We start from the raw sequence: 144,179 nt of genomic DNA on the forward strand, positions 1-144,179 counted from the left end.
TATCCCAGGCCCCTTTATCCTTGTCCTACCACAGCTGGAGCTGTTGAATGTACAGCACAGACAACAACCAGGGCTGAAGGAGAAAGGTGAAGAGGGTGTGGAGGAGACTTCCCACACTGCTCTAAGAAATCCCTACGAGGAGTTTAGTTTTACCCTATGGAGCTCAAATTGTCCACGGGGGTCTCAAGACCACCCTTGTACGGGTCCTCTGCCCGAGAAGTGGCCTTCTGTGGAGGTTGAGGGATGGGGCACTTTAGGACCTTTGTGTCCTTGTTCCTGGTAAGCCCAAAGACAAAGTGGATCTTAAGGTTATCATATTACAGTGGGGAATGGCAGTGGGGGAGGGGACCCAGGAAAGGACAAGTGGAATCTAGACTCTTTCCATCATACCAGAGGCTCATGAGTCCCATGTTGTAGGAAATGACTAGGGAGGGTGTCTCAGAGCTACCTAGCACACAATGAGCTACTCACATGCACTGAGTGCCTAGCACACAATTCTGCCTAGGTGGGGATGGGGAGGGGAGTTACCTCATGTCTAGCACAGTCGCTCTCTCCCTGGGATACCCTGTGTTGTCACACCTGATATTTCGTCACAGCTCTGCTGGTGGCTGTCTTCTAGGCATTGTGCTGCCTTGGTGACGAGATTGAGTGAGCAAGCTGAGGACAGAGAATACAAGGTTAGTGCTTCTCCACCCCAGAGTACAAACAGCTGCATCTCCTTCTCTGAAGGCGGGTTTGTCTGTGGAATTACAATGCGAAGAAATTGTGCCTCGTCTTTAACCTTCCAGCTGCCTCAATTCTGAGATGGGCACTTCTGCCACAGAAAGACTTCCACACAGAGTAGAACTGGCAGGCTATGTGGTGTGCAAATCCCTACCTCTGAGTCCTTAGCCATTTAAAAAAGATACAGTGTATGTGTGTGACATGTGTGAGCATATGCATGTGGAGGTCAGAGGTTGACATCGGGTGGCTGCTTCAGCCACTTTTCACCGTGTTTTGGAGAGTATATCTCCCACTGAACCAGGAGCATACTGATTGGCTAGGGGGGCTCTGAAAATCCACTTCCCAGGACTCAGACTGTTAGGCATTGGCTTCATTCATTCATTCATTCATTCATTCATTCATTCATTGTTGGGAATATTACAACATACAGCTCCAGTCTGGAAACAAAAGAGTGGTTCAGGTTAGCAGGCTGTGACAAGGTTAGCTTTTGTCAGTGGGCAGCTCCCAACAGCACCTCCTCCCCTTCCACATTCATTTATGAAGACGCCTCCTACACGGTGCTATTAAAATCAAGTCTTACTCTTCTGCTTAGTCAATGCTGAGCCGATTTCTTTCATAGGTTCCCTGTGAATGAGACCTGAACTACCCAGACAAGAAAATGAAACTACTCAAAAAGAATATGAAAATGACTTGGGGAGGGGGGTCAGGAAAGACTCTGGGCTGTGCGTAGGCACTGGGGTGGAGGAGACATCACCCCACCAGGGTTTTAGGACCCTCTAGATTACAACAGGAAGTAAACAGCCTGGTGTTAATGTGGCTCTAAATGACCTAGCTCCAAATTAGACTTCTCATCATGGACAGAAGCCATGGGGTCTGCGTCAAGGTGAAGTCACTCTACACACATGGCTTCAAGGCTGCCAGCTGGTGTGTGGGTGTGATTGAGGCTCCTGCCTCTCCTAGTGCTAGAGGGGTGCCCTGAGGCAAGCAGCCTAACCAGACTGGGCTCCAGTTCCCTTCCTGGAGCATGCAGCTGACAAGGAGGTTTACTCCAGAGGGGGAGGGAGGGAAGGTTCCTGTCCCATCTCCAGTTCATGGTGTATAAAAATCACATTAATACCAACCCTTGATTAGTAAACTGTCCACCATCAGTCTATGAGATATCTAGTCCTTGTGTCATTTAGTGACATAATTAGCTCTTTCTGGTAGTGTAGTGAGTACCCATGATCCCCCTATGTAGTCCCCGAGATCTCATTAACCCTTTCTCTCTATTTCTGAGGTCACCACTCTCTCAAGATCAGTGATCCTAATATATATATATATGGAAAGTACTTAGATTTCTATCCTTTGTAAAAGTGACATGCTACATGCAACTTTTGGCCACTCCCTTTTCGTTACTTAATGTTAGCTGCAAGAGCCATGCATGGTATCATGTGTCACCATGGTCGTTCCTTCTGAGTGCTCTGACGTGTGATCTCCTTTCAAAGCCTGTACATGGGAGAAACGCCACACCTGTACCAGCACAAATGCAATGTGCCAGCAGGATTCTTACAACGGTCTTCTCACCAGAAAGCATGGTACCTCCTTTCCCAAGACCCCTTCGGAGTAGCAGATGCTCTCTGCACTTTCATGTTCTCACACATTATTTTTCGAGTTAGAACATTTCATTGAGCTTTGAGGCTCACTGATTCAGTAGACTGGCTGCTGGCCAGCAAGCTCCAGGGAACCTCCCGTCTCCACCTTTCTAGTGATGGGATTATAGGTTTGTGCTACCATGCTTGGGTTCTTCATGTGGGTCCTCAGGATTCTGACTCCAGTCACCAAACGGAGCCATGTATCATCATGGCTCTGACTTATGCTTCTCCGTGAATCTAGTCAACAGCCAAGTTTCCTCTTCTGGGAAATACCTGTTGGTGGTTTATCACCCACTGTCGTGCTGGGCTGTTTGCTTTGTTAAAATCGATTTGAGCGGTTCTATACGGTCTTGGTAGTAAGCCTCTGTGGTTGACATTACGAATGTCTTGTTTCAATTTCCACCTTGTCTTTTCACTTAAAATTTCTGTGTGGTGGGCCTGGAGAGATGGCGGCGCATCGCTTACGAGCACTTGATCTTGTAGAGGACCCAGGTTGGATTCTCAACACTCCCATGGCAGCTCATAACAACCTGTAATGTCAGTTCCAGGGGATCTAACACCCTCCGTGAACACCGTGTGTTCACAGTACAATGTACATGCAGGCAGAACACCCATACACATAAAATAAAATAAAATAAAATAAAATAAAAGTCCTTAAAAGAAGCTCTTTTGTTTTATTTTCTGGAGTCAAGATCTTCTTACGTTGCCAAGCTGACTTCAGCTCACAAAGCGCCCCTGCCTCAGCGACTTGAATGCTGGGTGTACAGGGGTGCACAGCTATGCCTGGATATCTTTCATTTGGTAGACACATCTCTTGGTGAACCAAAGTTCTTGATTTTGATATTGCTAATCCTATCATTTTATCGTCAATAGTTTATGTGTTCAGTTAAGAAAATACTCATGTATCCTGTGTATAAAAGATTATTTATTATGAAATCTCAAGTGTTGGGAAAACTTTGATCTTTTCATTTATCTGGGTTTATTTGCCAGATATATATAATGTGAGGGAGATTCCCAAACTCATATTTTTTTCCTCTCACAGCCGCTTTCCCCAGCTCTGTTTAGTGTCCACTATTCTCTTCACCACTAACCTTCCTTATTCTCCCTCACACTAACACTCTTTATATGCGTGGGTCTTTTTCTGAGTCTTCGTCATATACTATGATCATTTGTTTTTCTGTCTGTCTGTGCACCAATGCTGCTAGGCCTACCCCGCAGTCCCAGAATGCCCAGCTACAAAGGGAAGTTGCTGCTCAATGATATGTCATGTTGGTTACTTTGATCCTTCAACTCTTTCAAACAAATTTCGAATTATTCTTTTCATAGTCTCTCTCTAAAAGTGGGGCGGGTGTGGTGGTGGAGAGATGGCTCCGTGGTTAAGAGCACTGACTGCTCTTCCAGAGGTCCTGAGTTCAATTCCCAGCAACCAAGTGGTGGCTTACAACCATTTGTAATGGTATCTGATGCCCTCTTCTGGTAAGTGTCTGAAAACAGAGACAAACAAATAAAACAAACAAATCTTTAAAAAAAAATGGTTAATATGAAAAACGTAAGAACTGAGGCTGGAATGTTCACTTCACTGGCAGAGTGCTTAATTACAGGCAAGCAGCCTTAGTACTAAAAACCAAAACCAAAAATCTATGGGGTGTGATAGGAAAAATATTTAATCACAATATTTAATCAGATTACTCATGGTTATACTGCACCCCTTACTTACTAAGGCCCTATTTAACATGTCTTAATACAATTTTACACTGTTCCTTTTGAAGACTTATATTTTAAATTTTATGTATATACATGATTGCCCGAGTGTGTGTTTATGTACCATGTGTGTACAGTACCAACAGAAGCCAGAAGAGGGCATCAAATTCCCTGGCACCCAGTTGTAGACTCTTGACTGGAAAGCAAACCCAGGTCCTCTGCAAAAGTTAAGAGTAATCTCAATTATTGAGCCCATTCCTTAGCCCCTGTTCCTTTTAGAGATCTTGAATACCTATCAGATTTGTTTTCAGAGAACTGACTCTTTTTAAATGCAATTTTATATCTTCTTAGGTAAACTTTCTAGTTGCTTAATTCACAGGAGAATTTATGTTAATCGGATTTCTGTTATTGTAACAAGTATCTGAGATCGTCAATTTACCAAGAGGAAAATGCTTACAATTTGAGGTCTCCTTGCTTTTAGTGAGACCACACATCATGGTGAGAAGACTATGGCAGAGTAACTTAATTCCACCTCCCAGCCAGGGTTGGTAAAGAGAAGAGATAAAGGAGAAGGTTGGGATCCCATAGTGCCCTTTGAGGACACACCCACAGTGACACTTGAGATCACCTCTTCAAGTTCCACCATGTCTCAGTTGCTACAAGACAGGATCCAACCCTTAACTCTTATCCAAGATCCAAATCTAAAACTTAGCAAAATTTTATATCTCACCACCTTTTTTTGTTTCATTGGAACTTTGGGGATTTTTCTGTAAGATTTGGGGGATTTTTCTATAAACAATCATATCATACGCAGATGGTGATAGTCCATATAATTATGTTACATAATTACTCCATATTACTATGTTGAAGATGTTTAGGGGCTATGCAAATAAGGCAAGTGGCAGTGATTGGCAGTTACTTAATATTCAATAGATGCTTTTGGTCATCCACACTACTGTTGTCCCAGTCAATAAATAATGCTTTAAAAATTACGTGAGAGGGCTGGAGAAATGGCTCAGTGGTTAAGAGCACTGATTGCTCTTCCAGAGGTCCTGAGTTCAATTCCCAGCAACTACATGGTGGCTCACAACCATTTGTAATGGGATCTGATGCCCTTTTCTGGTGTGTCTGAAGACAGCTACATTGTACTCATATAAATAAAATAAATAAATCTTTTTAAAAAATGTGAGAAATCCCTTCATGGCAAGAAGGAAGCAGCTGTTCTGTTTTACCCCCTGCCCAGGTTCCTCTGCCACTCTAGGGTCACAGCTAGGCTGGGAATCTTGGGTTTCTGGGCCACAAAGTCCAGTGTGCCTTTCCTTATTTTCATTACATTTGGATTCCTACTGAGAGTATGTGCACACATGTGCACATTCAAGACAGGGTGGGTAGAGGTGCAGAGTCACCATATCTACAGGTGTGTGCCTCTGGGTAGCTTCCCTCTCCCACACTGGATCCCCAAGGACAGCCCTCAAGTGCTTAGTACCTCCTTGTCCATCCCAACAATAGATGCTACAAGAACCAAGGGTTCTCCTTTGAATAGCACTGAAAGGAAAACATCTTAGCCTGAGCTGATGGTTTAAAAGAAGAATTCACTTGCTTTCCAGTCTCCTCGCCACAACAATGCTGCTTTCCTGCTGTCCTGACATCAGAGCCCCATGATGATGACACTCAGAGCCAGCACTGGCCTCAGTGTTCTCTGCCCTGCACAGGCCCAAGTGTACTTCTGGTATTTCAGAGACGTGGTGATGGCTCTCTCCTGAGCATAGAAACACCTTGGAGCCAGCCAGACCTGGGCCAGCTGGCAGAAAACCCATGGACCATTCTTGGTCCTCCCAGGAGCACTCTAGAACCAGATCCGGGACTCAGCTTGTCCGGCCTCCTGGAAACAGAGGGAGAGATATCAGGGTGGTAAGTCTCAGGCACACAGAATAAAGCACAATTTTATTCACCCAGGAACTGAACACACATGATGCTAAGTGAGGCACTGAGTAAACAGACTAACAAAGAGATGGCAGGGAAGACTTTAGATGGAGAAGAAAAAAAATCTACCTTTGAGGTTCACATTCCACTTCAGGTGCTCATCAGTGACCTCAGAAAGTCCCCAAGATGCTGAGGGGACAAAGTGGCTCTGCAGCTGGAGAGCTCTCAGTCAGAGAAGAAGCAGCCCCCATGTCCCAGCACTTGTGGCTGCTCTGCCACTGCTCTGGGGAGCACTCAGATGACACTGAGCAGGGGGAAAGTGCAGGACACTCTGGGGGAAGAGGCTGTGAGGTGTGCCCCCAGGTCTTTCAGTTGCAGCATAGCCAGCCCCCTCAACTCTGCCAATCATTAAAGCTCTACAGCAGTCCCATAAGTAGATTCTGTGAACCTCTTCTTGTTTTACACATGGGGAAACTGAGGCATCGAGCAGTTAGTTTTCTGAGGTCTTGAGGCTGATCCACAATTCACAATAGACTGAGTTTTAATTATATTTGCTCCAGGCATTCAGAATAGGGGTCTCCGTGATGTGGGTTTCAAGGGTCCAGCCAAGAGGCCATTCTACCAAAACCTCATTGTACCCTCTGGCTCGCTTTGCGTCCATATCCAGGGTTATAAATCTTTGCCCTCATTGTGCATCCAGCTGCCCTCTCCCATCACGTGGGTTTAGCTGAGATTTCTCCTGTCCTGCCTGCCTTCCTTTGAGATTGTGTACCCAGGGCTAGTGTTGCCAAGTGGTATCTATCCTTGTACTAGAAAATGGCACCAGTTGTTTTGGTTTTTCCTGAAGAGTTTGAATTTTCAAGGATGTTTTGGTTTGGGGGGTTATTAAGTCAGTGAATTGGATGCTTCTTCACTGTGCCTGCTTGAGACAGGGAGGGCCTGTGGCCTCTGGGAGGATTCAAGGAGGTGGGGAAGTTCTACAAGGAATCAACAGTGTCACTGCTGTGGCTCACTCGGTTGCCTTCTGCCCCCATTCAGAGCATCTACTACTAGGTTCAGATCCATTCAATCTAACCCTGAAGATGGAGGGCTGGGGCAAGCGGCAAGAGGATGCAGGTATACCTGGGACTTCTCTGTGTCCCTCAGAAGTATCATGGAATTTGTTTTTTTCTCATTGAAGAGTATGAAAGTATTTTATAGATTGGTCAGTAGTCAAGTTTTACAATTGTACTTCTAGGTGGTATTGACAAAAGCCACAAACTGGCTGTCCCATATGGTAATGTGACTCTAGATCCACTGAAGCCTCCTCAGCCAGTACACAGGGAGGAGCTGTCTGGGTGGAGATGACATTGTAGTGTCTCTGGGGTGCATCTGTCGAGTGCCAGGACTCAGCTGTGTGGTCCTCACTCAGAAATCTTGAGTAGAATGACAGGGAAAAAGAGGAGAGAAAGCAAAAGAGGAGGGGAGGGGAGGGGAGAGAAGAGAGAAAGCTAATGTTTAATGCTGCGGTTTCTTTTTTACAAGACAAAACTCACATAATTTAGATATATGCAAACAAATTTTAAGCGTTTAAAAAAAAAAACCAAGTTTCAAATTAGGTCATGGTTCCCAAGAAAGACATTCTTGTCTTGTAATATTTAATTTTAGCTTTTTATCAAAGACCATCTCAAAATGTAATCAGATAGAATATTATAATCCCTGGGTCATGAGATCCACTTACGGTAACTGTGTTTCATCTGTAACCCTCCCCTTGCTGCTCTGTGGATGATCTTAAAAAGCAAGTCCTATGTGCTGCATGACTTTGTCTGTAAAAATTTAGTGTATGCCTCTAAAATATAAGAACTCTTATTTAACTACAGTTTTCTCTCTCTCTCTCTCTCTCTCTCTCTCTCTCTCTCTCTCTCTCTCTCCTCTCTCTCTTCTCTCTCTCTTCTCTCTCTCTTCTCTCTCTCTTCTCTCTCTCTGTCTTTCTCTCTGTCTCTGTCTCTCTGTCTGTCTCTGTCTCTGCCTGTCTCTCTGTCTCTCTCTCTCTCCATCTGTGCCCCCCATTGAGGCATAGTCTTTCTGTGTACCCTAGGCTAGCCCTGACCTTATGATCTTCTTGCCTCTGCCTCTGGGGTGCTAGAGATCTTAGTTCATGGAAAATTAAATTCAGTTAATGGGGTTTAAGCTTTTCCTTTATCCATAACCTTCTTGTTACTTTAGGCCTTAAATTACTCAATGTTGCTTAAAGCCTGACTTTTAGTCCTACTGTGGTCCTTCCAGAAGCCTCTCTGAGAACAATTAGGGGTGCTAGATCCCAGGTCCAGAGGCATACTCCTATAATACCAGTGCTGTGGGTCCTAAGGCAGAAGGAAGCAGGGTTCAAGACCATGCACCAAAGAAAGAGTCAGGGCTCATCTAAAACAATGAATAATTAAATATAAGGAAGTTAGAGGTATGACCTGAGATTGAGCCACCTAGACCTAAAGTCTGGAAGGAGCTGAGTCCCCAGATCTGCAACAACTGACCATGATGCTGTAAATGCACCAGCACTCTTTCTAGGTTTCCGTCCTTGCGGCTTACATGTGAGTGAGTTGTCCTTATTTATAGCTGTAGATGTGAACAACAGCAAGGTTGACAGGACTGGAAACACAGCAGCAAGCAGAGGGACAAGGCATCTGTCACCAAGATCTATCTGAAAGAGAAAAAAAAGGGCCATGGGTCCATGAGCCTGGTCTGACATCCAGAGGACAGCCTTGGCTTCCCAGATAGCACTTAGCTGTCTGCAGCAATGGCTGGAGGCCATTGATAGGAAGCTCAAGTAGTTTGTAAATAAAGCAGTTTCTAAGTTGTAAATTGGCTAAATCCCTGCTAGCTGTGAGCAAGCTTAGGGGCTAGCTTGGTTTTTTGTTTTTGTTTTTGTTTCAACATGGGGAATTGGATGTAGGATGCTGCTACCCTATTCTCCAAGAGTCACGGAGAATGTGGTGTATGTAAGCTGTCTTCATGTGAGTCCTGATAGGGTTTTGGGAGGTGTGGAAGTAATATCCTGGACATCTGGCTGGCTTCTAGCTTACTAGATCTTGTGTCTTTAAGACTCTTTTTCCTTGAGGGTTAAGGTCAAGTGAAGTAAGCCTTTTCATGCAACTGGAAGACACCCTTACAGGAGGGAGGCATTCTGACAGCCTAATTCCATAGGCTGCATTACAATCAGTGAGTGTTTTGCTCAAGTGCCCGGCATCTTAGAGAAGTCATTTTCTTTCTGAGGGAGTGCTATCGGTTTCATGACTACACGCTCTGCATTTCATTAGCATTCTTCTAGCAAAACACGACTCTGAGTCATTTCTGAAATATCTGTTCTCGCCTGAGAGCTGTTTCTCAGTTTTTACAAAAAAGGTCTTTTCTACTTACCGGCAGAAAAGTTTAATACCACACAACACGACCTAAAATGGGTATACTGAGAGAGAGAGACAGAGAGATAGACAGGTAGAGAGACAGACAGACAGAGAGAACACCTATAGGCTGTAACTATGAAGCGCTTCCTTCTCTGGCCTTCAGATTAAGGCCGTGGGTGCCAGATGATGGAGCTAAGATTGAGTGTGACACATGAGGGTAGAGTTTCATAATAGTGACATTGGACATGGTTGCTTTCTCAGATTTTAAGCCTTATCAAGGTTAAGAGGACACCGGTGAACAGGAGAGAGAAACTGGAACGGATGTGTAAGGAGCTGGTTAGTTCTGGCTCACTGCAGTCAAACATCAGTTATATTCAGCTCAGAGAGGCTGTGGCCCAGCCTGTCCCCTGTCCCTTGGGGACACTTCCTCTAGGAATCACATACACTGTTTCCCATTGTCCTAGATATTAATGTGTCTTCGTCAGCCATGGGCATCCATGTCTCTCTGTCAAGGCATTGCTTCCCACCTGGAGGTCAACCATAATGGAGGATCACTGATATTGTCTGCTGTACCCACTAGCCCCATCCACAGCCCTCGTGAAGGTCAGTCTTCATTCCCTGTGAGGAATGTCCAGCTGTTCTGCAGAGCGTGTGCCTTTGAGTTGGAGGCTTTCGTCCACCATTTCAGGTAGGGCTTTAACAAACTCAGCAGACTTCATATTCACAAAAGGTCTGTAAGAGCTTCTAGAACCCTCTGGTTTCAGAGCTCAGCAGAGTGGAGTAAAAGGAGTTGCTTTGCTTGGCTCTTCCACTGATGGGTGGGCCAGCTTTCCTAGGTAACAATCAGAGGCAGGACCTAAAGAATAGTTTTCATGATCACCTCTCATTCTCTTTAGTCAACCTGTAGATGTGACTGATTAGAAGTGTCCTAGGTTGGCCCTCCTGACCTTATATCACCACACACTCTGCGGGGTTCAGAGGAGTCACTGAGGTTAGAGGAGCCCAGCAATAAGAAACCTCTTGTTGTCATTCTGCCGAACAAAGAATGATCTAGAAATCAGGCACTGCATAAGAGAACACGCAGGGCTCCAGAAAACCTCACCTCAAGAGGCAGACACTAGCCCCTCTACTCTCCTTGAAGCAATTGCAGCCATGGGCCTCTCACCTGTGGAACAACACCTCTGTAAGCATGGCTCCCTGCCACTCACACTCATATCTTCAAGAGAAGGACCTAGAATTTCTCTGGCCCTTTTTAGTCCTCTTCAACCAAGCTTGGATGCTTTAGTCAGCACCAACATGAGGCTACAGCCTTCATGTATTACAGCAGGACAAACCCCACTCTAGGAGGACTGTCTAGAGTCACCTAAAGTCCAGAAGGCTTCCAGCCCTGCTCATGCATCCACAGGCTCTGAAATGAACTCCACCATCGACACATTTCAACAAATTTTTTTATTTTGACATTTTTTTTCTTTGACATTTACTATGGTGACAGTGTATGTATAGCGCTGTTGGGCAACATGGTTTGACAAAAGACACCTTCCCTCCACCTGCAGAATATGGTGGCCCAGCAGGAGACACAGCGTGATTCTCTCTCTCTCTCTCTCTCTCTGTCTCTCTCTCTGTCTCTCTCTCTCTCTCTCTCTCTGTGTGTGTGTGTGTGTGTGTGTGTGTGTGTGTGTGTGTGAGAGAGAGAGAGAGAGAGAGAGAGAGAGAGAGAGATTTATGTGTGTGCATGTGTGTGCGTACATGGGGGGGGGGGGTCATTGCATGGCATCAGAGGCCAAGAGTCAATGTTGGGTGTCTTCTTCCACTGCTTTCCACAGTGTTGTATTAGAGCTAGAGTCTCTCACTGAACATGGAGCTTGAACAAGCCAGCAAAACTACCTTGCCAGCAAGCCACAGAGATGCTTTCTTCATTTCCCAGGACTGGGGTTTCAGGAGCACACCACCCTTTTTATAAAGGTGCTAAGGATCCAAAATCAGCCCTTGTGCTTACCTTAGCTGTCAATTTACTAACTGAGCTGTCTTCCCAGCTGCCCCTCTTCTACCTTTTGCTGATACCACCTAAGAGCATAGACTTTAGAAAATAAGTCTCCGTGAACAGGCTTAACCATCACGGTTATTTAGTTGTGTTAACACACACACACACACACACACACACACACACACACACAAACACACACCAGCCACCTGTGCAGGATAGCAGACAACAAGCATGTCAGCAAACTGTTGAATGAGCTTAAGTAGGCAGCAGTTCCCAGCCCAGATGACCTGTCTGTGAAGACTGCAAATCCATGATTGTTCACTGAACCCTTAGGAACATAATTTGTTCTTCTTTGATCACTTACTACATTCCCAGGGTCTTGGATGGCATTGGGCTCATAACTATTGCTCTCTAAGAGTTTGCTAAATGGATAGATAACTCTATAGAAGGACCTGTCCCAGGGGTTATTTGGGTATCTGGATTAGTGCCTAAGACCTGCCATGCCCAACATACATGCACAGAGACAATAGGGTAGTCACCTGGGACAAACACTTAGGGGACCTGTGCAAGGAACCAGAGGGAGGCATAGCAACACCTTGAAAATCTAACCACTTCGCACTCCTCAAACGGTTGTCTCCAAGGTAGTAATGTATAATTATTCTGCCTCATGTTTCTTGAGCTTGGAGCCTCAGTTTCCCAAATTTTCAAGCAGGTCACTCTTCTTCCTCTGTGCTTTTGAGAAAGGACTTAGCTGTCCTCTCCCCCCCCCCCAAAGTTCAAAGCAAAAAGAAATGTTGCAACCATTCATTCGAGTTGGTTTGGTGTAGAAGGACGGCAGATGCCCGAGCAGGGATGGTTTCTAATCGAGTGTGACTTTCTTCATTAATACCTGTCCTTGCCCGCAGCAGCAAACTGACAGGCAGTACTTGCCTGTGTGTGCTGACACGGTGTAGGTGATAGCCAATGGCTTGGATTAATTTTTCTTGATGATCTCATCGTACTTTTAATGAGATCGGTGACATGCATGCCATTTCTGGGGCAAATTAATTTGTCCTTGTAAAATAGAGCATCAGCAGTTTTTCTTTCCTCTGTGTCTAATGCGTAATGGCATGTGTTTTCGGAGGCAATTGATACAACCTAGGATTACTAGCCGTATTGCAGGGAGGATGCGGTTTTGCCAACAGCAATAAAATGTGAACCGCAGCCCTAGCAGATGATGTGTATTTGGAAAATGGGGTGCCGATGTTTTGATCTTTGCTTTCCCTGCTGACGTGGCTTGATAGACAAAGAACCAAAAAGATGAGCAAGGTATGCAGTCAAGGGCTCTCAGCCTCGAAGTAGCCACAGGGAAGCAAAGTGGCCATGAAATGTGGCCATGTCTCTTTGCAGGGTGGTCACACACACTGTGGTCAGAAACCAAGGGCTCACACTGATGGCACAGCCCTGGGCTGTGACCTGTATTTCTGCCATCTGCATATCTCAAGCCATTGAGGGTGAAACCTGGAGTATTACCTAAAGGAAACATTGTATTCAGCTCTCCCATCCTTTCATTTCTGAAATGCTCATACCTCATTTGAAGGAATCAGATCAATTCTGTATCATTGTGGGAAAGACTCTGGCCACAGTGCGAGTCTCTGTGGCTATCTTCTTCTTCTTCTTCTTCTTCTTCTTCTTCTTCTTCTTCTTCTTCTTCTTCTTCTTCTTCTTCTTCTTCTTCTTCTTCTTCTTCTTCTTCTTCTCCTTCTCCTTCTCCTTCTCCTTCTCCTTCTCCTTCTCCTTCTCCTTCTCCTTCTCCTTCTCCTTCTCCTTCTCCTTCTCCTTCTCCTTCTCCTTCTCCTTCTCCTTCTCCTCCTCCTCCTCCTCCTCCTCCTTCTTCCTCTTCTTCTTCTTCTTCCTCTTCTTCTTCTTCTTCTTCTTCTTCTTCTTCTTCTTCTTCTTCTTCTTCTTCTTCTTCTTCTTCTTCTTCTTCTTCTTCTTCTTCTTCTTCTCCTTCATTGCCTCCTTTAATCAAAGGTTAAGATGATGGTGATGGTTTTGAATTGGGCAAGTCATGGAATCACTTTGAAAGTGAATCATTTCTTCCTGAAGCTAGATGGAAAGATTTTGCAGGTGAAATTCATGAGCACAGTTTTAAATTGTAACATCCTTAGAATTTTAACTAGGGTAGATTCCATTTTGAAAGTGTTTCACTGTAGAAGAGAAAGTTAGGCTCACATCTTCCATTTCCTACAGGGTCCTGGGGGACAGAATGAAGTCTCTCCCCCACAGACGCTGCATGGAGAGTAAATGGACTGAGTAGATGTCATTTATAATTGGTTTCATTCCATCAAGAAGTCAATTAAGAACAAAGGAGTCAGGGGCTGGAGAGATGGCTCAGAGGTTAGGGCTAGAGAGATAGCTCAGTGGTTAGGGCTGGAGAGATGGCTCAGTGGTTAGGACACACACAATGGCTCAGAGGTTAAGAGCGATTTCTGCCCTTGCAGAAGACCCAGGTTGGGTTACCAGCACCCACATGGAAGTTCATAACTGTCTGTAACTCCATCTCCAGGGGATTTCATGCCGTTTTCCAACCTCTGTGGGCACCAGGTACACATACATACATGTAGAAAAACATACATACACAATTAAAAATAAATCTTAAAGTAAAAAGGACAGGGAGAGTGTCTCAGCATCTTCTACATTGTTGGCTATGGGTGAAGGAATGGTTTGGGAGCCATGTGAGCCAGGTATGGACCAACTCTCTTTTTTCTTTTCACATTGATTAACGACTCAGAGCATCCAGTAGATACGCACAGGACAAGCAGGCACCACCCCTCTATCCAAAGCCTTTACTCTTATTATTCCTAACTTGAAGTAAAAGACACAACCCACACGAGTAAATGATAATCAGGCAGAGAATCTTAGAATCCTTTATATTTAAGCCAAGGGTAGCTATAATGGACATCTGGGCAGCAGAACTAAACAGCACCTGTATGTCTATGTGCTGAGTCACATAGTCAGTTTGCCCCACAGTGACATTCCTGTGCAATTGATACAGATGACTAGGAATTTAGACTCTGCAGAGCCTTCTAATTCCAGGTAATACTATCCAGGATTGATTCGGGAGCTAAGAAAGATCATGAGTTCAAGGCCTGCCTGAGCTGCATAGTGAGTTCAGGGGCAGTGTCTCCAGACCCTGCAAAGACAGGAAAATAATGGATCTCTCCATTGCCCTCCAGGCCACATAGAGGTGACTTCAAGAAGACCCAAGAGCTCTTCCTGTGTTGAGATTTCCAGGCTGGAGTTCAGACTCAGCAGAAATGCAACTCAAAGCCCCTTGGCCTAGACAAATGGCCCCATTCTTTGCAATACAGAAACCTGAGTCCCTTAGTTGGGCTTAGGCTCAGGCAGTGTGGTTTTGGCTTGAGTAGGAGTGTCTCAGAGTCCTAATGATAAAAGCATTCATTGCTTGATTTAAGAAGTGATTTATGGGGCTAGCTAGGATGTTCAGTGGATGAAGGTTCTTCATCAAGCCTTATGACCTGAGTTCAACCCTTGGGATTTAATGGTGGAAGGAGAATACCAGCTCCAATTTGTCTAATGACCTCTGCATATACACCCCTACACACACATGCACACACACACACACAGGCACAAAGATAAACATGATACTTTAATTTTTTGTGGTTTTCTTTTCTTTCTTAGATTTATTTATTTTTATGTTCATTGGTGTTCTGTCTGCATGTATGTCTGTGTGAAGGTGTCAGATCCCCTGGAATTGGAGTTACAGACAGATGTGAACTGCCATGTGGGTGCTGAGAATTGAATCTGCATCTTCTGGAAGAGCAGCTTAAACTCTGAGCCATCTCTCCAGTCCCAATAATTATATTTTTTAAGAAAATAACTGATTTGTGGTATTGTATCTAGGACAAGATACAATTTTGCCCTTGTCCTGAAACTCTCAAGTCACTTTACAATGCCACCTGTCCTCATATTAAGGAGAAAGAGGAGGACTGGAGACATCAGAGGCTCAGGGTACTGGCTGTTCTTCCAGAAGGCTTGGGTTTGATTCTCAGTACCCACGTGGCAGCTTACAACTGTCTGTAACTCTAGTCCCAGAAAACCTGACACCTTTCAGCCTCTGTGAGCACTGAGCACACATGGTGTACAGCCATACATGCAGGCAAAACTCCCATACACATAAAAATTAGTTAATTAGGTTTTTTTTTAAAGGAAAAGAAGAATAAACTACTTTTCCTCTTTAGCAGCTGGACCCCCACAAAAAAGGCAGACTCTGAAGTCAATTCCCAGCAAGAGAAATTATGCTCTGTCACATACAGTATATCTAAATCAGTCTTGGTGTTCCGGTTCTGACTCAGGATGTGGCTACGGGCACACCACATATACCAGTCCCTTTCAAGCTACATGAACAAGTCACCTCTGTGACCCAGAAGACCCTGCTTGGAAACAATCACGAGGCTCAGCCACAAGTCATAACGCATGCTAGGGAACACCGGCAACATGGTCAGACCTGTTCTCCAATGTCTTCATTCAGTGGTTATTCTGAGTGGTTTTGGAAGGTTCCCAATTTTACCCATGTGAACGACTTCACTGTGCAAAGTACACTCAATATAATCAATACCAACAAACGCATAAACATGCTCAGATAAATACAATGAATGTGACTGGCAAGCATGGCTTTTATAGAAGACTTTGTGAATATGCATTTACATACAACTAAGAATGCATTGTTCAATGAGATCTGGGGCCCGGGGGAGGGGGTGATGGAAGACGTTGTTGGAAATTGAGCACACCTTGTGTGTGTCACTGAGCCCCACTTCAGGATCTGAATCCTTCTAACCACCAACTTAAAGCAGCCATGGAGACTGGATCAGCTCACACAAGCATTATAATGAATCCTAATGGAAAATTGATTTTTTTTTTATTTAGCTTCACAAAATGGAAAAGATTGGTTTTAGCTTTTGAACTATCCTTGAGCTAAGGTAGCACAACTCTATAATTTCAGGGTATATTGATTTTTCCACTTTCTACATTTCTGGTTCCCTATTATAAACAAAAACCCTACAATTTATGAGGGCTATCACTGAGTTAATAGTCAAATGCCAAGTTATTATATAAAGTAATGTTGTTGAAATCTACTTCAAAGGGATGGCTTCAACTTAGGCGGGAAAAGTGGGGCACTTGAACCTTTAGTACAGTGGTTCTCAACCTTCCTAATTCTGTGACCCTTTAATACACTTTCTTAATGTGTGGTGACCTCCAATTACACAATTATTTTTACTGTTACTTTATAATTTTAACTTTGCTACTGTTATGAGCTGTCATGTAAATCTATGATATGTAGGATATCTGATATACAAACCCCAGATGAGAATCACTAGTTTAGGAGAAAACAGTAGAATAACTTCTATGATCTTGATTCTTCATTCAGACACAGAAAATAAGGGAAAAGTCACCAAGGATATTAGATAGATATTAATCCAACCTTGTTTGTATGAGAAAGCTCATAGCAATGGGGAGAAATCAGGAGTATAGAGTGGCATTTTGAAGACTCCTTAAAATAAGGCAATCCATGACAGTGGTGGCCATATCACATGATAGTCATCCATTGTCACAGAGAGCAGAAGTCACAAGTAAAATCTTTCTCTATAGTATCTTATTCCACCTGGGTGGCAAGCTCAGGAAATAATACAAGGAAGCGGAGTAACCCCTAATTGAAATAGGTCAGGTGACATGCCAAAACCAGACACCTCTCTACCATTGATTACAACAATAGGGCAAGCCCTAGAGGGCTTGGGCTGGCATTCTCTGCATAAACCTATGTCACTGTCAAGAGATTTCCAAGCTCATTGCCCAGAGAATCCCAAGCTCAGCATGAACTTCTGTCTACATCTTTCCTGTAATTTCTGGGCCAGGCCTTCTGTTTGACCACATGTTCTACTTTGTTCATATTTGGATCAAGGCTTAATAGGAAAATCAGAAAGTGATTTAAATTCTAAACAAAGTACATGTGTAGAAAAACCACACTGTTAGCTTCTCCTCCTCCTCCTCCTCATCTTCTTCTTCTTCTTCTTCTTCTTCTTCTTCTTCTTCTTCTTCTTCTTCTTCTTCTTCTTCTTCTTCTTCTTCTTCTTCTTCTTCTTCTCCTCCTCCTCCTCCTTCTTCAGCCATATTCCCAATACAGATCTATTTCATTTAAAGGTCACATGATACCACGGGCGGCTAGAGAACAAGGAGAGAAGACCTCCCACCTTTTACGCTTAAAATAATTTAAGGTGCCAGTTAACTATTCAGTGGTCAGAGGAAGGTGTCTTGGGACCTGGCTCTGACCCGACCACCTCGAGTCTCCTCTCCGTGGTGTCTGATATGTTCCGTGTTGCTGGCAGTCAGCAGTTGTTAGTCTGGAAAGGAATTGAGCCAGAATGTCACACTCATTTTGAGGCTTTGGTCACTGGCACTGGAGCGAATTAACATCAGTTAAGGACCTCATCCATCAGCCGAGGTTAGGGGCATCAAAAGAGTCAGGCAGACAGGCCTGGGTATCAGACGGTGTCTCAGGCCTTTGCTTTTTAAAGTTACCCCTGGGACTGAGACTCAAAAGGAAACTTCCAGAATGAATGCTCAAACTTCCAGGCTGAATGTGTTACCACACGACGTAGGGTGTGGAGAAAAAGCTGCAGCACGTTTTTTTAAATTGACAGATAATTATTGTGCATATTTACAGGGCACAGTGTGACTTTTCAACACATTGTACATTTCAATATAAATGGTCATATCAGGATAATTGGCGTATCTATCACTTCAAGCATTTGTCATTTGTCATTTATTTCTTCAGGAACCTCAAAAGTCTTTTCTACCTGTGATTTTAAAACATACAGTTAAATGCTGTCAACCATAGCAACCATACTGTAACACTAGAAGTCACTCATGCTATGCAATCGAATCCTGGGATCAAGGATTCTCCTCCACCCCTCTATCCCTTCCACTCCTCCTGGTAACTTTAGATACTTGACTCTCAATCTCTATGAGATTGGCGGTTTGGCTTTCACGTGTAAGGGAGATTGTGTGACATTTATCTTTCTATGCAGCGCAGTGTTAGCAGCATGGCATAGATTCCCTCAGGTGTGAACACACACACATCTGGGTGCTTAGACCTTGACAGTCTCAGGAATCTGAGCAGGGAGTCTCAGATGTCACAGTTTCTCTGTCTGCCCTAGGCTTGGATCAGAGGCTGAACCTGATAACTTTATTATTCCCAAGTAAATTGTCCTAAATACCAGCTTCAAACTGTGGTCCTTGGACCAGCAGTGGTGGTACCCCCAGGAGGCTTCTGAAAAATCAGAATTCCAGAGCACAGCACAGACTCATCGAATCAGACCATACACTTGGCTGAGATATTGGAAGGTTTGAAGGCCACTAGCATTTGAGAAGCTGAGGGTTGTTATCTCAAGCCACCCAAGTAGAAGAGTTTCATGATCGGATGCTTTAGAATAGTGATTCTCGACCTGTGGGTCGTGACCCCTGAGAAAAGGGTCACCTAAGACCATTGGGAAACACAAAAATAATGTTATGGCTGGGGGTCACCATACACGAGGCACTGCATGAAAGGTCACAGCATCAGGAAGGCCGAGAACCACTGGTTTAGAGCCAGTTGTCAAACAACCAACAACAATAACAAAAAGCACAGAAAACATCTGATCATGGAAACTTCATTATGTCGCAGTGTGTCCCACAGGACATCCCTCTGCCACACGTCTTCACTTGTAAATGTTCGTTGCGACGAGTCATTGCTCTGGTTCGAGGTCTTTGGCTTCTGTGACACCATCAATCTTGGATCCTCACTGGGACTCCTCCTGGTTATCCTGTTGTTATCCTGTGTCATGGAGATCTGTATCAGCAGGACTGGCCCTTTCACGTGTTCCAACCATTTGCAGATGATTTTGGGATGGGCCAACTCAGAGTCCTGGATCTGGGCCTGGGTGGTCAGGCACTGAACTGGTCAGTCTGCCATCTCTTTTATCCACACCACTAGGGCAAGGTCTTCAGCATTGCCCAAACTAGGCTGCCCAACACAGCCATCGGCAGGAGGCAGGGTCAGCATTTCTCATCTCACGCCTTCCTACTGGCTCACTTGCACCTATGCCTCCAGGGCCAACTCCACTGTCAAGGCACAGGCCCCGCTTCCGCAAGTGCTGCAAGGGGCTGGACCAGCTCTCCTGCTCTTATACCCTTGGGGCTGGCTTGCCTGTGCCTTCTCCATCTGGGTCAGATCCAATGTGTTGCCCAGTCAATATATATAGCCAATGGCTACAGCCATTATAGGGACAAGGGTAGCTCTCCCACTCTCATGTCCTCAGTGCTAACTCAGGTGGTGAGGGGTGACTTGGGGTGGGCATTGCCCCTGAACCCACACCACCTCAGGGCAGACAAATGAAGGGCCAGCTCTTCTGTGCTCTCACCCTCTAGCTTATCTCTATCCCCTCCACCAGGGCCAGCTCTACCGTGTTGCCCAAGGAAGATGCAGGGCTCACTCTCCCAAGTCCTGCAGCTGGTGAGGGACAGGGCCAGCTCACCCAGTCTCATGACCCCAGAGTCAGGTCTCTGAACTGCCACAAGTGACAGGGGATTCATTTTGTTTTGTTTTTACATGAGTTTGGCATGGTATCTACAATTGGTAGGTTCATGACTGGTTGGAAGCTTCATCATTCTGTCTACCAAGCTCTTCTCTGGAGAGAATCACAGTCTATGTGTATCTCAGTAGGTTGAAGATCGGGGGAAGCTCCCTGGGTCTGGTCATATGTGTGACTGATCTCATAGGTCTCTGAAGGATTCTCTATGGACAAGATGGCCCTGTCCACTCTGTCCATTGGCCAAACAGGGTACCTTGGCAGAATATTTGAAGCTAAGATACAACCTGTACTCAATTCCAGTATTTATCTGCATTTGCAACCATGACACTTTGTAAGAGGAACAGCTGCCCTCCCCCCCAAATATCTATGGGTAATATAGTTTAAAAACATTTCCTGATACTGTGACCTTTCTATAACTGTGTAATGCCTTAAAAGGCTATTATTGCTTTAAGAACTATTTTATTTCTTGCCTCAGCTTGATCCTTTGGGATTTTCATTCTTTCTTTTCCTTTAAAATATTTTTTTTTCATTTTGGTTTGTTGGGACAGGCCCTCTTTTTATATTTGTAGCCCTGGCTCAATACACAGACCAAGCTCTGGCCACAGAGATCTGCCTTACTCTGCCTCCCAAGTATATGCATCTCTGTGTCCAGTTAGGGTTTTCTTAAAATTTGTTCCCTGTCAGTTTAGTGTGGTTTCATAGTAACTTTCCTTTGTAGCCTCTTTCCCCCCTCCCCTTTACTTTCCTCGTGGATAGACCATCCCTTACACAGGCTTCACCCTTCTACTTCTAACCCTTGATTTCCAGCCCTTGGGCCTGTGACTGACATTAAGTCCGTTTACTCACAGCTGGGAAGGGGGCCCAGTGCACAGAAGGAAAGCCACCGGAACCAGGAAAAAGATTATTCGATGATGCAGCAAGACTGAGCCGATCTGGTCGAGCATCCTAAGAGGCCATCCTGACACTGGTTTCATCTCCCTCCTGTGCAGGAGGGGAGTGGCCATTTAAACACAGTGGCTGCCACTCTGCCAACCTGTATCAGTCTCCCGGGTGAGAAGAGAGGTTAGGGACGTTTCTAGTAAATCAGCCTGTGCTGTTTAAATGATTGAGGAGCTGGGGGCCCCGTGAGGTGCAGGCTTTTTCTAAGCAAAGAATAACTAACTACCTTTGTGATTGACAGACACATTCTGCCCAAATGTTCCTCACATTCTTTGTCTCATGCTTGAAAAGAAAAAACTTGGGAAGTTCAGCTCCACGTTTTCCAACAAAAGACTGAAGTCATACAACTGGAAACTGCGCTTTATGGCTCTCATGTCTTGTATGGAGGAGTGCTCTGCTCCAGGGCACCATGGGAGAGCGCCTTCGTGCTGCTGTAGATCACACTGAGAAGAAACAAGATTCAAGGGGAAATCTGCACTGGCCTTGTCTGCTTGCAGGCCTCAGGTGACTCTAGACTGACAAGGGTCGGCTCTATCTCCTGGATCAGGAGAACAAGAGAGCCGAGAATAAGACAAAAGACACTCAACCCGCCTCTCTTAGTGCTGGAGTGCAGACAACCCCTGGAATTACTAATCAATTCCCAGCATTCACTAAGACACTCTATTTGGCCCAAGGGCAGACTGGACAGGACCATCTGGGTAGACCTGGCTGCCTGTTCATGATGTTGTTGGCAACTGTTTGGAAATTGTTTTTTTAGGTAAGTGGAACAATGTAGTTATCACAGGAGCTAGGGGGTCTATCTTTATAAAAGAACTCTGTAGCAGAACCTCTTTGTACAATGAGGAGCCATCTTTCCTAAACAGACAGTTACCCTGATAGAACTGTATATGTATCATTTCTATATGAACAAACACATTACCTGGAGAGACACCCACATCCACACAAGTACACCTTAGCTTAGCAGTGGATTCATGCATGTAGAACAATCCAGCAAGGTTGCTCTAGGCAGCCCTTGCAGAAATACTGGTTCCTTTTATCTTAACCTCTCTTGAGGCCTCTGCTTTCAGCAAGGGAGCAAAAGAAGAGAGGGGTAACCTGGCCTGCTTCTCTGCAGCCTTCCCCACAACACTTCTCATCCCCAACAAGTGGACCCAAGGCCACAGCACGCTATAGGGGGCTGCACAGTTTTGACTGTGATTCCATATCATGAAGATGGTGCGCTACATTTTGGGCAACAGGTCCCCCCACCCCCCACCCAACATCATGTGTTCTTCTGCATGGATTTGAAAGCAAATCTCCGCTGAGATGTCCAAACTTGTGTGTGGAAGTTCAAATGACTGATTGTATCTTCGGCTTAGAGAATAGATGGGGGTGGGCCTGGGGGAATTTATTCACATTTTGCCAGGTGTAGGAAGGAGAAATGACAGTCCTCAGGGGCTTCCTGTGCTGGGCACAGTGGGGTTGATTTTACTCTTAGAAAACCAAGCCAGAAAGACATTAAGTGCACAGAGGCAGCTTTGTGGCCTGTTATCCAGAGAGACAGGATGAGGCCAAGGATGGCGTGGCCTCCACTAGCCACCTGCTCATCTCTCTGACCAGTTCCGGAATCCGTGGGTTCTAAAGCTTTTACAGATCTGGGCTGAGGCCTGAACCGCCTCTGAGCATTTTGTAATTTCCCTCAGTTTCACAACTTTCCTGGTAAGTGTTCCTTCTCCAAACTCAGATATACCAAGTTCTTAGAAAATGAAGAATAGATGACTAAGCCCCTCCTACCACTTTTGTCCTGAGTGCAGTTGCCATGTCCAAAAGCTGGAGGGGTCTGGTGTGGAAGGAAGAACTCAGCCCTGAATTCCCACAAACTGAGGATCTTTTCTTAGATCCTCCCCTACATAGCTTCTGAACTTGAACAAGTATTCTAGGCCCACCTATACATGGGGCAGAATGTATTACCAAGATGCTGTGTGGGCTCCAGATCTGGGCCTAGGGTTTTTCTCACTGGTGGCCAGTGATGGCTGCCAGGGAGCTCACTTGAAGTGTTTAGGAACCATCATTAAAAATAAGGCTAGAAAAAAAAATTTTTTTTTTAATTTTAAATTAAAGTTACAACCAGCTCTAAATGTTTTGAGTCTGAAAGCTTGACCCAAGGTCGTGCCATCTCATTTCAAAGCCTTCTCTGGGGCCCTTGAGTTGCTCACTGCTTAAGCATTGTGTCTCTGACTCTCCTCCTCTGCTGAACTCATCCGGTGACTGACAGCTCTACAAGCCTCATACTAAAACCTCACCTCCTCCTGTAAACTGCCTCTTTTACTGCAGACTTTAAAGTAGAAGCCACTCTGTTCTCTGTGTTGTTTTGTCACATCAGTGCCAAATCTTTGAAAGCTTTAAAGGCCTGGACAGAATTCCGGGATCTGCCTCTGGGTTCACACACACAAATTCTGCCAAGGCCAAGGATCTTGGCAGGAAGGAATCCCTCTCGTCTCTGGGCTTGTTCATGATCGATTATGTATGCCACGGCCTTGCTTGTCACATTTTACATGCCTCTGAGGTCTCAGTGGGTCCTCCATGAACTAACCCTCTCATCCCCACCGCAACACACAATAACTCACAGTTAGAGGGTCCAGATGGGAGGAGTGGGGCGAGCTGGGGACCATGAAGAACACTATTGACAGGACAGATACTGGTGCCCCACACCAGCTGGTCCCACTTGGAATACTTTTTTCTACTCTGCTATAGCTACTCACATAAAACGAATGGATTTGCTCTTACCCCCAAGTTCTCTAGGTGGGTTTTAGCTGCAGAGATGGAAATTTACACTCTCCGAGGGAGAGAAACTGTGAGATTGTAAAATGTCATTGCAGTGTTGGGTCCCGGGGTCAACCGTGTTCATTCACTGCAGTCGTGGGAACATTCTCACTTCTTTCTTCTGGGCAGCTCAGCGAGGCTGTAAAAGTGGCCTGAGATGTTGTGACTCATGTCTGGGTGGCTGAGGGCTGCCAACAGCCAGGTCAGATGTTGTATAGTTTGCATTTTTTGATAGAAAGAGGAGACTCAAAACTTGAGGTTGGATAAGAGAGAACGAATTCATGGGAGGCTACAGAGCTATCTTCTGAATCTACAAAGCCCCTTGCAAATGAATTCTGGAAGGAGGAGGAACCAGTCTTTCTGCAAACCCGAAGAGCTGGAGTCATAATTCTGCAGGTGGTAGCAACTGTGGGCACATTCTCTGTGCGTTTGTCTTCGTGTGACATTTGGACCTTTATTGTCCCCCTACGTTAAACTCTTGGTCACCAGCTATTAGAGGGTGACAGACCCAGTGGAGGGAAGTTATATCACAGGAGCTGTGTCCCTAAAGAGAATATTGACACCCCTGTCTCTTTTTTTCTTTGTTTCTTGGCCAAATGGAGTGAGCAGTTCTGTTCCACCCTGTGATCCTCCCAACCATGCTGTTCTGCCTCAGCACAGACACCAAAACCATGGAACCAAATAGGCATAGAGGAACATTTTGAGCCAGAACAAAGTTCTCCTCCTTATATGTTGCTTTTTTTTCCCAGGTATTTTGTCACAGTGATGGAAATGCTGGTTAGCCTCCCCACAGTACCCACATCACAAATGCAATTGGAACTGGACCTAGAGAAAGCACAAAGGAAAGTCAGTTTCTAGGAAAGTGTGTGTGTCTGCCTCTGAGACATGTGGTGTGATGGGAGGAAATGGAAGGGACTGGTGTTGTGAAGGCCAAAAAGAGGCATGAATGGAAAAGAGGGGTCTTTGATTGTTTGAGGAAAGAGACCCAGCCCCTGCCCGGGGCACAGCTTCTCTGTGGATGCCAGGGATCAGGTGGTGTGTCTTCTGACCACAAAACTAAAAGGGGTGTGATTTTAACTATTTCAAGGTAACAGTGAGATTGAAACTTCGTTCTAAGTCACTGACTGCCCCACTTCCAAGTAGCTTGAAGGAAATATATTTTCAGGTGATTTTTACATAGCTCTAGTGTTCCATCTCTATGCCTAGGGATGCCACATTTCAAAGTTACTTTGTGAAACATATTTGATCACACATACTTCATATGTAAGGGAAATCTGGCTGACATTCTGAAACTGAGCCATTTTGATTGATTGATGATTGAGTGATTGATTGATTGATTGATTGGCTGAAGATGACCTTGAACTCCTGATTTTCCTACCTCTGCCTACTAGTTGCTGGTCAAGACATGAGCCAGAGTTGAAGTCCCAAGTTTGAGGCCCATTATGGGCTCCTTTTGGAATGTGATTTTATTTTTTGAAGGCTGAAGAAGTAGATTGATTTTTCAAAGTTCTCTCTCTCTCTCTCTCTCTCTCTCTCTCTCTCTCTCTCTCTCTCTCTCTCTCTCTCTCTCTCTCCTACTTCCCTGGTGTGTGTGTGTGTGTGTGTGTGTGTGTGTGTGTGTGTGTGTGTGTGTGTGTGTTTTGGTTTCTGGGAATTTTTCTAGCTGGTTCTTGCATGAGCTTTCCCTGGTCTCTCTCGATGCACAGGGAATAGTTGTTTGCCCAGACATAGCATCTTGGCTTGGAGAAGCAGGGAGAACACATGAATGCCCCTTAAAGGAAGTGTTCAGCTTCTCCATTGAATGGGTCCTAGTGCACGGGAGCATAGGAAGTTTCTTTTTCAGCTTCTGTATATAGAGCCATGAATATCAGGAAAAGAACAGCTCTTCCAGCTGTTAGGTCCTCTCTGCTCATGGATCCAGAACCCCTTGGTGGAAATGTATACCATGCTTCTTGGGACTGGCCACTTAGCTGAAGAATTTGCCTGCTGATTAGGCTCATGAATGAATCAGCAGAGGCGACACAGAGCTTGCTTCTCCCAATGATCTCTGAACACCATCTCTGAGTAATTATGCTGACTGCCCTCCTTTGATGGTGGCAACAGAATCTAATCTGGGGATGCTGCTATTGAGGACAAAATTTTGAGAAACAATGGAGATGTTGCTGGGCACATAACTAGAACCCCATTCTACAGACCCATAAAGATCTGTCCTGGGAGACTTGGGCAATGCAGACATGGAGGGAAGGAGACAGGAGCTGAGGGATTGGAAGAAATGGTACTATTGCCAAAATAAATTCCTTATAATGCTCTCAGGCCCTAGGGTAAAATTTCCTTTGAGCCTTCTGCAAGGTCCTAGTGATGACCATTCATCTGTCTGATACATGGAAAAAAATCATATAGAAAGCTCAGACTCATTTTTTCTGAGTTTAAAACCAGACTTAAAGAAAAGATGGAAAGGTATTGTCCTTGTCATGACAGTAACTTGTAGGGAATTGTAACCAACCCCAGTTTATGCAAGTGCTGGGGCCCTTATTCATAAACCTTCAGTGGGTCCTCACGAGTCTCACAGGGAGGCAGTCCAGACAACTTCACGGGATCTCCCCTGCACCCGCATGCAGACAATATACATTCATTCTGTATTTTGCGAAATCTTTCCCTCCAACCCCTTCCATGTACAACTGGAATTAAGCAAACAGTCACTTGTTGGCAAAAAAAAAAAAAAAAAAAAAAGCTTTTAAATAGATTACCACTCTAGAGGAAGGAACCACCACGTGAGTCTTCTAGCTTGCCTCGGGCTACCAGTTAAAGGCCTCGTATAATGAATTGAAAAGCTAGGTGGACTAAATAAGGGTCCTGCCTGCATTTGACAGTGAAGAATGAGCCCTCACAGCCTCTCAGCAGCTGCCATCATTGTTCCCACAGCCCTTGAAGCTGATTCTGAAATGAGCGCCAATTTCTGCACAAATCCATAAATTACAAGAGGAGCCGTGAGTTTTCCCTATTAATGTCAGGCTGCTCGTTTGACTTGTAGCTTCTGGCCTTCACACATCATATTAATGTGTTATTTATTGGAACATTGTAATAAATAAAGATTTGTTTACTTTTATACTCCATGATGAATGTTGGGTGCTATGAAATATTATTCTTAGCAAGGCCTGCCAGGAAAAATTCGCCCTCAGTGTGTTGCTGAGCTGAGACTAGACATAGCAACTTACGTAAAATTACCAACCATCTAATCATGTGTTTTCCTCTCATCTTTACCAACACTTGTGCTTTATTCACTATATTTTGAGACTATAGATGTCATGGCATAGCTGAACAAGCCATAGGCCCTTCCATTCCTTTCTTCTCTCTATTAAGGATATTTTAAGAAGGTGGTCATGACTTAGGACACACAATGGAAGATTTAAAGAACCCACATTTACTTAGCCTTTATAATGGACACAGATGAAGGGAGCTATCTCTCTTCGCTTGCTTACTCTCACTGTCAAGTCTGTTCCTTCCCTGGCATCAGTGCCTACTTCTTTCATATTCTGGTCTTGGGTACTCAACAACACTGGATTGTTGGACTTTCCATTGGTAGACAGCCATTGTTGGATTAGCTGGGCCACACAGCTTGTAAGCCATTCTAATAAATCTGTTACTATCTATCTATCTATCTATCTATCTATCTATCTATCTATCTATCTATCATCTATCTACTTATCATCTGTCTATCATCTATCTGTCTATCTATCTATTTATCTATATCTGAATCTACACATATATAGATATAGACACACATATAGATAAAAATCAGGTATAAATTTGCCTTGGTTATGGTGTCTATATTAGTCAAGGTTCTCTAGAGGAACACAACTGATAGAACAAATGAATGTGTGTATAGATGTATATTGATTAGTTGATTCATTCATTCTATCTGTTGTGTTCCTCTAGAGAACCCTGATTAAAAAGAATTAAAAAAAATAATTAGGGGCACATAGTTGCTGAGGGTTTGAGTCCATGACCATCATGGTGGGGAGCATGACAGGCAGGCAGGCAGGCAGGCATGGTACTGGAGCAGTAGCTGAGAGCTTACATCTGATCCACAAACAGGAGTTAGAGATAGTTAACGGCCTGGCACGGTCTTTTAAAACCTCAAAGCCTACCCCAGTGACTCACTTCTTCCAACAAGGTCACACCTCCTAATCCTTCCCAAACAGTTTCACTGACAGGGGACCAAACATTTGAATATATGAGCCCAGGACAGTGGTCTGGTGGGGTCCATTCTCATTCAGACCACCACATACCACAGCTGGGTGGCTGTATCCATCTCAACCTTCTCACATGGCTGTGTCAGGCCTTAGTCTTTCATGATGTGCAGTCTCACTGCCTCCAGGGTGAGCAATCCACAGGAGAAAGAGAAAGTGCCCTGGAGACAGAAGCTTGTCTGTCTTTGGTTATTTAATCTTGGAAGTGATACTCCATCATGTCTGCCGTATTTGTTGTTAGAAACAAGTCAGAGTCAGATTTCATAAGAGTGAGTCCCAGGATACAAGGGACGTGGAGTTAGAATTCACTTCCAAAGCTCTGTTTCTGACTTCCCTGCAATGACTCATGTATCGCCCAGAGTTCTGCCCTTAATAAAAATTTCCCTTTGCAGGTGTCTGAGTACGGGCCCTTGCCTCACCAAAGCTGTGTCTCCTAGGTAAACAGTGGGAAAGCAAAGAGAGATATTTCCTGTTAACCTATGAAACTCATGCAAAACTGCCTGAGAAGACAAGTGTTGCAGTGCCTGGGGCATTGTGAGATCCAGGTGATCATGTGGGCGATAGTGCAGATACTGGTGGTGTTAATGTCAACAGTGAACGATAAAGAAGTCCATTCAATCTCCTCCCTATTGAACCTATGCATGAGAGTATGTAACACTGCATATGGTCTGTTTTTCCTATTGCAGGGTGGACCCTTCCATGCTGCAGACAGACCTGAGGCCTCCCTGTCTTCCAGAGTGGGTAAGAGTTCAGGACATTTCTCTACTGGTTCTGATGTCTATACAGTTTCGAAGAACCATGCCTGACTCACAAGTATGTGTGCAGTCCGGAATATTCATTTACAGCCAAAACTGTTATCTCACCTTTTTTGTAGAGGTTAAATGATATATAAGTGATGAAAACCTCTCTCTGAAGATGGGACAGTCTTCCATACAGTTGACCTCTAGCTCTGATCACATGAACCCAAGGTCTGGGTTTGGAGAACTATGGGGAAACAAAAGAATCTAAAACAGGGCAGGAGGGGAGGTTTGAGGAAGAAGGTTGGGCTGCAGTTTTGAAACAGGGAAACTTATCTGTCTCACCCTCTCTGTGCCTCAGTGCAGTATCTATCTGCCTCCACATGACCCTCTATCCACCCCCTTTTTGAAACTTTGCCCACCTTGTCCACTCCAGGGATCAAGACTAGAGAAGGAGCAGCCAGCTGAGAAAGGAGAGGACTGTTCTAATCTGTTATTCTCTCTCTCTCTCTCTCTCTCTCTCTCTCTCTCTCTCTCTCTCTCTCTCTCACACACACACACACACACACACACACACACACACTCACTCAGTGGAAAACATACTTCTAGTTTGAATTTTAATCTTTCCCCTGAGCTAATGAGGTGGTATTTTCTATAGCTGACGCTCTGTCTGGCTGTGTGCTCACAGAGGCAATTGCTGCTGTGTAGTGTGCTATGTCGCTGGGTTGAGCTGAGGCAGAGGATTGCGGTGGTGCCGCACGCATTAAGGGCATGCTCAATTTCCCATATCTTCAGTGCGCAACTGCTTTATTGGTACTTCACCCCCATTGTCAGTTGAAGACTCTGTGTAAGCCTGGAGGCATTTTCTCCTTCATGAGAAAATGCTGGTGACGTTGATGGATTTCAGAATGTTGACATTAAGGGCAGCTTATAAACAAAGTCATTAAGCTATTCTGAATGCACAACGTGTGCCAAGTAGGTTCTAGTGTCAGGACACAGCAGTTGACAAATACATATTCCCGGCCTTGTGTCACTGGGTCTTTGCAGAAGAAACACTGTTTCAAAGAAGCCTAATTATGCAGTGAGAGCCCACCCAGAGTTTGATCTGACTCCACCCTTCCCTTTCCCCGGGTCCTTACCTGAGGCTCCACACAACCTCGGGTATATTAGAGCAGGGCAGAGGCTACGGGCAGCCTTTACTGTGCCTGTGCGGTTGGATGATGTTTTGCCTACTGAATGTTCCCACCCAGTTTTGCTCATTCTTTGGTGCTCAGAGACTGCTTGGCCAGTGTGCCTGCGTCGGAAGGTTAAAGCCAGCATGTGTCTGCGTGAAAGACCATCTAAATTAGCAAGCTAAGGGCTGGTCCATGGAGCCACGAGACAGCTCAGTGAAGACTTTTTGTGACAGCTGTAGTTCTGGGTCTTCCTCAGTGAACAAAGAGAGGAATGTTCTTCTGCATTACCTCCAGTTAAAGAATTAAGATTGGGCATGAGGACAGAGCCTTCAACATCGTCAGTCCTTTGCCTTTACTATCTGTGTCCTTTACCTTTTATGGAAACTGCAATTACAAGGCTCTGATACAAATAGTTAACCCTTTGTGCAAAAGAAACCCAGAGATGGGTTGTGGTTGGTCCTCTAGCCAGCTACCTACTCTAACTAATCCAGCTCTTTCCGGCTCATATCCTGGACTTCCTTTCTTGTGATCTCACCCAGCTGCAAGGGAGATAGTTCATATACGAACAGCTCAGAAAGAATCATTCTTTATCCAGCTGAAAGTCAAGGGCTTGATCGGCAGGGACAAAGGGGAGAGCTGTGGGGCAACTTGCTGTCATAACTTGGGCTAATCTTAATAGGCTGTCTCTGGCTTCTAGATGGAGCCCAGCACTTGACAATTAATTACACATTAAGATCCATGAATGGCCTCACACACTCCAGAACCCTGGAGATGAGATATGAAAGGCACTGGTATTCCAAATTGAGCAGGGGGTGGGGGTGCTCAGAGGGGTCCTGTTCTTCCCAAATGCCATTAGAGCAGACAGGGGAATCTTCCCCCTCAAGATAAACCCTCTGTGGAGCCTTCCTGACCACTGGGCTCCTAGCTTCTGCTGAGGGAGCCCCTTCCCACGGGGCAGCCGCATGGCAATCCATGACTGGATGTGTTATCTTGGTGAGGGCTACATAGATTTTCTAGCTCATTTCCTATTTATGAAAGATCAGGGAACCTCCAGTTTTAGAGGGAAGTATTTTTAAAACTTAAACTGAAATTCACATATGAAACTAACTCCTCGCTCCGAATGAACGAGGTAGTAGACCTTAGAACTCCTCCCCTGTATGCAAGCACTTCTGCCCAGTTCACAATCATTCTCAAAGGGAAACTCCACGTCCATTAAGCCCCATGCTTTCTGTTTCTGCCTCCTTACAGCGTTATTAAACACCTTCTGCCTGCATCCAAAGCCTATTCTGGGTGTCCCATGTAAATGAAGTGAAGTAGAATATGTCCTCCGTGTCTGACTTCTGTCACCTAGCATGAGGGCTTTCCAGGTTCTCCCACACTGACACAACTATGGACGCATCACTCCTTTTTTTTTTTTTTTTTTTTTTTTTTGAGACAGGGTTTCTTTTTGTAGCCCTGGCTGTCCTGGAACTCACTTTGTAGACCAGGCTGGCCTCGAATTCAGAAATCCACCTGCCTCTGCCTCCCAAGTGCTGAGATTAAAGGCGTTCGCCGCCGCCACCACCACCAAAAAAAGGTGAATCACTCCTTTTTTTTTGTGGCTGAATAATATTCTAGTGTATGGCTGAAGTGTTTCAGTTCACCATCTCTTTGACAACTCATTTCTCACAGAATGGAGCCTTAGCTTTGTGTTTCTGGTCAGCTCTGCATGGCCACAAACCCACCAGGCTCTCGCAAGACCCAAGCCAAGACTTCCTTTCTTCCCCCTCTGCTCTTTCTCCTTGGGAGTTCCCAACACTTGAGCCTACAGCCTTGTGAAAGGTAGGCAAGCCTCCTGCTGTGAAGTTACACCCTGGCCTATTTGGCAACAAGGACTCATAGGCTCATAGATTTGAAGGCTTGTTCACCAGGAAGTGGCACTATTTGAAAGGACTAGGAGTTGGCCTCTGACTGACACTGTAGCCCAGACAGGCACTGAACTTGATCCTCCTGCCTCAGACTCCAACATAGGGGGGATTGTTGGCTTATTCACCAGACCTGTTTCCTCTTTTCTTACCTCTTATATTTTTGGCGTGGATCTGAATCCAGAGGGCACCTGCTAAGATTTCCAGGTTCTTGTATCTCAGCAACAGAGAACTGAGCCAGGGACACTCAGCAGTGACTGACTTAGAGACTATTTTTTAAGATGAGAAAAGAAACTCCCCCAAAATAGTAGCAGGCTCCTAAAGCTGGGCAGGGAGGCTGGGGTTGCAAATGCCTTGCTCCTCAGCTGCAGGGCCCTTACTAAGGTTACTATGTGGCACTGCCTTCTCCCATGGTGTGTGGTATTTCTGGAATATTCTGTTTTGCTACATGTAGCCTTCCACCCATGAAGTTTTAAGTCTTGCTTCTGTCTTAGCCATTGAGCTATTTCTGTGAAGAGATACCAGAATCACAGCAACTCTTATAATAAAAGAAACCATTTAACTGAGGCTTCCACACAGTTTCGGAGGTTTAATCCATTATCATGGTGGGAATCATGGTGGCATGCAGGTAGACATGGTGCTGGAGAGGGAGCTGAAAGTTCTATGTCCGGATCCTCAGGCAGCAGGAAAAAGAGAGACACCGGGCCTGGGTTGGGTTTTTCAAATCTCAAAGCCCTCCCCCCCCCCCTGTGACCTACTTCCTCCAACAAGGCCACACCACCTAGTCCTTTCAAATAGTGCCACTCCCTGGTGAACAAGCCTTCAAATCTATGAGTCTAGGAGGACCACTCTTATTCAAACCACTACACACTCGGACAACCCATAATCTTGATGTCTCCCTCCACCTCTCTCCAGCCCCTCACCCCTCTCTCTTTATTTTTTTTTAATAGAACTCCCTTCATGTTTATAAGAAATTGTGTATGTGTGTGTCAGGGTGATAGTTGTGGTGGTGCATGCTCTGGTCCATGCAGAGGTCAGAAGACAACTTTGTTAGTTAGTTCTCTCCTTCCACCTGGTGGGTCCTAGGAGTGGAGTTTATTAGGTGTAGCTACACGTGCCTTCTTGCCAGCCCTCCCTCCATCTCTTTCTGTGTTGCTTGGGGCCTTGGCTGCTCTGAGGCCAGCCTCATCTCACCTGAGAATGCCGGTGGCTTTTGGCAAAGGCTCTGACATCCACATTCTGTTCCTTCCCTGATGGCAACAATCACATTGACTTCAGAACAGCACTGCACAGCAAAGCAGTGCAGAATTTTTTGTTCCCCCTAGAACACAAACAAGCTGCCAATTCAGCACGTTTCCCCCTGCAGCCCCCCATCCCCGTAGCAAAGTGCTGTCATGGAATGAGAAAGAAAAGAGTGTTTCAGAGTCGGAGAATACACAGATCACTACCCTCCTGGGAGTCGTGTGGCACTACTGTGTGCCAGGCACGGTGAATGATCAGTGGAGATGAGAACTGCTACCCAGAGCTGATGGAGATAGCCTGGGTCCACACTCAGCAGCCCTGGGTTCACGCCCGACAGCCCTGCTCAGAAAGTCCTGTTCGGATTTAGTTTGCATAGAAACCAAATCTCATTCCTTCTGCTGCTTTCATTCAGTCATCCAGCCACAAACAAAAGGTCACACGTGGGAGTCTGAGTAGGGGTGGTGGGATTTTCCCTCTTGGTCCTCCTGTCTCTGTGATGGGAGGGGGCAGCGAAGAACTTCAGCAAAAGGAGAGAGCACATTAAGACCGAGGATAGAATGAGTGCAGAAGAGTGGAGGGAATGTCTATAGAGAGAGGAATTTGGGTGTTAGGGCTTCAAGACTAAACAGGGGTTTCTTGGAGGAGGGAATAGAAGAAACATTGATGGGGGGAGGGGAGGCAGCATGAACGAAGTGGTTGCAGAGAGCAGGAAGGAGCCCCCAGTGCATCATTCATTTAACCTTAGAATATTCGTTACAAAGAGCAGCTTTCCTCCTGGGTGTTGAGTCAGCACAAACCAGATGCCATGTAAATGAGCTTGGTCAAGAGGTGACAAGGTTTCTGCCTAGCCAGAGGCCAAAGCAACCTCCCTCCTGGACTCACTCAGCCAGGCTGGTGCTGCTGTGCGCTGCTGTGCTCTGTGTAGTGGGACTGTGTCCCTCCATCTGTGGTCCACACGGAACATGGAAACATGGACTACCTTGTCCATCATGTTCAGCATCAGATCCCATGGAAGGGCACTGATGGTCACCCTGGATCCCCAGGCCATAGTCAATCCTGCTAGTTAGGAATAGATATGTCTTCTTTCTGTCCTGCTTACCTAAAAGCCCTATTATATGTCAGCCCAAAGACAAGACTACATTTAGCAGCTAGGAGAGACCACAAGGCCTATTTCTGGACACGGAGATGCTTACCATGTAGCGGCTTCAGCAAAGCCCCACAGCAGTGGGGATAGAGCTGGGTGTTACATACACTACATATAATTGCTTGGCCCTTGCTCACTTTTCTCCTCTTTCCTAATAGGGAGACGACAGAACCTTACCTCCTCCTACTGTCAAGATGAAGAATATAGATTCTTCATCTACTGGAGTTCCAGCAGCTGTTTTGGTACGTGGAGTCATCTGGGGAAAGGCAAGTTCCAGATGGTAGATCAGAAAGACAAGTGCCTGATCGTATCCTGGGGCTGCCCCACCACCCACACGGCCAGTGCCAGACTTCTCCCTAACTTAAGTCATCACTGCTTTTGTTCAGTCATGGGCAGGCTGACCCAATAAGAGGTGGGAGTGAGAGGCACAAGAGGGAGAAGGGAAGGGGAGAGGCCCGGGAAGGGGTGCTATTAGATGAGAATATTACACGTCTACAATTAAGACCTTTGCTGGTACTGACTAAGGGACTTCTTTTTCAACCACTAACCTGAACCTTTAATCTCACCAAATGCTGCGATGAGGGTATTCACGGGAGTGTGCCTGGCCATGGTTTACACATCCTGAGTTTACACGGGTTACAGGCCCATCTTCAAGGCCACTAGGTTGGGAGCCCAGTTCCAAACTCTAGTCTCTTAGATTCAAGGACAACTCCTTCTACCTCCACCCCACCTACACTCAAGATGCTATGCAGATGTGAAAGCCAGAGAATGGTCTTCTCAGAGCTGTGGCTTTGGGTCACTGCAAAAGTGAAAGAAGCCATTCAGAGAAGGCAGGGGAGCCTGGGGATGGGGGTAGGGGTAACCAAGGAGAATGAATGGAGGTTTCAAGGCCTAGAAAGCAGGGGCTGGGTTGGGGAGGGGAGGGCGACCCTCAGGGCCCACAGTGCTTCCCTAGGCACCTCCTCTCAGGTTTGGAGTCAGAGTGGCCTTGCTTAGGTAAGAACTGAAACTCTCTTTTCCACTAAAAGCCCTCCGCGATGAATAGGAATGAATTTTGGCAAAATCAGATTAGATGGAATCCAACCATCTGCCAGCCACCCCACACAGCAAGTGTGATTTCCTCTCAGTGCAATTAAAACAGAGTTCTTGAGATAAGTATGCCTTGGAGGTACGTTCGAGGGAGTCATTAGGGCCATTATGAACAATGAGAACTGAAAATTCAGCTAATATTGCTATTAACGAAAGGACTCATCTACAGGTTAAGATGCTGTTGTCTCAGAGAAGAGGTGCCATGCCATCTCAAGGCAGTCTGCATCAGACCAAGGAGGTTCTAGATGTTTTTTATAAAAATAGTTTTGACAGATTAGCCTATACAATTTGGTACTTATATCATGTCATGGGAAGGCATTGCAAGATATTGGTTATAACTGAGAGAAGCTGCCCACATGCTTATCTGTCAGTCCCAAGTAAGAATTGCAACTGGCTTCTTAGAAACAGTGTTACTTTACATTTTTCCTGTTTCAAAATTACAGTCTGTCTTCACTGAGCCAGAGATGCCTAATCTGAACAATAACCTCAGAGCAGAGCTATGGTGTCTGCAGGGCTAAAGGGAAACCCGGAACACTGACGAGTGGGCGATGCCCTGGTTGATAGCGAACTCCTAGCGCTGTAGCTTATCCATAGACCAACAGGACCGCGAGTTACACACAACCAGGGGCAGCCACAGCATCCAAATCCAGGGATGGGGTATTTGATTAAGATAAAAATCTCATTATGTAGTCTAGGCTGACCTTGAACTCACAAACCTCGGGCCTTTCTCTCTCCAATACTGGGATTATAGGTGTGTAGTACCATGCATAGCTTCTGCCATTTAACTGGATGTCATTGTTCCTCAAAGTGCCACGTATCCATTTCCTTGATGCTGCCATTTCCTTGATGCTGCGTTGGAGGGTGCTGCTTGTAGGTGTGGCTCCCTCTCTTTTGGCTGAGCTCACCCTGATCCCAGTTACTTACTGCCAAGCTGTGTCTAGGGTCACAGAGGCTGCCAGGTCAGGTACCTGGTCACCATGGCCTCCTGAGCCTTGGCCAATATGCCCCACCCTGTTTCCGACTGATGGGAACTCCTTGGAGTCCTGGCCAGTCAGCCTCTTCTGCCTTCCTGAAAACTCCAGCCCTTGGCTGTGAGCCCTGGCTTTCTTGGTTCTCCTCCAGGCTCACTGGCCAAGGGTCCAAACCGCCTTGCTCATCTTTCATCTCTATGCGTCTCTCCCCTCCAGGCCAGGCTGTTGGCTTCACCTTTAGATCACCACCTCTGAAATCTTCGACACAAACCTACTCCCGGCATTTAAAGTCTACCAACATCTTTTTAAGCATCTCCATGTGACATCTGATAGGCAAAGTCAAACGGCAGCTGAAATGGAGCCGGTGTTCTTGATGTCTTCCTCACTTGGACTGTCTCCTCCCTCGACTCCCTCAACCTTCCCCCTCTTAGCAGGTGGCACCACTCTGCTCCTCAGCCCTAAAGCCCAAGAGTTCTGTTGGAGTAATCTGCACCTACCACTGGGCTACCCAACCCATCCCACACCTCTGACTGCACACATTGCTTGGATTCCATCACCCTCATCAGACCCAAAGTGGAGGTGACCAGACTCCCGTGTGCTCTACTTTTAGCAAGTGTTATCCTTGGAAAATTCCAATCAGACCCCTCCACTCTCATATAATCCAGCCTGTCCCATGCTATCTTATTACAGCAGGCACAGCAGCCCAGCCCCTTCCTTGCCTCCTTCCCCTGCCCCAGCCCTGTCTCGGCAGCCCACTCATCTCAATGGCTTTGCACTTTACTAGCAATTTTTCACACTGACCACATCATGATCTCGAGTTCGTCCTGTGTGCTTATTTTCTGTCCTATCCCTTGAGAATACAAGCTTCCTGAGCACAGGGGACCTTCCCTCCTGACCCCACCCCCTGCTGTTTCCCAAGGCTCAGCATCAGAGCCTGGCATCTGGACCACATTTGTTGAATGACTGAACTCCACACTTCCTGCCCTTTGCTCTCAGTACGCTGACATTGTCTTCACTACTGTCCGCATTGTTAAATAACGGTTTGTGGTCGTGCATTTTATTCATAGGCTCTGAATTTTAAGAAGAGGTTACCTCTTTAGTGTGCAAGTCATCTATTTGAGCCTAGACTTTTGGTTGTGGCCCGTGACTCAAATACTATACTGGTAGGAAAACTTTCAACAGCAAACCACACACATTGTCAGATACCAGCTTTGACCTGCTCAGTGGTATAAGAGAACAGAGACACTCACCACAGTTATAGACCCTGGAGTTAGCTTTTCATTTTCATACAGAGGAAGGAACTACCATTGTCTGGATTTTGCAAATGGGCCAAGTATATCGGCCTTTTAATGATAATCAGTTATGGTTTGTATTGCAAAGCCTTCCTCTCATATATTTTGCTGTTCTCGGAAGTCTGGGCAGACTGTGCTAGATAGCCTGCTCAGACAGCACGATGTCCTGGAGGAGCTGGACTGGTGTTTGGAGTCTTTACAGGACAATGTACTTGCAAGCTGTTGCTAAGGCCGAATCCTCCGTCTCCTTAGGACTGAACATTTTCAACCTTCCTAACCCTGCTACTCCTTTAATAAGTTCCTCATTTTGTGGGGAGCCCCAACAGGAGATTATTTCCATTGCTACTTCATAACTGGAATTTTGCTACTGTTACGAATTATAATATAAATATCTGTGATTTCCAATGGTCTTGGTTGTCCCCTGGGAAAGGGTCATTTGACCCTCAGAGGGGTCTCGACCTATGAATGGATGAGTTTCTTCCCTTGCCCCTGTACCCCCAAATTCACTCTCCTCCCTGCCTATACTGTTAGCTTTTCCCTAACCTGTTTAAGAGACTCTCTGGCACACATATCTGCTCTTATATATGCTGTGTTAAGATTCTCTGATATACTGAAATGTACGTTTCAAAAGTGAAACCTCTACTTTTTTTTTTTTTTTTTTGGACAGTGCTGACTTTTGGGGGCGGGAGGGGTGGGCAAAGGATATCAACAATCACAGCAACTCTACCTGGCCTCACCAGAGGCTGCTCAGTGGTACATGGGTTCCGCTTTCTCTGGAGTACTTCTCATAGTTTAAAAAAGCTTGAAGCTTCGGAAGACAGCCCCGCCCTCTGCATCATTCAAAAGAAAACTCAGACACAGAGGCGGGCTCTTGGTTCTTGCATGGAAACGTTCAGGAGCCTTTCAAAGTTAGAGAGCCATAACTTTGTTTTTTACTCCTTGGTTCTTTTATTCTTGTGATCTAGCCTAGCAAGACTAAGTCACACATGCTAACAGCCAGCTCAGAATAGATATAATGATTTTAGATCAAAACTCGTCTTTTAGTGCAGAAAAAAAAAAAAATCATGGACTGAAACAGGGGATATGAGGGCCAAGCAAACTCAGATGCCTTAAGGAAATAGCAAAAATGGGTTGTTCCCTCTTCTGTGGACGGCCAGCGTGTTACAGCACCCGTGTGTATGTGAGATCTCTGCCTTTTATTTTCAGTTGCCCCCAAGTCTCCAACCAAAGCGTCTCCTCCCTGATGAGGGTGATCACTGGCTACAAGCCTGGGGCTTCCACACCCAAGGTCTGGGAAGCTGCTCTTTCCGGAAGGGTGGTAGAGACCCTGGGAACCAGACCAGGCGGGCTCACAAAGTATGAAGAGAATGTCGGGAGAGGAAGTGGTGGCTCTGAGTCAGCACGAGTCATCTGGTTCCAGTGACAATGAAGACTGAGGTGTGTGCTTTGCACTTTTTTCTTTTCTTTTCTTGTCTTTTTTTTTTTTCCTATTCATGTGGACATCTCTGAGAATGAGGGGACTGGGTGACTTTGCAGTGTCTGCTTTCTAAGTTTCAAAGTGGCTTTCCAGGCAAGCTGCGCATATCTTGGGATCTTCACAGCACAGTGGCTGGGAAGGCAGGCGAACCCGTCTATCAGCTTCTCCCTGGTGAGTACTCTCAGTCAGTGATGTTTTCCGTGCACCTCTGAGCTGTGACAGCTGCTGTGTTCTGGGGTAGACACTGCTTCTCCCAGACTTTGAAGGTTTTGTTAGGTCAGAAAAGTGGCTCCCCTGCCTCCAGCCCACCTCTGTTGTGTCTGTTGTGGGACTCTCGGAGGAAGGTTCTGAGCTGTGCCTTGTGGATGGTGGCTGTGTATTATGCTGTCTCAGAGGAGAGAGTGAGACTTGCCTGGGAAGGAAGCCACCTCGGATTCCTAGCTAGAAGCCAAAGTGAAGGTCGGAGACGGAGGTGGGTGAGTTTGTGTTAACTGGGCACTGAGGTTGAACTAGCTTCCGCTCCTAAGAAGCAGAAGGAAGAGCCAACCCCGGGGGCAGCTTCTGGTCTCTGACTCAGGCAGCCAGGCCTGAGCTGTCCAGCTTCAGGGCAAGAAGTATGGCAGCGAGGCAGAATTTTGGCTTTTCTCTGAACATGCTACATCCCGTGCTTCCTCTTAACGCTCCAGGTGGAAAATGTATTCAAAAGCAGAAAGAAAAAAGCCACAGGTTAGGGACCAGGAAGGGCATGGTGGAAGATGGGGGAGGGAAGTGGGCTGAGTTACTGCTATTCTTACAAGCATCTTTACTGTCAAATAAACAGTTACAGTAACTGCTGTGCCACTTTTAAAGCAAATCTAAAAAGCGATCATTTGCTTAAAAAGCAGCCTAGCAGGCTGCAGGGAAGACAGGAGCCTGTTCTGAGCAACTCACTGGGGTGTGTGGGGCTTCCCGGGTTAAGAATGAGTCAGCAACCTAACTGAATGAGCCCTGAGAGCAGCTCCATTCACTCTGAGCATGACAGGAGTTTGCTGGCTTGGGTCTTTGCTTGATATTAGCATTGCCTGGCCCTCTGTGAAGAGGATAGTCACACACGTTCAGTTTCCTCCTGGAATGTACCTGAGAGGTCTCTTGGCTATCTCCTTGTCAGGAATACTGTGTTTGGCTTTTTCAGCATGCTTGGGCTGATGGTAATCGTTTTGGGTCCTGCCCCTGACTGAGCACAGAGTTTGTTAAGCGAACTCTGGGGTGCAGGAAGGACCAGGGTAGTCTAGAGCCGCAGTCGCACCCCACCCTTTGAAATAGTTCACACCCTTATGATTGGGAGAATCGGGTGAGATATGAATTTTGAAGCTGGCTTCCACAAGAGGCAGGTACTAAGTTGGCTTAAATAAATCAGAGTGCAAGCTTCAGAGAAAGAAAGCCTCCAAATACCTTTGAGAAGAATTTCTAGAGCAGTTCTATACACGGAACTCAAGGAGTCGCCAAAGGCTTCACAGGTCAACACAGGGTTTGAATCTTTTCCTGGCTAGTTCTGTGGCTCTGCCTGAAGATTGTTTATCTGTGTTTAGATAACTGTGGGTGGGTCCCAGCTCTCAGGGGCCACACCCTGAAGCCACAAAACTTGGATAGCAAGATTAAGACTGGATTAGAAGGGAGGCTCTGAAGCAGGGCCAGTGGGCCCCAGGCCCTGCTGACCTACTTCTGGAGACCTTGGACTTCTAGATCATTGTTCGTCTACCTCAGCGCAAGGGGCCCAAGGAGTTAGCACCTGCCAGGAATTCAGGGAAGGGCCTGGATGGAGGCAGGACTCCAGTATCTTACCTCTCCCTGGTCCACTTAGTTTCCAGTCCTCTGAAGGCACATAGTTTGCATGTTAGTAGTTGGCTACAGGACTTTTACAGAAAGTGATTGACAAGCCAGAGGTAGCCAATAGAGAGAGCCTATCATTCCTAGTTGGTTTTGTGCTCTTGGTGAGTAAGCTGTCCAAGTAACCTGAGAAATGCCACGTCACGGGATCAAGAATCGTGACACAGTATGTCTGTGGGCTGAGCACACTTACATGGGTTCCCATGTCGTCACATATATGCAGGTCACAGCTGTGAGCCTATCTCTGGGTTTTGTGTCTTCAAACCTCATGTGAGGATTGCTGGATTATGGCTTGGTGGCATTGTGTTTTGTTTTAGGCGTTGATTTTGATCCATCATATAGAGGTCAGGCAGTCATGTGGATTCTGACAGCCAATGGCCTTTTACCATAAGAAATAGCAGGGATGGACTGACGGGTCTCTTTAGTAATCAGGAGAGAGTTATTGAACAAGGCAGGAAAAAGACTAAGGTCAAGTGTGAAAACAGATGCCCGAAACCACAGTTTGTGCATCGAGGGGGTGGCTCCATGGTAAGTAAAGAGCATGATGTGCAAGCAGCAGGACCTGAGTTCAGGCTACCAGGACCCAGGGAAAGATGCACACGGTTACCTTTGTAACCTAGCACTGTGACAAACAGAAAGTGCTTCAGACTTGATGACAGTAGAAGTTGCCCAGAATCCTGCTGTCATGGTAGGCTCAACCTGGGACTAACCTGGAACTTGTGGCCCTGTCTCCTCTGGTCTTCATCATTGTGGGATATCTGCCCTGTGACATTTTGTGCGGAGGTCTCCACAGCACAAACTCTGTCTGCTTCTGGTGGAAGTGCTGTGAGAGCTTAAGTTCCTGCCTGGTGTCCTGCCTTCCTCACTGTGGAGGAAGAGTGAGACTCTTATGACTCTGAGCCTTGGGAAGACCTTGGGGGTATATACCAGTTGCCAGGAGATACTGTCACCAGGACCGGCATGTCCTCAGAGATGTCACCAGCCTCTTACATCTGTTCTGGGCTCCCTAGTCCTGTGGTATTTCACCAAGAATGGATACTGTCCTTGAAACAAGGTCTCTTTGAGGTCTCAATCTATAGCAGGCTCTGCACTCACCAGGGTCATGCTTATTAGGCAAATGGAGACTGCTTCTTGGTCCTCTCAGGAAACTGTGGGATTTAGCTGTCATTATCACTACAATTGTTATCACCATAACCTTCCTCTTCCTCTCCATCTTCCTCCCCATCCCCTCCTCCCCATCATCATCATCATCATCATCATTATTATCAACATCATTGTTATCACTATAACCTTCCTCCTCCTCACCGTCATCATTATGATCAACACTATTGTTATCACTATAACCTGCCTTCTCCTCCCCTTCCTCCTCCTCTTTGTTATTATCAACCACATTACAAAAGTACAGTTCCCATTTTATTCAGCCCAACCACACTTCATGGGCCCTTCATTTAACTCCACAACAACCCTCAGGACCAAAGGAAGGGGACAGTTACTTGCCTTACTCAGTGTCTCAGTGAAGGTATAAGGTGCCAAAGAGCCACTACCCATCCATTCAGCACAGGAAAATGAGCAGGAGCAGGTAGCCAATAGGGCTTCCTGTGTAATACACAGGGCCATTTGGGCCAAAGGTCAGGAAGCCCAGGCCCCTGAAACATGGGCCTGCTGAAGGTGGCACAACTTGATTTGGTGCTATTGTTTTCCAGCTGAATCCAGTGACAATTGTCCCTTAACTCGTCTAGAGTCTTGCTACTTGAAAATGATTGTGAATGGGAGACACATCATACTGAAAACATTAAATAAGCCCCCAGAAACCCAAACAGAGCACAGTGTTGCATTTCTTTACCAATGCCAAAGTCTCAAAAGCCAGCCACATTCTCGTGCCCACCCTCGGGGGCCAGAAGGAGCTAGGGTCATTTTGGTCTTTGAGCTGTCAGTCCTGTGTGCAGTGTTTAAGCTCCAGGAGCTGAAACTGGCCTGGCTGTGTTAGAGCATTGTGGATGTAATGTGTGTGTCTTAGTTAGGGTTTTACTGCTGTGAGCAGACACCATGACCAATGCAAGTCTTATAAAGGACAACATTTAATTGGGGCTGGCTTACAGGTTCAGGGTTTCAGTCCATTATCATCAAGGCAGGAACATGGCAGCATCCAGGCAGGCATGGTGCAGGAGGAGCTGAGAGTTCTATAACTTCAACTGAAGACTGCTAGCAAAATACTGGCTTTCAGGCAGCTAGGATGAGGGTCTTAAAGCCCATACCCACAGTGACACACCTACTCCAACAAGGCCACACCTACTCCAACAGAGCCACACACTCTCATAGTGCCACTTCCTGGGTCGAGCATATACAAACCATCACAATGTGGGTGGCACAGTCGTGGGTCCCCCAAGCTAGTCTAATAGCAGGAACCTGAGGGCCCTTCTCTGGGTCAAGGGCAGGGATCCCCCACAGGTTCTGGCTGGATCCTAGTTCTCAAAGAAGAGACAGCAAGTTTGAAGGAAACTGGTTCACAGGAAGGAGAGGGGAGCCAGTGATCAGCTGGTCTCATAGGATTCTTTCTGATGAAAAGCTGGTTGTCCTTTGTATAGCTTGAGAAGTGAGAGAGGCAGTATCTCTAATCTAGCTTGGGTCCCCAGCTTATCTTTTGCTTTCTAGGTTGATTACATGCAAATGGGGACTTCTGGGACAGGAGGGGCGGGGTGTTACTCTGCCCTGGGAAAATGTTTAATGTTAAAGGTAAAGAACTTTTGTTAATGGTGGCAGAAGACATATATTCCCATTGCACTAGTAATTTACAGTGTGTGAGGCTCGCACAGGCTCCTGGCGATTCAGCTGGACATAAAGCAACATTTATTAAATATCAGTGACTCCCAAAGGAGCCAAGCTCACTTGCTCTCAAACAGCTAACGGTTCTGTTCTCACAGTTGTACTCGGGCAGGAAGTGATTTGTCCTGGGAGAGCCAACAAGGCAGGCGGCTCATCCACTGCTCGGTTCCATCATCCGTAGCACTGGCGTCCTTTCTCCAACTTGTCTTATAGTTTCAGGAAGGCTGCTGAAGCTCTGGGAATCATCATTGCATTGACAGGAGGAAGTGGGGAGGGGAAAAAGTTAATCTTATGGGTGTCAGCATCCTTTAAGGTTACCCTAAAATCCTCAGCAAACATGTTCAACTGAATTTTACTGTCACTGTCTACAAATGCATAGGAGAAAGAAGATGGGGGGGGGGGACGAGACTCCCCAAAACAGGGCTCACAAAAAGAGGATTAAGGACAAGGGCTCCTGTCACATTCATATCATATGGCTCTCTTTGGCCCCAGAGGTGATGGGGACCCACCTATATCAGGTCCTCTGGGGTTAATCAGGTAATTTCAAATAAATAGAGCCCCTGACCTTAGGGCTATACCTCTTTTGCTGCTCTAAGAAAAGTCACCTTTGTCTCCATGCTGGTCACCTGAAACCAGCTTCTTGGCTGTCATCTGTGACCAAGTGCCCTGTCCTGACTTGGGAACAAGCTTCAGGAGGGAAGGCTCCCTGGTGTGTCCTCCTGGAGGAAGGAAGCCCAGCTTGGAGGAGTCTGAGCTGCTGTCCCAAAGTTGAGTGGAGGTCAAGTCACTCAGGGAGGATGCTTCCCGTCTCCCAGGCTCCTGGGGCACCTATACTACGCAACCATCTCATATTCCCCAGTCACCAAAGAGAAGGGCCTCACCTACGCTTTGCAGACTGTCAGTGGGGAGGAGGTTCCTTCCTTCTGTCCTCTGCATCCTCCTCACCTGACGCTCTGGGATGATAATAGGCTCTGTCACACCAAGTGTTTTGTGAGTCTGAGACTGGATGTACAAGGAGCCCAGAACAGAACCAGGCACCAAGCACCTCCCTCATGAACAGAGCAAGGCTTCACTGTGAAGTTTAGGTTGACCTCAAACTCATGATCCTCCTGCCTCCTCCTCAGGTGCTGGGAGTAAAGGCAGGGGCCACCATACAGTTCCTTCATTAGGTAAACAAGTGCTCAATAGCTGTACAGATAAAACGATCTGCACTTCATATATTCTGCCCAAAAAGCTTCCTGCTGCTTTCTGTGAGACCACTGTCCAGGTTCTACAAAGTGGATCCTAGACACAGAGGAGAGAATCGTTTGCCCCTGTGCCCATTCACAATACAGAGACGCTATGACATGAATGCAAATGGCTCGAGCATTTTTAAAATCATACCTAGGGTGCAGTGCCTGTGGTGGCCAACAGAGGGCGTCAGATTTCCCCCGAGCTGGAGTTAGAGGTGTGTTATGAGTTGTCCAGCACGAGTACTGAGAACCAAACCCCAGGCTTCTGCTAGAGCAGTATTTACCCTTAACCACTGAGCCATCCATCTCCACAGCCCCACATGACTGTTGATAAGTCTCCTACCTTACATCCTTCCTCTTCTTCCTGTGCTGTCAACAACAGCTTCTTTGTTGTTAGGGACAACAACGTTTCCTGTAAAGGCTGTTTCCCAGGCTCCTTTGCAGTCAGAAAGATGAAGACTAGTAGTGGGCCTGCCAGGGATGCTGGAAAGCTCTTTAAAGGACTCTGACATCTCTGACCCTTGACTTTCCTGCTCTGGACTCCCAAATGTTCCAAGGACTTTGGCTTAACCTTTTGGATCTTTCTCCCTTCTCTCTTTCTGTCATAATGCAGAGGAGATGTCTGGAGCTCTAGCAGCCTTCTCGACCTTAAAAAAAAAAAAAGGATGTCTGTCTTGGTACAATGATGTACTTCATTCACACTGGATTCATGATTATGCCCATTGAAAATATATTATTCATGCTTTCTCTTTAATGAAAATATTTGGAGTGAACCCTGCCATGGGCTCCAAGCACGATACCCTCTAAGTCTGTTGGAATCATAGCATCATCCTTGGAAACACTTTGCCTTGGGGAAGGAAATCCAAGGAGCATATGATCTGTGGAGATCAGCAGCATACATAGCAGCGGTCATAGCAGGCCATGAGTATATAACTTGCTTCTGCCTTAGCAAACAGGTTTGACCGTTAGCTTCTGTGGATGAGCCTCAATGCAGACCCTCATGTTATCCTTGGACTTTCAGAGTAGACTTGTCCATTCATGTGCATTTCTGAATGTGTGTGTGTGTGTGTGTGTGTGTGTGTGTGTGTGTGTGTGTTTGAGAGTGTGTGTGTATGTTTGCAGGTGAACATACCATTGTGTGCAGAAGACAAACTTGGATGTCAATTCTTAGGTGGTGTTTGCTTACTTTTCTTCCCTCCTCCTCCTCCTCCTCCTCCTCCTCCTTTTCTTTCTCTTGTTTCTCCTCTTCCTCCTCTTGTTTCTCCTTTCTCCTCCTTCTTTAGACCAGATCTCACTGGCCTGGCACTGAAAGACCATGCTGAACTGGCTGGCAGTGAGCCCAGATAATCTACCTGTATCACTACCCTAGTGCTAGGATCCACCTGTGTCACCTCCCTAGTGCTAGGATCTACCTGTGTCACCTCCCTAGTGCTAGGATCCACCTGTGTCACCTCCCTAGTGCTAGGATCCACCTGTGTCACCTCCCTAGTGCTAGGATCCACCTGTGTCACCTCCCTAGTGCTAGGATCCACCTGTGTCACCTCCCTAGTGCTAGGATCCACCTGTGTCACCTCCCTAGTGCTAGGATCCACCTGTGTCACCTCCCTAGTGCTAGGATCCACCTGTGTCACCTCTCTAGTGCTAGGATCCACCTGTGTCACCTCCCTAGTGCTAGGATCCACCTGTGTCACCTCCCTAGTGCTAGGATCCACCTGTGTCACCTCCCTAGTGCTAGGATCCACCTGTGTCACCTCCCTAGTGCTAGGATTCCGAGTGTGCACCGTCTCATTTGGCTTTTAACGTCGATTCTGGGAATTGAACTCAGGTCTTCCAGTTTGCAAGGCACGCACTGTTTCAACCCAGCTACCCGCCCAGCCCTGTTTGTATTTCTTCAATTTTTTTCCCTGTAGGATCTGTCTCTACATACTTCATCCGATTGGTGTGTACACATCTAAGTCTGGGAAACAATGTGCTTCTCTAACTCTGAATTCTATTGAATCCATTTCAAGTGCAACCCCCCTCTTCCCTCCCTCCCTGTACCTGATTATTGTGGATTCCTTCATTACTGGACACTTCGTTCCAGGTGTAGTTAGATAGTTTTAGGTAACAGGATGATGTCAGAAATCAGGCCGCACGGGTGGAGTGGCTGTCACCCACTTCTGTACTGGGGGCTAGTGGACCCACTCAGGGCTGGTCCCACCTGGGATAGGGAAAGACTAACAATCTTGATACTGGAGATATATCCACCCTCAGACATGGTGAGCTCACCTTCCTCTACAGCCATCCTCAGCAGGGTCCGATGGGGACAGCCTATGCATGCCTTACCCATTGGCTGCTGACCACGTGGAGGCTCTTGTCTCTGCCTGGAGACAAGAAAGCAGCTCTTGGGTATCTGGTGAAGTGGGACAGTGTATTCCTGGGGCTTCTTAATCCCTTTGAAGCAGCTTTGTCCAACAAAACCTGCAGCTACGGCCACACTCTGTCTGCCCTGCCTGATATGGTGACCACACTTGTGGCCACCAGGCAGTGGATGCGTGGTCAGTGTGACCAGGAACTGAACTGCGTGATGAATCACGTAATTACAATGTAAATATCGTATTCGTGTGTGGCTAGGAGCTCCTGGGTTTGTGTATGTACTTTCCCCAACGATTTTCCCCGGCATCACTTTCGTTTTCCTTGGTTTCAGTTTCCCACAGTCAAACATGACCCACAGAGGGTTAACAGCCATAAATACACAATTCCTGTTTTAAACTGCATGCAGACACGTGGGTGGGAGCGGTGTGAAGAAAACTCTCACAGACCTGCTTCATCCTGCCTAGTCACAATTCCCTCTGTCAGAGTATCCACACTGTATATTCTACCTGCCTGCCGGCCCTTCAGAGTTGCCATATCTGCCACTAGGTTGTCCAGTGTCCAGTGCTTGTGTCTAAGTAGCCTTCATTTTACTTAATACTGGCCCCAGTGCACATGAACTATGATGACTTTATTATACAGTATATTGTTTTAATTGGGAGACTTCATTAATAATCATTTGTCTCTTATTTTTTCTAAGTTATAAGTTCAGCCTTAATCACAGATACACTCTGGAAAAAACCCCCATGTGTTGGGTGCTTCCTGAAGCTTCAGGCCTGCCCTGAGGTCTTGGAGTGTTTCCTCTGAGGACAGGAGGTCTGTTGTGTTCTTGTCTGTGTGAGGGAAGTCATTCTGCCATCTGACTAGATTGATTATAAAGAAGCTCCATGCTCTGGTGCTGTCACTGTCCCAGACTCCTCCAAATTATCCTTGGGGGACTTTTAGAGACACAAGTATCCAAGTAGCATGTGCAGGAGCTGGCCAGGCCCTGACACGCTTCTAGGCTATTTAACGCCATACCACTGCTCCTTCAAGTTCTGGAATTTGCTTCTGTAAATGGTCCAATGGCAGCTTTCTGACCACTTTCAGATGTTTCTGAGTTATATCCTGAGCCCTGGTTCTTTACCAAGAGGTCCTCCCAACTCCTCGGTGAGGATTTAGCTATCTGCACTTCAGCACAACTGCCTTTATCTTGATTGCTACTCTGAGAATATTGGTGACCATTTCCATCTGCTGGGCCCACAGGGTTCTCAAGGCCTGCTCACACCCTGTGGGGACACATAAAGCCATGTCCTTACTCTGTATCTGAGGTGGTGACCTTTTTTCCCAATGTCTATCATCTCTGGTTTAGTCTAGCCTTTGCTCATGTTTTAGTCTAGTCTTGGCTCATGTTGTAGTTTGCTTTTCTGTTGCTATGACGAACACCATGACCAATAGCAACTTAGGGAGAAAAGTGTTTATTTCTTCTTAAACCTCTTCCGGTCCTTTCACTGAGGTATCAGATCAGCTACCATGGCTCATGGTTCTATACAAGACATGAATTTGGAAAGGCATCCCCTTGACCTCTTTATGAAATGACCATGTGTGTCATTGAAGGCTGGGGACAGAGTGCTTCCCTAAAGATCATCTTCAAGTTTGCCATTATCCACACATTTACAGGTGCCCTTGGTAACACAGGGATTGACCATGGTGCCTAACTGTCAGTCGTGGGACATTGCATAATAGCATGTGTGACAGTGGTTATCTAGACAATGGGGGTTGGGGGAGGGGGCAGGTGGAAATGACTCATTTCAAACTTCCCCCATGATTATCCTTCCGTCTCACCTCCATTCTTTCAATCCCCCTCTCTCCAGAACAGGGACTTTGGCAGTCAGTTACTGTGGCAGCTACATTTCCAGCTTGACAGAATTTAGAGCCATCCAGGAAGAGAGCCTCTGAGGTCATCTTCGAGGGAGTTTCTAGGTTGGGTTTATAGGGGTGGGGAGACCAATCTTGAATGTTGGCAGCAGCATTCCACCGTGCCACCTGGGATCTCAGGCTGCAGAAAACAAAGAAAGCAAGCTGAATACTCGCTTTCAACTCTTTGCTTCCCGAGTGTGAATGCAGTGCCCGAGTCCTGCTGCCATGCCTCTCCGCCCTGATGGACTGCACCCTGGAGCTGCTAGCCCAGATAAAGCCTCCATGAAGTAGCTCTTGTTCCAACCAGAGGAAAGTAACTAATATAGCAATCCTCACTTTTGGAGCACGACCTTTGGGTACCATTGCCTTAGTCACCTGTGTGCAGTTTTATCCTCAAAGTTTTTGTGGCAGGTATCTTGCCTTCCCAGCTGGCACTATCTACTTCTTTGTTTTATTTTTTAGTATATGCATGTGGGCCTGAGTGTGTGTGTGTGTGTGTGTGTGTGTGTGTGTGTGTGTGTGTGTGTGTGTGCGCGTGTGCTCTCTCTGGGTACATGTGCCTTCAGAAGCCAAAAGAGGACTTCAGAACATAGGTGGTTGTGAGCCATGCAGTGGGCTTCCTTTGCGAGAGCAACAAGTGCTTTTAACCCCAGCCCACAGCTTGTGTTACCCTCTAAGACTTGACTGACAACTGGGTAGCTCATCTCATATCCCCAGGGCTTGGGGGTGAGGGAGTCTTTGAACTTCACCCAAAGTGCCTGCTCACAGTCATGCTCGAGGAAGGGAACATAAGGCCCAGAGTACAATGCTGCCACCCAGCATAGACATGGACCTTCTGGGCAACATGAAAACTCACTTGTCCAAACATATCTCATCTGCTGTTTATGCTGAACACAAACCTCACCCTTGCTCAGAGCTCTGAACACAACAGACTGGCCACTTGGAGGGAGGACACATGACCACCTCTCTAGATCCTGTACAGCCGATAAAGACAGGCAGTGCTCCCAGCTCCTCTCACCCACCCCTGCCTGTGTCTAGCCTCCAGGATAATAAGACTCCTCTCCCTATTCCTTCTGGGGCTCAAGTGGAAATTGGTGTTAGGGGGTGGGTGTCTTGCTGAAATAGGTGTGTGTGTGTGTGTGTGTGTGTGTGTAGTATGTTTAGGAACGGCAGAGAGTGAGAGTTATCACTGTAGCCAATGCACTGTAAAGTCCCTGTCCCTGTCCCTGTCTACCTCTCCTGATGGAAGCATGGTGTCCTTTGGGGGTTTCAGACTTTGATTTCATCTCCTGAAGAGAGTAAGAGAGATCAGCCATGATGCCTAAAGTGTAAATAGGGAATCAAATTTCTTTGGAAAATTGAAAAGGGCCTCTGGTTATGGAGGTGGTGAGAAACTGATGTTCCTGGGGCATACTTAGTGGGTCAAGAATGTATGTTAAAGGTCCATTCAGACTTACTCCACACACAAAAGTCACAGCTAATCAAACTGAGTGTCCATGAGAAGTGCTAGCCTAGGGGTAGATGCAGAGTTCTTGGTCACCTTGAGCCTCCAGTGAGCTGCACATACCAAAGTAACTTTGGTGGATTCTGTTTTCTGAGGCTGTATGGGCACATTATTTCTCAGGAAGATGGCTGTTGTCCTGGCCTTGGGCTGAGGCAATCTTTCTTTGACCTCAGAGAATTGCATGGAAAGCTTTGGGATGCGTCCAAGGATGTCCTAGGCACACTTCCATCCAGCTGTCCTTCCTGCCTTACCTGGAAAGGGGCCTTCAGAGCCACCATACTGATTTGCTGCTGGCCTTCCCAGAAGCTCTTGATCCAAGCAAGAGGTCTCTTTGAACCTGAAAATGAAATGAATGAAGAACTAGAAGGTCTCGCTTTAATTCATGTTTTTATATAAGATTAAAAAAACTGGAACTGTATAAAATGGTATTCAGACCCTCATAGACAGTTTAAGTGGTACCGGTGACTGAACCCAGGGCTTTGTGCATGCTAGGCAAGTACTCTATTAAATGAGCTATATCGCAACCCCAAGAAAAGACAATAAAGTCCCTCCAGAGAAGGTCGGGATTGGATAACAGGGAAGGCATAGTGGCCATTCTCCAGTCTCTAGCCCAGTCTCAGGGGGCCATTGTGATAAGCTGTATCAATAAGAGTCAGTATCAGATATGCTCTTGGGGACCTGTGCTCCAGCCCTGAGGGTGATAATCTGATATGAAGCACCATGTGCTTTGTGTGAGACCCAAAGCCACCAGAGTCTCCGGGGCACCCAGTGCTATTTACAAAGCAGATAGAATCAGGACTATTTCAGTAGCTATTGAGACATGCTCGCAGTCTGCCTGCTGGTGTCTGCCCCAACTCACCTCACTGGAATGCAAATAGGGCCCATGTGACTTCCTGAAGGTTCCTTAGCGCATCCACAGGTGACATCCACAGGTGACATGGGGTTATAGAGAGGAATCCATGACTAGCTCGTCTGGTGCCTTACAATGACTAGACTGACAGGAGACTCAGCCAAGGAGGAACGGGCTCTATTCAGCATGAACAGAGTGACTAAAACTCTCCACTACGAGCAACTTTGATCTTCCTGAGCAGGGACAGTGACCCTGACAGAACAAGAAGCAAATGGGTGCTTACTGGGAGGGATTGAGTTGGTGGGAGAGAAGTGAGCAGGAGTCACAGGCTGTGAGGCACCAGGTAGAGCCTCAGTGCATGTCTGGGATTGACTATGTCTCTGAAAATGGATATGTTCCCAGCAGCTTAGAACATGTCCTTTTTCCATAACAGTGCCATCACAGATCTAACTACCTCGAACAAGGGCCTTTGGAGTAGGGTGACTGGTGGCATTAGAACCTGGGGCTCAAGAAATGGCTCAGCGGTCCAGAGCGCTGGCTGCTTTTCCAGAGGTCCTGGTTCTATTCCCAGCACTCCCATAGCTCACAACCATCTGGAATTCCAGTTCCAGGAGATCCAGCATCTTCTTTTGACCTTCCTGGGCTCCAGATGTTAATGTGGTGCACGGATATATGTGCAGGCAAAACACCCATACAAAACAAAACAGGCAGGTGGACATATATACCCAGGTCCTAGGAGGCTGGAGACACCGAGCCTCAGCCAAAGGATCACCAGAAGATGAGGGAAAGGCCTGGAGCAGACCCTTCCCTTGGAAGGCACACAGCCTGGCTGAGCCTTTGCCTTTGGCCTCTAACCTTCAGACCTGAGAGACAGATGGCTGCTGTGCAGCACTGCAGAGCCTCAGACCTAGCATTTGATCAGAGCGTGTAGCTCGCATGTGTTTCTACATGCTCGGGGGAGGGATGCTCTGAGGAGTCTCAGGTCCACTTCAGTGTGGATTAGCTCCTCTCGAAGGCTGTCTCCTGACAGTGAGTGTGTGCTGTCAGCCTGTTAGCAAGAAGTCTTTTTTGAATATTTAGGTGAATCAAATGGTCTTGCTGTGTCTAAATTTTTCTTAAAAGTAATAGCAATTCAAGAAAAAGGGGCCGTGATTTTGAAAGAAAGCAAGGGGGATGGGCACATGGGATGACTTGAACAGGAGGAAAGGAAAGGAAGAAATGATGTAATTATATAATAATCTCAACAAATAAGAATTACTTTTTAAAGTGGCTGAATAATGAGAGGTTTGGAAGTAGATTTTGGACTTACATTTGCTAAGAAAGGGGTGGGGTGCGTGAAAAAGGAGAGGTGTGTCTCATACTTATACAGAACGGGGTATCCTCTGGGGGGTTCTGAGCCCAGGGCTGGTGACTCACGGCGGCTAATCTCAGAGTCTCGTACCATCCGAACTTTCACCCACTCTGCCGCTCTCCTTTCCCTTTCTCTGAAGTCCGAGTTCCTCAGGGAGCCAGTGGTGCCTCTCCCCCCCAGGGGATGGTTTCTACCAAGCGAGGACCACTCTCCAAGGGACAGCAGCAGCAGCAGCAGCAGCAGCAGCAGCAGCAGCAGCAGCAAGATAGGATGACTTTTGGCTTGTTGCCTAGTTGTTAAACCAACATGGTGGAGAACCCTCAGAAACACAGGCTCCAACAGCACATTCAGAAAAACAGGAACCATCAATTCATGAGAACTTGTAGAGAAAAATAGTTTAAAGAACCGAGAAGGTGCCACATTATAGTGAAAGAGTGCTGGTTTTTAGAAGTTACAGAAATGAGCTGCGATGGGCTCACAGGCCCCACTGAGGCAGTTACACAAGACGTAACCGCACACAAACAAGGGTGTTTCTTATAATATCACAGCATTTACAGGCAAGGAGCCGCTTTCTGAGCATTTCGTGGAAAGTTATTTTAGTCTCGGGACTAGCCTTCTGCCATGAGTATTTTTCAAGGATGTGAAACTTTGACTTCAAAGTCAGAAGGTGGGGAGCTAGGACTCAAGGCTGAACGTGGTCTGTACAGTGAGTGTGTCTGGTTACAGGCTGCCAGCCGGGTGTCCCCTTGCACTGGGGTTCAGGAGTTTACAGGTACCTGTCCTCTTCTGAAGTTAGGGGGATACTCTTGTGGCCAAGCAGAGATTGTTTCCACCAGCGGCCTGCAGAACATAGCCATTTCCTACATAAATACTTAACAATCCTTTTCCTGTAAAATGGGCTGTTATCTAAAGCACAGCAAAAGCCGTGTGTTTATAAGACTGAGTGCCTTGCTGGTATTCTGAAGTAACTGCTGAAGAGATGTCAAAGTATGAGGCAAACGATGTCCTGACAACAGAGGTGCCCAAGAAGCCACCACTCCAGGATCTGAGGAAGTCAGGACAGAAAGCAGGGTAGCAGTGGGCAGCCCAGGAGAGACAGATAATGCCCAGTGCTGAACACAGGCCTGGATACAGGCCAGGCCCAGGGCAGGCAGGATCCTGGGAGACCAGTGGACTCTCAGAGACTCAGATTCAAGTACCTGTGCACTGAAAGGTAGCTAAGCAAAAGCCAGGAGAAAAATGGGTTTTATTTTTCTGGGTCCCTCAGTAACTGGGGAAACGGAAAGATAACCTCGCATAAGAATGCACATACCTACGAAACAGACTCACGATGCAGAAGATGGGGGATCTGAGGCTGTGGAGTATGCCAGAAGCTGGAATCTGGGCTCGCACTGGAGGGCCATCCTGGGAGCCACCAGTCAAAGAGGTCTTTCCAGATTGTTCTACTTCAGAGTTGCTTTCTCAAGGACCTGCAGCCATTAAGTCCCGCCCTCTCCGGCTCTGAGCCCTGAGCCCATGACAGATCTAGACTAGGCTGGCCTCTGGAACATACATCCTGTGTAATTTCAAAAAGGTGTGTGCTTATTTAAATGCTCTGTGGCCTCTGTCTTGCAGCTCTGAATGTATGTCTGATGTGCACATCTGTGTGCACCCGTGCACAGTGTGCGGTTGCCCAGTTGCAATATCTCCCTCTGGAGCCCTGCTTCTCAGCTTTTCTGGTGGAGCCTGGAGGTGACCATCTCAGCTAGAGTGGCTGCCTGCTCAGCAAGCTCCCTGCCTCTGTCCATCTCCTCCCCACTCCCCAGCACTGAGATTACAGATGCAAGCCGCCCCACCTGCCTTTTCTCGTGGGTCCCTCAGATCTGAACTCAGGTCTTCCAGCTGCGTAGCAAGCACGTCGCCCACTGAGCCACCTCCCAGCCCTGTTTGGAAACTTACTTTTTAAACAAGGAGTCTCGAACACTCAGTTTTGTTGTTGTTGTTTTGGGATTGTTTTGTTTTGTTTTATTTGACCTAGGCTCATGCCCAAAGTAGCCAGGCCCGGACTTGGTCTTAATTTCTTTCTTGATGAGCCTGCATGAGCGTCCCGGTCCTCCTGCATCTGCTCTAGGGAGCCCCTGCTGAAAGCAGGGCCAGCACAGCCTTTGCAACTTGGACTTCTCACCAGTACAAAAGTAACAGCGGCTCCTGCTGATTTATGACACGTGCTGTAAAAGCAATTTACATAGATGAAGAGGCGGGGATAGAGCCTGTGGTAAGGTAATGCCTCCTCCCTCCCAAGGTCAGGCCTCTAGATCTGTGCCTCAGGGCAGCCACCAGGAGGCCCGTGTGTACTATGGAACCACAGCCTCGTCCTGAAGCACGCAGTATCAAGGCTCTCCCCGGTTAGGACTCCAGGTCCCTGGAAGGTTGGTTAAAGGACTGTTATGTATCTCCTTCTTTGTCTGTCAATTTCAGACTCCCCTGAGAATGAGGACGTGGGCTTCTGCTCTGAACCCTTCTCTTTCCATCACACACTTCTGCTACTCCTTGCCCATCCCCACACCTCGACACTTCACCTTAGGCCATGGGAGCAGAGACACACCGTCTGAACTCAGGGTCTGCCCCTCCATGTTCAGGAGGCCAGCATGCAAATGGATACCTCCTTAGGGAAAGCGTGCTTTACAATCGCACAGAAAGCTCCACAGGCCATAAAGCTACCCCTTGCCCCGCTGTACTCTACGAAGCCCACAGCTGCAAGGCTTGGCTCAACTAACATGGAAGCCCATGAAATCGGGGCACCCACACAGCCACCTGCATTCTCCTCCCCGCCTCCCCCGCCCCCTACGCGCGCGCGCTGCTGGGTTCTGTGCAGGCCACCTGTTGGTCGGTTGTTCTACTGCAGTCAGGCCTGCGGAGGTGTTATTGGAAGTCAGGGGGCGCTAGTGAGCTATGGGCTGCAATTCTCCAAAGACCTACAGTTGGGATGGGACTGGAAAGTCCAGATGAGCCAATAGAAATACATACTTTTTTTTTTTTTTAAAGCTGTAAGACTTCTCAGGACCTTTGGTCACGACTCACAAGTATCCAGACACTAACACAGCAGAGACTGTGCAGCAGATATTAGATATGGCTAAAGCAGAACCCTCCTCCACAAATGGCTCTGTTTTAAAATGTCATAGGACCGGAGTCTCAAAGAATGTAGTGTAGGATGAAATATGACGGCTGTAAAAGGCGAGAAGGGGTAAGTTGCTAGGAAATAAAGTGGCAAATAGATTGAAGTGTTCAAAATGGGAAAGGGACCAGGAAGATGACTCACTGGGTAAAGTGCTTGTTGATCAAGTGTGAGGGCCTGAGTTTAGATACCTAGTGTGACGTAAAGGTGGAATATGTCTGTGATCCCCAGTACAAGGGGTTAGAGTCAAAACAAGGCAGATCTGCAGAGCTGGGCTAACTGAACAAGTTAGTTCAGGTGCAGTGAGAGATCTTGTTTCAATAAAACAGGGTAGAGATGGATAACCGTCAGTCAGTCTCATTCTTCACCTGTATTAACATGCACACACACACACATCTTACATACACAGTTAAAAGTTAATAAAGGTAAAAAGGGGAAGAATCCTACAGAGGAGGAATGGCATGGTGGTGTGGTGGCACGGCAGAGGAGAATGACTGGCACAGCTGGGCACCTCGCTCAGGCTGCGGTGATGGGGAGACATCTGTGTCGAGCTTTGGTTGCCAAAGCCTGGTGTGGGAGTCTCTCACCTTCAGGCTGCACACTTGGGGGTGCTTGCAGGTTATTGGGGGGGGGGATGGGTTGGTGAGCAAATAGCTTTCTAATTAAGACGTTGTGGGCGGAATTATAATGAAGATTGTCTTAGTCAGGATTTCTTTTTTTTTTTTTTTTTTTTTTGGTTTTTCGAGACAGGGTTTCTCTGTGTAGCCCTGGCTGTCCTGGCACTCACTTTGTAGACCAGGCTGGCCTCGAACTCAGAAATCCGCCTGCCTCTGCCTCCCGAGTGCTGGGACTAAAGGCGTGCGCCACCACGCCCGGCTAGTCAGGATTTCTATTCCTGAACAAACATCATGACCAAGAAACAAGTTGGGGAAGAAAGGGTTTATTCAGCTTACACTTTCCACATTGCTGTTAATCACCAAAGGATGTCAGGACTGGAACATAAGCAGGTCAGGAAGCAGGAACTGATGCAGAGGCCATGGAGGGATGCTCTTTACTGGCTTGCTTCCCCTGGCTTGTTAAGCCTGCTCTCTTATAGAACCCAAGACTACCAGCCCAGGAATGCCACCACCCACAATGGGACCTCCCCCCTTGATCACTAATTGAGAAAATGCCCCACAGCTGGATCTCATGGAGGCATTTCCCCAACTGAAGCTCCTTTCTCTGTGATAACTCCAGCCTGTGTTAAGTTGACACAAAACTAGCCAGACCCTCAGTCCTCTTGGAACTACTGGCTTTCCGCATGGGACCTTGGTGCGACAGAAAGAGCCTGTACCCTGCGCTTGGGAGGCAGGAGAATGGTCGCACAGGAGTCACAGTCCCAGCAGAAGGGACAACAGAGACAGGTCAACTTTTGAAACTCCAGGCCATTCTGGTCAGGTCAATATTTCAAGAACCCAGAGCAGATGGTACCACCTGGGACTCCATTTATGCGGATGAGGCTAGAGAGGGTACCATGTGTGAGGGCTAGGCTTGGGTGGCACAGTTTCTTTCATGGAAGCATTAAGAGGCTTACAAAGTGGAAGTGTTATAAAAATCAGTGAAATATCTCTAAGGGACTACCCCTTGATTCCCCAAGTGTATATTGGCTGAGCAGCCACCAATAACAAGTGGGGACACCTGTGTGCCAGATGATACCCCAGCCACCCCTTCAGCAAGGGTGTTCTTTTGTGGAACATGGAGACAGTGTAAGACACCTTCTCCATAGCTCCAGTCTGTAGAGGAGACGGAGGCTCAGTGTGGTCTGTTGCCAGGATGGGTGTGAAGACCTTAACTACTGCTGGTTAGCAGCTATCGAGCCAGACAACACCAGGGAAAATAAAGGAAATAAAGAACACTCTAGTTGAACCCAACTCTTTCCAAACAAGAACTTCTTGCTGTTTAGAACCAGCAAAATTAGGACTAAAGAGATAGTTCAGCGGTTAAGAGCACTGACTGCTCTTCCAGAGGTCCTGAGTTCAATTCCCAGCAACCACATGGTGGCTCACAACCATCTGTAATGGGATCTCATGCCCTCTTCTGGTATGTCTGGTGTGTACTCATATACATAAAACAAATAAATAAATCTTAAAAAAAAAAAACAGCAAAATTGCCTCCTTATTGAGTTGCATGTTCTAGAATGTCATCCCGCCTTACACAGAAGTTGTTCAAGGAAGAGAATGCAGACGAAAAAGTCAAACACACTCTGTGGTTTCAGAAGTCATGAGTTTCACTCCTCTGTGTTCACATGTGGGACAAAGAACGTTCTGGAAGCATTAGTTTTTGGACCAAGGGTCATATTTGCAGTGAATGCATCTCTTCCTGTGTGCCTTCCACAGGAGTGCCAGCAGGTCCATCCCTACCCTGTGTGCCTTCCACAGGAGTGCCAGCAGGTCCATCCCTACCCTGTGTGCCTTCCACAGGAGTGCCAGCAGGTCCATCCCTACCCTGTGTGCCTTCCACAGGAGTGCCAGCAGGTCCATCCCTACCCACTACCTCTCTACAGCCTTTGCAAACACACTGATGCCCAAGCACTGTCGGGTGCAATCCTACAAGCACATTTGTGTGTGAAGTTAGATCCTTTTCAACCAAGGCAGTGAGCAGGACACTGCCTTGGTTGGCTGAGGGGCTCTGGGGCAGGTGTTGTAGTCAGTGTCCATCCTCAAGGACACCAATAGCCATTTGCTTTGCCGCTAATCTTTATGGCTGCTAACACCTTGGATACACCTGCTCTCATCTGAAATCTGCTAAAATATTCCTGTGTAGTGATTGGGGAGTAATACTATTCAAATACTGAAAAGTCACACTCCCAGGCCTCAGCACACTGGCCAGGATGTAGCCCAATGGTGGAGCCACTTGCCCAGCTTGGGTTAAGCTCTGGATCCTGTCCCGTCACCACCAGAAAACAATTCATCTCAGTGCAGTGAGTTCTGATAGATATGAGATGAACTAGACAGGAATTCCAGTAAAGATGGCCGATCACTATAGGAAAGTAAGACCTAAGCAGTGAATGGCTTAAAGGAGGGAGGATCCTCCAGGGCTCTCAATGATCAGGAGTGGACAGTGACTCTCCTGTGGATTTGTGCTCAGTGAGAAAAGAAGCAGAATTTGGACCAGGCCTTGAGAAGCAAGGAGGGAGTAACCCCTGGGGGCTAAGAAGGCCGTGTGCCAGGAGGGGGCGCTACTGTCTGTGTCTGTCTGGGAGTGCTGGAAGGATCAACACACTGGGCTGATTTCTGAAGCACACTGTGTGTGTCTGAGGAGCTACTCCAAAGGCAGAGCTTGAAATTCAAACATAATTTCCAAGGCACGGAGATTGTCTGAATTATCGAGTTAGTCTTTTATGAAGCCTTTTGGTGTGCAAGCCTGTGAGAGTTCAGAAGTGCAGAGGAGATGCATAGCCAGGTTCACTGGTTCTGATACTAAGAAACGTCCAAGTGTATCTGGAATGTTCTTTCTTTCACCTCCTGTGCTGCTTGTTTTTGTCAACTTGACACAAACCTAGATATATCTGAGAAGAGAGGGAATAAGATTGACCTGTAGGCAAAGCTGCAAGGCGTTCTCTGGATTGATGATTGATGTGCGAGCACCAGTCCACGGGAGTCAGTGCCCACCTTGAGCAGGCAGTGTTGAGTGTACTAGGAAGGAGGCTGAACAAGACACAAGGAATGCTGTTCCTCCGTGGCCTCCAGATTCCTGCCCCGAGTTTCTCTCTTGACTTCCTGGATGACAGACAGGCTTATAAACCCTTTCCTCCCCAAGTTATATTTGTATTTTATCACAGCAACAGAAATCCTAAGACTCACAGTGTTCACGCCCAGACCACCTCCTGGGGTCTTTTTGTGTCCTGGGCACTGTTCTGACCCTGTCTCAGTGGCCATGCTTGGTTCAGCTGCTTCTTTCCATAACTCCCTGTGGTTCACTTGTGCCATTTCTGTTAATAACTGAGATTCTCGATTCTCTCTTTTTGTTACAAAAGCCCAACCTCCTGTATAGTTAGGGTTTTGTTTGTTAGTTTGCTGAACTTAAAAGCTTGGAACCTGGCATTTCTTTACTAAACTCTACTTTGGAAGATTTAAGCCATCACCCATCATCCACATCTCCAGATGGGTCTGGTCTCCTGTTCTCTTGTTTAGAATTCATGTCCCACCTGAGGTCAGTCCTAAGCAGATCTGACAGGTTACCGAATCACTGAACAGATGACAGAGGGGACGAGATGGAAAGCAGCAATCTGGAGTGTGACTACACAGATGTGGCCCAAGGACTGGTGCTGTTCAGAGTCCTGGGGCCAGAGCCAGGCTTGAGGTCAAAGCAGAAGAATCGTAAGTTCAAGGCCAGCCTGGAGAACTTAGCAAGAGTCAGTCTCAAAGTAATAGAATGAAACAAACAAACAAAAGTCTGGGGCTGTAGTTCAGTGGCAGGGTCTTGTGTGGTGTGCTTAAAGCCTTGAGTTCAATCTCTACTACCAAATAAAGTGAAAATAAAATAAAATAAAATAAAATAAAAAAGAGCCAGAGATCTTGCTGAGGTCTTACAGCCTCTTACCTGATTTCCTCACTTACCTGGCCTTGATGTTCTACCATAAGAAAACGGGATGGGCTGGGACCCACTTTACTGGGTCCTGGAACGTGGACACCTTTTACGAAATCTCCTAAATCATGAGTTTTGGCAACCAGTTTTAGAATTTAAGTTTTAAACGTGGAGCTGAGAGTGCGGCTCCTGGCTGCAAGTCACTCAGAGACAGAAGTCTCATATCTGCTTCGTCACCCTGGTATCCTATCCTCTCTACCACATCTGAAGTTCCCTCTGCTGCCTGGTCACACTCCCTGTGTCTTTTCAGTGCCCTCATTGTTCTAAAGCTGCAAACTGAAACAAGTCTGAGACGACACAGCGGGTGTGACCAGGCCCAGACACCTGTGGTCCTTGCAGTGGTTAATTGCACGTGCTGACTGCTAGAAAATAGTTGCTGGCATTTGGTCCAATGTTATTCTGTTACTCTGTGTGTGTTTGTGTGTGTGTGTGTGCAAGTGTATGTACATATTCATGTGAGTGTGTGTATGTCTGTACACACATGTGCACATGAGTGTATGCACACATGAGTGTAGAGGACAGAGCTCAGTACAGGTATCTTCCTCAATAACTCTCCACCTTGTGTATTTATTTAGTTATTTGTTTATCTACTTTGAGATAAGGTCTCTTCCTGAGCTAAGCTAGTTAACCAACGAACTACAGGGATCCATCTGTCTCTCTGCCCCTCGAGCCTGGGTTCTAGACAAGGGCTACAACACCCAGCTTTTATGTAGGTGCTGAGGCTAACTGAGGTCCTTATATTTGAACTACAGGTCCTGTACCAGCTAAGCCTCCTAGCCAGCCTCCAATTCTCTTAATCACTTTTTTGCATGGTAAATACCTTCTGATGTAGAGCTATCTCACAATCACCTTTCCAAATTCCATTACTTATCTGTGTGGGTGTGGGTGGCTGGGTGCTTCAATACCACAGTGTAAGTATAGCAGTCAGAGGACAATCTGCAGGGGTTAATTCTCTTCTTCTCTTACTATGCGGGATCAAACTCCATTCATTGGGCTTGCCGGCAAATCCTTTTACCCACTGAACTACCTTGCGGGCCCCTCTATGGGTTTTTTTTTTTTTTAAATGTTTATTTTATAAGTATGGATGTTTTGCCTGCATGTATCCATGGAGCCTGGAAGAGGACACTGGATGCCCTGGAACTGGAGTTAAAGACAATCCATAAGCCTCCATGTGGTTCTGGGAGTTGAACCCAGAGTCTCCGGAAGAGCACAAGTGCTCTTAATTGCTGAGTCATCTCTCCAGCCTCAACCCCTGTTTCCCCTAACCCCACACTGCTAGTCTTGATATTGCTGTGAGGTCATTTGCAAGATGAAATTATCACTTATATCAATGGGCCTTGATCAATCAGTTAGGGGCCTTCAGTAGGAAGAAAAAAAAAAATGTCCCAGAGTCTCAATGTCCCACCACTATGTTTTCCTAAACCCCAAAGGACTGGGAATTCTCAGCATTTAATGCAACACCGCAGGAAGAGTGGCTCCTGCATTACCGACTCCTATGGCTCTGTAGCCTGCTCTGTAGCCTGCTCTGTAACCTGCTCTCTCATGTGGACTTGAATCCCCACCACTGTGCAAGCCAGCCCTTTAAATCACTGTCTGTGTCTGTTTGTCTATCTCTCTTTCATGCACACATATGCATGTATATCTCCTATGGGTCCTGCCTCTCTGGAGAAGCCTGACAAATGTGGTCGTCTTCCCAGAATTAACGCTGTTCTCTGTGACAGAAAGAATATGTATGGGTATAAAACAAGAACAGAGGTGGCCTATTTCCCTTTGCAACTAAGTTCTTTTACTTTTCTCTAGCTTATGTAGAAGTGCATTTTCCTGAGCATGTTCTACCGACTTCCATTTAAAAACTCATACCAATCATCCACTCAGGATGGGTGGCTTTGGTCCCCACAGGCAGGGGACACTTTCTCCACTAGACTGTGTCATCCTAGATTTTGTTGTTTCTCTCAGCATCTCTTCACTGATTTTATTCTCTAATGTTTAAAACCCCTGGAGTTGATAGCATCCTTAGATTGGCGGTTTGAAGAAACATTTATTTACATAAAATTCAACATATAGGTAAATATACTTATATGTGTGTGTAAACACATTTAGGTTCCTAGAGATTCATTTGAGGGCAGTGTTTTGGACACTGAGTTTAGGGGAGGTTGCTTGCTTGAGCACAGACGGGGAACTTAGAGCATCACAACTTAGTGGCCACAGCACTAAAGAAAAACCGTTAATCACCAACAGCCCCAGAAGAATGAGTAGGACTTGAGATGACCATCCTATCTATGAGGGAATGTTGGGCACCCAGCCTTGTTCAGGTAACCCGAGTTGCTGAGAGTTCATGACTGCAGTGACCACATCTTGTTGAAGAGACCGTGTTTCACGGCGCCCTCCTCATTGATTGCCTCTTACATTCTTCCTGCCCTTTCTTCTCCAGTGTTCCCCGGACCTCGGAGAGAGTAACACATATGCTCCATTTAGGGCTAAGCTGTTGACAGTCACTTATTTAATCAGTTATGAGCCTTGGCATAAAGCAGGGGGCCGTTTTTATAGATGTCCTAGATTGTGACACTTATTTGTGATGACCGAAAGAGGTGCTGCGTCTAAGAATATTGTGAACACACTAAGTGCATGCTGTGGCTGGTTCAGGGGTCCTCAGTGTGCCACGGGAAGTCAGAGAAAGTGACTGTGCCACCCAAAGGTGGTGAGAAGGTGCCCGGTGGGACCTCTGTGAAGGCCAAACTGCACTTCCCAGCTCTTACCAGGCCAGTCTGTCCACACAGGCAGGAGGGGCCGGGCGGCTACAGGCCTCCTTGCACACATCAGGAAAAGGAAACCATTTGAGACTCTAAGGGGCTCAGAGAAGACTGAGAGCACCTGGTGGCTCTGCTTGCCCTGTGGACCTAATCGCGTATGGAGATCATAAACCATCTCTCAGGGCAAAGTTGCCTGATCTGCAAAGCACTGGTTCCGGCATCCTTAACAGATACAAACCTCACTCCGGTGCTATGGCCTTCTCTTTCTGAGCTGGTCCAGAGTCTCTGTAGGTTTTGTCTTTTAAAACGTGCCCGCCCACCTGACTGGAATTTCTTTGCACTCAGGCTAAGTCAGAGAGAGCCATCTGTCTCTCCTGCAGCTGTGAGTTCCACCCAGCACCTGAAAATGAAACCGATTAGTAAGAGGGGCTGAGGAAGAGTGTTCGTGAGGGGAACAGAGGTTTGTTATCCAGAAAAAGACGTGAGAAGCACTGGGGGAAACCTAGGGCATCTTGTAGCCTGGCTCACCATGCTGCTCACAAGGTCGTCTGAGCTGACAATCTAATTATTCTGGTCCGAAACTCTCGAAAGAAAAATCCCAAGCCAGCATTTAACACAGTCACGCAGGAAAGCCCGTTTCTGCACCTCCGTACCCTCAATCAAATCTTACAAACACTGACTCTGGGGCTGCAGATTTTTTTTTGTCTGAGTGGATATCACCTCGGATCACTTGCATTAACTGCAGGTGTGTGATGCAGACAAAATGACTGCACTCCCTACTTTCTAGAACGTGCCTTGAATGTGAAGCGCGGAATTGTTTTCCCAAAGCCCACGGGACTGGAGATTTGCAGTGCAGATCTGCAGAGCCTGTGGCTGTCTGTCCACTCTTGGGGGCCCTCCGGCTCCCCTTGGACTAGTGCCAATAAACCTCTGAAATGGAGGGTATCCCCTTCCTTCTGCCCCACTCCTTCCCAGCCCAAGCACGTCGACACTCCATTTATGTGAGAAGCTTGGCATTCGCCGCAGGGCTTCGCTCTTGACACTTGGACTAATTCACCACTTTATATTCGTGATTGCCCTTCTGAAAGGAGAATCTGCTGCCAGTGGCACCTGGGCATTTGAAAGTAAATACGATGCAAATACGCTCCGTTCGCCTCCCCAGCACATTCCCTCCTCAACTTTGGGATGAAGAGTGAGCATGGGAAGGAGGAGGTGAGCTGGGGTGCCCAACTCATTTGCATAATGGTGTTTGAGGCTGGGTGAAACTGAAACCATAGCCTGTGTGGGTGGGGCCTTGTTTCTCCTCACAGCTGCCCCCACCCCCACCCCCAGAAGCCAGGCCCCCTCCAGGCTCCCACAGAGGCCTAGGGATGGTGAGACCCAGGGACTCAGGGCACCAGTGCGAAACCAGATAAAACACCTGGTGCTCCGACTGGCCACAGGCCCTCTGCTGAGCTCTGTGAACAAGCATGGTGTGTGTGTGGGGGGGGGGGGTCCTTTACTTCTGATCTATTGGTGGGGCCCAGTGTGTGGCAGGGTGAGCCTTTGCCAGGAAAGCCAAATCATTTTGAGCTTCAGTGGAATGCTCTCCCAGCTGAGTTATTTTTGACACTGGGAGGCAAGGCAAAGATCTGCTTCTCCCCCCTAGTCATTTTTTCAGTCACCTGGAGTCTTCCCAATCCTGGTGGCTGAAGCCCACAGATTAAGAGGGGGATTCAGCTCTCCCGTGTGATAAATGGCTTTTCTCCCTACTTGCTGTCTGATAAGGTATCTTCACTCAGAAGTAATGTGAAAGTCGGACAGTTTTACAGATCCTGTCAGATAATGTCTCCAGGTGGCAAAATGAGTTCTTTTAATATAAATGAAACCAGCGTGTTTTTGATCCAGGACTGATTTGCCCTGAGGACAGGGTTTTCCACTATGGAACCCATCCTCCTGATAGGTGTGGAAGAGTGGAAGCCTTTTGTATCCCTACTTCCTTTGCTCTGTCTTTAGCTCGCTGTGGGTTCATGTCCTTGTTGGTAGAAAGAGGGGACGACCTCTCTATTGGAGTTTTCACGTGTGTGGGGGAGGTCTCAGCTCCTTTTTGAATACTCTCTGAACATTCTGAAATCCGTTGACTTGTCAGACGTTGTGAACACCACGCCAGCTTAGAAGAGCATCGCTTCTTTGATGAAAGCTTTCAGTCCGGAGCCTCTGGTGATGACGTTAGTAACCTTAAACCTGTTCATGGCCACAGTGGAATTCGTGTGGGTTTTCCTTAATGGCAAGATAACGGGATAACTACAGAGCATGTGGCCGTGTGGATGCAGCTGGGCTTTGGCTCAGAAGCAAGAGTCGCAGTTTCTTGGGTGCTCCAAAGCTGGCTGGGAAGGTCCCAAGGATGTGGTAGTTCGTAGGCAACAAAGGCCCCAAGAATTTGCAGCTTAAATCCATTTGTACCTGGGACAAATGTCATGGTCTTGGTTTCCAGTCTTCTAAGGAGAGACCAGCTTTGGGCTGTGTGCTTTGTATTTGAAGATGTTTTTATTCGAATAATGAGGAAAAAAAAGGGCACTAGTCTGCCCAGGCACAGGAGGTTTGGTTTTCTGTTTGTTTGTGGGGTTTTTTGTTTTTCAGTACTGAGGGTGGAGCGTAGGGCCTCACTAACACTGAGAAGCCCGCAACCACTGTGCTATATTCCTGCACACCTGCAGTTCCGCCAAACATTGGTGTGGTGCTGGCTTTGGAAATCTATGGATGAAACCATAAGTCAGAAACAGAGGAATGTTGTATTTAATTAAGTTCTAAGTTGTGACTGGTTGGTATTATTTTACCTATAACAGTTTGAAGTGAGGGGAGAGTGGTTTTAAAACTAGAATTGAGCTGTCGTGTTTATTTCCCTAGCATTCCCCGGGTGGTTATAGTAGCCCTGATATCATGGTGACATAAAAAATAGTGACTGCTCCTGACAATGGCGACTTCACGGTTTGGAAGTTAAACACGGCACCCACACTCAGGTTTCCTGAGGGTCACATCCACGCTAGGCTGCAGGCTGCACGCAAGGTTCAATGTGTGAATCATCTCATTTCACGGTCACAGGATCCACAAGAAGGTTCCAGTATGACTCTATTTCATAGCTGAGAGAGGTAACCTTCCTGAGATGACACAGTGTGTAGCTGGCAGAGCCTATACATGAAGGTAAACAGTTGGATCAGATTTCAAAGAGCATGCCCTTAATCACCATTCAGTGCCCAGACGCAGCAAGCAAGCACAGAGAACTCAGGGCTCTGTCTATGAGTGAAAGTGGAAAATCCCAAAGACTGTTTTCATCATGACACTCAGATAGTTGGAAGGCTTTGTGCTTTGAGCATAGCGAGAGAGACAAAAGATGCCAAGGCAGGTGGAGGAGGCACTGGGTGCTCTCCCAGCCGCCCCTCAGCAGCTCTGATCAGTTAGGAGGCTCATTGTCAGAGAATAAGCATCTTCCACGGGAATCAAGCCCTTGCTTGGTGCCGGCCATGTCCAGTCTCCCTCGGGCTCCTTGTGCAGCAAGCGAGTGCTGCTGTGGTGGAATGAAGACTTTTCCCTTTCCCCTTTATGGTCTTCCCTGGGGAGGAGAAGCAGCATTGGGAAGGCTGGGCTCAGTGGGGACAGAAGGATAAGCGGTCAGGGATTCCATGGAGGAAAAGGCAGTAGCTTCGGGGAGAGACTATCCAGGCACCAATCAAGGCTGCAGCCAGGGCTGTGTGATGGACAGCGGGGAAGGGCTGTCTACTTCGGAGCTGAGGCTATGCTTCAGCCATCTTTGACTCCTTGCTCCCTTTCTCTTCCTTCTTTGTCTTCTCCAAACCAGGATGTCTTACTGGTGCTTGTCATGGGCAAAGTGCCTCCCCACCCTGAGTTTCTGTGACAAAGCCAGAATCCCAGTGCCTCAGAATGGGGCTGCACTTGGAGACGAAATCCAGGTAAAATGAAACCATGCCAATGGACCCTAATTCATCATGACCAGTGTCCTCCTAAGAGATGAGGACCCAGGCATGTGCAGTGGGGACAGCGCATGAAGAGCGGGTGAGGACCCAGCATCCGCTAGTCAAGGCGAAACCAGCCCTACTCACACCTTAAGTCTCAGTGACAGAATATCTGACAGAAACAATTTCAGATTTATTTTGACTTGTGGTTTTAGAAATTCCGGGCCACCATGGTATTGAGGGGTTTGTCTATGAGAACATCTCTCTGTCACCATGCAAGCCATGGCAAACTCTTCGTAGGAATTAAATGGACCCTAGTGGCTCCATCAACCAGGCGTCACCTCCTGAAGATTCCACAGCCTGGTTGGTACTCAAAACATGAGCCTGCAGAGAGATATTTTGCTTTCAGTCTATGTCCATCTCAGATGTCCAGGCTTCAGATTGAGAGTCAGTGTTTCTGTTGCTGCAGCCTCTGTGAGACTTAAAGTCCAAGCTGGGGGCAGCGAGCTCTCTGTACCCAGAGCCATGCGCTCAGTGAGGCTCTGGAGCCCTGAGGTAGGGAGAAGGTCCTTGTTAGAGAGTTGGGTGCTGTGGATGGATGGGTTTCTTAACCCGATCAGTGTTGGCTCCCAGAAGGAGCTGCAGTTCCATCTGCAGGTAAGGTTGGGATGCTCTGCTCTGATTGAACAGAAAACAGCCCAAGAGTGAACAAGCTGGTCTCTAAGGCATTCTGAGCCATACTGTAGATTTTCAGGAGGCAGGCAAAGTTGGAGGAAGAGCTAACATGTCCCCTGTGTGCGGTGGAGACTTCTGTCGTTAGCCTGCTCCGTTCCTTGCCTTGTCTCCTGAGAAAAGAAAAAGCTAATGAGTTGGCTGCTGTGTTCAGAAACCACTTGTAGAGGAAAAACAAACAAACAAACAAGGGCAGCAGCCCATGACACCTGTAGCTTGGCAGGGCCCCTATGGTTAAGGCTCTGTCACTAGTCTGGCCCTTAACTTGAGTGGATATTGGTCTCATTGTAGAGTCTCAGCCTAATGACAGGGCCTTTAAATTTTTGATTGATAATCAGTGATGAACGAATGAAAGATTGGAGCAGATCGAACACCTCCTAGTAGAGTTAGAGTTATGTCTGTGAAGCAAATCTAAGCCCAGAATGCCAAGACCATCTTTAAAAGTATGCTTTAATTAGAGTTGGAGTCCTGTTTACTTTGCTGAGCCTCTCCATTTAAACACTTTTCCAAAACCCTTATTATCCTTAGTTATCGTGGGCTTCAGCAAGGAACCAGGAAGCTTAGCTGTAGACTTTGTTCCATGTGGAAGGCAGAAGGCGATCTACGCTCAGGCCTTCTCACTTTCTCCACAGGACACCGAGCCCGAAAGAAAACATGATACCCAGGGTAGAGTGGAGTTGATGTCTCCAAAATGACTGGGTGAAAACAATTTTGAAAATGAGTGAAGAGCTGACAGTTGTGCACGCCATGTAATCTCTGGCCATTGCCTCAATTGTGTTTTACTATGCCAGTTCCTGGGGCTCCTTCTATTTCTGAAGGCTGTAGCTTCCACAGTAACTGCCTTTGTAGTTGTTGGACAACTATAGAAGGGAATCAGAGGATCTGCCTGACAGCCTGGGAGGCACTTCTCAGTGGGATTTCCCAGTGTTAAAGAACAGAGGCCCCAGAACTGTGCACTGGGTTTCCTGGGCACTTTGATGCATCTCTCTGTGTCTTTAGTTGAATGTGGTAGACTGTTAAGTGGCACGGGAACACATTTACTGCTCTCTCCAGGGGAGGTGGGAAACATGTTGACTTATTTATTTAGGGACAGAGTCTCATGTGCCCCAGGCTGGTGTCACTGTGCTGGCAAGGATGACCTTGAATTTCCCATCTCCTGCCTCCCCTTTTTCTGGGATTACAGGTGCGTGCCACCATGCCTAGTTTACGTGGTATTGGAGAGTAAACCCAAGGCTTCCTCCACACCAGGCAGACATTCTAGAGACCAAGCGGCAACCCCGGGCTGGACCTGTGATTAGGAGCCTTGTGGGAAAGCTGGGTGTGATGGCACATGCTGACAGTCCCAGAACTCAGGAGGTTAAACCAAGAATGGGCTCATGTGTTATATCACATGTTTTTTGTTTTTGGTTTTTTTTTTTTTTTTTTTTTTTTTGGTTTTTCGAGACAGGGTTTCTCTGTATAGCCCTGGCTGTCCTGGAACTCACTTTGTAGCCCAGGCTGGCCTCGAACTCAGAAATCCGCCTGCCTCTGCCTCCCAAGTGCTGGGATTAAAGGCGTGCGCCACCACGCCCGGCTATATCACATGTTTTATTATAATATTAACATATACTTATCGATATCATGTATTTCCTACTCAAGACAGACACCTATAGACTGGACTTTATCATCTCAGGAAATCACCTAGAACCTTTTTTATGTCTGGTTTTTGTTTGTTTGTTTGTTGGTTGGTTGTTTTTGTTTGTTTGTTTTGTGACAGGGTTTCTCTGTGTCCTGGAACTCACTTTGTAGACCAGGCTGGCCTAGAACTCAGAAATCTGCCTGCCTCTGCCTCCCAAGTGCTGCGATTAAAGGCGTGTGCCACCACGCCCGGCTGTTTTTTTGTTTTTTGTTTTTTTGTTTTTTGTTTTTTGTTTTTCATGAGATGTTCACACGCATATTCCTATGGCCTTGCCTAGACGGTCTTTTTTTTTGAGATTTGTTTTTATTTATGAGATTATGTTGAGTATGTGATAGTGCATACAGAGGCCAGACATGGTGGACATCCTCCTGTAGCTAGAAATTACAGGCAGTTATGAGTAGTCTGATTTGGGTGCTGGGAACCCAACTCGATCCTCTGGGAGGGAGGCAGCACATGTGGTTGCATGGTAACCACAGCTCCTCTTCCTCAGCCCTTTGGGTGGTTTTTAATGTTAATTTTCTCATTCACATGCAAATGGAAATGGATAAAGAGACAAAAGGCCTTTAATTGTGTGGGCTAACAACTAATGTGTCTGCAGATAGGGAAGACTGCAGCAGAGTTGAAAGGTGTTTAGGGCTGATCAAGACAAGATAGAGCAACCAGAATAAGACTCAAACTTGGAAGCCAGAACAAACAGTCTCTGAACAACTGAGCGTGCTGGAGGACTTAAAGTGACCTGAGTCATCACAAGACAAGGAAGGTCACCAAATACAACAACAGTTTTGCTTGCTGGCTGTAATTATAAGAATTCCCTGCATGTTCATCTCTGAGGATGATGAGAGATGTGTGCACACGTGCACGGGGGCTGGAGAGATGGCTCAGCTCTTGAGGAGGACCTGGGATTGGTAACCAGCACCCACACAGCAGCTCACAATCCTCCGTAGCTTGAGTTCCCAGGGATCCAACACCCTCTTTTGACTTCATAGGGCACCAGGCATGCACACGTAGATACACACAAGCAAACCACCCATGGTCAGAAAATAAAACACATAACCTTTCTTTTAAAAGGTGGCATGTGCGCCGGGCGGTGGTGGCGCACGCCTTTAATCCCAGCACTTGGGGGGCAGAGGCAGGCGGATTTCTGAGTTCGAGGCCAGCCTGGTCTACAAAGTGAGTTCCAGGACAGCCAGGGCTATACAGAGAAACCCTGTCTCGAAAAACCAAAAAAAAAAAAAAAAAAAAAAGGTGGCATGTGAGGTCAGTGGGCCCATGGCCACCAGCTGTGTGGCATGCCCCCCACTTTCATTGTCCCTAAGACTTTTGAGAACATAGGCTTGGAAGAGCAGCATGCCAGGCTGAGGGAAAGGCTAGAAGGAGTCTCACCAGGGCTCATGTTTGTGTGAGAAGTGCAGGCGTCCCCAGCCCTTATTCACCTCTGAGCATGGAAATGGTGGGCACCTTGCCTTTGTCCTTTCCATCACCCACCCAATCTCCGAAACAGATGGGCGGACACTTAGGTTTTCATTGCCTTCATGAGTTTGCCAAACAACATACGAAGTCTTACTGGTGAGGTGTATAGAAGTGAATACTACCATTCAAATGTGCAGAAAACAAACATGCTTGTTTATCTGTAAAAAAAGATTATTGGTTCATGTATGGTATGTGTGTGTTGAGATGTGTGTACCTGTGTATGCCTGTGCATGTGTGTGCCCATGCATGCGTGTCCAGATGATATCTCAGCATTACTGTCTTCCTCAATTGCTCTCACCCTTATTTTATTGAGGCAGGACAAGTCACCAGACCCAGAGCTTAAGCTGAGCAGTGATGGTGCACTTGGGAGGCAGAGGCAGGCAGATTTCTGAGTTCGAGGCCAGCCTGGTCTACAGATCGAATTCCAGGACAGCCATGGCTATACAGAGAAACCCTGTCTCAAAAAAAAGCAAAACAAAAATCAAAAAACAAAAAAAATAAAGAAAGAAAAGAAAAAGCAAAATTAAACAAACAAAACCCAGAGCTTATCAGCTGGCTGGCTAGGCTGGCAAGTCCTAGAGAGCTGTCCTGCCTCTGTCACCCTAGTTTTGGATGGCCATACCTGTTATTTATTTATTTGTTTTTAATATGCCTGTGGGGCAAGCATTCTCCCCATCTCCTTTTTAAAAAAATCTTTAAGATATTTTATAATTTTGATGTGCTAAAGAATTCCACTCTTTTTGTTTCTCAACTTTCAGAAGTTTATAAAGGCCTGCCTGGAGTTGGTTTGGTGTAAAAATATAATCCTCTTGTATTTGAAAACTGTGTGTGTTATTGTGAGTAGGACCGTGCATTTGCCACCCCCATGTAGACTTTTGTTCTGCTCTTAGATAAAACACTAATAAACAGGAAGCTGAAGAAAAAAAAAAAAAAAAAAACGTGATGCGATTGTTCTGAATGTTTTTCTGTTAAGGGTGTCTGGGCCGCACCATGCAGTGCCATTCCCGGCAGGCCCTGTAGGTGGCGGTGTTGAGAAAGAAATGAAGCAGCCTGAGCCTCTCCGCAGCTGCTGGCCTCCCGCTGAGGCTTGGGCTCCTGGCCCTACTGAGCCCGCTCCACGTCCCAGCACTTTCCTCTTTATGTGTCCCAAAGTTGTAGGATATCAAGGAGGAGAGGGTGGCTGTTCCTGTGGAAAATACATTTTTCTTCTTTATTTTTCATGTTGAATACACAAGAATATTATATTTCCTCAAACCCTTGCATGAGGGTGTGTGTGTTGTGTGTGTGTGTGTGTGTGTGCATGTAGCAGAACACAAACAATTTAATAGCAATATGCATCCCTTTGTTTGTTTTTATGACATGGAATTATCCACAATCTGAGACTGTTGTGATTTCAAAACACTAAGAAAGTTTGAAGTTTTATTTCCTCTATTTTTTTAAGGAGTGACTTTAATATCCATAGTGACCATTGCTTTGTCTTATTATCCACTTCAAGATTAGAGTCTACCCTCACCTTCCCAGGCCCTCTACCCTTCTCAAGTATCAGCTGAGGGGTTTGGAGGCTCTTGCCTCTGAGAGCAGACAGAAGGTAAAAGGAAGTGACTCCCGGGTGTGTCCATTGTCCCATCAAAGCAGAGCCCTGGGCTGGCCCTTCTGCCTTCTGTGGCTTCCCACTTCTCTGTGTGACTGGGACACACAACCTTTGCCTCTAGGACTCCCTAAAATGGTCCCACCTCCTTGTTTGTGTTTTTCCATAGCTGAGAGACCAGGAAGGAAACAGGGGTACAGGTTGCTGGAAATGAGAGCCGAGCACACAGGAGCTACAGTCTGGACAGATGCCAGTCCCTGCCAGAGGCAGGGCACCCACAATACTGATGTCCCTGAACTGTTCCCCCGGGGCCTCATCTGAACTTTGTAGTTCGATGAGCCTATCAATGAAGCCCACACACTGTTTTACCTATCCCTCTTCTAGCTTCTTAGTTTTTGTGTGGGTTGCTAAGTGGAGCCCAATGTCAAAACTGGAAGGCTACTATAGACACTTCTACAGGGCTATGAGGCCGACGGGGAGGAAACAGGCAATGCCAGAGGTCTGGCTGGCTTGAGTTCTTTTTGGTTCAGTAAAATATTGCTGTTGTTTATGTCAAAAAGTGGGAGAGAAGCCAGGTAGCCAAGCATGGTGACAGAGATCTCTAATGTCAAGCACTTGCGGGGCTGGGGTAGAAAGGCCAGCCTGGGCTTCTCAGGGAGTTCCAGGCCAGCCTGGGCTATATAACCTTATGAGACCCTGTCTCACAAGAACAGCAAGATCAGAAAAACAAGGTGGGAAAAAGACCATTGGAGACACCTTAGGCTCTCAATCGGCCATACCCCTAGAAAAGGCTTCTCTGGGTTCACCCTCTTGGGGAAGACCTGAATTCTGAGTAAGGGATTTTTCTCCTAGGTTCTGAGGAAGGTGTCAGGGGTAAGGGTGTCACAGTGAAGTTCGTGCTTACATTTTATGACAGAGATGAAAAGAAACCCTGTGTCCTAGGCTCCAGCATGTTTCTTTGAGGACGCGGCATGGGGTCATTGTTCTTAGAGTCTCTGGCTCCATTTCACAGACACATAGCACATTCTACATTCTAGGGTTGGCTATGAAGACAGGCATTATTCTCGGAACTATTTTTAGCATTTTATTTTCTGTTCAGGGTCAAGAACTTCAACCCACCTAAGTCAGGTCCCACTACATGGAATGTTCCAGAAAGCAAAACGTCATGTTGCTTCCTAGACCAGCTGCCTGTCTTCTATTCTAGGCCTAAGTTATTTGAATTAAATCCCAAAGCCAGATTAATTCTACATACTCTGCTGCTTCTGTGTCAGGGACATTGCAGGGACATCGATTCTCCAGTTATCAGGGGTTCCTGCAGATCCCTGCAACCACGGGACTCCGAAACCACAGGGCTGCGGGGAAGATATGCAGATGTTCTCTTTAATGGGGATTTCAGTTATGTTCATTAGAAAGTGTGATGCTCACCCTTGGGGACCAGGGGCTGTCCATCTCAGTCACTCTACCCTCCCCTGGACCTGCTTTAAGTCATCTTTCTCCCGGGTGGTGGCTTTCACAGTCATGTAAGTTTGGTACATGGCTGCCTTGTGCTTAGCTACAATATATAGTCGTGGTGTATGTGTGTGTGTGTGTGTGTGTGTGTGTGTGTGTGAGAGAGAGAGAGAGAGAGAGAGAGAGAGAGAGAGAGAGAGAGAGAAATAAAATAAAATACCCTCTGCAAGGTCCTGTGGAGGTCATCGTCCTCAAGGACTCTGCCACCTGCAATGTGGTTGGACATGAGTGAGTGTCCCAGGGCTCTTTTTATTGTGCAGTGACAATGTAGGGATTTCTATGACAGAAGCTCGCTGGGTCATTTTTAAACTCGGGTGCATTGAGCATAATCGGCTAATTTTGGCTTTTAGTATTTTTGTAATTGAAGACAGACAGATTGCTAATTCGGTGTGTTTGAAACTTCCTCAAGGTCGTTTGAGCAGCCTTGAGGCCAGGGTTGGTCATACTTTCATTTTAAACATAGTTATTTTCCCTCGGGGAAATGAGCAGGCCCTGCTTGGTGTGTGGTCTGGTGACTTGTTGATTTCAGAGTCCCACAGTATGGACATGAAGCCTGGTGGGGACGGCTGCTGGCTCACGGGTCACCTGACTGCCTTTGCGGAGGGTCCAGCTTTTGTTCTTACTTATAAGAAGGGTGACGAGAGGTCTTTGGTGGTGTGCCTGTGGGACTTAGCTGTTGGGTTTCCAGCTTAACTAATTGTCAAATGCAGAGTCTGATTCTCTGAGCTTGTTCTCATCTTGTTCCTAGGAGAAATATTAGCTACTGCCCTTTTTTATGTTCTTATATATTTCTATTCTGTATATTTTACCCTGCACAGCTATGCATGACGACAGGTCATTTGAGGCTTCTGAAAGAGAATTTTGTTAGCTAACCTCAGCTTTTTGGTGTTTTGGTTTGGTTTTGGACACCAAGTGACTAGTGACCCTCCAATAAGAGACAGTTCAGAAATTAAGACAAGTTGACATTTACCTAAATCTGAATGACTCTGTGGCTCTGGCTTTTGTATTATTTCCTCAGACAAGCTGTAGCATTGGCCCAACATCAGAACTTTTCAGATCCAAGAGCAACATGGTATGGACTCACTTCCTGTCCGAACTGCACAGACTTACCGACTCTGTGGGCTTTATGATGCAGAAGCAGTGTTCAATAGCTCATAAAATTTATATCTCACACAAACTTACCTGTGATGTTATTAATTACTATTTGGCTGCCTAGAAACTTTTTTTTCCTGTGGCCCTGTAATGTCTCTTGTAGAGTAACATTGAAAAAAAATAAGTAAGGATCCTCATAATACAAAATAAATCTGACTTGCCTTTCTTGACACTTACAGATGGATTTTTAAAAAGCATCTTGTCTTTCCTATCAACAAAGCCCCACCCCCGTTTTTGTCAGTTCTTCTATTTATTTTGAAATACTGAACAATCGATTTCACTTGTCCTCGCGGCTTCTTGTGTCTTGGGGGAATGACTCAGTCACCAGGGGCCAATGTCAGGATCCACAGAAACTTCCTGTTGTTTCGAATAGCTTCCCCCCAACCCCCCACACCCTCCCTCCTTCGAGGTGACAGAGTCTAGAGAATTCACAGGGCGTGGGGGGTGGGTTGGAGGTGGCGGGCTGGGTTATTTGACTTCTGAAATGAGTTTTAAAGTATCAGATTTAAAAGTGTGTCACTTACCAAACCCAAGATGTAGTGTGTCCCTGAGGTTTCTTGGTAGTGTTCTTGCTCCTGTGCTTCGTGTAATTAGAAAAAGAAAAAACATCATCTTCTAGTTTTTAGATTGTAAAAGCATCTCTCCTGCCAGCAGACCTGGAGAGGGCCGTGGTGGACAGTGAGTTACTTACTGCAGGACAGGGTAGCCAATAAACTGTCACCCTCTCCCGTGCTTAGGGTGTTGAGACTATTTGTTAATGTTCAAAAAAAAAAAAAAAGTGGGAACACAATTCTGAGATACCAAGCGTAGACTGGACAAAGAGTGGAAGCTGGAGATTGACGGGGGCTGGAAGGGAGGAGGTGGGGGAGGGAGTGTAATGGGGCCAGCTTCAGTTTGAAAAGACAAAAATGTCCTAGAGAAAGGTGGTGCTATCCACTGCACAGCAACGTGAATGGAAACAGGACACTGAAGTATACACAGAGCTGTGGTTAAAGTGCTCAGGGTGTTGTGACCATTTTAGCACAGTTTAAACAATACACACACATCTGTGGAAATTGGGGGTTTGAATCACCGTGTAATAAAATTAGGAGCTAGATGTGATTTGTAAGAATTTACCGAAACTTCCATTCAGAATGGCTACTCTGTCTATACACATGTATACACTGTGGGTCTGGTTAACTAAGATGTGTGGGTTTTTTTCCCAATTTTTTTTTTTTTTTAGAAATGAAGTTTAATTTTTTTAATAATAAAAGAAAAAAGCCAGGTGTGGTGGTAAATGCCTTTAATCCCAGAACTCACGAGGTAAAGACAAATAGATCTCTGTGAGTTCAAAGCCAACCTAGTCTATAAATTGAGTTCTAGGACAGCCAAAAATCACTCTCTAGTTCAGAGGGTGGTCAGTGTGGGGTTCTCTGCATCCACTTCACCCTGGGTGGGCTGTTTCTTCTTGCTGGAATTAGATCAGCCTAGGATCCCAACCTTTGATCTAGACATTTCTGTACTGTTGTTGTCTGCGGGACAAAGCTCTGGGTTGTTTGCTCCCGCCTGAGACACCACAATGCCATCAAGCCAGGAACCTTTCCTCACTCGGAAGTTGTATTTGTAGTTATGCTCTCTTGTCTACAACGAAACTGCGGCTCTTTCAGGAGGACATGAAAAACATGTCTTGTAGACTGGGTGGCCTTATGTGAACTTTGAACTAGGTAGAATCTGACCTGTGACTTAACAATGCTAAATCCATTTTTATTTGTATCCTTTAAAAAGTTTTTTTTTTTTTTTTAGGTTCTGAGGTTTGAGTCCTAAGCCACTTGTATACTAAGCTAGGAGGCCCTCTACCACTGAGCTATTCCCTTCTTAGAGTTTCAGAGTCTCACTCAGCGGCCCAGGCTGGCTTTCCACCTATGACCTTCCTATCGAAGCCTGCTGACTAGCTGAGCTATAGGCCTGGGCCATCAGCCACCCCTCCTTCTTATGTCTATGATTCTCTTGTGTGTGACTCTGTGTGTGTGTGGTATATGTGTGTTGGGTGTTAGGTGTGTGTGTTGGGTGTGTATTGTGTATGTGTGGTATGTATGTATTAAGCATGCCATTTTACTAAGAGAAATACATAATTGAGAATTACCAACATAATCTTTTCTTTTTTACCATGTTGGAGGCTGAATAGAGGGCTTTGTACTCGCCAGGGAAGCACTGTGTCTCTGAGCTAAATCCCCAGTCCCTCCTCGAGGTATCTATAAGTGTCTTTATTAGCTAGAGAGCAAAACACCATGAAACAAAGTCCACACCCGCTTCTGACCTGAGAAAACTATTTCCTATGCCATTTCTAGGACAGCCCTTCAGTCTTTACCCCGGCCTCCACTCCCCTATGAGATAGTACATTCTAGAGCCAGAGCCAGTATTTTTGTAAAGCCCATGTCAGTGGAATAGAAACTAATTATATTCAGCTCCACACAAGCTGGTGTCCCTGTGACCAACAATTCACATTGTTCCTGACAGGAAGCACTGTTTGAACCTAAGCGATGTTTTGTGCTGACTACTGCCAGCACCAAGAGTCCTGCTTCAAGGTGGTGACAAAAGGAAAACATTGCCTGAGTGGGGACTGCAGATGCCTTCACGTGTGGCATTGCTATCTGGGTGACACAAAACACAACAGGTTTCCCCCCACCCACCTACCCACAAATGAGGTAGCGGCGCAACCGGCAAGACAGTGCATCTTTAGATTTCTGACATGCATCTTGCTGGAAAAGTTGGTTCACTCCCATCCACAGGCAGTTTAAGTATTATTTGGGGACATGTTTGACTTCATGTGGATTCGAGACTAGACACCAAACAGCATCTGAACACAGGGTGTGCAATAGTGTGAACTAGTGGCTACCTTTGTCCTTAGTTGTTGAGAGAAAAGAAGCTTGTATCTTCTAATCTGATGCCAACCCACCCCCACCTCACTCACCCACCCTCACTCTGTTCCTCTTCTAAATTCTTTCTATTAGGGACCACACACACAGAGACTTAAGAATACATGGCTAGAAAGTATGCAGGGACAGAGAACCCTAGTGAGGGGAGAGAAAAACACAGGACATAGCTCACAAGAATTAAAGAGGGTAAGCTCGCCTGGATGCTGTCTGAGCAGGAAAAAGAACGAGAACGTAGCTCGCCCACTCGTGAAGATTATAGCCAGGAGGTATATGAAGAAGTTAGCAGGCTCAAAAGAGGGGTAACCACACTAATGGGGTGAAACCAAGGGAATAGGTCCTGGAATGTAATATCAGAAATATGCTTCCAAACAGGGGGGGGTGAGTGTCCAGCAGAGTGTGAAATGGGCTTATCAGGAAAAGGAAGAAAACTACAAAGGAGAGAGAGAGAGAGAGAGAGAGAGAGAGAGAGAGAGAGAGAGAGAGAGAGAGAGATGGGGGTGGTGGGGAATGGGGCAGGCGTGTTCCCCTGACATGACAGAGAAGGCTGAAACAAAAAGCTGAGGAACTGGAAGATGCAAACTGGGTTTGTGGTCAGAGTGAAGGGAAACGACCGATATGTGCTCAGAGTTTAGCCAGGCTGGGGCCGCTGGCTGAAGGGACAGTATTAGTGCTTTAGAAAATTCTCCAAGCAGTCCTGTAGTCTGGGTTCTGGAGACCAGCCAGCCTTCTCTGGAGCACTCGATGGGGGTTGTGGAGTCACAAGTACAAAAGTCTATAGAGCATCATTTTGAAACCCTCTTTTGACTTTTCAGATAAATTGCAGAATCATCACTAATCTTAAAACACTTTCCATTAAAACCACACTTCTTAAAAGGGCTGGAAGGATGCCCCCTCCGGCTCCCCGGAGCCTCCTTTTGTGTGTGCTCTTCCCCCATGGGCAGAGATTTATTTCATTAGCAGGGGCTCCCTGGCTCCATTTACAGTCCGAGGATAAGTCTTCCTGGCTTCCTGACTGCCCTGCTGCTAAGACTCTGCTCCAGGAGGCCAGGTAGCAAAGCAACCTTCTCGTGGTGAGATGGGTTTTCCCCTGTGGATGCCTCTCTACAGAACAGTGGGACTCTTTCTACTTTATTTCTGTAACCACTTTTTAAATACTCTGCAAAATAATATTTGAGTCAAAAAGGAGGCTGTGGCTCTCCCCGTTATTCTCTCTGCAAGAGGTTAGTGTTTGTGCTAATTCCCCTCCCACCTTGCTTACTTCCCAAACAATCCCTTTCCTTTTTACTCCTTTTTCTTCTGGCTGTTTATCTTCCCATCATTCTCCTTTCTTATATTCTATGTGGATTATTTACTAGAAAGATGTCACGGGGCTAAGGAGACAGCTCAGTGGTAGAGCGCTTACCCAGCATGCCTAAAGCCTTGGGTTTGATCTCCTGCACTGAAGGGGGAAAAAAGGAGAACATTATTTAAAAATGAAAAAAAAAAATGTTAAGCAAAGCCGCCCTTCCCAGGTCCACTCTTACTAGCCCGTAGGAAGAGAAGCAGTCAGAGACAATGATTCAGACTCTGGCATTTTCTGGAGGAGCTCCCTGGAGCAGGATCCTATCCCCTCCTGGAGGGTATGAGCTTCCTGCCAGCCTCTGTGACAAAGGACCAGAAAAGCCACAAAGACCTGAGTGGCTTAATGGAGTGCCTGCCACATTGGACCCACCAGGCCTTCCAGGTGATCATGGCTGCCATTCTCCCAAAGAGGACTTCAAGCCAATCAGGAGAACTCAGGCAGAGCAGGCCTTCTAACTCCCCCAGGGAAAAAGACAAGTACGCCACAGGCTGATGAGATAGGCCCTGCTCCAAATGTCACCTCCCCCGCATTTTTGATCTGGCACGAAATGAGTGTGGCCTGTGTACTTTTGTCTCCTTGCTCTCTCCCTTCCCCCACCCCTCTCTTCTCTTGGTTTATCTGTGTGTGTGTGTGTGTGTGTGTGTGTGTGTGTGTGTGTTGTATGTATGGCTGTGTACACATGCGAATGCATGTATGGACAGATCAGCATGTCTTCCCGGGTAGTTCTCCATCATCCATCACCTTATCATTTCGAGGCAGGGTCTCTCACTGAACCTGGCACTCACCTATTGACTAGACAGTCTGGCCAGTGAACTTCAGGGATCCTTTTGACCCAACCCTCCCAGGATAGGACAGAAGATGTGCTGGACCACACCTACTATTTTTTTCTGTAGGTGCTGGGGATCCAAACCTAGTCTCTTGTGCTTGCATGGCAGATACTTTACCAACTCAGCCATCTCCCCAGCCCAGTTCTCTCTTCCCCTCTGTAACCTAAGCTGACCTGGAAATCATAGACAGCCCAGATTAGCCTTGAATTCTACATCCTCCTGTCTCTGCTTTGCAAATGCTAGGATTGGAGATGTGACTCATGAAGCCACGATGTAGCCCTGGTTCTAGATTTTCAGAAGCATAGGGACCTCCCCTTTGTACCCCGTCCACCTCTGCTCTGTTAGACACAGCTCAGTGACCCAGGGCTGTGGAGGGCCTCCTGGCCTTTCTGAGACATGATGTGGCTACAGTAAATGGAGCCATGGCTTGGGTGCTTGAAGGGAGAGGAGGTACCAAGCAATGAAGCTAGGGGAGGAGTCTATGGGCTGCCTGTGGCTGCATTCTCTTGGAGATGGGGGAACCAGTCTAAAGTGACCTTGACTCAGTCAACAGAGAAAACTGCTTACTCTCAGGTCTTCCTCTCCTTGTCTTTCTGGAAGAGTGGTCCTCTGCTTCTGCCTTCCAGATGTGGGCCTGGCTTCTTGGAGCTTGATAATGTGGGGTGAAGTATGGGGATTCTAATTTCCAGAGGAGCAAGGTGTTCTTGGATGCCTGCCATGTGTGTCGTGTGCACTCTGGTGACGAGCCTTGCTAATCATTTCCTTGTAGTGTGTTATTAAAACCCCTAGAGATGAGCCCTTAGGCCTCCCGTGGCTGACTGGGAAATGCAGGTCACACCTAAGGAGCTGGAAAGTGGTGTAAAGCCAAGGCTTCAAAACAGACTAGATAGTGCCTCAGAGTTTAGTTATAGGGCACAGTTCTATGGCTTGAAGCCATTCTATGCTGATTCCCCTCTCTACCCTTAGGATGGGCTAAGTCCTGAAATAGCTGAGGCTGTCTCATCTGGACAGCCCCTAGACATGGGTGTGGGAATCAGGAAGCGGGGCTCTGGGTTCTTTTGCCAGGAGATCTGTGTCCTAAGAACCCTGAATCAAGCCTTTCTGCTGGTTCAAACAAGCTTTTTTTTTTAATTTTCAGATAGACAAATGAACAGTTAACAGGTCTAAGTACACCCACCCTTCACCTCCCAGAGCCCTGTGAAGTTTAAATGAAGATGTATTAAAAAAAAAAAAAAAAAAAAAAAAAGCAGCGAACAGAAGGGAACTTGCACACTCAAAGGGGAAATAGTGCTGATATTGAAATAACGAATCTAATACACTGCTTATGGAAAGCAGGCAAGAGCCCTTGCTAGCTAGAAAGCCCTCTGCTTGGCCACCACGGTGTGTGCTTCCCTGGGCATACACCTTGGACTAACCCTGCATGCCACTCACCTGGCAAGCAGATTTTTCTAGGCTCTATCCCCCAGAATCTTTGGAAGAACATTGGATTAGGTGTGCTAGACTGGTCCTGGCTTTGACTGCAGAGATTACACATACAAAAACCTCTGAAGATAAATGTTATTTAATTGGATAAACACTCTTAGTGCAGTTTTTTTCCCCACCTGTGTTCTACCAAGGTACCACTGGTAAGGCTATCAGGGCAGTTTTTGAGAATTTTTTTTTTTTATCTGAGCTAGTGTCCATATGGACACATGTCTCTCGGGATGTGTGCATCTCTGGGATAGACAGGTAGAGAAGCATCTGCTATGATGCTTCAGGTACAATACCCAGTGCTGGAGAGGTGAGCTGACTATAGCACAGTGGTTCTCAGCCTTTCTAATGCTGCCGTTCCATACTGTGATGACCTCACCATCACCACCATAAAATTATTTTTGTATTTACTTCATAACTGTAATTTTTCTACTGTTATGAATTGTGATGTAAATACCGGATATGCAGGATATCTGATATGTGACCCCTGTGAAAGGGTTGTTTGACCCAAAAAAGGGGGTTAGGGTCCGGGACCCCCAGGTTAAGAACTGCTGCTGTAGTGTCTGTCTTGGAAAGGCACAGTCCAATCAAGAAGGGAGGTATTCAAATCCACAGGGTTCAAGTGTCTGTGTGGACTGTAGCACATGGGGCATCAGTAGAATGGTAAGGAAATCTTTATAGTCACAAGGACAGAATGAGGCATGCGCTGCTTGTCTGTGGGCCTTCCTCGGTGTTTGACTTAACTGTCACCTGCTGCAAACTGACCGTCGTTTTCTACTGGTTTCCTTCTCTCTAGTGAGGACGAGTAGAGGACTTTCATTACACAGTGAGCCTGGGCAAGCACAAGCGTTCTTCTTAACGGGCCTGTCTGGGTCACCCTTAAAATGATAGTTGAGTCCCAAGCTAGGAAATTGATTCATGCACTTCGTCATGCCATTGGTGAGCCCAGCCCACAGGTACTCACCCTGTGCCAGCTCTGAGCCAAGCATGCCTTGGGGAACGCACTTCTGACCCGAGCCTTCCCATCCTTGAAAATCAGTCTTGACACTTGGGTGCAGCATCCGAGAAGCCTCAAGGGTAAGGCATGTGTGGTACTTAGAGATGAGGACCAGTCTCCTAGCAAGAGAGACACACCTCTCAAAACACAAGCCGGCACAGGGACCTGGCTTCAGTGTGCGGTGGGAGCACCGACGCAGGAACCACTTGCACATCTCCACCAGCTTGGTCTCCACCAGCAATGGTGGCCAGAAAGGCGTGTAAAGGGTTAGGATAGTTATATTCCCAAGACAGAGGGAAACGGGGTGAAGACAGAGCTCACCCTGCACTTATCACTGGCAAGAAGCAAATAGATGTCATCGGTACCGGCGAAATTCCATGCTTCTAAATGAATGCTGAGGAAAACGGAGCCGGTTTCCAAGTGACTTCTTGGATACGGATTGTGGGTAAATAACATCTGCTTAAAGCTTGGAGACCCAGCTTCCTTTGGTTTGTTTTTAAATGCTTTGACAGTGTGCTTTGCCTCCCCCCCCCCCCCGAGGGTGGGTGGGGGGGAGTAAATAAAGACTGTCAATTTAGTTAAGACCCACAGTCAAGCTGCTCTAAGAGCCTGCGGGCACCCAGGTTGGTGATGACAGACAGCCATTCAATATGAAACCAGATTCATTCTAAAGGCACCTTATCCAACCTTTTGTGATTGAAGTATATATCTCGCATCTCTCTAGGGCGTACACTGCTATCCTTTTGAAGAAAAAATGACAAAGCGAATGTGTAGATTATTTCTACTTTATCACCAAACTGTGCTGAGAGAAGATTGCAACTGTTATTCTTTCTGGGTGATTAGGGTTCCTTCCCTAGCCTAGCAACAGAACGCAGCAGAAAGCAAGCAGTGCTGGCTAAGAAACCAACAGGGACAGTGTCAACAACAAAGGCAGCCACGGAGGGAGGGGAAGAGGCCAGAGCAGCTCACCTCGAAGGATGGATGGCTGCCTGTGGCTGGAACCTGGAGAAGAGTCAGTCCCCTGGACTGACTGGATTGAAGGGTTACACATTTGATTGTGCAGGTAGTTGTCACAGACCTGAATCGGGTCCACCAGAAATGCTGTATTGTGCGTCTGTTTGTCTTTCTCTAAGTGAGTCTGTAAAGCAGAGCTGATGATCCCTGGGACCTCTGTGTGCTGACTCAGAATGTCAGATGTCTGGTGTACAAAGGAGCTCACAAAACTGGTGTGTGGGCACAGTGGAGCCAAGGGACCCCTGTGCTTGGTTGGGGCCAAGTAAACGCCCCATTCCTCACCTTGGCGTTTGAGACACAGCTTTGGTAACTTCTAGAATGAAGGCCACAACTCAGGCAAGCAGAAGAGAATTCTTAGAAAGTGAAGTCTGCGTGCCCCTAAGTTCACAGAAGAAATCAAAGCTACTGCTTGTTACTCAGAAGATCGGCACAGAGCAGGGGTCATCCGTCCCAACCATTGTCCCTGAGCTGCTAGCTTCCCCGCAGAGCAGGCTGTTCTCTTAGGTTTGGAGGGCAACCAATAAGGGAAAGATTTTTTTAAAAAAAACCATAATTCTTATAATTTTATTGAGATAAAATTTACAAAGTATATCATCATCATTTAGAAAAAATTATACGCTTTATTACAAAAAATGTTTGCCAATAAAAAAATATCACATATCAAAATTAACCAGACCCAGAGTCTATATGTCTCAACAGACTTCCATACAGTAACAGCAGCTCTCCAGAACGGAAACTGTGGAGTTTCACGTTGGATTTTTATACTCTTATTATCGAATACATTTGTGTATACTTTTTGGTTAAAATATTTTAATGAATAAATATGACTTTTAAAAGCATGCATACTTGTGTGGTGCCAAGTGATATGTGCATGCATTGTGCAATGTCTAAATCAGATTCAGGACAACTTTCTCCTGGCTGGGAATATAGACACGATGGTACAGTGCCTCATATACATTCCAGATTTGATTCCTAGAACAATAATAAATAATATTAATAACAGGACAACATAGTCTTTAAAAGTTTTCAATTACTTATGGTAAAAATCATTTAAGAATATGATATACATACATGCACATATATGTATATGATATGTGTATATGTGTATATATTATACACACTGAAATAATACCACAATTTTACAAAAAAAAAAAAACAGCTAATGCCTAGAAAGTTCTGGGTTCAGAGAAGAGACTTTAAAAAAAAAATCTTTAAAAACAAGTTAGCACAGTTTTGTAAAATACTCTCTCTTACATCCGTTGAAAGCCACGCAGCCACTGCACATAAACCCTTGCTTGTGGTAAGGTCCTGGGTCAGTATCCCTCAACCTCCACAGCTGAAAGGAAAAGAGAAGGGCTGTGAGGAGCTTGAAGGACCATGCCCCTTTCTGCCTGAAGTATCTGTACATTCCCAGGGATGAGGCTCTGACAGGCAGGGTGTTGCTGGTTACAGGATAGGAATTCTATTTGGGTTTTTGGGGGTTTATCCTGATGTATATTATGGCTCAAGTTTCATTCTCAACAAATTAACCAGGGAAATGAGCCTTCAAAATGAGGGGACAGTGACTCACACATTTCCCAAACATCACTCGACTGGCGGTGAGTTAGCAGCGAGTCACTCTGACTTCTTGTGATAAAGCAGGCTGCCTTCATTCTTAGTTGCTGCACACTGATCCAGGGCCTCTGAGATCTGAGTTCCCCCATTGAAGAGCCCCTAAAGCCAGTGTTTATCAGGGACTTATATGGCTCTTCATATGGTGTAATTTCTGTTGATGCAGTTATAAGTGATGTTAAATGTTTGGGGTCACCTGGGGTTTCTCCAGACACCATGAGCCATTTTTAAAAGTCAAGGAGAGCTGCCTTGGCAGATAGGAAAGATAGCTCTTTCCTAGGCAATTTGGGGTGAGGAAGTGAGCCACGGTGGAGGAACACCACTGTCATTTATAACTCTGTCCACCAACTCTGGAATCTGTGGTTTGGTCCCTCTGCCACCATCCCTGTAACAACATGAAAGTCGGCTTTTCTTCCCCTGGTCACCCACGGCTCCACTTCCTTCCAAACAGATCTTAGGCGAGGAAGTAAGAGACTATGAGAGGATTGGTGTGAAATAAATAAGGTTGAGTCTTTTTTCTCAGATTTCTAAGTTGGAACTCAGCAAAACAAGGCTTGCTGGCAGGGGCGGTAGCATGTCAGCTAAGTATAGACTGGAGGCAGGTACATCTGACAACCTCTGATATCTTTAAATGTCAAATTCACCACACATCACAGATGGCATCGTGCCTGGGCATCGAACCCCCTTTAAAATACACTTCATGTAAATACATTTTTTGTGAAACCACAAGCTGTGTCTCTCAGTTTTGCTTTCAGCTGGCTTTGATAAAGAGATTGGTTGGCACCCTACAGCTAATTAAGCCCCAGCTTTCCAGCTCTCATCAATGAAAGGGCTAGGTGACTCTCAGAAGCACGCTCCACTCTCCAGGGTCCAGGGACATTCACAGTGCCTTTGACTTGGGGTAACAGATCCACCCTTCAGCTTAGCCATGCTCTTGCGTTTACCACCAGAACCATTCTGTTTTCTATGCAGATGCACAGTGAGAGGCACCAGTGAGCTGGGTCAGGGGCAGGCTGCAGGAGTATAAGGTGCCTTTCCTTATAAATTAATCTTACATGTATTTCAAATTCCTGCTTGTTATGTAGTTAATGTTTCACTGAAAATCAATTTTATTTTCTTCTCTGTAGAAAAAAAACAAAACAAACAGTGCAGTGCTTTGAGACCCTACCTCCCAGGATAAGCATCCTGACTCGGGGGCTTTTCTGACATTTGTCTAGTCTGGCTCCTGTCTCTCAGTTGCAGCTATTTATAGACTTTTATTTTTAAAAATCTCATAAAAAAAGAAAGAAAGAACAAAACAAAGAAAGAAAGAGTATAATATCTATACCCAACTCTATATCTGAGCCAGTCTAACCTCTAAACACACATTGTTTTAGCAAAATTATTGTCATCATTTTATAAATGATAACTTGACGTCAAACAAAAGGGTAAACGTAAGGGAAAACTACATTTTATTTATACACATGGATGTCTTTAAACAAAACAAAGTTTAAAAAGTTTTGGTGTTAACAAGTTCAAGTTGTGTGTGTGGAAAAAATATCAAGAAGCCAGCTAGGTTACGTGTCAAATAATTGTGCTAAAACGTTAATTTTTGATACAGGGGAGCTTTTATGTTTATATATACTTTCCAAAAAATGGGATCTTTTTTTTTTAAAGATAAAATCTTGACCATTTATTCAGGAAGAGCTCGGGGCTGTGTAACCACCCTGCTCTTAAGAAATTCCCGGGTCACAAGCACAGTGGAGTGTGAACTTGAGCTTTTCTGTTGTGGTGAAGCAGGGTGACAAGGACCGAGGTTCTGAAGAAAAGCCTTCAAACCCATGTCATGCTGTGCTTTTTTTCCAGATGACTAAAACCATCATCATTTCCCAAGTCTCACACGGGGCGGTGGGCTGGGTGTGGTTTTACAGAGGGCGGTAGGTGCTCCTGGCAGGCTTCTTCTGAGTTTGAGCGCCCAGTTTTGCTAAGTGAGGACAGGGAGGGTATTCTAAAGTCAAATTCTCACCAGATACTCCCCCAAAATGACAAATGCCAGTGCCCTCTTTTGTCTTGAAATTCCCTGTCACTTGTAAACTACAGCATTGTTTAAAGTTCCTCTGTCTGTCTTTTGTTCATCGATGGTGTCTTCCACGAGGCAGACGGCTTGCTTGGTGGGACGCAGTCTCAAAAGGGCTGAGAGAACTAGAGCAAGAAGTGTTTCTGAATTTCAGGCAGGTTGCTAAACATCTCTCATGAATGGAAGATATTAGCTCACTGGTGTTCGCATCCGTTCCACATCACCAGAAGCAGTGTCGACCTGTCACTGGGAATCTTTTAGCTCGATCACAAATAAAAATTCCTTCTGCTAAGCATTCTGACAATCTCTTTGTGCAGCCATCCTCCTGAGTATTTTGCTGTTTGGTTTGGGACCTCCTCTGTTTATTTCTGGGTGGCTGTTTGTGCAGAAATTGACTTTCTAAAGAAACAACGACTCCTTAGACTCTGTGGGTGTTTCCTCTCTTTGCTACTAAAAGAAATTTCAAATGTGAACAGGTTGTGCCTAGGCACAAGGGACAAGAATCCACCAATTCCTAGATTGTCTGAGGTCAGGGAAGCACTGTGGTGTTTCTGTGGGTTTTTTTTTTTTTCAAAGTGTTCCTCAATTTAACTATCCAGAACAACGAGCAGCATCTTTGTCTGAAATAGATGTGTAAACCTGAATTTTTCTGAACACAAATAACAAAGATAAATACTTGCAGAATTGCCTGGAAACCCGAGAGTGATGTGCAGGCTGCAGTGAACGGTTCTGTCTCTCTGTAGACAATTGTTTGGGCTTTGAAGAACTCATTAATTCGATTGTAAGCGCCTCAGTGTTATCAGGAAAGTAGCTGTAGAAAATAGTTTCAGAATGTGTCATTTTCTCCTTGGTTTAATCTGAGGCAGTGTGTGGGCATGCTGGTATTTTAAAGGGCTAAAAATGTACACACTGCTGTGCCTTCAGACCTGAGGGACGGCGACAAGCAGGGCTTCCTGAACTCACATTCTGCTCGCCTTCCAAGCCATTCCTGAGTCTTTAGGAAAGGGTCCTCTGCTGTCTGTCGGTATCTTGTAGTGATACACAGAACAACAGCAACAACCACAACAAAAACAACAAGACAGAAAGAAAAGCCAGGCCAGCTTTCTTTCCATCGGGTCCTGATCTTAATATTTAACTTCTCATCGTATAAAGCCTTGCATTTTCATTTTATCTAGGTGCCATTCTTTATTTGTTTTTAATGAAATGATTTGTGGTGTAAGACTGCCGTTTGGTTTCAATATTAATATATTGCTTGAACTCCGTGGGCGTCGCTTATTTTCAGTAGTAAATAACAGCTTAACTGGTGATTTTTTTTTCATTATTATTTTTCTTTTTACCTCGGTTTAATTCATTTGACTCCCAGGGAGTCTCATCTGCATTTTCAAGCTTTATCTGGTTTCTGTAATTTTTTGTAAATTAATAATGATACAGCATGTCATTAAATGAGGCAGTCTTAGTGTCTCAGCGTGGTTAGACAGGAGAATGTCTCCTGGCTGGTTTCAAAAATCCAATCAGCAGGTTAATCATTAATGATTCCCCCCCACACACACACACACCACACACACACACACACACACACACACAAGGCTGACTAGATTGTTTCAGAATATGAATTTACTAGAGTTCTGTTTTAAAAAATATACACCATTGTTCTCATCTATGAATCTTTCACCTTAAAAGGGGTTCATTGGGTGCAAACGAAGTACCCTTTCTGTTTGCATTGTGGCTTCTTCATTTTCTCATTGACTGTAATTGGTAGCAAAAATGTTGAAAACAGTTTGGGAACAAAATGTCTGCTTACACCATGACAAAATTGGCCACAATTTGCCGATTGGGTTGATAACAAAAGCCCGCAACACAAAATAGGTAGAAAAACAGTTTGTTCGGTGATGTGAGACCACTGGAGAGTTCCTTTTGCAGGTTTCTCTCTCTTTTTTTTTATTCTGCTGTTTATGTTGTGATGGAAATACACGCAGAGGAGTCTCTGCGCTCCCTCCCGGCCTCATTAACCACTTCACTGTCTGGTTTCTCTTCAAACTTCAGAGAACAACCTGCTCACCTGGTATCTGAAACAGGTTTTGGTTAAAAGCACCTGAACTTCTGCATTTCATCCAGGTTCCTGCTCTGAAAAGTCTCCAAGCTCACGGGTTTGATCTTTGAAAGGAGAATTTAAATTACACTCCCCACCTAAGTTTTCTATACAGAATTATACGATGGTTGAATTTTCACTTCTGAAAGTATTAAACAAACAATTACAGCTTTAAAAAAGTTTCTACCTGACCATACACTAGACAAAAAATAAAAAAATTAAAAATTAACAATTAAAAGTACAAAGCCTCATGTTTGGACAAACTGAGAACAAACATGTTTTACATGAGGCAATACTTTACCTTCTTCAAACGATAGAACCGAGTTAAACATATTCTCCCCCTAAGCTGTTGTTTTGACTTCCCATGTCTATGTGTGTGTGTGAGTGTGTGTGTGTGTGTGAATGTGTGAGTGAGTGTGTGTAAGAGTGTGTGTGTGTGTGTGTGTGTGTGTGTGTGAATGTGTGTGTGAGTGTATGTCTACACATAGATGTGAGGATCTTCTTTTTTTCCATTTCAAGAAACTCAGACACTCCAGGACAATAGTTAGGATGAGGCCTCTGCTGATCTGATCTTTGTTTTCACAAATAAATACAAACAACTCAAACTGAAACCCGATGGCTTTGCTGATAATACATTAGCAGCCGCGGGGAAATTTTCTTCATTTCAATGCTCTTTCACAACCCACATTCAGTTTCGGTAGGAAAATTATTAACCTTTTCAGCAGCTAAAAGAGGGGTGTACAATAGACAACTGGGTATGACTTTAAGCCTTTGGTTCTATTTTTAAGATTTGGGTATACAAAACCCCTTTTTCTTTCTTGCTTCCCGCCTTCCTTTGAGTAATTGCTTTCTTCCACAGTTACATAATTAGTCGCTGCGTTTCAACCAGTTGCTCATGTTACACTATTGACTTTTATTGCTGGGCGGAGGATTCCTAATGCTTGCTCTTCTACTATTTGCTGTGACCTGGAGGAAACTTGGACTTGGGTCTGTTTGTCTCTTCTCTATTCCTCCCATGTAGGGTATAAGCACACACCTCCTTGATGTTTTTCAAAATCCAGTCAGGCCACATTTCACAGAGGGCACCTGGTTTGCTCTCAGAAGGCAGCCCCCTCCCTCCTTCCTGCCTCAGGTAGCCTCAAGGTGGTGTCTGTGATGCTAAAGGAGGGCTGGATTGGCTTGCTCTTCTGCAGGTCTGCGTAGCCCAGGGGGCCCGGGCTGGCAGGCTTTCTCCAGACACTGCAGTTGTGCAGGGGTGTATGCGCGGGTGGGGATAGGGGACTTTGTGGTCAGGATCTTGCAAGTCTTGATTCTTCACCTGAAACACACAAAAGGTCAGAACCTGGAGCAGAGAGGCCGGACTTACAGAGTTCTGTTCCCCAGCCTAGGGTGCTCACACCCTAGGGAAGGCTGTGTGTGAAAACTCGGTTCTACTGTCATCTAACCAGCCTGTGTTTCATGTACTCCCAGTCATCTTGTTGGCGTTGTAAGTCCCCCCAGGTCCCAAGTACTCTTGCCTATGCCCCCAAATCTGCAAAGGTAACCATGGAAACTGAGGGACCAATATCTTACCTGCAGCATGTACCTACAATTTTCTTTCTTCCTCTCTTTCTTTCTACTTTTTCTTTCTTCCTTCCTTCCCTTCTTTTTCTTCTTTGCCTCGTTCTTTATTTTCTTCTACTTCCTGTACAAGGTTGAGCTTTGGGTTGTTGTTATTGTTGTTCAACAATTCTCTTCAGCCTACGTTTTTGGCCTGCCCTTCTGTGCTTCCTACCTGTCTCAGTATGAGTACTTTGTTCTGCCTGGTACCTCTGCTCTGACACTTCAAATGACCAGACTAAGAGGTGTGTGACTTTGTATCTACCCTCCTTCCTAGGGTGACAGTAATGTGTTTGGAGCTGATGGCCTGACTCTGTTCTTATTGAAATGAAATGCCAAGAGTCTTCAGGGTCCCCTATTCTCAGTAGGTCTATGCAGACTGGGGAAAGGAGGCAGTGATGGGTGTCTTGGCTGGTCAAACAGTTTGATATAGGAGATTTGAGATTTGATCCTGGATTTGAGAGGCCTCCAGCTCAGGTCTGTGCTGTGCAGATGCCCAATATCAAAAGCAGAAGATGGAGGCTCTTCTCTCAACAGTCTCCTCAAACCTTGGAAGCCTTCTGAGTTCTCCACTTTTCCTGCCCACCGTGAATTATATGGAAGCTTTCAACCCCCTAAGGCAGAGCCTGGGTCCCTCCCAGAGCTGCTCCAACACACCCACCCAGCTTCTCTCCTCGACCACTGACTGAGTACAGCATCCCATCTGTCCATGACTGAGTACAGCATCCCATCATCTGTCCATGACTGAGTACAGCATCCCATCTGTCCATGACTGAGTACAGCATCCCATCATCTGTCCATGACTGAGTACAGCATCCCATCGGTCCATGACTGAGTACAGCATCCCATCATCTGTCCATGACTGAGTACAGCATCCCATCTGTCCATGAGATAGATGTGTATTCTTCACCCAAGCCTGGCATCTGCCCTCTCAGAAAGATTTCTGGGAAGGCCCATCCACTGGGTGGCTTGAGAATAGTTACTGAAACCAGACACTGATAGTTGACCAAGTGTGGCCAGTAGGGTCGGTGGAGACTACACTAGTGTTCAAGACTGTCACTTGGAGCAAGCCATCACTTGCCACTGTTGGCCCTTGCATTTCTATTTCTATTTCTGGGTGCTGTGAGGACAACCCAGGTTTTATCCTTAGAGTTTCCAAATCAGAAGACAAAGGGGGAAGCTTGAGGGTTTGCATATCTAGTGCATCCTCAGGTGATTTCATGCTGCTGTAGAGAGAATGGCCTGGTCCAGAGACCTGTGTGCACTGAGAACTGTGTCCAGGGCCAGAGGCCACTGGCTTGCTTGAAGGATGGTGACTCTAGGTTGTTGCGGTTTGTCTTGAAGGCTGAGGTCCTTCTCACCCAACCTTGGAGGTGACTGCTGCTTTTCAAAGACCCTTTGAATTTCTTAGTGACCATGGGACTGTCTGTAACTTTGTCCTCTCACAAGGCCGGTCAGACTGTATAAATCTGTAAAAGTATCCAGGAGGTTTTGTTCTTTGAAAAAAATTGTAACGAGCAAAGCTGGAGAAGGAAGTCGAAGGGAAGGATGCGGAAAGATGAGACCAGAAGATAACCTGGGAGACCAGATCTTTACCTTTGTGGATCCTTTGCCCATTTTTACCTTTAGTGTACTCTGAGGCAGTCCTTAGTGGTACCCAAGGACTACTAAAAGATGAGCCCATTTATGAGATCCTTGAGGCTCTGGTATTGAATTTTCCATGAGCATCTGGCATCAGAATGTGATGACCAGGATGCTGGGTGGGAACCTGGGTATGACCGTCAAGCTCCACCTCTAGATTTGGGGATCCCTGTGCTTTTGGCTCTGCCTGCTTGGTAAGAGATGGCCTTCACACATCCTTCTGAGAGGATGGATGCCGGCTTGGGTGAAAACCACACATCTGGACACTCCGGCAGATGGGATGCTGTACTCAGTAGTAGATGAGAGAAGCTGGGTGAGTTGGAACAGCTCTGGGAGAGACTCAGACTCTACCTTAGGGCATTGAAAGTCTTCATACATAGTCATTTTCTGAGCCAGGAGCATTCTGTAGAAGCTGAGTCACACCACCCAAGCCCCCAAAGGCTCTAAATAGAGATATGTGGTTGTAGCTCTGGACAGAGAAACCTTGGTGAGAGACAAGCTGGGGACATTGAGGGCTCATGCCTCATTCTCTGTATGGACATCTCTCACCTCTAGCCTGAACTACATTTCTGTTTCCTAATGAGCACTTGTCTTCAGTATGGTATGTGTGGGTCCCAGGCTGTTCATAACGTCTTAGGGAAAATAAAATTGTGTATCCATAGTGAGGATGGGGAGTTGCTAATAGTGAATAACAAAGATCCACAAGAAGAGCAAAGCTCACCAAAGCAGAGACCAGCTTGGCCCTACATGTGACCAGGTGTCCCTTCAGGCTCAACCCAGTACTGGGGAGGAATGGGTGGTCTCCACCACTTTCAGTGTCCACTTGGTTATGGAAGACGTCCTTCAGAATTACTGAGAATTGGGAACAAACTTCTTATAGTCTCCAAATAGACTAGCCTGGGTTTCTCCAGTGAAAGCTAGGTAGGCATCCAATATGGGGTTCACAGGAATTAGTTTCATCCATGCAAAAGCTCCCAGGCCAGCTTATTCAGGTTCTGCAGTGGTAAGCTGGACTTACCACTAGCTTTGGCCACTAGCCCATGGGAACTAGGTGGGAAAGACCCAAGTCTTAGTCCACTTGTGCCCCGTCTGGTGTGACCTTGGAAAGGGTGTCCACTTCCTCCTTCTATGGCCTGGCCTGCTGTGTCTATAAGGTCCTATTCCCTCTCTGCGATTTCAGTACCCACTTGGCTGGGTGTGCCATATTGTAACTGCTTGAGCTATTCCATTTGACTCTTGCATCCCACTAAGAAGAGGCAGACTGGTGAGGACAGGGCAGTCGGCTATCTATCTATGCTTCATGGGTAGAACTAGAGGAAGCCAGTTTCTCCTTCCACCCATGTCAGCCACTGGTGCGTCACCCAGTTCCTGTTTCTCTTTGCCCACCCAGGAAGGCGCTGCAGATGAAATCCTGGGCCAGATGGCGGATACTGTGAGCCTGGTCAGAAAATGCTGGCTCACAGGACACAAAACGGGAAGCTGGTTTTCCCAAGAGATTCATGGGTGGGGTTAGGGGGTGGGGAGGGGATGCTGTTCCCCTGACTGTGTAGGTGTCACACAGACAGGTTCCTCAGCTTCCAGAAACTTCCCCACTGCCACTGACAATAGGGGCCTTTTAAAGAATAACAAAGGCACTAAATTACCACAGTTGCTGCTGTCAAGAGCCTGGACCCTCTAGGAAGCTTTGTTTTTCAGAGAGGGTCCTTAAAAGCAGCTCAGCTAGAGCTCAATGGCTGGGCAATTTGCCCTCCTTCCTAACTCCACGCAGCAACAACACTCATGTCGGGAAACACACAATACACCCGTCTGAGCAACTTTGCATATTTCCTCTTTCTCGTATCCTTTGTACATTATGCATTGTGAAGGGATCTCTTGGGGACAGATGGAGCTATTCCAAAAATCATGCAATTCCGTGCTCCGAGGTTGCAGAAAAATGTGGGTCATTAACAAAAGGCCGTGGACAGTGCAAAGTTCTCTGGAGCTCAGGGTGAACCCAGGCTGGTATCCCACGGAGGGCACAGGGAGATGTCCCAGGAAGTTTTGAGTGGTACTGCCTTCTCAGCTGTCAGCAGTGTTGTTCAGAGTCACAGCTGGAAACAGTGGCCAGCTTAGATTTAACCTTGTTCCCATGGGAGCATTGTCTTCAACCATCTCATGGAAAAACTGCTCCAGTGTGTGTGTGCGTGTGTGTGTGTGTGTGTGTGTGTGTGTGTAGCAGATTTGAGTGCAGAGCAGGCTCTGTGGATCTACAGCATGCCTTTTGAGGGCACGGCACCATCTGCCTCTCTCTACCTGCTCTGCCTTTGGAAATATCCTTTCACTTGTTTGGGAGAGCTGAGGATGTGATCTGCAGACAGGGGTGCACCAAGGGAGGCTGACCACAAGGGCCTTGCGTAGCAGTGCAGTTATGACTAGAACTACAGACTTTCTGGAACTTCTGTCAGCCATATACTGTCCTTGCAACCTCTGCTTGGTTGTGGGTGTGGAGGGGCTTGTCTTATTATTATTTTTTCTCCTTCTCTCCTATAGAGGCTACTTGGAACAAATTCAAGTAAGCCCACAGTTATCTTCAGAGTCTCAGATAGGAGCGGTGTTGAGGGGCCCTGCACCTTGTGAATTGGAGTTCCCTTGAGGTTGCTTTGGGTCCTTGGAGGCAGGAGCTCAAGACATTACCTGGGGTATCTTCTAAGTCTTGTGTGAATCTCTAGTAAAAATCAAGAACACAGAAGTAGAATCTGATAGCTTACTGGGCATCAGACCCCATGGGGAAGTCACAACAGGGTGACCCCAAACAAAACAGTGGAATTCTGGGAACGTTTGCCTTTCTGCTCTCCCCTGAATGGCTTTTAAAGGGTTGCCACAGCTCACGACCACGGTTGGATTTTGGATATCACTATGAGAATAGTTGTGTTGCTGATTTGATCCCCTGCTCACAGTAGTGTTTTTGATCTGTCTCCCTTCTCGGTTTCCATGTGCTAGAGTGACTGTCACAGTGCGGTTGGCAGTGACCTATGTTTTTCTTGCATATTTTTGTTTCAGAATAACTGGGAGCTGAAACAGGAAGCCCCATGACACAGTTGATCGAAAATGACACAGACACAAAAAAATCAGGACATGCCCCCAGCAGCACCCCTACCTGCTGCCTGCTGATCACGGCTGGGAGGCCCGTCCAGGGTTCCCGCCCGGGAATGGACTCTTAACTACTCAGTGCTCACAGGTGCTGGGCCTGCAGAGCTTGTGGATGCTCTCTTACAGCTGGTTTGTTATCTTTTAATCAATCAACTAATTAATCTATTACTTTATTTATTGGCCCTCCCTCATGTCTTGATCCTTTCTTCATTAAAAGCAAAAGGAAAGAAAATGCAATTGTCTGTTTCTTAGCTAATCCAGAAATGCCAATTTAAAGGGCTCTAAACTTGAACATCAGGCAACTTTCTCCAAGGCACTTGTCAAGATTATCATAACTGCACACAGGGCATCTTTAAAAGTGTGTGGAGCTGGAATCTCATCACTCAACCATGTTTATCCTATGTTTTATACCTTTCTAGAAGATCTTGCAAGATAATCTCTCTAGAGTCACTGTTGGCAGGCTGGCAGTGGAGAACCCTGAGATCTGTGTGGACATGCCTTCTCAGCATAGCTGGTAACTCACCTAGAGATCACTCTTAACTTTAAGCTTCAGTTGGAAACCCCAACTTTCTCTCTTTCCCCCTGTCTACCCCCACATAAATCACTGATTTGTAGATTTGATCTATAATAGTTTCTTTGGGGTCTACTGTGTACCATGTTCTGTTGGCAAGGTAGCCTCCGCACCCACCTCCTGGGCATGCTTGGCTCAAGAAGTGAAGAACGGGGAGGTCATGTGTATATCAAGGGTATTTCATTCCGATGTCCTGATTTCTCAAATCCACTCCTCAATTCTGAGATCCTGGGACTGGCACTTGAATATCCTCTGAAATGGTTAAATAGCCAGTCATTCTTTCAACAGAGTCCTCTTTCACATCCCCCAACTGTGAGCTGAACAAATTTACCATCCTAGGAATGTAGCCAAAGAGCCCATTTGTAGTCCCCTTCCCAGAGTCTATTGGTTTTCACTTCTGAGCTTAGCAGAAATCCAAGAATAACTCAGTGGCTGTGTCCACGGCTTTGTACTTCTCTACATCAGTCTGCTAATTGGTCATGGGGGTTGTCACAGAGGCTCTGGGTGAGTGACCAATGGATATTGTCCAGCCCTCTCCCAAATGTTCAGACTCTGGAAGGCTCTCCTGAACACCAAGTCCTGAGGCACCCTCACCCTTGCCAGTTGTCTCTCTTATTTTCTACATTGGGATTGACTAACATTTGAAGTGACCGGCATCGTTGTTTATTTATTGTCTGTGGGTCTCACTGTCCCCGCCCCTCAGTTTCCTCTTTAAGAGGCAAACATGCTGTCTCATCACCAAGCCTGTCTACAGCATCTGGCACTCTACAGCAGACATGCTGCCTAGGTCTGTCATATCTTTGCTTCTCAGTAACAGGCACATCTGTATTGTAACCACGCGGTGAGGATAAGCTTCTACCTCTGCAGCTAGATGCTGGGACAGGAGGATGAGGATCTAGGCCATCCTCCAGCCTGCTGCTCAGCCAGAGGGGTGGGTCACAAGCCCTCCCCCACTGTCATAACCACGTGCTCATCAGACCCAACTTTCTCCTTGCTAATCTTGTCAAGTCCACGTTTATTTGACTATATTCCTAGAAGATCAAAAAACCATTGAGTTGTTGAAGAAGTAAGTCTTCGGTGGGGTGTCTCCTGGAGGAGCTTTCCTCAAAAGAGCACCCTGGGACTGTTTTTCCTATCGCCTGGGCTCAAACAGAGAGGAAGCAATTGGAGAGGTCACACAGGGAGCAGAGATGATGGTCCAGAGCATGATTAATAGCTTAGTGACAGACATAGGCTTGTGTGTGTGCCCTGCAGAGGCTCACGGAGGTCTCTCTGGGCATACCCCTATCCTAGCTCAAGAGTTTCCATCAGCAGCAGTAAGCATGTCTCTCCCAGATAGCCTTCCCTGTTCTGTGTCCTCAAGCAGAGCACAGCCTACAGCTCATGGCCTCTCCTCTACTCTGTAGGGTGTTTATGGTAACAACAGCAATAAAGAAAGTCTCAGGCTTCAGGAAGTATGCATACAGCATTGACTAGATAATTCACTCATAAGGATAATTTTTAAAAAGTAAAATAGAATTGGCTATATAGTTTTAGTTTTAGTTTTTGCCACTGAGGCAAAATTTTGACCCTGACCAGAGAGAGCAATTATTCACAAATTATATATAAAAACAACAACAACCAAAAAAACTTCAACATCCAGGACTCATCTGGACACAAACCATCAGAATTTGGAAGTAGGAAACATGTGAAATAAACGCTGGTATTTTAAATGTTTTATTGTTTTGTGTACTTAAGGTTTTGTTGTTATTGTTGTTGCTTTTTGTTTTGTTTTGTTTGCCTTCGTGTATGTCTGTGTACCATGTGTGTGCCTGGTGTCCAATGAGATCAGAGAGGATGTGGGACCAGAGTTAGACACAGTTGTGACTCACCATGTGTGTGCTGGGAATCGAACCTGGGTCCTCTGGCAGAGAAACAAGTGTTCTAGCCACTGAGCCAACTCTCTGCCCTCCACACACATTTTTTTAACAGGTAGCCAAGACTAAGCAGCACTGGTCCAGGACCACCTTCTCTGCTACCGTATCCTTCAGCCAACGTGGCTACTGGACATCTAATGCAATGGAGGATCTGATTTTTAGTTTTTTAAACCTAAGTGTCTCCTGTAGCTGCAGCTGTCGTATTAAACAATACAGAAGAAAGATATGTATCTATGTACACACACACACACACACACACACACACACACACCATGAACAGGCAGTTTCATCAGAAGTATAGGAGCTGGTCTGGCACATGGGAGCAGTGAGTTCTCTTAGCTATAAGGGAAATTCTGGCTGTCACATAAGGTGTTTGAGCTAGATCGCTGCCTGTTAACTTTGCAAAGGACTACCCTCCTGCCTCAAGCACCTATCTATATTTTGAGCCAGGTCTTGGGCAGCAGCAAAGGAAATATTCCCTATACTAGATGATTGAAAATAACCTAAAATATTTTGCAAAAAGTCCAAAGCCAGTGGAGAGGAGCCTTCTGAGCCTTACATGGGTATTTATTGTAATCTAAAAATTTAAGAAAATTGAGAGGAGAGAGATGGGAGTGCCACTACAAGGACTTATAGCTTTTGAAATAGGCTCAGGTGGGGTTCAAAGACCATCTAGGTTCCATTCTTAGACCCCACATGGTGACTCATAACCATCTTCGTTAATTGGGTTTGATGCCCCCTTCTGGCCTCTGTAGGTACTGCACTCACCTTATGTACATATATACACATGCAGCCAAACACCTATACAAAGAAATTTTACTTTTTTAAATTTTAAAACAATAGACTCAGGAAGAGGGCTGAGCCAGCTCTACCAGTGTGGGGTTTGAGATGAAGAGACCGGAGCCAAAGCTGAATCATTTTCTTCTTATCACTGAGACTGTCAGATTTCTTTCTTTCTATCTTTTTTTCAAGTTGGAGGGAAAGCACCTTAGACAGAAAATAATACTATTTTGAATTTCAGAGCTTTCCCTTTTCGAGCACTGTATCATCTTGGGTTTATTTTGCTCTCACATTGGGGCCCTTGGACCCGCAGGGGAGGAATTGAGAGCGCTGCTTGCTTCTCAGACGGACTTGCCTGAAAGGAGTTTTAAGGATTAGAAGGTGAAGGTTAAGGCTTTCACATCCTTGGCCACACTTATATCCTCAGTGTCATAACTGAGAGAAGATGTGCAGAGGTTTTTTTTAAAAGCCCCTACAGTAGGTTGTATAACCAGCCTCCCCGGACTGTGCTGTGCCTCACCTTGATCTTCTCACCCTTAGCCCTTGAACCTGGGGACGTTTCTTCCTTGTGTGACCTGCAAGTTTAATAAATATGACTTCTGTGTCTCCTTGCAAGCTATTTTTAAAAAGATAGATGGGTTAAAACACAGGCAAGAGCCATGCTGTTCTCAGAGAGGGGCATGGCTCTTGGGGACATTCTGGGGTCCAACCTCAGGCTAATGCTGTCACCATTCAGCCTCCCAGTGGGTAGAAGAGCAGTCATTCCAGACCACACTTGACCGTGGAAGGAACACTAAAGAATCTGAGGTCTCCTGAGTGGCCTGGACAACAGGTCACAGGTGCACCAGGAGGTCATGAATCGGTCTTCTCTGGGTGACTGTGAATCCTAGACTCACTGTCATTGAGCCCACCTGGGACCATACATAGATAGGCCAGGAGGAGAGGTTTTCAAATGCTTTACTGAAAGTAAGACACACTTTCTGGGGCATTCCCCTAATCGCCTGTGCTGGTGAAGCTCGTCAAAACAGGAAATGAGGTTAGCATGGAATGACTTTCTCTCAGAGAACTTGTGTTGCCTCCCAGAGACCACCACGTTCTTCCCAAAAGCTCGTGGTCCTGTTTAACACCTTGCCAGGGCTTTCCTTGAAATGGGCGAGTGTCTGGTTTTCTGCAGGCTTTCGGAACGGGTTGCTTTGGGAAACGCTTGTTCCCAGCCTTTGGACTCCTTCCCCTGACTCTCATATTAGCATCTCTGAAGTGTTTGCAGGTTGGCGTGAAGCTCGATCTGCATATATGCCAACCACAGCAAGACTCTGTGGTTAAGCCAAGGACTCTGCACACTTCCGAGATGGGAGGCTTCACCGGTGCCATGGGCTGTGGGCAGCTCCTTCCAAGCCATGGCTCTTTGATCCCATGCTTTCGCAAAGATGCCAGGAAGAGAAGGCAACCCAAGGAGTGGAAACCTCCATGGGAACAATGGAGGGGGGCATTTAAAGGCAGAAGGAACTAGCCTGGCTCCTTTCAAGTAAAGCACACCGAGTACTTTGATGAAGCTGTCAAGAGTGATGAAGGGCTCACAGACTTGGCAGGATCTCCTTGGTTATCTTTGCTGAGGTCTTCTGGCAAAGGGCTCTAGTTGAACTCTCTAGAAGCACACATCTCTTTCCTGAGAGTAAAGGACATTTGAGGTCAGTTTGCTTTTATGTAGTTGAGGGAAAGTGAGCTCTTGGCTCACAGTGACTAAGACCATAGACTAAGTCCAAATGCCAGACTTGATTTACCTCTTGGTGTCTACCCACCACACTCTCTGGGGTTCACACTTCTGTAATCATGGGCATGTTTTGTTTTGCTTTATAGATATATACTTGACTTAGCAGAATCTCAAAAGCCAGCCCAAGTTCAAGGCTGAAACTCCATTTTCCTTCAGGCCGGAGGCCCTGTGCATATGTGTCAGTTTGAGTGTCTGAGTCGAAGGATTTGTAAACAGTCACCTTTCTAATAATCAACCCAACTATCAAGACTCCAGTTAGTTCTTTTCTTGTGGGTTCCAGCACTATTTCAGAGTCTCTGAAGGTAGCGTAATTATCTTTATTTAGGTTAAGGAAACTGAGTTTTAGCAAGAATCAGTTTACCTCCTGTAACAGGATAGTGTACCTTGGTTTAAACTCCAAAGTATCTGGGCTCACAGTAGCTGTCACCATGCAACCAATCCTCCAAAAGGCCTTTGTATGGTCAATGACATCCAGGCATAACTGAAGGGTCAATGACCTGTGCGGTCCTAGGCTCGACTTGTGCAGCCCTCTGCCTGAGTCAAATTGGTAGAGGTACCAGCGTTGACCACTGGCACCAGAATCAACCACTTCCGTAGTCTCCCAGGGTACTTTGAGAGCATGAAGGTCAGACTGAGTCAGTTAGCAAAGGGCAGCTCAGTTCTGCAGGGCTCTAGGCTGAGCAGTGGAGCGGGCTGTCAGACAGAGACTCCTGTGCCCCAGGCAGGCCTCTTCTCTCTTGGCTAGAGTGGGTAAAACTTTGAGAATTGGTGACAACACAGAGACGGGATGGACTGATTAAACTATGCAAACTCATTGCTGGTGTTTGAGGAGGGAAAGAGAAAGAAAAGCAAATTGTCAAAAAAAAATAATAATAATAGTCGTGGATCTGCAACATTCCTCCACACCAATCGCTATCCTGCCATTTTGGTCTTCTGGACCTTTCTAGATGTCCATGGTCCCCAGTTTGCTGAAGATGCCCTGTTTGTGCCAATTAGAAACCAACATTCCTTAATTAGTCACTGCACAGTTCACGCATGCTCAGTAACTCAGAGAGGTTCTGGTCTGGGTAGGGCTGACGTAGGCTGGCACAGGCTTCCTCAAACCTTGTTTCTTATTTTATCTACAGGTTACTTTACAAACAGCAGCCCCTTATACCCCTTTGTCTCTTTAAGAAGGAAGTGGGTTACCTGGCAGCTTATCTGCCTCCTGCAGGGTTGCCTCAGCAGAAGCAAAGCCAACTTTGAGGCATGAGAATGAGTGTGCACACCTAAGTATGTGTGTTGGTGGGGAGATATGATCATATGAGTATCATGCATGTGTACATGAGACATAGGATGTGGTGCATATGATGATGTGAACTGAGTGTTTGTGGAATGGATGTCTATGGTGCATGTGTGGGTATGTGGTACATGTCTGGGGCATGTGTGTACCTGGGTGTATTTGCACACCCATGCCTGTGTTGGTGGGTGGGTCCACGGGTGGACATGTATATAGGTGACTGTGTGCCTACATGTGTGACACAGGTATAATGTGGATATAGGTATGTGATGTTCATATGTGTGGTATCTATACACTGTGTCTAAGTGGGTCTGGATTCTGTGGTACATGGTGTCTATAGTAGATATGTACATGCCTGGAGGATGTGTGCATTAGCTGTGTGCATGTGTGATGGATGTATGCAGTAGCTGTGTGCTGTGTGATGGTTTGTGTGCAGTAGCTGTGTGCCAGTGACAGCTATGTGCATGTGTGATGGATGTGTGCATTAGCTGTGTGCAGGTGATGGGTGTGTGTATGTGTGATGAATGTGTGTAGTATTGGTGCGGGATCCTTGCTATGCAAATCTACAAACTAGAGAAGATACTGCCTACCAACCACATTAGCGTAGGAGGACCTCTGTGCTTAAGTGTTAAAGTTCTGAGCAAAATACCTGACATCAAGGCTCACCATGGTAACCACTATTACTTACTTTAACTCACTAAATTATTTGTTTTGAAAACAATAAGTATAAATGGTAGGCACATGTCACCAATAAGTTCTTCTCTGGGAATTCCAAGGCCCTTAACCATGATATATGAACATCAGAAGAAAGAAGAAAGAAGAGGGGACCACATTCTCAGGAGAAAAAGAGAGATGCTGTCCTAGAGTGAGGCCTGCCTGGCCAAGCTGCTTCCCTGCCACAGGCAGGGATAAGGACAGCTCCTGCTCTACTGAACCATTTGCTTTAATGTAAATATTTTTGAAGTCTTTCTTTTCCTGAACCTTTAACCTTGCTGGTAAACAGGGCACATACAGTAAATGGATTATTTTCTGAGAACTAACTCTTGAGGAAATAGAAAGGGAAAAAGATTTTTGTTTTTTGGTTTTTTTTTTTTTTTAAATGAGCTACTTGTTAAGTCTCCTGCATACTTGAAACCTTCAGTATTCTTGACAGCTCTGCTTTCAGAGGGGTCACCAAAACCAAAAAGGCTTAATTTTAATTAATGGAAATCAAAATGATTAAAATGTATACATATACTCAATTAAAGGTAGCAACATTTATAGCAAAGGGTCTGAGGGGTAAATATCTGGAGGTCTCTGAGACAATAAAAACATAGCAATACACAGACAAAATTAAAAAGTAACAATCAGTTGTATCCCTTTTGCAGAAAAAGAGTAGGAAGAAATAAGCAGTGTTGTGCTGTAGGAACAGTATTGGGCTGTAGGAGCAGTGGACAGAAACTTCATTTCCTATTGGTTCTCTATGACCCTTGGTCATGGGGCTTGAGTCCTGTAAATTCTGAGCTTATGACTGAAGATAGGAGCAGATGGTAAGGCCCACGATTAGTGTCAAAACCATTACCCTCCTCTCTTTAAGTAGAGGCTGAAGGTGACTCTGGTGAGCTGAGCTAGAGTGTGAGATTGTTTTATGTAGACTTTCTTCACCTGTCCCATGCAATTTCACTGTTTTGTTTTGTTTTAATATACAATTTGTTGATTTTCAAGACTCACAGAGGTGCTGTGGAAACTCAAGACCCCAAATGTGCTTGTAATTGTTGGTAGGGGGAAGGAGCGCTTCATAAGCCAATTCGTGGTGAAGTCTTCCCTTCATTGTAGCGGTCAGCAAGAGCAATAGACACCTCTGGCGCTCACTCTCTCCTCGCCAGCTATACCACACTGTACTTGTGCCCACTCAGCACCTTGGCTTTTCAATAAATGTTCCTTTCAGAAGGTAAACGGAGAGTGTCGTGAATACATCTTTCAAGTCTTTGAAGGAAGCTGAGGACAAGATGAGTCACCCTACCTTGCTTAAAGATGGATTGAATTAAACTATGGGTGTATTCAAACAGGCAGATGGCCAGAAGTCTGCTGCTGACACTCATCTTCGCCCTCCTCCCGTTTCCCCCTGTCCGAATACATGAAAGATTCGGCTGCATTCTAAGTATGTGTGTGGCATTCTTATCTGATTGACCTCCTCCAAATCCCATCTTATCTCCGCTTGTAAATTATTAGCATCCCGGTCCCTGTTTTCCAGGCCCTGGAGCACACAAGCAAGAGTCTGCCCTGCAGGAAAACACAGCCACTGTGAGGCCTCTGGTCCTCTGCGCCTCACTTGGAGATAACGTCTGGAGTGCTCTGGCTTTGCTAGAAAGCAGTTCTGCACATTGCAACAACCAGGCTCCTCTTGCAGAGCGGATAGATAAGTGTTCACTCATTGCCCTTCCTGTGTCCTTTCATGATGACCTAGGATATCAGGCAATGCAAACGTTGTATTTGGAAATCTATGGTCCATAAAATACTTTTGCACTGGCTTGCAGGAAATGAGTTTGTTTAACAAGACAGCTCTAAATGTTAAGTTAGTTTGAAACAGATGGATGGGTATGGATGATTGCTGCCAATACCCCAGGCCCAAGGAAACCAGAGGGCAAGGTAGCCAGCGGGAGAGCTCCCTCCTGCCTGGCTTCGGGGATGTCTGTTCCAAGGGATGATGCAGAAGTACATGGGCTCCCATACTCATTGGCTTTGCATCCAAGAGAAGTAGCAGAAAAGCTCTTTGTGAAATATCCTAAAGGAGCCTCTTCCAGAAAGGACCTCATTCTCTGGGGTTCAGGGGAGCCGTTTACCTGTACTTGACAGACAGGTGAGGCTATTGTGGGAAACCTTGAAAAAAAAAGGGATCCCTGGTTTTTCTGAAGTCAGCAGCAATCGGTGCTCAGAACTGTCACCACAAGAGACCCAAAAGCAAAACAAGGGGAGTGGGGGCTTTTCTAGGAATTCCCTGTGCTCCTCGTGGCGTGGCAAGGTGACCAAGGTTCCTGGTTCACCATTAGACAGTGTAGAGGCTGCACGTTACAGAACCACCTGGGCCAAGCGAGGGTTGCTGTCAGAGTCAGCTGACTCCGATAAGGAAATCCCTTACAGGCAACTCCTAGTTGTAGCTGTGTGCCTCCCCCTCCTTCCACTGGGCGTGGAACAAGGAAGATCAAATGCACTGCGTGCTCTGCACACTGGAAATCGGGAACTTGATCACTGCCGGCTGATGATGTGTTTTGAAAAAAGAGTGGAGGAGAGGTGTTCTTTCCCCAAAAGTTCCCATCCACTGTTGAGTAAACACCATAAATCTACGGCGGGAGACAGGCTGCCTGCACTCCGATTACCTCTTGCTACACTTTTAGCTTCAACTTTTAATTCCCTGAACATGAACAACCTTGTATTCCAGCCCAGGTCTGATTAATGAGGCAAGTTCACCAACGTAGGGGCCGAAGAGCAGCTTCCCACCCTCTTCCCTCCTTTCCCCCCTGTGGCTCAGTAACCATTTAAGCAACCCCATCCCCCACCCCCAAATATACAAGGCAACCAACTACAATAAAATCTATAGGCCCTGGCAGATAAACTCCTTTGTCTCTAGGCAGAGCTCGCTGCTGACAGGGAGCAGGACTGCTCCAGTTTGCCCTGGGGAATCTAAAATGTCTCACTGCTAGCTCCAGCAGGAGTCTTGTACACCTTGCCTAGGGGGGTCAACTGGAAGTCTGTGGGATACAGACAGGACCATCTGCTTCCCAGGCTACTGCATATTTGAAGCTATGGCCAAAGATCACACTCTCAAGATGACCCAAATTTACACCCAGGAAAAAAAGGAGATCGTCTTATTAAAATATCTGTACTCCAAATACGCTGATGAGTGTCTTGAATAATTTTGGCATGGGGGAGAGCCGGCTGAGTATTTAACGCATGCTAGGCACCCTCCTAAGAACTGTCATGGTGCTCCTGTGAATAGTTTTGGGGAGCTCTGGGAAGGCCCCACATAATGAGTTCTGCATATCTGACATCATTTGCTGACAACAGCAGCCCTGGGTGGTTGGTGGCATTAGCTCCATGCTTCCCCCGTGAGTGAGCAGAGGCTTATGGGAGGACATGGTGTGCTACATGGCTAGTCTCTGTTGTCATCTTGACTGCATCTAGAATCAGCTAAAACCCAAGCCTTGGGCAACTCTTGTGGAGGATTTTTCTTATCAGACTTTTTGAGGCAGGAATATTTACCCCAGTGCTGGACATCTGGTGACAGGCCATGTAAAAGGATGTTCAAGAAGGAAACTTTGCATTTTGCCTGCTTAGCCTCCCTCCCTCTGGCAAGACCATCTATCCTATTGCTACATTTCATCACCAACATTAGAACAAACTTCTTTGGGATTCTAATATAGACTGAAGCCAGTGTCTCTCCAGGGGTCCTCCAGGACACTACATGGGAGCTGTGAGACACTTAGTGTGAAAAGGCCATTGCTGGATTAGCTGAGCTGTATCCTGTAAGCCATCTAAGAAATCCTATATATATTCTCTACTTTGAAGAGCCCTGACTAATACACTTGTCCAGGGATCCAGTTTGAGTCTGAGCTCTGCTCTGGCTTCAACTTCACCCTCAGTAATCCATAGACTCACCTTGGTAATTTCATCCACTGCCCACTACTAACCCTTACACGTACATGTCTACACACCCGCACCCTCGTCCACACTTGCTTCAGCATTAGATTCATTCCCTCAAGAGAACCTGGATTGATCCAAAATGTAGAGATATAGAATATAACTTCCCCATGCTGTTAAGGCTTTCACAGAATCAAACTTCCAACTGAGTTTTGATTTTTAAGCAAACTTTTGTTCAAAATGGCTAGCTGGAAATTATCTTAGATGTGCAGGCCCTTCAGTGTCTTAGAGCTTCTCTGCCAGTGTAGCATAGCAACAGCCAGAGGTGATGCACAGAGGAGAGCCATTGTGTTCTAATAAAACATTATTACAAACAAGACAAAAACCCCGGGCAGCCTAGGAATTTGGAGCAATGGACAGTAGTTTGAGACTCCATCATTTTCAACTCAAGACACCGTTAAAAGTAATATTAGGACCCTAGTGTTTTAGATATAGGGTCAGTCCAACCTACCAGAAGTGAACATAGAGGCAGGGTCCTTGCAGGTAGACAGTAGAAGTATGGGGACATTGTTGTCACAGCCAGGTATCCTGGGCCAGGCAGAGCCCAATTAACATTCTACATAAAAGTTCCCTGGCCTAGCAAGCTTAAGAAAACAGACACCAGGCAACTGAGTGCATCCCCACTGCTGCCGGTGTGTGTATATGTGTGTGTGTGTGTGTGTGTGTGTGTGTGTGTGTGTGTGTGTTGCTAACCATGGTGAATCTAGGGAAGGCCATCCCCATCTCCCTAGAGGGACTGATGCATGAGGCCTGAGCATGTTGGCACAAGGTCCTTTGGATGCATCACTATGAACCCCAGGCTCATACGTCTACTATGCTATCTTCCCTGTCCCTCGGTTCTGGTCCCAGGAAGAGTACCCATCTGAGTGGCTACCAGCCACACAGAAGCCTGCAGTATCCTCAGCGTACAATTGTGTGCTCATGGGGGATTCTAGTGGCTCTGCCTCACTGCACAGTGGGGCCCTGTGCTGTCTACCTACAGATCACAGTGATGTGAGAACCTGGTCCCGGTGTCTTACATCCTGGCCTTATTTCCTTGGTCCTGCCTCTCCCTGGCCCAGGCAGCAAAGGCATCCAGTCACCTCTCACCACAGTGAGCAGACCCCATAACAGACAGGCAGAAGACAGTTCACAGTACAGTCCTGAGTTACTCTACCACCAAGACAATTTTTGCAACCTCTCTGAGCCCCAGTTTCCCCTTTGGTAAATGGATGACAAGATTAGCTTTTGCCCGGAGGAGATGTAAGGAAGAAGATAAGTAGGACCTAGAAAAGGCCAGCCCCCGGAGAAGAGGCCTCCACACTGAGCTGCCAGGAAAGGCTTCTGCCATCTGTCCATGCCTCAGAGCCAATGCTGATCAGAGGGGAGTATTTAAAAGGGACCTTGACTTACTTTGTGGTAATCAATCTGGCCCCCTGTTTGAGATTCTGAGAACCACACTCAGTTTCATTCACACCCTGCCTGTCCTTCATGCCAGATGTGGCCCTTGCCTCTCCAGTGTTATTCAACCCTTACATGCAGCTTTCAAAAACATCCCAAACTCATCACCATGTAGGGGTGGGGAAAACTGAGGCACTCAATTTAAACAATCCCCCAGGGCAAAGGAAAGTCCTGGTGCTGGGATTAGAACCTGTGGTGAGCACCTGAGTTGTCCCTCCTAACCACAGGTATCTAGGACACAGCATGGGCTAGGCCTTAGCTGGGCATGGAGGTGCTCTGAGTCCACACTGGGACAACTGAGGCAAGGCCCAGCTCTCTATGGGACACACCTGTTCCTTTAGTGCCAGCTGCCCTGAGCAGGACATAGTGAAGTCACTGGCTCCACTGGACCCTTAGCTTTCCAGAGCCCGGGGACATTCAAAGGTGTGGGCAGTGAGAGCCTGGGATTGCACTGTGCAGAGGACAGCAGAGGAGGAGGGTGTCACTAACAGTGACTAGAGATGGACATGGCTTTTGTCATCATCTCCGTGCCTTTGAGGTGGGAAGGATGAGTCAGGTAGGAAGGCAAGTGGTCCCCTAATTCCTGAAAGGGGGCTCCTGGCTCCTGGTTGGAGCTCCATTTGCCTGTATCCTGGGCCTGGGAGCAGGGACTCTGGGAGTAGAGCTGAGCCCCCACTGGGAAGTGAGAGCCTGGCTCAGTTCCTCATCTGAGGCACACCCAAATTCCCAAGGCAGTTAAAAGCCTCAAGTTGCTCAACTGTGTCAGGGAAAGCCTGGGCCTATGCTTTCCGAATAGTGGCTGAGTCTAAACTTTGGTGACCAGAGTCTGGCCTGTCTGGCCTCAGAGAGTGAGGAACACACCCTCCATGTCCCATAGTCCACACAGGGAGGAGAGAGCTGCAATTCTGATGGCCAAGGGACAGCTGTTCCCCATTTGTCTCTGTCAAGCTCTGACGCCTTTGGGGACTAAACTTGAAGGACAATTTTGACGGTTGTAACCAAGAGAGCTGAAGGAGGTCAAGGACACCCTACCCCCACCCTACCCCTGCGTTATTCTGGGACTTTTTTCTTGCTCAGGAGAAGACATTTTGGTAAACAAGGGCTGTGACCAAATGTACCTCCCCTCCCCCTCTCCCACACCACACTCTGTCACCCAGGCTGGAAAGAAATGAGCCAGCAAGAAATATTTCATGTCTAGCTACCATCTTTTGAGACATACCTGCTTGGGACACCTATGACCCAAGACCCTTGGCCCAGTTCTACCGCCACCTCCACCTAACCATCACGAACACACACACACACACACACACACACACACACACACACACACACTGTGATTTAAAAGCCTTAATGGCCTATGACCCTCAAAGCAAAGCCCCTCAGGAGCCTTTAGTAACTCCTACTCTGAGTGCTGCCTGTCTGGACTTCTTCCTGGGCTATAACTCTAGGTGGGTGCCTGGCAGCCCTGTTTATTCGGACCTTTGGCCTGGCCCTGTTCCCAGCATGCACTGCAGCTCGCATGGTGGGTCCTCTTTTTCACCTTATAGGATATTAATTCCCGCCAGCTGGGTGATTTAGGCCTAGAGTAGGCACAGTAAGAGAGATGCTGAATGACTGTCAGAGCCATGGGCTCTGAGGTGTCTGGCCCAGGGAACTTTAGGGAGGGGTTGCAGGCTCCAGTATATGGAGGCTGTTTCCCAGCAGGAGGAAGTCTGGACACCTCCTGGGATTTCCCTGTGGCTTAAGGAACCCACTTGGTTCCTCTAGCTTTTGCTCTTCTCCTGCAGAGTACCCGGCTTTCCCATGTTGCCTTCAACTCTTGGGAGCTTCCAGTAGCACCAATGTTTGCTGGTACAGTTCAGGAGGCTGAACTAACTCTCACTCACAGGAGTCAAGGTGCCATGGGTCTGGTACCAGCAGATAGCTTTCGCCTCCCTCTGTTTTGGTTTCTCTAGGCTATTAGCACTCCTTGTCGGTGGACCCTTCCTCTCTCTATATTACAGAATGACTCTTCTGCCCACCCCCGTCTTCCCTCCTCTGGCCTTATGTCTCTGTTTTATGAGGCTCTGGATGATAACAAAGTTGTACTCGGGGACCAGAGGCTGCAGGTGTTTTGAGAGTGAGTCTCCTGCCGCTCCCACCTGTGTGCTGAGATTGCAGGTGAGCACTGTCGGGCCCAGGTGAGAGTGTGTTTTAGTTACATTTATATCGCTGTGACAAAACAACATGAATTATTATTATTCATGGGCTATTATTAGAAGGAGGGGGTTATTTGGGATCACAGGTCCAGAGGGATAAAGTCCCCTGCTGCTATGATGAGGAAGCGTGGCAGCAGGCAGGCATGACAGCTCAGACAGCTTCGAGGTCCTGTCTTAAACCACAAGCAGGAAGCTGGAGAGATGGCTCAGCAGTTAAGAGCACTGACTGTTCTTCCAGAGGTCCTGAGTTCAATTCCCAGCAACAACATGGTGGCTCACAACCATCTGTAATGAGATCTGATGCCCTCTACTGGTGTGTCTAAAGACAGCTACAGTGTGCTTATATATAATAAATAAATTATATATTATAATCTTTAAAGTACCCCGGAGCTCTTGTCTCTAGCTGCATATGTATCAAAAGATGGCCTAGTCGGCCATCACTGGAAAGAGAGGCCCATTGGACATGCAAACCTTATATGCCCCAGTACAGGGGAACGCCAGGGCCAAAAAAAAGTGGGGGTGGGTAGGGGAGTGGGGGGGAGGGTATGGGGGACTTTTGGGATAGCACTGGAAATGTAAATGAGGAAAATACCTAATAATAATAATAATAAAACCGCAAGCAGGAAGTAGAGCAAACTGGGAATGATGCATTGCTCAGAAAGCTCAAAGCCCACCCCCCAAATGACATACTTCCCCTGTAAGATCACACCTCCATGAGCCTCCCCAAACAGTCCCAAATGCCAGAGACTATGGGAAGCATTTGTCAGTCATACCTCCACAGAATGGTTGAAATCTAGTAAGATATGGGGTGTGGCAGCTAGCTGGGTAAGAGTGTATGTGTGTGTTTCTGTATATGTATATGTGTGTCTGTATCTGTATCTCTGTATATGTTTCTGTATGTGTGCATGTCTCTGTGTTTATGTCTGTATCACGTATATGTGTTTCTGTGTGTTTCACTCTGTGTGTGTGCCTGTATATATGTACATGTGTCTATGTATGTGTATGTATCTCTGTGTGTTTGTATGTATGTATGTATGTGTGTCTGTGTATGTTTCTGTATGTGTGTGTGTCTGTATATGTATGTGTGTCTGTCTGTGTCTGTCTGTCTCTCTGTGTGTGTCTGTCTATGAGTGTCTGTGTGTGTATATATATGTGTGTATTTTTGTGTATCTCTATGTGTGTGTGTGTCTTATGTGTTTGTATATGTATTTTGTATGTCTGTGTGTGTGTCTGGGCAGGGATTGGGGAGGGCATACCAACAATAACACAACCCAGGAGGACTGGCTGGATCAGAAAGGGTATTAACCACTATATCCGAGGTTCTCCAAAGACTGCTTGAGAGTTGGGGGGTTGACAATGACCCAAGGCCAGCAGATCTTGGTCCTCAGCCAGGTGGGCAATCATCTGGGTTTGCTCGGGGCTGAGGATCTCCTGGGAAGGGCTTTTGGCACTAAAGCCAGGTCAGTCCTGGGGGAACCTGGATAGCAGGTATCCTATCTCCCCCACCCCCAACTCTGTGGCTGAGACAGGATCTAACCCCCTTTTGTCTTCAGCCTTGATCACTGGGACAGATGCCCACTCCCGTTACTCTTGGTGTGTGTGTGCAGGGGGAGGGGGGGCGGAGGGGGCGGGGCGGGTAGGGGTTGCTCTCAACATCTCTCTTGGAATAGAAGCCAGAATTTTTCCAGGATTTTGGACTGGGAAGTGGAAAGTGAGCACTTAAAAACCTTTAGGGTTTCATGAGAAGAATCAGATTTTATTTTAACAGTAAATTATAATATTTGACAAAATGCAGACACATTGCTTCTCAGAGCTGGTACTGAGTCAGTGTGGAAAGTATTCTTTCTCTAGAGCAGCAGTTTTGTCCTCGGCCTTCCTGGTGCTAAGACCCTTTAATACAGTTGCTTGTGCTGTGACCCCAGCTGTAAAATTAGTTCATTGCTACGTCACAACTGCCGCTGTTATGAATCATAATGTAAATAACTGATATGCAGGATACCTGATATATGACCCCAAAGAGGTCACAACCCACATATTGAGAACCTCTGCGCTAGAGGACCCTACACTGGAGTAAGTGTGAATTACAGAAAGACTTTACTTGAGTGGCGATGGCTCAGGGAAGACTTCAGCAGCGTGTCTTCACTAGGACACACCCAGGTAAAGAAGAATCCTGACCATCAGGATGGAGACCCCGCAGGGTCTCTGTCAAGCCTCTGGACTCTCCTTTGTGATGGTTAACCTTGTTAATTAAACAGGATATACAATCACTATGGAAACACATTTCTGTGTGTGCCTGTAAGAGTAATCCCAGTCAGAATGAATGGGAAAGGAGGAGTCTCCTTAAATGTGGGTGGCATCCTCTCATGGGCTATGGTCCTGGAGTGAAGAAGATGGGAGCTGAGTACAATGTTCATCTCCCTTTGTTTCCTGACTTGAGGCAGGAGAATCCATGGTCTCACTCTTCCACAAACTACCTTCCCCATAGGACACTCTGCACCCTGAACTGTGAGCCAAATACAAAACTTTCCTTTCTTCACAACAATGTGAAACGAGAAAGGAGAGGTTGTTCCTCTCATGGCCCATCAGAGTGTATAAAATACTCAGGAATAGGTTAAGGAATAGTCATAAGTACCATATATCGATCTCCTAGTTGGTAATAATAAAATATTTCGTTTTGCCAATAAAGCATGGATACATTGACAGTCTGCCAGTTTTAGTTGCTTCATGTCCTTGTCAACATTTTTCATTCATGGTGTTTAGCATAGCGGCCATTTAGTACATGGGAAATGGGATCTCATTGTGGTTTTAATTAGAATTTCCCTAGTTACTTGGGAATTAATTAGGGAAGTAATTCTCTAATTTCCCTAATTATGTTGTCTACCTGTGCAGGCTTATTGGCCATTGGTAAAGTGTCTGCTCTACCTTGTATGGGTTTGTTGTTATTGCTGTTGTTGTTGTTATTCAGACATCCAGCAAGAAGCAGCTCAAGGGTTTATCTTGGCTCACAGTTTGAAGGTCCGACACATCATGGCAGGAATTGGCGTTGGGTCAGATGCCCTGTGGCTGTGTCATGTGGAATGCGAGGCTGCCTGCTCATATCTCAGCAGACCCAGAAGGGGACAAAGAGGAAGGCAGACACCCACACGACTTCAGCCAAGGATGGTGCTGCTCACATTCAGGGTGGATTTTTTTTTTTTTGTTCTGCCCTTGTTAAGAATTTATAAGAGATCTTTATACATGCCTAAAATAAATAAATCCATTACTGACTAGACAGATTCTGAGTATTTTCACCGTCTATGCCTTTTTTCATTTTTGCTGCATATAAACAATTTATCAGTTGCATTCTGTCATCAGTGGTTTTCTTGTTCTAAGAAGTTTCTGCCTACACCAAGATGGCCAAGATTTTCCAAGTCTTCTGCATGTGTAGGGATAATTTTGGAATCTTGGCTTCTTTAAAAAGCACAAATATTATAAAAATATGCTTTCAGTTTAATCCCAGGTGTAGGAATGTGGGGCTATTTCAGACTGTCTGCAGCAGCTGACTATGATTTGCCTCATGCTCTAGTAGAGATGTGGTTTTGCCAGCTGCAGATAGTCTCTATGATTGTAGTATGTTTGGAATTCTGGGAATCTTTCAGAAAATACCTAAATGCTAAGACCCGAGAGGTGAGGTCAGTTGTTGCTGGTCATTTAGGAAGATTGGTTGCAGTTTCTAGTAGCCATGGTCAAAGAAGAAACAAAAGAAAAGAAATTAGATTCATGAATTTTCCTATTTCCCGTCTCCCCACTATCCTTGTTTTTCTCTCCTATCTAGTTTTTTTTTGGGGGGGGTGGTAAAACCAGGGGTAGGGTGACATAAAGGGTGGGAAAAAGAAGGACCCACAAAGTAGCAAAGACCAGCTCTATTTGTATTTTATAATTTGGGACTTTTACTTCTAAAGATGTATTGCTTAATTTTCATTTGAAGATGTAAAATGATGTTGCTATTCTAGATTTTTTGTCAGCTCTGGAACTTCCACTTGATTCTTTAAAAAATGTATTGCTAAGACAATGGGAAACAGAGAGGATAATGGAACACATGTGATAAGAAAGCAGATAGGAGAGTGTGTATGGAAAGGAGAGGAACCAGCTGGAGGTAGGAAGGTGCTGGAGCAAACTGTGGGGGAGGGGGGCAATGAGAGGAGAGTTTAATGCTTATGTTATGAGTGAAGATGATACAATGAAACCCATTGTTTTGTCTGATAACCTTAAAATAAAAATATATATAGTATATATGTGTATAAATATTATATAGATGGATATATATGAATGTTTATATATTGTATGTATGCATATATACTACATACATATACATTCATATATATCCATTGTTGTCTCCAATTCTCCATCTGATCACTCATTATGGCTATGTTTTCACTTATGTCCTTTAAACATGCAATTGTTAAAAGTTTTTATGGTGCTGAGCAATTAGCTCAGTGCTAGAGTAGTTTAGCATGTACCAGACCCTGGACTTAAACCCAAGCACCAAGGGAAAACAAAAGCTCTTATCTAGCTCTTATCTAGTTACAACATAGGATATACTTTGGCTTTTGTGTCATTGTGTTCTCCCCTTGAATACAAATCACTTTAAAACCTTTTTCTCACCCATTTAAAATTTCTTCTTGATGCTGTTCCTCGTGCTGATGGTGGCAGAGATTCTGGATCCTGTCTTTCTTTGACATCTAGGTGGTTACTTGTGGATATCATCTTGAAGATGTAGAAGTCTGGCTTTGCAGTCTTTAATGTAGCCTTGCTCAACATTTCTCCTTAGACTGAGAGAGAAAATTAACCCCTGGGACATGGTCTCTTGGTCCTTAGTATAACGTACCTAGGATTTTATGACTTGCCTAGGGCATTTCAAAGGTTCTTTTGGAAAAGTTGGCAGGATTCAAACTCTAAATTCTGTCTCCTAATTGGTGGGTGAGAGATGAATATCAACTCACATTTAAAACTTTTAAGCACTTCCAGCACCCTGCCCCGCCCCCATTTCTGATCACTGTGGATGTCCATGTTCTGTCCCCTGTCACCTCATGGCAATTTTCTGCCAACAGCCTGGAGGGACCTTGGGGAAGACAGTATAGGCCTGGTCTTACCCAATGAAGTTCCTCCTTCCAAAAGCCAATCCCAACTTCTCTGTCTGCCTAGGTTGCTCCCAACGCTTCCAGATACATATTTTCTTTTTCTCACATTTTGTTCAGAGTGTATAAACCTCCTGGAGAGGATTTGACACTAGCAACCATCCAACCCCACCAGCATCAGAACTACCTCTTCTGAACCTACTGTAAGGTTTCGAACAATATTTTTTTCAAAATCAGCCTCCACAAAAAAAAATGTTCTGAATAACATTCTCTATAATAGTAGCCTAGGGTTCTTTAAAGCCTTTTCTGTTAGTAGCTGGAATTTCTCAGGACAATATTGTAGGAAGCCAGAAACAGAGACTACCAGGCCTGCCACTTCCCAGCTGTTTAAAGGCACCAGGGCACTCAAAAGCTGCATAAAGGCAATTTGTGGTGGAAGGGTGTGGTCTTCAGAAGTGTTAGTGCTTTGTACAAATATACAATACAGTTCCCATAGCATAAGCCTTGAATACCATTACTTAGGAGTGGTCGTGTGGGTTGGTTTGTTTGTTTGTTTGTTTGTTTGTTTTTTCATGAAGACGCTGATGTTCTCCTGTTCATCAGGAGCCCTCCTTGAAAGTTAAGTTCATTTTTGATCAACCCAAACTTGCAAACTTCATTCTTGCTGATAAGTGAGGGTGTTGGTGTTAGGATACTGAGGTCTTCCCAAGACAGTCACTCTGATGAGTGCTTTGTGGGGTCTTGGACACTGTGGACAGCAAATAAGAAAAATCTCTAGATACTGAGGCTTCTTCCTTGCCTCTGTCCTTGAACTGTCAGAAGCCCAAGGAGACGAAAGAGCTGCTCAGAGTCACAGTGACTCACTTGTGCTGTGAATGCAGAGAACAAAACATACAGCAGTCTGTGTTCTACACTCAGCTGCACCTTCTGTCAGGGAGGGAGTGATTCTGAAGTTCACCGTGTCTCAGGGAGGAAAGAAAATATCAATGTGGGGCTGGAGAGACAACTTGGCAGTTAAGAGCAATGACTGCTGCTCTTCCAGGGGACTTGGGTTTGGTTCCAGCATCTACATGTGCTGGCCCACAACCACCTGTAACCCCAGTTCCAATAAGACCCAATGACTTCTTCCGACTCACTCTCTCTCTCTCTCTCTCTCTCTCTCTCTCTCTCTCTCTCTCTGTCTCTCTCTGTCTCTCTCTCATCACACACACACATACAGAGGGATCAGGGAGGAGGGAGAGAAAGAGCTTTTTTTAAAAAAAAAAAATCAGTCTACTTCAAATGTTCTTTCATTGGCTGAGATGTTTTTGTTTTGTTTTGTCTTGTTTTGTGTTTCTGTGATAAAATATCCTGGTCAAAATCAATTTAGGGGAAGAAGGTGTTTCTTTGGCTTTGTAATTCCATGTCCTTGTTGATGGAGGGTCTAGGTGGAAGGAATCAAGACAGCTAGTCACATCTCACCGAAGAACAAAGAGACATGAAGATGCACATTGGGCCTTTCTGCTGGCTGTTGTGCCCAGTGTTCTTCCCAGCAGGTAAAGGCATACTGCCCACATTCAGGGAAGGCTTCCCACCTCATTTCACAACCAAGACAATTCCCCACTCACATCCACAGGCCAACCTGATCTAACAATCCCTTATGAACTCTCTTCCCAGGGAAGCCTAGAATGTGTCCAGTTGACAACTGAAACGAATCGTCATACTTGTCCATTCAGGTCTGAGGACGTGGATTATATTTTCTCTGCCATTTGAGCTCTTCAAATAAAGTGATTTGCAGATCCAAATGCTTTTTACCAATAGACCAGAGGTAGAAACTATGCAGACTCTGAAGCCAGCTCATCTGGATTTCATCATCAGGTCTGCCCTTGTCCATAAGAATTGCTACAGCTTCAGCTTCCACACTGACTGAGTCTGCTTCAGTCCCAACTCCAACACATACACAAGCTGTGTAACCTGCAGTACCTTGCTTAAGCTCTGGGATCCATCTTCCTCATCTGTTAAATACAAGTGTTAGGGCCTTAGCTGTTGTATATAAAATTCTTAGGCAGTCCTTCCTGCATGTGAAGACACAAAGAGGACACCACGAACATGTAAACCATTGTTGCTGACAATGAAAGAATATCTGCATGGACATTTTTGTCAAATGAAAGACAATGCCGGGACCCAAACCAGTCTGGTAAATATTTGTGTTCCAACATGTCCACCTAGACATTCGTGGGTGTGACCCCAGCAAGATATATAAATGAAGGTATGTGCTGGCCAAGGCTGTGTTGGTCAGAGGTAGTGGATGTAGGCATTTCTTTGGAATAGAAATGTACAATGAGCGATGGGCGTGGTGGCACACTCCTTTAATCCCAGCACTTGGGAGGCAGAGGCAGGTGGATCTCTGAGTTCGAGGCCAGCCTGGGATACACAGAGAAACCCTGTCTCGAAAAACAAACAAACAAACAAAAAATGTGCAATAAATCAAGCAAAATTATAGTAACAAAAGGCATCAATGTGGAAGGTGAAGACCAGCTCCTGAGGCTGTCCCTTGACCTGTAAGGACCAGCACTTGAGGTTCTCCCCTGACCTGCAAGGACCAGCACCTGAGGCTATCGCCGGACTGAGTCACAGGTATGAATCCACACACATGGAGAAAATAAAATGACAGAAAGGTGGTCACTGGGGGCCATGGTGCCTACTCTCAACACTGCCAGTAAAGCTGTGACGAGGACTTTGCCTGTTAGTGTTCCTGTCTCCAGAAACGTGGATTCAGCCATGACCACTACAGTTCAGATCAGCAAAAGAGTATCCACCAGAGCCAGGAACTGTCACCGTGGTGTTGAACTTGGAAAGGAGGATGGAAATGTTCACTCATCCGTGAGCTTTGCGTGCAGTTCCTGTAGGCTGGAGGCTCAAGCTTCTTGCTACTCACTTCTGTTTGGTTGTAAAACTCTGAGCGCCTCACCCCTGTTTCTGACCTCTCCACAGCCATCATCCAACCTCGGTTTCTCCTCCGAGCTGTGGAAGGATTCTGGTGGCAGGATCACATTCCGTCTGTGCAGTGTGCTCACAGTCTGTGTGGGTGGTGGCTCGCCCCTCACTCTGCCCAGATTCCTAATATTCAAATGCTTTCTCCCCTTCTCTTTTTTACAGTCTATAGTTTTCCAAAGGCTGGGAAATAAAAACATCTGACTGATAAATGAGTCTAGTTAGGTGGAAGGATGACGCAGGTCCATTTTAATTTCTCATTTGCTTTTCTCTGCTTCCAAAATTCATGCAATAAACATCCATCATGTTTGTGATCAGAAGAAACGAGCCCAATAAAAAGCCAACCCAGACCCCAAGGTTGAGTATTCTGATTGGCTGAGGGCCTAAGCTCCAAGAAAAAGTTAAAAGTTCTCTCCCCCTCTGATTGCTGTACACTACACTCCAGGTGATGATACTGCAGAGGGTCACCTTTTCCCAGAGCTGCAGACCTCTAGGGACCCAAAGTAGACAAGACTCTCTTACCCTGGGGACCTACTTTCAGCTTCTAACACTTTAAGCAACAGTTCTTCTCCAGATCGGGGCTCCTACCAGCTGACACCCACACATGCAGCCTTGCACAGTCAAGACCCTCCATTGTGTCCCATAGGTCCCCAACTATCTGTCTTTATCTTCAGACAGGAATGCCCAGTCTCTTCTCACACATGGCAGCCAGGATCATCTCTCTGGGGCACATTTTCTGGGTGGCAGTGTTTGTTCCTTGGTAGTTCAAGTCTCTCTGTCTACTCTGGGTCTCCCAGTCTGTTAGTTCAGCCTCCACTGAGCTGCCTTTATTTCTTTTTAATTATACATCTGCTATCTTTTAAAATGGAAGTTTCCTATTGGATTTCTATGACAATATAGAGACATGGATCAACTCCAACAAAAATGAAATCGTTAATGGACTAGTTATTTCTCTCCTGGGCTTCCCTGACAGAAGAACCCCTGTGGATATATGCATGTTGGTTGGAATTCCCCTTCAGTATGTTGAGGGGTGGCGCCCCTTCAGTCTTGGCAGGGACTCAGCAGCTGAGTGGCAGACATTGGTGAATGGTGTGAGGATTCAGCTGGGGGAACCAAGAGTGGAGGAGTGGAAGGATGGCAGGAAGCATGTGAGCTTAGAAATCCTGCCCCAGAGTAAGCTGGGTGATCACCGGCTCTTAGTCCTGCGCAATCTAGAAACATGGCTTTGCATGTGTGGGGAAGACAGGCCCAGCTTGGACACCTGCTGCCCAAAATATTATTAGAAGAAGGAAGGGAAGGGAAGAGGGGTTTATCCTGGTGCCCAATTTAAGAAAGGCTCCAAGTCCTTCTTGCCAGGGAAGGCTCCGTGATCGGGGTGTAGGGCAGCTAGCCACAGTTGGTCAGCACTCAGGCACAGTGTGCGTGTGTGTTACTGGGGCTCAGCTCACTTTTCCTTTGTAGTCTTTCCAGGACTCCAGCCCAGGGATTGGAGCCACCCACATTTAGGAAGACTTTTCTCAGCTCGTCTCAGTCAAGATAAATCCCTTCTTGTTGTTCTTAGATTCATTTAATTTTTATGTGTATGAATATTTTGTTTGTCTGTGCACCCTGTGCATGCTTTGTGCCCACTGAGCTCAGAAGAGAGCATTGGTTCCCTTGATTGTAAGCTACCAGAAGGATGCTGGGAATTGAACCCAGGTCCTCTGTAAGAACAAAAGTGCTCTTAACCATTGAGCCATCTCTCCAGCCCACAACTAACTTGATCTAGAAAATCCCCAACAAACATGCCAAGGGCTTGCTTCTATGGTAATGCTAAACCCCACCAAGTTTCCAGTGAAGATCAGCCATCTTACACGGAGAAACTATTGTCTGGGGTCTACACCCATCCTGGTTGCATAGGCTTTCATGATTCTGGCATGCTGCCTGGGGCCAGTTGCTCATAACATGGGCCATTTGGTATGGCTTCTAGTAATGGTTCCATGTCAAGTGGCCATCACAAGTGATAGCCTTCTTGTTGGCAGAGTCCCAAAGTGATGCAGAGGAACACATAGTGAGAGATATGAAGTGAGCACGTGTGTGTGTGTGTGTTTGGGTGTGTTTTCTGGTCTCTGTCATGAAGCCAACCAGGACTCAATGATACCTACTCTGGTGATCTTTCCTCGTTCTAACATTCTCTTAAAGGCCTTGCCTGTAAACATGGCAGTTACATGGTGCCTCCACCTTCCTCAGCCCGCACAATGGTGATCAAAGCCCAACATGACTTTCAGAGGTGTTATTCACTCACACATATAATATTTTAAAATACACTTGAAAATAATTGCTTTCTTTAAGAGTGTGCATTCTAAAACTATGATTTCCGTATTCTTAACAGTGAAGTGACTGGATAGTGGGGGGAGAGAGTCAGGTTTTTAACAGAATGAGAATTACAGACAAGGAAAAGACTGGGATTGTTCTCATGGTAATAGCTTAGTGTTAGAGAGACCAGTGTGGAATCAACTTTAGCTTACTACAGCTATAGATGGTTACGCACAAAATATTCAGATAGCTCGTGAAGGCACATATATTTTTCTATTCTGCCAGCTGGGGGGGGGGAGATGAAAAATCTTATCACAACAACAAAAAGCACACCTCTATTCCATATTTTGTTTGTTTGTTTGTTTTAGTTTTTATTGTATGTGTAGGGGTAATTTGCCTGCATGTACTTCTGTGCACCACGTGCATGCAGTGCTCTCAGAGTCCAGGAGAGGGCGTCAGATCTCCAGGAACTGGAGTTACAGCTGGCCATAAGTTGCAATGTGGGTGCTAGGAATTGAATCTGAACATTTCTTAAAGTGCTTCTTGACCATTCGAGATTCCTCTGTTGAGAATTCTCTGTTTAGCTCTGTACCCCATTTTTAAAATTGGGTTATTTGGTTTGTTGTTGTCTAATTTCTTGAGTTCTTTATATATTTTGGGTATTAGTCCTCTGTCAGATGCAGCATTGGTGAAGATCTTTTCTATTCTGTATGCTGCAGTTTTGTCCTGCTGCTGATGTCCTTAGCCTTGCAAAAGGCTTTTAAGTTTCATGAGGTCCCATTTATTAATTGTTGATCTTAGAGCCTGAGCCACTGGTGTTCTGTTATTGGAATTTGTCTTCTGTGCCCATGTGTCCAATGTTTTCCCCACTTTCTCGACTATTAGATTTAGTGCATCTGGTTTTATGGTGAGGTCTTTGATCCACTTGGATTGGAGTTTTGTGCAGGGTGATAGATGTGTATCTATTTGCATTTTTTTTCTACATGCAGACATCCAGTTAGACCAGCACCATTTGTTAAAGATGTTTTCATTTTTCCATTGAATGGGTTTTGGCTTCTGTGTCAAATATCAAGTGTCCATAGATGTGTGGGTTTATTTCTCTGTCTTCAATTTGATTCCATTGATCAACTAGTCTATTTCTACACCACTACCCTGTGGTTTTAGCACTATTGCTCTGTCGTGCAGCCTGAGATCAGGGATAGCTATACCTCCAGAAGTTCTTTTATTGTACAGGATTGTTTTAGCTATCCTGGGTTTTTTGTTTTTCCATAGGAAGTTGAGAATTGCTTTTTCAAGGTCTGTAAAGAATGGTGTTGGAATGTTGATGGGAATTGCATTGAATGTGTAGATTGTTTTTGGTAAGATGGCCATTTTTACTATGTTAATCCTGCCAATCCATGAGCAGGGGAGATATTTCCATCTTCTGATATCTTCCTAAATTTCTTTCTTCGGAGACTTGAAGTTCTTGTCACATAGATCTTTCACTTGGTTTGTTAGAGTCACACCAAGACATTTTATATTATTTGTGGTTATTGTAGAGAATGTTGTTTCCTCAATTTCTTTCTCAGCCCATATATCATGTGTGTAAAGGAGAGCTACTGATTTTTTTTTTTTAGTTGATTTTGTATCCAGCCACTTTGCTAAAGGTGCTCATCAGCTGTAGGAGTTCTCTGATAGAATTGCAGACAGGAACCTAGCATAACTGTCTCCTGAGAGGCTTCAGCCAGAAGTGAAGGGGGAAAATGCAGAGATCCATAGGCAAACATCAGGCAGAGTTTGGGTGGTCTTACAGATAAATAGGGGGTAGAATTGAGGGAGCTGGGGGGTCAAGGACACCACAAGAAGACCTACAGAGACTTGAAAACCTATATGATAACTAAATGTAGATTTGGTACCAAGTATTCAGGTGAAATACTGTGGAAATTTGATAAACTGTAGAGTTCAGTTGATTTATGTTGTAATTAATGGTGACAAGTAGACCTAGTCAACCTGGGCCCATAGGGGCTCACAAAGACTGAACCACCAACCAAAGAGCATGCAGGAGCTGGACCTAGCCCACCCCCCATTTGTAGCAGATATGAACTTGGTCTTTATGTGGACCCCCTAACAATTAGAGTTGTCTCTTACTCTATCACATGCCATTGGACCCCCTTCCCCTACATGGACTGCCTGGTTGGACCTCAGTGGAAGAGGAGATGTTTAGTCCTGCGGGGACTAGATGTCCCAGGGTAGGGTGGTACTCAACTGGGCTTGAGGGGAGGGATTTGTAAGGGCAAGACTGAGAGAACGAATTGAGGAGAATAGAAAAGTGCAACAGAATTTCAAATCGTGTACAGACAGTCCACCCTCATAGGTGGGATACAGCTCCCCACTCTTCAAGTGTAGCTGGGCACGATAACTTCCTTCCAAAGAGTGGGAGGCGTCTCACAGTGGAGAGGTACCACAAACACCATCCTAGTCAGATGGTCAAGTGAAATGTCACGATAACAGGTATTCGAGTGTGTGTGTGTGTGTGTTTGAAGATGTCACCTCTCTTCTGAGGTTTTATCACTCAACTGTGATAATAAACAAAACAACAACAACAAACCCAAAGCAACAGAAACTCCACCTAACAGTTCTCAAAATGGCCACAAGCTTCAAAAACATAAGTCTGAGAAATTGTCATGGCCAAGAGGAAACGGTCAGATATGATAACTAAATGTAGATGCGGTACCAAGTATTCAGGTGAAATACTGTGGAGAGCTGATAAACTGTAGAGTCCGGTTGGTTTACGTTATGATTCACGGTGACGAGTAGACCTAGTCAAGGGACCGAGTGTGAGGTATAGGGAGAGTCCCTGCACTAATTGTCAACTTTTCTGGAAAATGAAAACTTCGAAAATAAGAAGTTTAGTTTTAAAAAAAGAGGTAAATAAAGGTAACCCCCCCACACTCTTTCTCCTGTTCTGTGTCTTTCTTCTCCCCTCCTCTCTTCGCCCTCTACTCCTTTATTTCAGAAAGAGCATCATACAAATGCCCAGTACCTTGTCACTTTCCAGCTGTCTTCCTCTGCATTGCTCTGAAGCCTGGTAATATATCGCCTTCCATTTCACAAACAGTTAGACGTCCCCATCGCCTGTTGACCTTGACACCTGCAAAGATCCCTAGTAGAAACTGCCCAATAGGCTAGCTTGAGCTCATTTGCACCATCCCCACTGTTCAGCACGGCCTTGTGAGAGGTCAGGGTCTTGGGCACTCAGCTTAGGGAGCTCAGGACACTCTCAAGGGAAATGTCCATTCTTCAGGGAGAGCCTCTGCAGGAAGATTGTAGTCTGTGCCTGCTATCTGCTCTCTGGCCCACAGGCGCGTCCCCAAGCATGTACCACAGCACCCGAGTGTGGGCAGAAGCCCTCGTGCTGAGTGGGATGAAGCTTTGAAGAGGCTGAGACCTATGAGAACCGAAGAACCTTTGAATCTCCCTTCAGCTCCCCTACCCTGACCACAGCCCTCCTCTTGATGTAAAACATGTGTTGAACTTGAGAACAAGGAGGCTGGCGTCTGTGCCAGGAAGACTGCTCTGCTTTAAGCTTCTTCGGGAGTTGGAAACAGATCTACCTCTGAGGTTTGCACAGCACTCTCCGTGGAAGTCACTATGGCTGGTTGAGATGTGAATTTGTGAGACAACACCTGAAGCAGTGTGCATTCCTGTCACTCGACCTTGTTGTGTTGGGGAGGACCGCTCAGCTCACCACCAGGAATATCTCTGGAGGCTGAATGCGGATGTCTGGACTCTCTTGAAAGCATGTGAATGTAAAACTGAAATGTTCAGAAACCAAGAGAAGGAGCCTTCCAGAACAACTGTGTACCTGGAATACACACTTCGTATAGCTGACGTATTCATCTACAGGATAGACCAGAAAATCTGTCTTCTAGGCTTCCTTCTGCCTCTTCACCAGCTCTGAGAGCCTGAAGAGTCATGGGGCCTTTTATCAAAGAAATGTTAAAAAATGACTAAGACCACCGCCTTTAATCCCAGCATTTAGGAGACAGAGGCAGGCAGCTCTCTGAGTTCCAGAACAACCAGAAATGCACAGAGAAATTCTGCCTCAAAAAAAACCAAACAAACAAAAAACAAAACAAAAACAAAGAAAGAAAAAGAAAATATGGACCAAATACATTAAAAAATAATCTCCCAGCTCCAAATGATACACGAGACCATGTATCAAGGGATTAAGAGAGCAGGTAAATAGGACAGGACCCCTGATGTCCTCCTCTGGCCTCTACACACGTGTGTCAGTGCATGCACAATCACACATACATGTGCATATAGCACACATACACATTACAGTTTCTCTCTCTCTCTCTCTCTCTCTCTCTCTCTCTCTCTCTCTCTCTCTCGCACACACACACACACATACACACACACTCACAGTCTGTGAGTGCTTTGTCTGGTAAACAGGAGATTAGGTGTCCAGATTGGGACTAAGTTAAGAGATAGTAACATCTGTAGATGGGCTGACCAAGTGGTTAAAATGGAGATGACAAGAGGACAAGAGAACCTGAACATAAGAGGTTCAGGTGACATCGCCCCTCAGCAAATACTTCTCAAGTGTCTCCTGCATGCCAGTCACTAACCACAGAGGAGAAGGAGGGACAGAAGGCCAGTCACTAACCACAGAGGAGAAGGAGGGACAGAAGGCCAGTCACTACCACAGAGGAGAAGGATCGCCAGAAGCATAATTTATATTCTTTCTTTCTCTCTCTGAATATATAATATATATGTATATACACATATTAGCCATGACTGTGTTTGATACCTTTATGACATCATCACAAGCTGTGTTTCTATGCTTACCTTCCGTCATCTTTCCCATCCTTCATCTCTCCCTGCCCCCCTAACAGCTCCTCCCCAGACAGATATCTTCCCCCTTTCATGTCCCATGTTCCCTTTTGCCCCAGGCTCCCTGTCTCAATGAAGGTTTGTATTACTGTAATAAAACACCACAAGCAAACCAACTTGGGGAAGAAAGGGTTTATTTTGGTTTACAGCTCTCAGGCTTTTCATAGGGAAGTCAGGGCAGGAACTCAAGGCAGGAACCTGGCGGCAGGAGCTGAGGCAGTGCCACAGAGGGGTGATGCTTACTGGCTTGCTCAGTTTGTTTTCTTTTAAAACCCAGGACCGCCTCCCCAGGGATGGCACCACTCACGGGGTGCTAGATCTCTCACACTGATCATCCATCAAGAAAATGCCCCCACAGGTTTGCTGGCACACTGACCTGATGGAGGCGTTCACTTTAGCTTGTGTAAAATTGATTAAAAAAAAAAAAAAAGACATATCCAGCATCCTCTATTGTACTGGCTAGTTTTGTGTCAACTTGACACAGCTGGAGTTATCACAGAGAAAGGAGCTTCAGGTGAGGAAATGCCTCCATGAGATCCAACTGTAAGGCATTTTCTCAATTAGTGATCAAGGGGGAAAGGCCCCTTGTGGGTGGGACCATCCCTGGGCTGGTAGTCTTGGTTCTATAAGAGAGCAGGCTGAGAAAGCCGGGGGAAGCAAGCCAGTAAAGAACATCCCTCCATGGCTTCTGCTTCAGTTTCTGATTTCTGACCTGCTTGAGTTCCAGTCCTGACATCCTTTGGTGATGAACAGCAGTGTGGAAAATGTAAGCAGAATAAACCCTTTCCTCCCCAACTTGCTTCTTGGTCACGATGTTTGTGCAGGAATAGCAACCCTGACTAAGACACCTATCCTTCCCTATCAGCTAATACTACCCTCTCTTGGCCTCCTAGACTTTTACATTATGCACATTTATACCTGTTTACATACATACAAGTATGCAGGGTAGACTAGGATCCACATACAAGGGAGAATGTGTGGTTTTTGTCTTTCTGACTTTAGGTCACCTTACTTGGTGTTATAACTTTAAGATCCATCCATTTTCCCGTAGATTTAATTTTTTTCTTCACTACTGTGTATAGTAAGTACCACATTTAAAGGGTCCATTCACCCACTGATGGATGTCTAGGCTGGGTCCATCCCCTTGCTGCTGTGGGTATAGCAGCAATAAACAAGGATGGGCAAGTGTCTCCTTGGAAGAAAAAAATATTTCCTAAATTGACATATTAAGTAATGTTTAGTGAGGAAAAATAACTCTGGAGTGTATAAATAATAAAGACTTAGGGGTGAAGATAAGGAAAAAAGAGAAGGTATTTAGGAGGAGGCTACAGAACAAGAGGTAGATTTGGGGTACAGCAAAAGGAGAAAGACTGGCATTCCACGTCAGGTGTATGAGCGCCATCTCACTGATGGTCCAACGGAGTGAAGTCCCAGGACCTCCTGTGTGCAGCTCCTCTCACCGGATCTGGAAATGCGGCAGAGTTCTAAGGCAGATGACATACTGTGAAGATTTCCCAGAGCCAAGAGGATGGTGTGTGTCATGGGGCTTTGAAGAACAGTCATGGAGTCCCTCGCTATCCCGGAAGGTTGAGGTCCGAGCAACACTGCATGGGGTGCTGGTGTGGGTGCGTGTGGAGGCATTCCCATCAAGTGGGAGGGCCTTCCTATTATGAGTGTGAATATTGTCAGGGTTTTCTCTGCCCCCTGCCCCCACGAGCCTGCCTATGGCGGCATCCTGTAGTTTCATTCCCGCCTAGGGGAGCTTCTCCTTCAAGCAGACTGTGGCTTCTCCTGTAGTCATGTGAAGAAGTTATCAGGTTTCTCTAGAAAAGCCACTAGGATAAAGGGGAAGTTATCAAGAGGCCAGGTCTTCAGTCGCTGAGGACAAAGGTATTCCTCTCCACCATAATTCACGTGGGAGCCCATCGCTGTCCGAAAGAGGAAGTGCGGGTTGCTCTCACTTCTGAGATGCTTCGGAGGAATTCTGTTGAGAAACGGAGACAAAACGTAAAAGCGAAAAGACCACACTTTCTCTCCTTCTCTCCCAAAGGAGCAGAGAGACGCTTCATAGCAACGCAGGCTCACTCCTCCTTCAGGCAACAGAGAAAAATCTCTTCAGAGCGTGGCAGGACCTGGATGCTGGCTTTGGAGGAGCACTTATCCCAGGCTGAGCACTTTCCAGCCTGGCCTCTTAGCATGTGATGTACAGAGGCTTGACATGAAGAGAGCCACACACCAGGACTCACAGGACGAAATCCAAGACTGGCACGGACCAGCCTTCTGCGGGAGTGAATGTGAATTTGCTCGTACTACTAATGCTTGCTGGCAACTGTTAGCTTTCTTGGCTCACAGCAGCACCATCTGATCGATGTGTATCTTCACTGTTATACAAATGCACCCCACTATATGCCTTGGTGTCCACATTTCTCCTTTGAATAAGAACTGCCCACTCTAGTGACCTCATCTCAACTAATTATATGCATAGCATCCTGATTCCTGGGAAAGGTATGTTCTGAGATACTAGAGGTTGGACGTGAATGGATGGGTCTGGTAGATGTCCTAGTTTTCATCAATGTGACACAAACCTAGACATATCTGGGAAGAAGGCAAATCAATAGAGAGACTGCCTCCATCAACAGATTGGCTTGTAGAGTGTGTCTGTGGAGAACTTTCTTGATTGATCACTGATGCCACAGAGGACCCAGCCTACTGTGGGTGATACGATGACTAAGCCAGCGGACCTGGGCTATTCAAGTAGCATTCCCTGAGTGTGCTTGCACACACACACACACACACACACACACACACAGAGTCCTCTCAGTTTTCTCTCTAGGTTCCTGCCTTGGCTTCCCTTGATGATGGACTATAAACTATAAGCCAAACAAACTCTTTCCTCTCCAAACTGTTTTATCAGGGCAATGAAAGGCAAGGCAGAATATTGGGGAACACACTTCCCACGGTGACTTTTTCTTTCCACATAGGTTTGAGGAGCTACAGACACACAGGCAAAAGGGATGACTTGCATGGGGTCTCTCCTTGAATCGGCCTTGGGTCTGCTCTGAGCCAGAGGCTGGCTGGGCTCCCATCACGGCAGAGCCCAGTGAGAACTAAGGACACTAGGTGCCCACTACACTACTGAGCTTCAGCTGAAAGGAGTCTTTACTGGGTTTTTAATTTAAAATGTTTTATGTGTGTGCATATCTTGCCTGCATGTATGTCTGGGTACCGCATGCATCTCTGGTGCCTGCAGAGGCCAGAAAATGCCATTGGCTCCTCTGGAACTGGAATTCCCAAGGTTGTGAGGAGCCACGTGGATGCTGGGAATTTAACCTGGGTCTTCTGGAGCATCCAGTGTTCTTGACTGCTAAGTCATTCCTCTAGCCTCTAGGGCAACATTCTCTTTTTTTTTTTAATTTTTAATATTTTTTTATTACGTATTTTCCTCAATTACATTTCCAATGCTATCCCAAAAGTCCCCCATACCCTCCCCCCCACTTCCCTACCCACCCATTCCCATTTTTTTTTGGCCCTGGTGTTCCCCTGTACTGAAACATATAAAGTTTGTGTGTCCAATGGGCCTCTCTTCCCAGTGATGGCCGACTAGGCCATCTTTTGATACATATGCAGCTAGAGTCAAGAGCTCCGGGCTACTGGTTAGTTCATAATGTTGTTCCACCTATAGGGTTGCAGATCCCTTTAGCTCCTTGGGTGCTTTCTCTAGTTCCTCCATTGGGAGCCCTGTGATCCATCCAATAGCTGACTGTGAGCATCCACTTCTGTGTTTGCTAGGCCCCGTCATAGGGCAACGTTCTTAAGGAGAGTAGGTGACACCAGATGATGAAGGCTGGTGACTGTCACGTACACCCAGGTCTGAGGATCCTGGGTCACCCAGCCTGACCTGACATATGTCTGTTCAGATGCTAGGCCATGTTCTCTGAGGCAAAGAGAAACCTTGCTAGGCATCTTCCTTCTTCACTGTACAATGAGGTCTGTGTTCTCCCTGCCCAGCCCACCTAGGGTCAGGAGAAACTAACCTACTCCTAGGATAGAATAGCTTTGAGAAGACCCTACTCTGCAGCAGTATGGGGGGATGATTCTTAGGTCATTGTGAGACTTTCCCTGGGGAGCACTGGGACTCTTTCCTCTCTGCCTGCTCAAGGGACAGGGTCTAATCTCTCCTGTTTAACACATAGCTGACCATCTCATAGCTGGCTTTACGTGCAGGGGCCACTTAGCCTGCCCAGCTGCTCAAAGGAGAAGCCAAAATCCACCTGGAGTTTCGATCCAGCGGTCCTGTTTGGCTCCAGTTGGAAGACTTGGAGAATCCGGCTTCTGGGACTGGGTTCTAGCCAGGTGAACCAGCCTGAGGGAGCTGGAGAGGGTTCCAGGCACACACCTGCGACTCGGGTTTCCGCCCCGCAGCATCTCTTTCCTGGCTTGTGCTTTTCAAGTGCCTCCATCCTGCAAGATTGACAGCTCACTTTTGATTGGAATCAGAGTGTAGGAAGCGGTCTTTTCAAATTTCCTGTGCAACCCAGCCTGCCAAAAGTCCTGCCACCGGCTGCTTTATTTACCCTGGCCACCAGGCCTCTTGCTCGCTGCACCCTAAGAAAACAGATTGCTGTCGGGAGAAAAGTCCATGCGTGTTTCCTTTCTGGAGGCTGATCAAGTTCTGAAAGAAGGGTTTCCTGCAGTCCATTACACCATTTTGGTTTGTTTTATCCCGTCTCCACCTGCAGAGCAGGGAATTCGCCTGCAGCCCAGGGCCGGGCCAGCAGATGACTACAGGGAAAGGAGAGCTTGTGGGCGTGAGCTTTCCACAACACACCGCGGCCTTGTTCTCTTTAGCTAGGCATTGTGTGCTGAGGCCCAAGCCCAAATCTGAATAGGATTCTGTGTAACTTGATCTGTTTTCTTTCTTTCCTGTATTCCTGTGAGCCAAATTTAACTTCGCTCCAATCTGTGGCCTGTACATATAATGTTCTGCCGGAGGGTGGGGGTGGGCTGGGAGATGTGGGGGAGGGTGTATATGCTTGCGGTTTTCTTTTTCCTATCTTCCCCTTTCTACATTTTTTTTTTTCTTTTGCTTGCCTGCGTTGCTCACCCACTGCTCACCCTTGGCCGGGTATAACTTAATATGGCTGTCTTGTCTGCAGCCATTAACCCTTTAGGGAAAGTGAGTGGTTTTTTTTTTTTTTTTTTCAGTCTCTCCTTAGCAAATCACAAAGTTTCCCCACCCCCACTCCCAGCACCCCGTTGAGAAGCCTTGGCATTGCTTGAGTTAACAGTTGGCCTCCAGGAAACATGAACTTCCCTAGAAGTGCTTGTGCAGCAATTAATAGACCTTCACTCAGATATGTAAAAATAGCCCCGTACTTGGAAACCCGTACTTGGAAACCCGCAGTCGAAAGACTGGGCTCCTAGGAGTCACCTGACTAGTGTTGGGTACCTCCTCTTTAAAAACGTCCCAGAAATATCCCAAAATCAATGTGGGAAGGTTCCCAGGGCAGACAGAAATCCAATGTCCAATTAAAAGCTCCTCCAGCTGTGGCTAGGTCAGGCTTTGGCAGAGGCCAACAGCCTCGGGGTTCATGGGTGTGCCCTGCTGTTAACATGGCGGTGGGGATGGGGGTGCTGTCTGCTCCTCCTTTCTACTTGAACAGCACCCCCTGCTTCTCATGATGGAAGGAGAAGACAGGCTGACTAAAGAGAGTTGGTAAGGGGAGGGCTCCCCTTACCTCCCAGGGCTGTCTCTTCCCTCCACGAAGGGCCAAATATTGATCCTCAAGGTGTTGTATCTGGGGGACAGTCAGATAACGCACTGACAGCATAATGGTTTCAATGCTCACTGCTTCCAGAAATCACAAACATTCTGGGAAAACAATAATAACAACAACAACACAGAACTTCAGGCCCTATCAGGAGGGGAAGATGTCTTGGGTCACTGCGAGCTATTTTTAGAATGGAAAATGTGCTGGCTCAGAGAAAACTAGTCATGTGCCCCAGTCCAAGTAGGGCACAGTGAACCCTGCCCCATGAGCCTGCTGTTCATTTTTACCCAGCCTTGTCATCTCTTCTCCTTCAAGAAGCCCTTCCAGCCAGTGGGGAAAGCGCCTGGCAAGAGCCAGCTCCCCTAAACATCACCAGCATCTTCCTGCATGGGTCCATGAGGACCCACACTTGACTCCTTCTGGGGCCCCTGCTACCTGCTGTCAAGGTGGTTGAAAAAGGGTCATGTTCCAATGTGGCTCACCTGCTTCACCTCAGGGGTACCGTGGATGTCCCTGTGGTGGCCCTCTGTCATTTTCTTTTTGTAACCACCATGGTATTTTTCAAGGTCCTGGAAGTTCAGTGCATAACTGTCCCTCAGTGGAGTTGGCCATGTTTGCCTAGAATGAGTAACCCAAACCTATGCTCCCTGGGTACCTGTTATGGGCCAGGGGCCTACATGGCTTATCCACTGACCTTGACACAATGAGGAAGATATGGGAATGGTAACAAGGGAGTGGTCCACCGGACTGGTACCTCAAGGCACAATCAGGAATACATATGAACTAGAATATGACGCAGTCAAGCCTGGACTTTTGGGAAAGTACCAGCTACATTCCTCTTCAGCTGTCCAGCAGAGGGGACCCTGCAGTGATTGTGTGTCTTTTTTTTTTTTTTTTGGTAAGGCATCACATGTGTGTGTCTGTACATGTGTAGGTGTCTGTGTCTGTGTGTACATGGAAGCCAGAGAACAGCCTCTGGCATCCGTCCTTAGGCACTCACCTTGGTTTGTTTGGGTTGTTTTTGTTTTCTGTTTTGTTTTTGAGCCAAGTGCTCTCATTGGACAAGTGGGCTAGGTTGGTTGGCCAATGAGCCCCTGGGACCCACCTGCCTCTCCCTCCCCATTACTGAGGTTATAAGCATTTGTCATTTGAGCCAGCTGCTTTATAATTTGTGTTCTGAGGCCTGAACTCACTCTATGTTCTGGATTATCACTCCAGGATCTTCCCAGGATCCCAGTTGTGGCTCACTGCCGTACCCTGGCCCAGTCTGGCCTCAGCATTGTGCAAGTCTGAAGCTGCTCTCTTCCTTGGAAGAAGTGGAAACTTTCCTCTAGCCTGTGGTTAACTCTACGGCTGCCCCTGCACCAGCCCAGCCCACTCAGGACAAAAGCAGTTGCCTCCTTCCCATGCAGTGGGACTGACAATCTGCATCCCAAGACCCAAGTCCTTCATTACAAGAGGCCAGCCTCACTGAGCACCCTGGAGTATATTCTCAGCTCCAGGTGTAAAGCTGGTTCTTGTGGACTCTCAAGACTCAGGCAGCTACTTCCTCCTTGGACACAAGCCAGTGTCTTACCCAGAGGTCACAGCTCAGTGCCCTGTGGTTGGGGCAAAGTGTGTACTCTTTTACAGAACTTTGGGTATGCTCTGACACAGCATGACCTAGGAGCTTGTCTAGAGAGGGTATGGGATGCCCATCAGCTCTAGATCTTTCTTGAAGCTAGTGTGGGAACCGGCTTAGAGCACCTGCATGTTCCTGTTCATGAATATATTAGTTCAGAAGCCAATGCTCTTAGACTTAGTGAGGTTGGCTTGAACAACGTTGCCTGTCATTAGACTGTTCAGCCAATGATTTCAGAAGACTGTGTTTCCGTTCATCTGTCCCAATGAAGAAGGCTTTCTTAAGTTAATTGACTGCAAATAACACCAAGTTTCTTGCTCAGAAAACGACAATCAAACCAAAAGCTTCCTATCAAGGGCTTTTCTTGCACTACTTGGGGCAGTAGCCACTTGGGGAGGTGAGGGGATTTTAACTGTGGGTCCTCTTTCAGGATGTGCTTTGGAGTTACTCAGAAAGGAAGAAAGCTCCCTTCCCGAATCTCACTACCCTCCCTCCGATGGATGTGCGCAGCTTAGATTCTGCTCTGCCAAAACTAAAGTGTGCACACACGGTATGTGTACCTATAATCCCAGTATCTGGAGGTAAAGACAGAATGATTGCCGTCAATCTGAGGCCAGTCAGGGCCTTACAGTAAGAACTTGTCTTAAAAAACAAACAGAGCAGAAAGCCTCAGACACAAAGCCACAGATGACAAATGTTAAGGCACACTGCACAGTTCATTCAGAATGCCTAGCAGCCATATTTTACCTTCCTGGTTTCTTTCTAACACTTTGGAGTGGTAAGTACCTTCCTTGCCATCAATTTAACATGTTAATGTTTTTTAATTAAAATTCCGTATCATCTAATAGGTCACAGAATTGTGGGTGATGAGTTCTTTGTTCTAGAACTTCCTGTGTAATGAAACTGCCATCCATAATTGTTTTCCTGTGGACTGCTTATTAAAAGAAGTGATTTTTTTGATGAACTAAACTAGGTGAGTGCTCGCAGCGTGAGGCCCATTGGGAATGAAGTCCTTACCAATCACAGCTCCCCTCCCCCCCAGGTGGGGGGGATGCAGGAGGATGTGTGTTTTCAGATGTCAGTTTCAGCTGATTGTTTCTGAGGCTATGTGACCATTATTTCTGTATCCTGTGGTGCGTTTTATAGACTGATATCAATTTGTAGAGCTACATTATGGATGGATGTCTCCAGATGAGTGCAAGTTTCAAACATGGAGTGAAGATATGGATATGATGGCATTCAGAGGGAAAGTGGAGAAGGGCACTAAACTGTGACACCTTTCACCTAAGATGGGGTCTTCCTATACTGGGGGACGGGAATCCTGCTGCGCAGAGCCTGGAGCAGGCAAAGCCAATGAGGCCTCTTCCTTCCACTTGTGGAGACACCTACAGACCCACGAGAGGCTCCAAAGCCACAGCAGGGCTGTGGTTTTCATTTGCCTTCAATACTGGAGTCATCATGTAAAAATCCAGTGATTTCTATCTCAGCAAAACTCAGAAAAGTAGACCACAGGGTCTACTTCCTCCCAGTGTTAGTCTGCTGAAGCCATTATTAGCCATTTGCTTGAGTACCAGGGCTCTAAGCCACCATCCAGACTGCTTGCTCAGCTCTGTGCTGGAGTTGACAGTGTAGCTTCAGACTGTAGCTGTAGGTCCAAAGCCAAAAGACCCTGAGAGAGCACAGAGCCTGCAAAAAGACTCATGCCTCAACCCATGCCAGCCCTTCCTGGGGCAGCAGGAGGCGGGGGTGGGGGTGGGGGTGGGGTGGGGATTGGTGTTCGTAATGATTTGGATGTAAAAAAGGTCTCTGCAAGACTTCTGGGTTGAAATTTTAGGCCTCAGCTGGTAGATCCAATCATTGAGAAGTTAATGGTTGATTGAGGGTTATGATTTAATCCATGAGTGTGATTCTGATGGGTATAGAATTTGATGTCATCAGTGGGAGGTGAAGGAAACCAAGCCCCTGCTCCCACTACAGTGATCTTGCCACAGGTTTACAACCAATAGAACATGTCAACTATGAGCTGTAACCTGACCCAAAGGAAACCCTCATTCCCCCACCCCTGCTACTTTTGAGTTGTTTGCTTAAGGTGTTCTGTGTCCTCTCTGTGTGAGTAGCTAGCATACTGTCTTTCTCATGGGCCAGAACTCAAAATTCAAGAGACATCCCAACTGTAGTCTCCTCCTGGGCTCACGGGGGAAGTGAGGCGAGAGGCAGAACTGCAGAAAAGCTGTGGGAAGGTCTTGAGTTTGTCTGTAACTAATCTTGAACCATTTTGGCTTTTAAAATTCACAGCAAATCCGGCCCAGTCAACACATCTGTGGTTAAGTGTGAGGCGCAAACACACAGACTGAGTGTGGATGGGTTTTTCCTCCCGCCCCACCCCCTGACTCCTAACTCCATCCTTACCCTGCAAGTTGTAATCTTATCATGTTTAGCTGGTTCCACATAAACAGATCTAGGTATATTTTCAGCTGAGACCTGTTAAGAACAGATGTGCACATGGCTCCCCAGTGCTGATCCATTTAAGTGGGGTTTCCATCAACAGCTTCAGTTTTCTCCCCTTCCTTGAAGGGGGAAAGAATTAAAATACATAACCCCCGTTGAAGTGGGTATCACGTACTTCTGGGTTCTGGGCAGCTTGGGTTTGTCAGTGGCTTCCAAACAGCAATCTGGTTCCTGAGGCTGTGAGCACAGAGGGTGTGTTTGATGGACAATGTTGGGGTGGGGACGCACACAGTGAGCCAGCTACTCAGGTTCTCCCCTGCACACGTGGGGACCTTTCCTTGAGAACTACAAATCCTCTGATCTGAGGCTTGAGAAAGCTCTTCACCTTCCAGGACCTCCAGGCAGCATGGGGTTTGGTCTGATTCTACTGCCATGAAGTGCTAAGAGCAGTTAACTTTAGAGAGATGCGGAGTGGAAGCTGTCAGGGGCTGAGGGGAGGGAAGTGGACAGCGATTGCTTGTGGGCTGTAGAGTCACAATGTTGCAAGTGGGTAGAGGCCTGGAGAGTATGTTACACAACAGTGGGGAGGTAGTTAATGCTACAGAGATGTGTTCCTAAAATGTTAACAGGATGGAGGAGATAAAGACTGGAACTCATCAATGTAACCAACAGCATTAGTGACTTTTGTTGTTGCTGTGGCCAAATATGTGACAAGAAGCAGTTAAGGGAACATGGGCTTATTTTTGGCTCGTGATCCACGTTGGTGTGGGAAGAGGGGGCTGAAGGGACGGGAAGAGACAGGTCACATGTCACACTCAGTCAGGAAGCAGAGGGAGATGACTGCTAGTGCCAGCTTGTCATTTCATTAGATTTAAGCCCACAGCGTGGTGCTACCTTCAATTAAGGGAAGTTTCCCCGCCTCCATTAACCTACCGGCATTACCCAGAATCCCTCACAGGCATTACCCAGAGGCCTGTCTCCTAGGTAACTCTGGATCCTGCCAGGCTGATTACATCAACATCGTGTCACTTAGGGAAGGATGTGGGGGGATACAGAGATAGGCAGACATCTAGTGAGGTGTGGCCTTTTGCTCAGGCTGGTCCCAACTCAGGTGGGGTGAGCAAAGTCGGGTTATGATTGCTCAGATTTGACTCCCCAAGAACAGTCCTCAGGTGGGCCTCTCACTTCTCCCTTGAGAGTTTGGCAGCCTCCTACACATTGCAACCATATGGGGCCATCTGTGGTGGCATCCTCATTGCTCACTGTGACTCAGAGCTGTGTCTTAGAGGCCTCTCATTCTCTTGCAGCTTCAGGAAGGCCCTTCTTTCTACCTCCAGTTGTCTCTGGGTAAAGCAGAGTTCAAGTTGCCCTCTTGTCAGCTTGGTGCTAGCCTTGGGAAGCAAGGAAGGGCGTCTTGGGTAGGGATCCAATCATGGTGGGCAAGTGGAGCGAAGGAATCCTGCTTCCCACCTTGGTCCACCCACGTCCCCGGCAGCGTGGGTCTGCACACACTCTGCTTCGTTTCATACTGTTAAAAGGGGAGCAAAGGATTGGGGCGATAGCCCAATTGATAAAATGCTTGTCTCCTAAGCACCCAGAGAGAAAGGCTAGGTTCTGGGGAGACCAAGACAGGCTGATCCCTGTAGCTCCCCTTAAGGCTTCCTGGCCAGTGAGAGATTTTGACTCAAAAATAAAGTGAACAAGACTGGGCTGCACAGCCTCTAACTACCTTTGGGGGGTGGGTAAAGTCTTCCTAAATCCTGTCGAACCTGGCAGCCTCTTCAAGACACACTAACATGAAAATGTAATGTGCCTGTGGCTCTGCTGGGACCTCCAGGGTTGATGTAACCTCAAACTGTGCCTCTGGGCCCTCAAGGTGGTATGCAATGGGCTCCAAGAGCAGCGAGCAGTATGGAGAGGCCCTGAGGCTGAGTCTAAACCAGGTGAGGTAGGCCCTTAGGCCACCTGACAGGACAGGGTCCCTTAGAGAGGTGTGAGCTTGCTAAGCAGGAAGGAGAGTGGCTGCTTTAGGGGGTTAGAGCAGCTTCCTGGGGGCAGAAGGGAGCTCAGTTGTCTTAATGAGGAGGAAAGAACAAAACCAAAGCATTCATTAGCACTTTCAGCAAGATGAAAGAAACACACTTGCTGGCTTGCTCTCTTGCTCATCTACAAGTCAGTGGCTACAGAGACTGGGAAAGAATCTGGTAGAGAATTCTGCTACCTGATGGAGGGTGGCTCCTGGGCTCCTCTCTAGTTTTAGGGGCACCTTGCTTGCAAAGTGTCCAGCCTCGTGGGACCTGCTTAGTAGCCAGTGTGAGCAATTCAGACTTGTTTTTTTGTTTTTGTTTGTTTGTTTTTTTAAATCTTAATTGTGTCCCACCTTTTCCTGTGTCTCAAGTTCTTTTACCTAGTTGTTCTCTTCACTGGCAATTTTAGTTGTCCGAGCCCACGTCCGAGCCCGCCCCTTTCCTCTCATTGCCTCCCCCTCCCCCCCAAGAACATTGATAGGTCTTGATTTCTGCAAGCAATTCTCAAGTTTCTAGAACCATGATACCACTTAGTTCCAGGACACACTTGGCTCAAGTTAGTATAGGATAGCTCTTCTTTCTTTCCAAAAAATATGTGTGAGTGCATGCATGTGCACATGCTACATGTATACCTGTGTGCGCTTACCCTTACACCTCTAAGGGCCAGGATTCAGCATCAGATTCCTTCTATTGCCACACCTGGCTCTTTGTGTAGGGATTCGAGATCTGAACTCAGGTTCTCAAGCTTTAGTAGCAAGGATTTTATCTACTGAGCCATCTCCCCCCACCCTGAAGTAGCGCTTCTGAGCACAGGTTAGAAATTGCTAAAATACAGGCTGTAGCTGGCAGTAAAGGAGTTCGGAAGAAGTACTTGAAACCACTCAGCCTGTAAGCAGGTGTCGCTGATTGCTGTGTGTGTGTGAGAGAGAGAGAGATTTATTGTGATCTCCAGACTGAGATCCTGCTGGGATGGGCAGAAAACTCCCCCTCGGTCCATCTTCTCTTGACTGTTTTCAGATCCCCTTCACCATTCACACCGATGTCCCAATTCTCTCGGCTTTCAGAGTCTTTTCATAGCAATCCCTTACTATTTCCAAATATTGCCGGGATCAGTGCATAATGGGTGCATTATGGATGCTTTACTCCTAGTGATTGGCAGCTTGGTGACCTTTCTTTTTAGCCACAAATGAAAGGGGACTTACAGGACATGTGCACGCCTGACTAATACACACGCTCTTCGTGAAAAACAGGATAAATTACAGAGAATGGCAGCGTAATGATTACAGAAAGGTATATGAGGCAGAACCCATTAGTGAGCTGCGTTTTGTTCAAAACTGAGAGAGAGGCAGGCAGAATAACACGCCTTTGTGCTGGAACCCACTGAGCCATAGCAATGAGTAATAACGCAGCCGGGGAGCTGTGCGCACTGCCTCCACCTCTTGTGCCGATTTTCATAAGTTAATAACTCAAGCGTGGAAATTGGTTCAGACTGAACACTGGAGGTAGAAGCTGGGCAAGTGGTGTGGGAAACAACTTGTTGTTGTTGTTATTGTTACTTAATTTAGCTTGGTTGTTTTTAAGTGAAGAGCAGCAGCCAACGTCACCATGGGTTTTCTCTGGTGATGCGTTCCTGTTGACCCTGAGAGAGTTTGGATTCTGTTGCACAGGGTTCACGTCTAGTGATGACAGCAGCGAGCGGTCTCTCTTCTTACAGGTGTTCCTTTCTGTTTGGTGCAGGTGGGATTCTTGCGGGGGCAGGGATTGAGTCAAACCTTGGAAATGACGTCATTCTGAACTCATCTGCCTTTATCCAGAAGACTACCAAAGCAAACCAGAGGACCAGAGAACAGCAGCTGCTCTGGACAAAGAGGGGAGGACACCCACACCCACACACCAAGTTCTGGTTGACTTCTACAGCAGAAGGAGCAGGAGACACCAGAAGGCAGCCACTCCTATTCGTGGTGAGGGACCAGGTTTCATATGGGCCTTTTCTTTGGTTGAAACAGGAGATCTTCACGATGGAAGAAAACAGAATAATTCAGTAAACACCTCGGTACCCACATCCCCCAAATAAATGATCACTTTTACATGTTACGTCACCACACCAACTTTGAAAACTAAAAACTTAACTGAAACACAGCTCACAAACATGAAATTATCTTTAAGTTCATAACCAAGCAAAGTGATAGGCTGGATAGAAAGGGACCCCCACCTCTCTCATCCTTCAGGAACAGGATCCACAGAAGGGAATTCCCAGGCTAGTCAGTACCAATTTTTGTCCCACAGTACAGGTGAGTCCCAACATGGGGCATGGGAATGAGAGCCTGTCTCTCTTATTCTGGACCCCAAGTAGAGGAGACAGAGATGAGGATGAACCCCAAGGCAGCCTTTGCCCAGCCCCAGGGAGAGTGTGCTAACACCTGCAGGTCTGAAGGGAAAGCCAGCCAGGCAGGGAGGCAGGGCACAGAAATAAATAATACATTCTTTAGGGAGTGCAATCTAATGCACGCCCCAGCCAAGGTTCATTGAAAAGGATAACAAAAACCTCTTCACCAATTTGCCACCTTGCAAGGACAATTTAATAATGTTTATTTTGTTATTAGAAAATTATTCCATTTGTAAATCTTTAGTAACACTTCTCCCCAGGGGTACCTCTATCTTTTGAGCCCTCCCCCCCCCCCTCTGTCTGTCTCTCAAACTGGCCTTTTCTAGGTAGCTGAACTAGGTGTCTTGAGTCAGTTTAGCCCATTGTTGAGTTTAACCAGATCAGGTAGACCCATGTGCTGGCTGAGGTCACCATCAGCCTGTATCCTGGTCCATTAGCTAGAATCCCAGCCAGCCAAGGCTGAAAATACGCTGATGCAATGGAGCTCCCGGCTTACACCTGGCTTCTAGGTTGATGCCTCTGTTTCTGAACTGATGCCTCGCTTAAAAGTAATAATAAGAGGGCATCATCCTGAGTGAGGTAACCCAATCACAAAAGAACTCACATGATATATACTCACTGATAAGTGGATTTTAGCCCAGAAACTTAGGATACCCAAGATACAAGATACAATCTGCAAACACATGAAACTCAAGAAGAACGAAGACCAAAATGTGGACACTTTGCCTCTTCTTAGAATTGGGAACAAAACACCCATGGAAGGAGTTACAGAGACAAAGTTTGGAACTGAGACGAAAGGATGGACCATCTAGAGACAGCCATACCCGGGGATCCATCCCATAATCAGCCTCCAAACACCGGCACCATTGCATACACTAGCAAGATTTTGCTGAAAGGACCCAGATATAGCTGTCTCTTGTGAGGCTATGCCAAGGCCTAGCAAACACAGAAGTGGATGCTCACAGTCAGCTATTGGATGGATCACAGGGCCCCCAGTGGAGGAGCTAGAGAAAGTACCCAAGGAGCTAAAGGGATCTGCAACCCTATAGGTGGAACAACAATATGAACTAACCAGTACCCCCCAGAGCTCGTGTCTCTAGCTGCATATATATCAGAAGATGGCCTAGTCAGCCATCATTGGAAAGAGAGGCCCATTGGTCTTGCAAACTTTATATGCCTCAGTACAGGGGAACGCCAGGGCCAAGAAGTGGGAGTGGGTGGGTAGGGGAGTGGGGGGGAGGGTATGGGGGACTTTTGGGATAGCGTTGGAAATGTAAATAAAGAAAATACCTAATTAAAAAAAATTACAAAAAAAATAAAATAAAATGGTCATATTATATATATATTATATATATTATTACACACACACATATACATATATATATGTAATAATAAAAGAAGGCTCACGCAGGCCTAGGTGTTCAGGGTCTCCTTAGAGAACAAAGATGGTAAAGAAACACAGTACTTCCTTGAGATTCTCATGCCCTCCAGACTCTCCCGCCCACCCGGAGAACGGTTGCACAGCCTTGTTGCCTCCAAAGACACAAACCTCAGGGTTTCTGGCACTAGCATTGTATTCTCACCAACACAGCATCCTTCTTGATCTTACTGGACCCCTTCTCCTGCCTATAGTCAGAGATCCGGCTCTCTGAGAACTCTCTGGAGTTGCCCTTTCCAGCTCTCCTTCAGTTAGGCAATTGCCTTACCTGACCTAGCACAGTAAAGGGAAGGAAGGCGGAACACCACGCACAGAGCACTTAATAGTCTGGTAAATGAATTCTAAATGGAGCCAGCGCTCCTTCCAGGGAGAGGAGAGCTTGCTCTTGCTGGAGGCAGCTGGCTGTAGACAGCTGACTTCGCAAAGGCACCAGGGAGAGAGAGAACTGGGGAATTAGGAACAGTGGGGTATGGTAGGCAGAATTAAGTCAGATTCCTTAGTGAGAAATTGAAAAGATTTTGTTAGTTCCGAACCCCACTGGTCTGGAGAAAAAGTTCCTCTGTTCTGGGTCCTGGCTGGCACTTATGTCAGATGCTGGAATTCACTCCCCCTCAGTCTTATGGGTGCCTTATGGCATCTTGCTGTGACTACACATTGTCACTATATAGTCATTCTTTATCTTCACTCACGTCTGCTCTAAGTATTTCTCCTTAATTTTTTTTTTAAATATCACATTCAGGGTGTATGTGTGTGTGTGTGTGTGTGTGTGTACGAACGTGTGTGTGTGTGTATGTGTATGCACGTGTGTGTGTGTGCATGCGTGCACATTCATTTTGCTTATGGCACTTTCAGACCTTAGATTTCCATTTCCTCCTTCCTATTTTTGACTTTTGTTTTATGAGTACAAGAGTACCATCACTGCACTTTGAAGCATTCTTATGATAGATGCCTTAAAATGAAAATGTTTGTCAGATGGGCTGGGAGTGGTAGTGCATACCTTTAATCCAAGCACTCGGTAGGCAGAGGTAGGCAGATCTCCAAGATGGAGGCCAGCCTCGTTTACAGAGTGAGTTTAAAGACAACCAGGTCTACACAGAGAAATGCATCCAAAAAAAAAAAAAAAAAAAACAGTTTGTTGGATAACATTGCATCTCTGTATTGGAATTTATTGATCTTTTTTCATTTGGTTTAAAAGATTCCTGAATTTTAGCAAGAGTATTTTCCATTGAAGTCTTGCTATTTGGAGGAATTTATTTATTTATTGTCTTCTATTTTAACTGGGTTTCTTACAGAGCTCACACAGGGGAGGTTGGATAGAGAGGAACAGCTCACTTTTGCCAGGTAGAAGTAGAAGGCCAAGTTCTCCACCAGCTTCTATTGACATCTGAAGAGAAAGGCTCCTTCTTGCTGGTGGGGGTAGAAGCCCAGGCTCCCTGGCGTCGTTTACCAGACATCAGGGAAACCCTTTCCCTTTGGACATAGATGAAAAGTCTCAGCTCTCTGGTCAGTCTTCTTGAACACCAGTCTGGTGAGGGGTGGGTGAGCAGAGAAGTCCCCTGGTGACAGTGGGAAGCTAGGCGTCATGTCCCTGCCCTATGTCTATCCGCCTCCCACCCATGCATCCCTTCCCGTCTCCCCTCCATTTAGGGTGGGCTTACATTTTCTGTAGTGGATCCTGGAGTAGACCACTACTGCCTAAGACTGTTTTCTAGGCCACGCCCCTTTCTAGGTTCTTAGAGAGAGTAGGTTTAGACTGTCAGTCTTTTTCTTCAGTTCCACACCTGTGATATGTGAGACAACCATAGGCCGTGCTGTTCCTCTGGTTCCCAGGTTGCTAGTCAGCCTATCTTCTCAGCTCCTTCCAGCAGCGCCTTTTGTATTTTCCCTATGTAATAATATGCACACTTCTTAGTGATGCTCAGCAGCCGGAAGGGAGAGGGGTATCTTCAACTTCCTGAAAGTGGAAGTTCTCATCTTTCTTATGAGTACTTGTCAAAAAAGTTCTTCCCACTTGATCTCTGTTTCACCTCCTAAGGCAAATCTTGTTTTTCTTAAAATAAAAAATACAATAAAATAAAAAAGAAAGAAAGAAAGGAAGAAAGAAAGAAAGAAAGAAAGAAAGAAAGAAAGAAAGAAAGAAAGAAAATTCTAGATTAGCTTTACCTGCTCTAGAATGTCATGTGATCAATGCAAGTAACAACTGTGCACTCATCTACTCCTGGACTCTTCTCTCAGTGTGCTGTGTTTGAGCATCTGATAATATTTTATAATTCATCCCCTCCTAATGGTCACAGGAAGTCAGGGCAAGAATTCAAACAGGAATTTGAAGCAGAAACACTGAAGAATGCTATTTGTTGGCTCATTCATGCTTCATTAGTTCTTTTACACAGCCCAGGAGTATGGGCCTAGGGATGGTGCTGCCCACA

General features: G+C 46.3%; 3 long non-coding RNA genes across 7 annotated transcripts in view; 1 reads left to right on the forward strand and 2 right to left on the reverse strand.

The window, feature by feature from the left end:
* Positions 1 to 7,190: 7,190 nt before the first annotated feature.
* LOC110290306 (uncharacterized) lies at positions 7,191 to 34,485 on the reverse strand. 2 transcript variants are annotated; one of them, XR_002377413.1, is made up of 5 exons: positions 34,340 to 34,485; positions 32,971 to 33,097; positions 28,824 to 28,944; positions 8,544 to 8,655; positions 7,191 to 7,393 (listed from the first exon to the last, which is right to left on the reverse strand). It is a non-coding gene; the product is annotated as an uncharacterized LOC110290306 (long non-coding RNA). The 2 variants fall into 2 exon arrangements; XR_002377415.1 differs by lacking the exon at positions 28,824 to 28,944.
* A 4,266-nt stretch (positions 34,486 to 38,751) lies between these two features.
* Positions 38,752 to 104,805, forward strand: LOC110289897 (uncharacterized). The gene is made up of 3 exons (XR_015044516.1): positions 38,752 to 39,162; positions 96,078 to 96,224; positions 104,718 to 104,805. It is a non-coding gene; the product is annotated as an uncharacterized LOC110289897 (long non-coding RNA).
* A 35,000-nt stretch (positions 104,806 to 139,805) lies between these two features.
* Positions 139,806 to 144,179, reverse strand: part of LOC110289896 (uncharacterized) — a 5,709-nt gene continuing 1,335 nt past the window's right edge. For 2 of the 4 annotated variants that reach the window (XR_002377383.2, XR_002377384.1), the window contains exons 2-3: positions 143,412 to 143,638; positions 142,911 to 143,309 (exon numbers count right to left, since the gene is read on the reverse strand). This is a non-coding gene — a long non-coding RNA (uncharacterized LOC110289896). Of the gene's footprint in view, positions 139,941 to 142,910; positions 143,310 to 143,411; positions 143,804 to 144,179 lie in introns of those variants that run through there. The other 2 variants (XR_002377385.3, XR_002377382.2) reach the window with 2 other exon arrangements.

Source organism: Mus caroli, unplaced genomic scaffold, assembly GCF_978045245.1.
Source record: "Mus caroli unplaced genomic scaffold, Mus_caroli_1 scaffold_2, whole genome shotgun sequence".
Lineage (NCBI taxonomy): Eukaryota > Metazoa > Chordata > Mammalia > Rodentia > Muridae > Mus > Mus caroli.